Raw genomic sequence first — 144179 nt, forward strand, 5'->3', positions numbered from 1 at the left:
AAACACTTCAAGACCAAAAACCACCAAATAGACCCACGGATTGACTTTTACTTGACTTATGAAGTCCAAACCACACAAAAACCATATAGCTAGCATCAGGGGACAAGGCAAGTTGTGTGTCAAGTTCCATCACCATCTGCCACCACAAAGGTACATGGATGGCGATCCATGTTCCTTTGTCATAGAATGAGAACAAGATTGTATCATAGATAGAGCAGGTCATAAGGAGTCTAGTGGTCTTTTCAAAACCAAATTTAGACATCAACACCCTAGTTAAAATCCCAAGATTGCCAAGTACTCAGACAAAGTACAAAACCTGACCTAATTTTCAATCTAGAGGTCTAAAAAAGAATAAAATTGATACCTTAGCATCTACTAGTCATGCTCATCCTAATGGTACCAAGAAAAGGGGCCTCCAAAAATGGATCAGGATCCATGTATCTATGCTGACATCTTGACCTGAAATTTTCTAGATCAATAGTGCACACATAAGAAAACATATCCCTAAGTCTAGTTTTGGAAAAAAAAAAAGAGCAAAATTGGGTCAAAAGATATCAAAACACGTGACAGACTGAAACCCGCAAAGCAGACCAAGTGTTGAGAATTTGACCTAGCAAAAACAATCCAAGTTCAAAAAGATTCAAGATATAGCTTGTAGACTAGTGTCCAACAAGCTCCCCAAAGATCAAGTCCAAATGTGGTTGAACATGGATCTCGATCCCTGTAGGGCCCAACATCAAAACTTGGTGATTGGCACAGAGTCTACATATAACTTTGTCTAGCTACTATCAGAAATTGGAGTCAAAAATTGACAGAGGGACATAAATTGCGATCCATGTACCTCTTCATAGTGGGGATATCTAACTTAATGAGCCTAAAGACATACTTGAGTATACCTCAAATCTCAAGTTTGAGCTAAATATACTTCTAGAGACCAAGATACAAGCTAGAGTTCTTGTGTCCTGGTCCTATGACTGTTTTGAGTGTTGTTTTAAGTGAAATTCACCAAAATTACTCTAACTTTTGATACACAACTCCAAATTGAGTCAAGTATAGCTAGAAAGAAATATTTTGAGCAATATGACAAATTTTAAAGGTGAATTTTTCCATATTTTTTGATTCCAAACTTTTAGGGTATCCAAAGGAAATTTCCAAAGACCAAAGGATTACAAAGACCTGTCTTTTGAGAGACCCTACCAGGGATCCAAAGGGATAGGTTTCACTAAGCCAAGTTAAAATTGTCCAAGACTATCCTAAAAGGTTTTGAGTGAGCCTTAACGATGAAAACCATTGACCACCAGGGTTTTCTACTCCACTCAAGGACATGCAAACCGCAAGAAATGCTGCAATACCTTCGACAAATGGGATTGGGAGAATACCTAGAGGAGAGGCATTCGTTGATCAACAAACCAAATGTGAGATTCATCAAAACCAATGAAGCCATGAGAGTTCTAATGGATTACACTAATGAGTGCTTGTATAGCCTCACAAACGAGGATCTAACATATCTTCTACAAGTGTATAACCCTATGCTAGAGTGTTGACATTCCATAGGAACATTTCACATATACAGATTCCCAAGGAGTGCAAGTTTTGATGGTAAATAAGTACATACGAGAGTATAGAGTTGTTGATCCAGTTAACCTAGTGAAATATACATAGGAGGGTACTCCAATCTCTACTTACTTTCAACCAAAAACAATTCTAGAGCACATATCAGAGAGGATTCCACCAGGATTTTCTCCAAGATGAGAAGAGAGAGTGAGAGACATCTTTGCAAGAGACCAAGAACTAGTTAGGTTGGTTAATAAACCACAACAAATGAGACTATCTCAAGTGGACACATGCATCAAGACAAAGTACAGTGGGTTAGGGGATCCACATGCTCATATCTCACTCTTCAAACAAGTTTTGAGAGCTAAACAAATTGAAGATTTCCATAGTATGTATGAGGGATTTGGGGTGACATTGGAAGTAATGGTCTTGACATGGTTCCAACCACTAAACAAAGATTGTTTTCCAAATATAACACAACTCTTGCACGAATTCACGGAGGAGTTCTCTAAAAGGGGGATCAAGCACAACATGGTGTCACAAATCCATGCTTTTAAAAAAAAAGAATTAGAAAGTGAAGGAATCTTTGCTTCTCTTCAAATAGTACATAGAGAGATGTCTTGTGAAATATCTACCAGTTCTCTTCATAGAGGGCTTAAGGAACGAGACTCTAAAAAAGGACCTACATTTGAAAGCATACACGAGATTTGAGAAAGTCACTAGAGAAGCTATCTAATTGACAATTACAAGGCCTATGGAGAGGCGATTGAAACTATAGGTAACGTGACTAGTAGTGCCTCTTCTCCAAAGACTGAATCCACAACAAAACAAGATGTTCAAACTCCTACAGTGCCAAGCATTGATCAAGTGGTCGAGAAGGTGATTAGAAGAATAAACCAAGGCTACAAATAGAACCTGAATGCAACCCATGAGAAGGTGTGATACTTGTGGAGGGATCATCCTACCCCATGGTGAAATGCTCAGCTGAAGCCGCAACGTGCGCTAGGACAATTGTCTTTTTTGAATGATGGTAGAGTAGTAGTCAACTACTCTCAACTAGCTTATGTGCCACAATCCATGAAAAATCAATATTCTATGGACAAGAATATGCTCATGTTCATAGCCAATCAAGAGTATGGATCAAAGACCATTCTTACCAAGCAAGAACAACCAACGGTTGGATCACCAACTATGCAACCATGCTACAAGTGTGGAGGCAATCATTGGCCCAGAAATTGTCCCCATCAAGCAAAAAATGTAGAAATATTTGGATACTATCCAGAATGTGTTGTTACACACTTGATTCTTGATTGTCCAAAACACCCAACAACAAGGGGAAAGCAAGAATGAATGCTGTAGGAGTGATACCTTCTTCAAGCGGATTTGAGATAGAACCAACGGTTCCTATACATGCGGTGACTTGAGATCAGGCTCAAGAAGCTATGAAAAACAAACTGACCAAGGAACCCATATTACCTATTCAAATAGAAACCGAGAACATATCAGTGAGGACTCAAAGAAAATCTTGAAAAGTTGAATGAAACATAATATAAGAAAAAGGACTGAAAGAGAAAACCATGTAAGAAAGTTGAGCTGCAACAAACCAAAGAGCAACTGAATAAGAAAAGGAAAACAAGGAAGAAACAAAAAAAGAGAAACCATTCAAAAGTTCATTGGAAGGTTCAATCTTGATAGATAATTTAATGAGAAATCCGATGCCATTTTTTTTTCCCAAAAAAAAGATCCTTCTATTAGTTAATGAAAAATGCCCATAGGGCTACATCCACCTCTGCAGGAGAGGGCTACAACAAGCATGATGGGGAGACTCTCCCAATGAAAAAATAGCATATATACAATGAGGTTAAATCAAGAGATGGGAGGAGGGAAAAGCCACACAGGTGGATAGTAGTGCCATCTGAGTACCCCCTGGACAATGGTGTAGAAAGGCCCAGGGTGCCAGAGTCGAAGGAAAGCCTCACGGCACTCCCGCATGCGGTCGGAGCTGCCCTGTAGTCCCTCGAGCTGTCCTTTGAGAGTATGGATCAGCTCTAGACAAAAGTCATGAACAGTCTCTGCTGGTGGCACAGGGCGAGCCTCAAAGATGCGGAAACAGCGGGCCCGCTAGTTGAACCAGAGAGCTAGGCCGCTGATGAGCTCCCAACACTCCTCTCTCTCACTGCACCACTCCTGTGGAGTAAGATCTGTATAGCAAGTTGGAGTGTAGGTCGCCCCGCCTGCATCACTATCATCCTGCTGGTGGAAGATAGCTCAAACTGAAGTGCCGGGCCCGTGAGGGTGGACCAAGCCGCTGCCCCCCAAGTGTACTGTCGAGCCGTGGAGAGGGCAGGCATCAACCGAAGAACTCATAGACACACCTGCTGGGCCGAAGGACAGTCCCAAAGACAGTGACGCTGACTCTCCACCAACTGGTCACAGGCTGCACATGCGACCGAGAGACCACTATGCACAAGCCAACTCCCTACTGCTGTGGCTCTGTGTGCAACCAGCCCACTGGAACAAAGTGACGCGCCTCGGCTGCCTGGAGTCCCACAGCCTTTGCCAAAAAGCTGCCAAGAACTCGACTGTGAGGCCCTCCTCTTGCCAATGACGTTCTGCAGCGGGGTGGGCCTCTCTCTATGCTGCAAGTATATGACGTCCAAGCCGAACAGTGTACTGAAAAAAGGGGACTCCTGGGAGGTCTGTAGAAGAGAAGGGGTCCCTCCATAGCCACTCACCAGGATCCCACTGTAATCGTGCCAATGGACAGCACTCCCAAGCCCATAGCCTCCAGTGCTCTGTCTCAAGAGCTGTTGGGTCAGGGTCTATGACGCAAGTCCTCCCACACATGCCCACAACTCAGATCCTCTGGAAACAGCACTCTGCTACCTGCAGGGCCTCTACTGCAACTCGCTGTAATCGTCCCCCACCCTGAAGCTCGAAGAACAGGGCTGTGACAGTCTGTGAGCAAGCCCTGATTGAAATGAGAACCTCCAGTCGTGTGAAGGCTCCCATCCACCGGGGTGCTACTGGCTCGAGAGGTGTGAGCCACCCAGCTAGAACTGACTCTGAGATGTCCTGACACATGCTCTGCACCCCTCTCATGCCCTGTAGCTGGACAGCCTGCACCTCCTCTGAAAAACCTATGAACTCTAGCCAGTCACCTAGAGAGCGCGCTGGACCTGCTGCCATGGGACCCCAAGAAACATGAGGCCGACTCCCAACCAAGTGGCCTCTCTGAGTGCTAACCATGGGGTTCCAGACGAGGGGATGTCATATAGGCGCTCCTCTGTGCACGTTGGCCGTCTCTGCTCTAGGCCACGCCGTAAGAGCTCCCAAGATCGAAGCAAACTCACAGCGAATCAGTCCTCCAGTCTCCTGCTCAAACCAACTCGGCGCAACTCTGTAAAGATCCATCTGGTCGAAGGTTGCCAAGGGCCTCCTGACTGAGGCACTCTGGCATGAAGCCTCTGCAGCAAGAACTCCTTCCAGGGCTCCTCGCCTGGAAGAAGTCCTCTGACGACGAACTTCCCAAGAAGGGATCTGCTCTGCTGTGCTGGATCAATGATCCCAAGCCCTCCCTGAGAACAGGGAAGTGTGATGACCAACCAAGCCACCTTGGCTTGGGCAATCTGAGTGTCACGACCTGACCAAAGGAAGTTCCTGATCAGCCTCTCTACCTGGCTGATACTAGAACTCGAGAAGATCCAACAAGAAGTGATGTACCACATAGTCGCCAACAACACCTGGTTGGCAACTACTACTCTACCAGCCAACGAAAGTCGTGCTGAGCTCCAATGTAACAGCTTTCTCCTGATGGACAGGAGAAGAGGAGCAATCTGCTGCTCGGGGAACAAGTCCAAACCAACCTGACAACCGAAGTACCGAACTGCAGTCCCTGGAGGAATCCACATGAAACCCTCTCCTGGCATCCAATCTGGCATAGGAGCACTGCCAATCGAGAAAGCCACTGTCTTTCTCCAGTTGATCAGTGCGCTCGATGCACAGCAGAAGGTCTCCAAAGACTACTCACATCGGCAAACTCAGCGTCCAGAAGCTCATCTCCCCTTATAGGGAGTGCTAAGCCCCTCAGACCAACCTGCTGTGACACCAAAAATCTGCTCATCGCCTCCGCATAGAACAGAAAGAGAAAGGGGGCATGAGGACAACCGTGTCTGACCAATCGTGTGAGCATCAAGCTCTCACCTCTACCTCCTGCCAAAAGCCCTTGACTGTGAGCCTGTCTGTACAAAGCTGACACCCCTCTGATCCAAGCATCTGAGAAGCCCATCCTGCGTAGCGTGCCCTCTAGAAAGTCCCAGTCAACTTTGTCGTATGCCTTCTCAAAATCGATAAGAAGAATCACAAGGTCCTCCCCACAGAGTCGTGTCAGGGAAAAAGCCTCCCAGAAAGTAAAGATGTTGTCAAGGATACTGCGTTCCTTGACAAAACCTGTCTGAGTCCCATGTATAAGGCTCTCCAAAAGTGAATGACTCCTCAAAATCAGAGCCTTGGCAAGAATTTTGTAGGCTGAGTTGAGGATGGTGATGGGGCGCCACTGTTGAATCTCATCCAAGGAGCCACCCTCCTTTGGAATGAGGTAAATCAGGCCCTCACTCATGCTATCCGACATCACTCCTGTGTGCACAATGTACTGAAAGGCACTACAAAGATCTGGGCCAAGCAGGTCCCAGTACTCCAGGAAGAAGCTGGGAGTCAGCCCATCCTCACCTGGACAGCTACCACGAGGGAGGGCCCTAAGAGCCGTGTGCAGCTCCTCAAGCTGAAGAGGTATCTCTAGCCTCTGGCGCATCTCCTCAGTCACAAGACAAGGCATATGTGCCCAAACCTTCTCCCTGCATGCATCCTGTCTCTCTAACTGGGGCTCAGCCGCCAGTAACTCACAGTAAAATTCAGTAGCAACTGCACACATATCCTTGGGCTCACAAACAACTGACCCATCAGGTCTCCTCAACTGATTGACCTTGGCGTGCGAGTGCCGAGGTCCCACTGTCTCAAAAAAAGCACCTGTCACTCTGTCACCCACCTGAGTCCACTGAGATGCTTGTCGGTGAAAGGCAAACTCATGGCGCCTCTCCTCTGTGCAAGAAAGCTCCTGTCAAGGCTGCTGTAACTGCTCCTCCAACCATGGACTGTCTGGATGATGCTCCTGCATCCTCTGTAGTGAAGCAATGCCTCGTCTGAGACGATGCTCCTCCTCTGTCGCTGCAGCCCGTCGAGCCAGAGACTCTTGGAGAAAAAAGTGACTAAGCTGAGCTAAGCCTAAGGCCAATCTGTCTGCAGGTAGAGCCTGGCTGTCCACGCCCTCTGTCTAGAGAGCCTCTACCCTCTCTCTGAGTGCTGAGTCCAACAAGACCCGCTCTGGGATGTGAAGTATCGTGCTCCCACTCCTCTGCCTGTCTGCCACTGTGAGGATCATTGGTGCATGGTCCGAGAAGGATGTCCCTGCCAGGATGCCCACTGATCCCCCCAAGTCACTGAAGTTGTCACTAGTGTAGAAGCGATCTATCCGCGATAGATTCACTCCTCCCACTCTGCGGTCCAATCTAGAGAAGGGAAGACTCTCTGGAGGCCTCACAAAGCCAGAATCCTGCCATGTATCTGAGACCCTCAAAGTCATACAAAACCTCTCCCAAGCTGCTAACTCGACTCCATGCACAGTAGCATGGCTGCCTCCGATCCTGTCAGAAGGGTCCTCCAACATGTTGAAGTCCCCTCCTACACACCAATGGTCAACCTGTGGCAAAGACTCAACAATCTGTGACCAAAACTCTGCACGAGCACTCGCCACATTGGGTGCATAGATGTTCAGGAAGCCCACAAGGCCACCCTGAACCTGCATAGTAATCCATTGAGCCCTGCCCGGCACAATAATCCCTCTGCCCACAATGGCCTACTGCAATGAGTCCACAATAGTCATACATACCCCACCCTGGATGCCTCCAGGTCCAAAAGCAGCTGACCAAAAGGTATCATAACGTCCATGTAAAATCTGACCACATCGCCGAATGCGGCTCTCAGACAAATGGTGCTCCTGAAGCATAAGGAGATCAATCTCTCCTCCCACAAGGCAACGCTGAAGCTCCTGACGCAATCGGCCCCGCTGTCGCTAAAACTGGGGCCCACCTAGTCCCTGCACATTCCACGAGACGATCCTCATGGGGAGCGAGAGAGAATAGATGCTGCCGCATCAGCAAGACGGGCTATCTTCGAGACTGGCTTGGATGGGGAGTAATCCGCATCCGAGCGTCCTCTAGATAGGCGAGACTGCAGCGAGTGCTTGGCCCAAGCCTAAGCAGAGTGAGCCGTGCGTAAAGCAACCTCCTCTGTCTAGGAGTCCTCATGAATGTATACATAACAAGGAAAAAACTGTGTATCAGAAAAAAAGTACACCACAATGTGCCTACATCCTGCTGAGTCTGGGGGTGTTACCGTAAACTTGGCCAGTGGCCACAAAGTCTGCAGCAAATCTGTAACTCCAAGTTCTCCCATGTGGTGAGAGAACTCGAGAACCTCTGTATGCAACCACCCCACCACTTAGTCGAGGGACCACTCTGTCTCGGTCCTACCATAGAGGGGGAAGGAGAAACCAACTGCTGAGTCCAAGGCCTCTGTCGCCCTAGCAGCGAGGAACAAAGCGTGGACCCTGAAGCAGGCTGCCTCGTGGTCTGCTGCGGAATCGCCGAGAAAGCGAGTGAACCCATAATCGAAGAAATCCCAGCAGCGTCGGAGGTCAATGCTCTTTAGACCATGAGGGATAGCTGCAAGGGAAGATGTCTGAATCTGCAAAGGGGGCCGCAAGAAGGGCTGACCCTCTCTTGCTAGGCGACTCGTGGCAAAGGCGCTGCCAAGAGATCTCCTAGCTGCCGGACAGGGACCAATCTCCTTAGTAGACTGTGGTACTGAAGCAGGAGGAGGGGGAGAAGGAGCTTGGGGGGGGGGGGGGGGGGGGGGGTGGAGGAGAAGAGAAGCGGGGTGGGGCGACAAAGACAGGGGGGCGAGGTGGGGAGTGGGCGGGAGCGGAGGGCGGGGGAGGGGATGAGAAAGAGGAGGGGAAATCTGACGGTGGGGCGGCTGGGGAGGGTGAAGTGGAGGTGGAGGCTGGCATAGGGGGCTCCTCCTGCTCAAGAGGACCAAAGCGGTTCCCCATGGGAACCCACTGCTGCTGAGTAGGCACCTGAGGGCCACTCTAAGTGCCAGGCTGTCGTTGTGGCCCCTGGCGTTGACGGCCACGGGCCTGCCACCACCCCTCCTCCGCTGGAGCCCCAAGCTCGGAGGGTGGCTCTGAATCTGTGCGCTGTGCCGCTAGCTGTGGCTACGGCCCAGCCTTGGCAGGCTGGGGCTGAGGCTGAGGTGCAGGTCATGGCCTCCTCCGTGGACAGGTTTTCGCTGTGGCCCATTTGTCTACAAATGAAGCACACTCCACACTCTGTCTAAACCAACCCCCACTCACCCGAGGCAGAAGGATGACCTTTGGGAGCGTATGGGTATCTTTGACCAAAACTCAAACTGAAGGGATGCCAGCCGCCTTGGCAGCTACTGATACTGCCGTACGAGGTGTCTCCAGGACAGTCCCGATGGCGGAGCCAATCCTGGAGAGAAGTGGAAGGTACTCCCTCCGTAAACCCGGAAAGCAGATTGAGATGGGGATGTCTGCCTCCTCTACTAGGACATCCGAAGTCGGGTCAAAACCATTTCTCCACTGTCGAAAGTGGGCGCGTGATGCTCGGATGGTCAGTGGACTCATAGCTATGACCTTGGAGGCCATCTCGGAAGTCTCGAACTCAATCTGGTAATACCCCCGTCCGAGAATCTGGACATCCAAGATCTTGCCCACCTCTGCGAGAAGGCGGGGGCCTGGAGAAGGTCTCGCAGCTGTCCTCTGCTAGGACGGGTGCTGAGAACCTTGCAGATGACAGAAGTCTCCTGCACGCGTTCTACCTCTGCGGCAAGGCTCGCTTGCTCTGTCGGCAAGAGAGCAAGTGGAATGGTGGGCTCAGCAGGGTCGGGCGAGGGGGATTCAGGCGAGTCCCTCTGTGGCGGAGCTGGAGCCTCCATCTGTGTCTACTGCTGAGTCGAAGAAGCGGGTGGTGAAGAAAGTCTGCAACCGAGTACGCCGAGCACTTGTCCGAAGAAGAAGTGTGGCAGATCCAGGTGCAGAAGACCTTCGGGAGCGATGAGGACGGCGGGGGGGGGACGGATAAAGCGGCGAGCGAGAGTTCAAAAGGCTGCGGGGGGTCGGGGGGGGAGAAACGGCCAGGGAATGGGGGGCAGCGGACGCGGGCTTGGGGGCATTGGGGGAAGCTAGGGGGGAGGGCGGCGGGCAGGAGAGGGCAAGGGTGGCGGGCTGGGATGGGTGAGGGAGGCAGCGCAAGGGCGAGGGGGGCAGCGAGAGGTAAAGGGAGGCAGCGCGAGGGCGAGAGAGAGGGGGGGGGGGGGTGAGGGGAAATGATGGCGCAACAGGGGGGGGGAGCGTGTAGCAGCAGCGAGCGTTGTCTCTTGGGAAAAAAATAAAAAAATCCAATGCCATGTTACAAGCTTACAAGGCCAGACTGAACTCCAGTTATACATTAGAACAAAGATTGTTGACTTATGAAATGCAATGAGAATGGCTATGACATAACTCCCTACCGTCACAATAAAAATATTGAAGGAAGCTAATGAAAATTTTGAGTGTGAAAGAAAAAAAGGTGAGACAAACAGGTGTGTCATGAATCACAATGCAAAAACACAAATTATGAAGATAGAAGAGCAACCACCAGAATATGCCATCGCTGACATGCCTGAAGAATTGACAAAAGTTTTTTCAAAGAATTCGACTCCAAAAAGTGCACAACTAAAAGTAGATGAAGAACCACGCTCCACAACAGATGCTCAATAAACCTCAATTTCATGAGAATAACATGAGGAAGGAAAAAAACCGATTGTATCCTACAATGATCAAATCCAACATATGTGGAGAAATCAAAATCACATGTTTAGTTGTGATAGATCAATATGTGACAAAGAATGTAATGACTTATGACACATGGATAATGATGGGAAAGCCACCAATCAAAGATCTAGAGGACACAATGTACAAAAGTTCTAAAGTGGTAATTCCTAGCTTTAGAGTGACAGAAACCGTACTCAAGTTGAGTACTAGGGAGTTTAAGGACACCTTCTACATAATTGACTCCCATCATATCAAAGAGATTCTAGTCTTAACAGAGAGCTGGATGAACAACCATAGTAGAGAAAGATAAATCTAAAGAAAACATTGAAGCATATCAACCTTGCAAGACAACTTTACCTTCAACAAGCCTCCATCAAACTTCCTACACAACCTCTATATCAATAACCATACCATTGATGCAATGGAAACCCAAGCAAAAAGTCTATCAACCTAAGCTTCCATCACATCAAAGCCTCCGGAAGAAGCCAAAGAGATCCAACCAAGTGTTAATATCCAAAGTGTACATCAAAGTCAACGACTGAGTTTGGATACATAAAGCACAAGTTCAACTTCAACAACAAAAGGTGATAAGGTGGGTAGAATCAAATGAGTTAATCACTGCTCAAGAATTCTTTCCAGGAAATTGAACGCTGCCTTCCAAGTCTTTCTATCCTCCTCCAACTAATCAAATGCCCCCCTTAACTAGCATAAAAGTGCACTAGTTTGCCACTTACTTGCTACTCCCAAGTCTATTTTAACAGATTTATAAATAAACGTTCGTAACTTACTAAATCTCCTAAACTGCGTAGTCCAATTAGCCAAAACTCAACCTAACGTTTTTAAAATCCTATATATGGTTCTAATCTAACCACGGCTCCCATTTTTAAATCATGATTTTGTTTTGATACTTAGTTTTAAAATCAAAATGTGGTAATTGCATGATTAAACATAGCTCAAAACTCAGATTTTTTTTTGTATACAATAGATTGCTAATACGTTTTACAACATTCCACAACAAAATAAACAATTTTGATCATTTCCTCACTTAGAGACACGATAAATTGAACTGAAATTGTAAAAATCTTTCATTAAATCATTTCTAATTCCCCTTTCTCAAATGAATCTAGTAATGATGCACCAATATGCAAGAATTCCATTTTTAGTCATGCAAACATTTCTTTCATTTCAATGCAAATTTCTATGGAACTTATTGTCTTTCTTGCTTTCTTTTTAATTTTATTATTTTAATTTTATGCTGGAAACACAAGCTCAAATTTATTTTGAGATTTCCTTTAAAATGCAGATATTCATATTTTGATGCTTTTAGTTTCAAAACATTGAAAGATCAAACATAATCTTTACTTGGCTAACCGTTAACCGCGCTCTTGATTATGCTCCTCCGATGCCGACAATGAAGCTTGTGCAGTCACAACTTCTTACATTCTCCCTTCATTTCCAACTTGATACGCGGAATTGATATCTCTCTCTCTTCCTCTCTCTCTCTCTCACACACACACACGGAATGAGGCAAGCACACACTCATAGAAGGTTCTTTCTCTCTTTCTCTCTCTCTCTCTCTCTCTCTCTCTCTCTCTCTCTCTCTCTCTCTCCCCTTTACTCTCTTGTTCACACTCTCTGTGCTACAGTAGGAAGGCTTTCTCCCTATCTAATTCTCTTTCTCACACACAATAGAATTATAGCAATCAAACAGTACTCAATTTGAACTCTCTCTCTCCTCCTCTACACATACATGCATAGTTTATGCAATTATGTCTTTTCTCTTTTCTCTCTCTCTCTCTCTCTCTCTTTCTCTCTCTACAGGGTAGTGCCACTCTATCTCTCTCCTCTGGCCATGCTAACTGAGACTCTCTCTCTATTTATATTGTGCTATAGTACAACAAATGAAATATCTTTCTCTCCTTCTCTAATTTCCACACACAATCATAATGTGAGGCACACACAATCAAGAATCCTGCAATCAACTTCTTTCTCTCTCCTATTCTCACCCTCACACTAGCACTACAGAGAATACCCATTCTCTCTCTGTCTCGATGAATACACATATACACAGAGAGTTGCAATCTCTCTCCCTCTCTCTCTCTCTCTCTCTCTCTCTCTCTCTCTCTCTCTCTCTCTCTCTCTCTCTCTCTCTCTCTCTCTCTCACTTTCTGGCAACTCCCTTTGGTTCTCAGTGGCGCTACATCCATAGTCTTCTCTCTCCCTCCCTAGCTCTCCATGTCGAACATACTCTCTCTCTCTCTCTCTCTCTCTCTCTCTCTCTCTCTCTCTCTCTCTCTCTCTCTCTCTCTCTCTCTCTCTCTCTCTCCTTCTTTTGCGACCCCACACACTATGGTGCTGCATAAAGGAAGCCTCTCTCTCTAACTTGCTATGCAGGGTATTCATTCTCTCTCTACACACGCACATGAAATGCTCTCTCTCTTCCTATACTACCCCTACACACACACACACACACGCAAACTCTTTCTCTCGGTAGCGCTCCCCAACTACCTGCACATCCTTTTTCTCCTTTCGTGGCCTAGTTTCACCTGACAACGAGTCCCTCAACGTTTTAAATCTACAACTATTTACAATTTACAATATATAGAAAAACTAATTTGAAAATACTTTGGTTACGATCCCACATAGCACATAAGTAATTTCGCACCTCTTGGGGACAACTCCAATAACAAGTTCAAAGACATAAGCTAGTTAATTTTGAGTTTTGAACTCAAAGCCTTCTGCTCTTTCTTCTCCCTATTTATTTGAGTTTTGAACTCAAAGTCTTCTGCTCCTTCTTCTCCCTATTTAACATCATAAAGACAAGCCCAAAAGACCTCAAAGATCTAGGACGGTGAGAGTTGACTCTCTTTTCCCTTTATGCTATAGATAGCAGATCTCTCTCTCTCTCTCTCTCTCTCTCTCTCTCTCTCTATATATATATATATATATATATATATATATATATATATATATATATATATATATAGACTCAACAGAGGGTGGCCCTCTCTCATTCTCTTACTATTACTAATTCGCCTTGCTCCTCCTTCATATCTATATGAAAATTGGTATTACTATGCCTAACAGTCTCGACACCCCCATAAACTCTTAAAAATCTATCCGTCAGAGTCTCAGTTTAATCCTTCCTGCTAAAATGCACACTTACTGCTCTCTGTATCAAGTAAGCTCTATAGATCTTCCCTAGTCAAAGACGGCCAAACTAGGTTGTAAACTTATGAACTTCCCTTGAAAGAACTAGCCTAGCATTTAGATTTTAATGTAAATATCAACAAGTCTTTCAAATTCTATCTAATCATTTGTATGCAACATCATCAAATCATGTTAAACATGCATACATATGCAATGATTTAATATGCAAATGCTTCTAACATGCCCATGCATATCCCAAATTAACTCGTGCTTGATACAAAATATTACAAATATCTTGGGGTCTATAGAAACACTAAACTAGAGCCCCCGTCTCTTGCATCAAAGTTGTTGTTACAATTTTCTATGCCACACACATTTGCACATTTTGTACGTCTACATGTCTATCAACACTGAGAGCTCGTTTAACCACTTCTTTGGTTTTATTGGTGAGCCCTTTGTACGTATCATCTCTCATGTCATTTTGGTGAGTTCCTTGATGTACCATCAATCTGCTCATAACACCATATTAGAGAGTTTGAGACTTGAGACAATTTGAAAATCACCAATGTTGAAAAATTTGGCCATATGGACAAATCTCAAACTATTTTTTAAGACCGAATCCTTCCACAAAGTAGTACTTGAAAGCTCTTTCGAGCCATTCTCTCAACACTTTAGCTAAGATTTTGCCATGTGTTCAAATATTAAGCTCATTTTAAAAGTCGAAATCGAAAAATTCCAAAATTCACTAATATGACGTTTCATGCTTTCCTTGGCATGATATAATATACGAAGAAATCATATGTATGCAAACAAATGGATGCTTGTCTGCAATAGTGGCAACAAGTAAGCTTGTCTCCAAGTCTATCACAAAACTTGTCCGTACAAGGTAATTTTAGCATACTGCCATTGAAATGCGTTGTGTTTGGCTTCCCAAACTTAACCAATTTGGGACAAATTTCATTGAGACACTTTAGGACACCTACACACTAACTTATGCGACACACTCTAGGAAATGTGATGTTCAAAGTTTGCGGAACTTTGGTCTAGTGGTGTGGATCATACTTATGTTCCATAGCATCCATTGGATAAACCTTTCCTAAAAAAGGTGCTCAAACACCATGTTACCATTGTACACCTTTGGTATTTAGTACACTTACTTGGTTTCCACCATCTTTGAAAGAAGTTTTGTCAATGTTTTGGGATTTATCATTGCATTTAAAAATGACAAAATACTATTTGTTCTTCTCACTTTGGAAGAGTTTTGCTTGGACTAGTAAGGTTTATATAGGGAACATCCACCAAAGGAGCAGTCACATCACTTGAATTTGAGACTATGTCATCTTCAACGAGCACCAAAAATTTTATAGAGAGAGATTCTTCCACAACACAAAAATCCTCTTCTAAGTGATTGCTTGTTTTCTCTAGGGCACTATCAACTTCTGACTCCCAACCATGGCAATGACATTTAGAGCACTAAATGTTTGTGGTGCAATATTCTCTTGTAGATATCTAATCCCAAAAATAATATTCCCATTGGTAAAGGGAAAATCTCTTTCGAAAGAAGGGAAGGCTATAGTGCACGACATGATAGTAGAGTTGAAAAAATAAGCACTAGATTGAAAAAATGAGAGTGAAAGTGTTTAATTGCGTTTAAAGTAATTAAGGGCATTCTATATTATTTCTAGTAGTTATTAGTATAATTTAATATTTTTTGAATTCTAAATTAAATTAATTTTGTAAAAATTGCATTCTCTCTCCTCCTCGAAACAGCCACCTCCTACCTCCTCTCTCTCTCTCTCTCTCTCTCTTCCCACCCCCTTCCCATGTCCAAAGCCATAAGATTCCTCCCTATTTTTTTCCTCACATGCCGAATTCTCACTCTTTTTTTTGTGGCATCCCTATTACACGTAAAATGCCCATTCTACTAAGAAAACAGTTTAATGGAGTGGACCGCCAAGAAGAAATGATGTTGCACAACACTCAAGAGGAAATTCCTCTACACACCACTCAAGAGAGTGTTCCTCTCTTGCGATGACATCCACGATTTGGAGAGTCCGTGTTGACGGCTACACATGTATCTCTGTTGAAGGGTGCAATCACTTCGACATCCATAGAAGAGGAAAACACGGGTAATGACCCTCATATTGATCTCTTTGGATATGTGGTTGATAGACACATTTCCTTAGGCTGGGTAGATACACATGTTGTGCTATACAATCACCTATTTTCATACTTCCCTCTTTGTCATCTTTTGGCCAATTCCGCCATTAGAATGAATGATGATTGTGTGACAGAACTAATGATCTCTATAGCCGAAAGAGGTTACCAGTCTGCGATGGCTCTTTTCATTGTGTCCGCAGGTTTTTCAGGACTAGATCCTATACCATTTGCTAGGCGTGGCACTTATGGGAGGGATTTAGTGATGCTGGCTACGTTTGATGACCAAATTAGAGACATTCCCGAGCTCTTTCACATGGAGGAGAAAATGTTCATTGTATGGGACGGCAATCATCATCTCCATGCATGGGAAAATTGGGCATTGCAGGAGCGGTTGGATGAATTCTCTACACTGAAGGCTGAGTGCACGATTGTGAAGGTTGACCTAGAGGAGATGATTTTTTTTTGTTAGTGCTTGACATGATTAATAAGTAAGTTTCTTCACAATTCTATTGGTGCACTTGAGTTATTAATTGTTAGTAAAATTTTACATTTAAAAATAGGGCGATACGAGTCTATGTACGCCTGACATCACTGCCCATGCCATCTTTATGATAGAAAAATTAACGCTTGCTGACCTACCGTCCTTCTTGGACAAATTCAATGAAAATGATAGGGCAAAAGCTGAGAGGGAACTTCGTGGTATGGCAATAAACTAATCAAAATGGCTTAGACTACCTATGTCTTTGCTAGCACAAATATTGTGGAAGGTATTTCTAAATTTATATTACACATGCATTAAGTAAGTATATGGGGTTTTTTCTTGAAAATCACTTTGTTGGCAATTTTTATTGTAGGAAGAGTTTGATGCAATCTATCGGTTGAAAACACAAAATTTGTCAGCCAAGGGCAGTAGAGAGTACTACATGCACGAAGATGATTACAAGGCAAGCTATGATTTGGCTATAAAAGAGATCTAGAACTTTATTGTGCGTAAGGGACTAGAGAAAGTGGTCATAGCCAATCATAAGAATGTGGTCATAGCCAATCCTATAAAAGAGATCTAGAACTTTATTGTGCGTAAGGGACTAGAGAAAGTGGTCATAGCCAATCCTAAGAATGACGTAGAGTTTTTTTAAAAATGCATGTCTTTTGTGGGTTGGGGAGAGAAGGATTCAAAATGACCCCCTTCAAAGTCTCGAAGGTTGCACGGACATGCAGTAATCCTGTGGAGTAAGTTCTATTTACTTTTGAAAGCATTATTTGTTTTTCTTAACTTTACAAAATGTTACCAAAAATTCCGCTTGATTGATATATTGGCCAAGGTGATGTGTCGTTGGTAGAGGCATCTATTCCGACTCAAGAGAATCCATTCTCACAATGGTTGAGAATGCACATATATTGATGAAATTTTGAAAGGCGAGCGTAGTAACATTAGAGTAAACTGGGTTGCATTTATACGTCCGTACCAAAAAAATATATGTATAAAACGTCATTATACGCCACAATCGCAAATAATCACCGAATAGCCGTATTTTTTATTTTTGATTGAAATATCTTTCGATAAAAAAAACTACTTATATAAAGACAATCACCGGTTTTGATAAAACCAATGACTGTAGTTGAGAGAGTAACAAACAGGTAGAGCTTATTGAGGTATACTTTTAAACTTGCTAAATGTGTACTAACTTGTTTTTGGCTGTTGTGCCAGACTCGTGTGGTGCAATAGTTTTTCTCTCACCACAGAGTTGGCTTGCAGGTTATAGGCCACTTAGTGGTGTGTATCCATCTGGCTCACTCTAGAAGTGAGTAGAAGCTAGTCGCTTTTCTCGTGCAATGCAGCCACTTGGTTCACTATAGGGAAGGGTTTTAGGACATACATAGATTCTCACTCGTATGGTGCAGTAGTTTATCTCTCACCACAGAGCTGAGTTAAAATTTAGTGTGGTCGACTTGTGGAGTGCAGTAGGCATGATTCTACACCTCTCACTTCAGAGTGACCTATAGGTTTCTCAATTTTGGATAAACTCAAATCATCGTTTGTACCATGTAGAAATACAAGAACTCTGCTCATCAAACAGAGTGGAGAGATGCATAGTTTATACCCTCTTCATCTCTGTGTGATGCGTTGTTTACTCTTGTGCTTCAAACTCCAAAGACAGTTCATTGTTCATCACTAGATGAATTGGTGTTGTCTTTGATACAGATACATACATTATTTGGCGTGTATATGAGATTGTTAAGTTGTCCATTGATGTTTGTGTTATGAGTTCCACACACTTCATCAGGGATTAGATTAAGTCACATCATCGTTCTTACTACATAGAAATATGAGGGTTATGTTTGTCTACCTAAAAGTGGAGAGATGCATACCTATGCCCTCTTCATCTTAGCATGACACGTCTTGCCCTTGTACTTTCTAATCTGTAGATACGCCACTCATCAGTAGATGACTTGGTGTGTAAATATGTATGATGTTTGACCACAATTTGAGATTGTTAAAGTGTCTAATGATGGTTGTGTTGTTCGTTCCACACACTGCATTAGGGATTAGATTGATTAAACTATCAATCAACATTACAACAATGTCCATGACTTGTGCTGAGTGTACCTCACACAAGCTGGGTTGTTCACATGTACGCTTTAATTGTTTAAGTGTATTATGTAACGCACATAACAAGGTCCAGTCTTCGTGATGAGCGTCCCTCACACTCCTGGCTTGTTCACCTCTCTCCATCTCTCTCTTTGTGTGTTCTCCTCTCTATTGTACAATATATGGATTGCAATCATAATATATTGTTGTTTGCTATAAATTATGTCAATTGTTAATGGATTAGGGTCATGACACAATTTTGATAGTTTACCCTCTCCTTTGACAATGTTTATATTTAAAAATTATATCTTGCAGATATGGCGGATATTAAGCTGGAAAAACATCAACAAAAATTCACCTTCAAAGTGATAGTACATCACTTTCATCACATGTTAGACCTGAGCTTCATCGTTGCCTAAACCCCTCTGTCCGGAGCATTATTACCAGTTTACAAAGGCCTTGGCGAAGTCTGTATTTGAGTAGCTTCAACTCGTATTTATGCCCGCTGCTTTTGACATGTCTCTAATGACATCAGGTTCATTATTGAACATGGTCAAGCAGTCTATTGGATAAATCGCAAAGATTTTTTAGGATCTAGGCATAGCTACTTGCATACAACTTGTGCAACAGTTGTATACCGAGTTCAAGAGCAAGGAGAAGTGGAAAGAGCAGCAAAGCACACAAGAGTGGAGGCCAGCTATTCCGATGCTACTGAAGAGCGAGGAGCTACCATTCGAATAGAGTCTGCTGCTAGTGCCACTCTCGCTCTTGATCAGTCTCAACTTCCCCCTACATTGCATATTTTACAAGAAACTACAATCTTCAACATACAATCTCCACAATTGGGAGAAGGGAGATGGGCAAACGTGAAGCATGTAGGTGTCACACATCCTGCATTTAAAGATCCACTGTATGCGGCGAAGATCTTCAAAGTCCACTTGCATGACAATTTTGGACATCGCTCATCACGGCATTATTTATCCACTTTCCATGGTCTGCCACATAGAGAGTCCAATGCTCATTTCACGTTTTTGGAATGGAGGCCATGTAGAGCAATGTATAAAAGAGTGCACTGCAGATGGCAGTTAACCCGCCGATCCCAATTATGTAACCACTGAAGGAACAATAGAGCTGTTCCAAAATAACATTTTGCAAATAATAAACGCTCTTCTTCAGACCCTGAAGTATCTACATGAGCACGAATATCTCCACAATGACCTTCACTCCCGCAACATGATGCTTCATTTTGGACAGAAGGGGGTCTATGCAAGCATTATGGATTGGGGGTCATGTATAAAGACCAAAACAACGACATGCTTTCTTCCTCTCCACAACTTGCAAATAGAAACTAGAAAGCAGGCCGAGAGAGATTTTTGATGGGCTCCCCCCTAGAATGCATATCTACTAATCCCCCGCCCTGGAATAAAGCCATGGACATCTTCTCCATGTGTCATACTTGTAAACAACTTTTGAAGTGCACGTCAGTGCCACAACAAAAAAACAAAAGGGGTTTTGAAATCAATTTACTTATCCACCTTGAGAGTGGCAAGCGAAACAATCCCTCAACCTGTCCTAACGCTTTTCATCTTTCTCTCTGTCTAAACGGTGCCCATAGAGTGGGCTATGACATTGTAATGATTTCTGATCTTGACCAACTGATGATTTGATTATTGTCCTCTTTAGTTGCACTTGTAAATTATATAATTGATCAAGTCATCTTGTCTCTTTTGAATGACATGGTGATAAATATTTTGTCTCTTTCTTGCAGCATGATTAAGTTATCCTGTCTTTTTCTTTCATGACTTGTTAACTTCACAATAAGTCTTTCTAATGATGACATATTCGCTTGATTGGCAGATATGGAAGAAGAACTTAATCACGCTGAAGCACATGCCATCTACAAAGAAGAGAGAGAGCGTCATGGCCAATAGAAAGACCTCGAAGCTATTGCTAGAATCGAAGAGGACAAGTCGGCACTGTAAGGCGAGTATCTTAGCCTTAAGGAGTGTAGGAAGCTATGTCCAAACCACTTTGTGCACCAACAACTATTTTGAATCAGAGGCAATGCAAAGGAATCAGCTCCCCTAAAGCTATCAGTTTGCAACACAAAGGACTCGCACAAGTATTTCTACGAAGATTCATACGACGAGAGAGAGTTATGCCAAACAATAACCAAATGGCACTCTAATTTATACAACAATGCTATGATTATGACATCCTTGGGAGACTTGTAGATCGGTTAGACTGCCCCAAGAGTTATGGTGTTGGGCATGGTCGGATTGCAGAGAAAGTGGCAACAAGTCACGCCAATAATCCAATGCTTGCACGCAAACGTTGATGGAGCAAAAGATAGCGTGCGCACACTCACACACCTAGACAACTCAACACCACACATGGAATCTACATAAATTCCAACCCACAAACACCATTACTCAAGAGCTCAATAAAAAAATACTACCCACAAACTCAGTCCAAACTCCAAACACCTCGACCTACAAGCCCTTGCCTGCCCGTAGACACTACAAGGTGAGTCGAGTTGATCAACACTTGAAATCACGCTTTATGGTGATCAAAATATAGAAGAAAAACCATCAAAAACTAAAAAATTCCATCCACAAAAGGCCTCTCTCAAACCATTGCAAAGCCGTTCACAAAACTTCACTCTATTGGACTCTTTGGAGTAGCACCAACCCTAATGGCACTGATACAGGGTCACATAGTCTTGCACAAAGCAACACCTTCTTCCCTCAATTCCTTGCACACACACATCCATGAAAACCTCAAAACTTCCATAGAATCTCCCAAGTGAAAAATTTAAGAGAGAAAGCTCTCATTCACTCCTCCACACACTCAAAAACAGGATGCAAATGTGACGGGACTGCACTAGACCACCTGTACGAACCCTGCTTCCTCCCACACATACAGAGGTGAAAGTGCTGATATTCCACTTCAAAATTTATCCCTCAGCCTCAAAACTCATGGCACCGTGAGTGATGTGGCAATTTGAAGCATTTTCACACCGTTTTTGGCCATTGTTTGACCTTTTTGGGCCTAGTTTTTGTCAGTTTTGACTCCCGACGGGCATTTTTCACGGGAAAACCCCCAAACGAACTCCATATCTATCTCAGGAACAAGGATGTCACTATGAAAATTAGTGTCACAGATCATAGCTATAGAGACGTAGAAAGAGCCCCAGGAGAAGACTTGCATTCCACAACTGACCAGGAAGGAGGAATACTGGCTTGGCTCTAAAACAAAGCGCACTAATGGACAGGAGAAGCTTTGGATTGTGGAAGTCTAAAAAAGGAAGACTATATTCTTGATAGGACTGCACAAGATGAAGCATACATACCAGAGCCTTTTCCAGAAGAGATGTTTGAACCGTTTGGATGGCAACAAATACTAGCTACTCTTGATGTTTGTGTAAACGAGGTGACCCTCACCAAATTTTGTGATGAGTAAGGGTATGATATCATTCCATTCCAGATGATGAATGCCTGCCTAACTTCGAAGATAGAGGAAGACGTACCTGACAAGGAAGGGGTGACCGAGTGCCGACGCATAGTGGATGAAACCTCTGTAAGGGACCTTGTCCAAACGAATGAAGAAGAAGATTTTCAAGACTCGACTGATAAGATGCTAGAGGATAACACAGACGATGAGTTGTATAGTAGCTCGAGTCAGAACATCAAACGGAAGGATCGATGAGTGATCTACTATGATTTCCCAAACCAAAACCCTCGCAGGTATCGAGATAAATGCAGAAACAACCACAACAACCACAACAAGGACTCAATACCTCTCTTAACTGACAAAACGCAGTACTTGAGATTAGTCAAATCAATTGACTGCCTCAAGGAGAGGATATCAAAGAGATATATGAAACCCGACTCAAACGAAACATCATCAAAACAAAAACCAAAAAAAGAGAAAAATATCAAAAAATCGTTTAAGTTATCCAAGATGGAGCGCAAAGTTAAATAGAATGATTTGAAACGAGCTTTGAAGGAAGTTTGGACAACAGAAATGGAAATTGATGAGGAATCAAATGATGATAAATTCGATGCACCTTCCCACTATAAGAAGTATACCATTTAGGATAGGAAGATAGTGGTGCAAAAATCCAAACGAGATCTCAAAGAACCAGGAATTTCATATGATGGGCCTGAAAACACGAAAATCATCAACTTAATAGAACCACGTGAGGAGCCTAAACCGGTATATATTTCCACAGACCTTACTGAAGAGGAAGAGCAACTTCTAGTCGATACGCTCATGCAATATAAAGATGTCTTTGCATGGTCATACAAAGATCTACAGGGGATAGATCCTGAGATATATCAGCATATGATTTCCCTTAAGAGTGATGCCAGACCATGCAGACAACGTCCTTATACGTACAATGAAACTTTTGCAAAGAAAATCAAGGAGGAAATAGACAAACTGAAGGACACTGAGTTTATCTACAAGATTGAGCACACCGAGTGGGTGTCCCCGATTGTGGTGGTACCCAAAAATAATGGCAAACTGTGTGTTTGTGTAAACCTCAAACAAGTAAATGCAGCCACCATCAGGGATAACTACCCACTGCCAATAACCGATCATGTTATTGAGAGGGTAGCAGGGAAAGAGGCCTATAGTTTCTTGGATGGATTCTCAGGCTACAACCAGTTGATGATTAAAGCGGAAGATTAGCATAAGACAGCTTTTGCGACAGAGTGGGGTATATTTTCATACAGGGTAATGCATTTCAGCTTGACCAATGCCCTAACCACATTTCAAAGACTAATGACCCACGCATTCAAAGAATATCTCAGACAATTTTTGGAGATCTACATGGATGATCTTTGTGTTCATTCCCATCGATGAAGTGACCACATCACCCATTTGGAAAAAGTCTTTGAAAAATGCAGAACGTATCGTATTTTCTTAAACCCGAAAAAATGCGTCTTCATTGTAAGACAGGGTAGAATTTTGGGCCACATTGTGTCCAAAAACGGCATTTCAACTAATCAAGAAAAGGTGCAGACAATTGCTGCACTATCGAGACCAACGAAGATAAAAGAAGTGCAAGCATTTATGGGGCATTGCGGTTACTACAGGCGTTTCATATATATGTATGCTGTAATAGCTAAGCCATTGTACACCCTCATAAGTAAGTTTGAATGGACGGAGGAATGTGAGCAGGCTTTCCAAAAAATGAAGCAACATGTAATTTCAGCTCCAATTTTGCAAGCCCTTGACTGTAGCACAATCTTTCATGTCTATGTGGATGCATCAGCCTATTCAATCGGGTGCATATAAGCCCAGCTAGGAGAGAAGAAAATGGATTTTTCCATTTGCTACTCTAGTCGCCAACTAAACAACGCAGAGAGAAATTATACCACTACAGAAAGAGAAGGTCTTGGAATGATCTATGCTGTCAAGAAATTTAGACGCTACCTTCTAGCAAACAAGTTTGTCTTCTTCATGGATCATCAAGCACTGTGAAAGTTTTATAATACAGCCCCCAGTGGAACATGCAACCATGTTTTGTGTAGTACAAGCACCTAAATGGAGTGCTCACATAGTTGAGTAATTAAAAAACAAAACCTTTCCAGCGGAATGGGACAAAGCAAGAATGAAAATTGTCGAAGAAGAAGCCAAACAATATCTGCTCATTGCCAACCAACTGTATAGGCGGGGAACGGACAAAAAATTACGGTTGTGTACTACAGAAAGAGAATATTACGTCATCCTAGATCAAGCACACTCAGGACAACCCGTGGGACACTTCTCTCCTGATAAAACGGCAAAGCTCGTGCTACACTCAGGCATATGGTGGCCAACCCTGTTCATGGATGCAGCTACATATGTCAAACGATGTGATAAATGTCAATGCACAAAACCATCCCAAAGGAGAGATGAAATGCCACTAAGGCCAATGATGGGTGTACGTGCTTTTGCCAAATGGGGCATTGACTACATTGGTCCCATCATCCCTCCAGGATACAGGACACACACACAATACATCATCGTAGCAACAGACTACATGACGAAATGGGCGGAAGCAAAAGCAACTCAAAAAAATGATGCAAGGACTATAGCTCAATTCATTTTCGAAAACGTCTTTATGCGGTATGGACTACCAATCGAAATAGTGAGCGATAGAGGAACACACTTTGTGAACGACGTCATTGAGAGCCTCCTTGACGAATTCATGGTGGTCCATCACAAGTCAGCACCGTATCATCCGCAAGTCAATGGACAGGCAGAGAGTACCAACAAAATCCTATGCATAGTGCTCACCAAGATAGTCAGTGACTCAAGAAATGATTGGGATCAAAAGCTACACACCGCCTTATGGGCTTACCGCGTAGCTTTTAAAACTTCCATTGGAACGAATCCCTTTAACCTGGTATTCGAGATTAATGAGATACTACCATTAGAATTCCTAATCAAATCCCTCAGAGGGGCAACACAATTAGGATGGACGGGCCATGAGCTATCGGAGAGACTAGACACCCTAGAACAATTAGATGAAACTAGACTAAAAGCGATTAGCTGGGATATATGCTCAGAAAAAGCAAATGAAAGCTTTCCATGATCAACACATGATTGGTAAGGAGTTCCAAAAAGGGGATTATGTTCTCATGTATACCCTAAAACAGCACTCCAAAAAACTCAAAAAGTGAGGAATGGGGCCTTTTGTGATCCATGATATATCGCAAAGTGGCGCCATCAACTTGCAACATTTGCAGGAGAGGAGATGTCTAATTGGACGAGTGGTTGCAGGTTAAAGAAATATCTTCTTCCGTTGACATCAACAGAACTTGCAACACTCCATGTAGCAGCTCAGCGTAGACGTCAAGCCCAGGACATTTGGGAACAATCATAGCAGGAAGCCAAACTCATAATATTAAAACGCAGGGAGCAAGCAAACTTCCAGAGGAAAGAACAATAGGACGTGGCTATTAAGAATGCTTTGATAGAATACATACAAATGGTGGCTACATGGTTAGGAGGAACGGATCTACGCATTTAGTTACAACTTGCCAACGGCACCACCGAAAGACCGTTAGTGGATACAAGGGCCACAGCTAATGTGGTTAACTACTCCACTTTCAAAAAAATCACACAGGAACCTCTAATGCCCAACACTATGGGGTTCAAAGTCGCAAACAAAGGTAATATGGATAGTCTAGGCCACATAAATTTGCCAATCACCATTGATAGGATAGTTTATCCACATCAGTTTCATGTGGTTGAAGATCATCATCTGAATGAAGCAGTTATTCTGGGACTGCCGTGGATGCGCACTTATCAAGCCACACCAAACTGGCACGACAACACTTTACTCATTGAACACAAGGGCCAATATTTAGCCACGCCATTCGTACAAATGGACCATGAATGGGAACCTCTACCATCACCACATGCAACAGCTCAGGGATCATCCACCACCATGGTCATGGAAATATGGGTTAAGAAATCAATCATGGAAACCAAGCCTAGGCAATTGTGGATACCTAAATGACAAATCAATACATGTAAACCTACATTGCCTACACAAAAAATAAACCACCACAAATTGCCCACCACTATTGTGAAACGTCCTAACCCAATGGACCACTATCTTTGACAACCAAACACATTCAAATGGGTATGGAAACCAAAACAATCTTGCCTTCACGATGCCTCTTCTAGTGGATCCATACCTAAGCAATTTTGATGGCAACCCAAAAAATGCCAAAAAGCAACCCCACCACCAGCATCAAAACTTTTGCAAGTCACAGTCAAACACAGATCGCATCTTCTACAATTACTATTGTTCGGACCACGCAGCTTCCAAGGAACCTCACCACCAACAGCCACTGAACATATTGTTCAGTACCTATCTCTTGCACAACATTTTGTTTTTCCATGCATATCCTCCATCATCATCATAGAGCCACACTATACGGCTATGCATAGACATGCGCTTTATTCCCATGCACTCTGACACATGTTCGTTGCGGACGACTCACTCTGGGAAGGGGGGAAATGCAGCTCGATTATCATTTGTATATACCATTATTATCATCTTACTTCTTTTCTTTTCTTTCGTGTCCTTTCCTTTCCTTTTCTTTAAAAAACACAAGTTTTTCAGAGCTTGACAGACTCTTAGTTGGCATAATCATGAGCCATATCGTCACCATCTAATACCAGAATAAGAGTATGTATATAAGGGAGGTGACATATTTTTGGCTAATTTTTGGCCGACTAATAATCATTGTAAATAATTTTCTTTTACAAAAAAGCAAAAAATGACAGGTAATCAACAAAAAATTGATAAGTCGAGCCAGGAAAGTCAGAATCGACTTCTGAAAGCAAATGCCGAAACCTCAAAGCAAGGAATTCAAACATGGCAAATATGGAAAAATTCAACACAAGATGAATTTTGAGCCAACTTCTGAAGGATCAAAACTGCAGATCGAACGCCATTTGTAAACCGAGTGTCAGAATGAAGAACGCTTTGAACTGTAGGTGATATGAACAACAAGATACGAGCAATGAAGGTAAGTACAAATGGGGCATTCCGGGTAGACTGGGATCATATAGTCAAAAGGGGCAACAGAAGCTCATTTGCATTCAGAGAGAGAGAGAGAGAGAGAGAGAGAGAGAGAGAGAGAGAGAGAGAGAGAGAGAGAGAGAGAGAGAGAGAGAGAGAGCCATAGGAGCATAGAGTTTTCGGAGTTGCTTTTGCCCGCTGCGACCACCTCGGTGGATCTCACTACACCAGATTTGACAGGTATGATCATTAACCTTGCAAGAGCATGTGTGTGTGACCCATACTGCATCAACAATACCAAAACAATAAATCCAAGCAGTACAAGGTCACAAAATCGGCAAACTAACAGGGCCAATGAGGAAGTCCAAAACCCATCAAGAACAAGAAAAAGTTCATCAATAGATCCCAATTAATTGACAGAATCAGCCAAGCTAAAAACAGCAGAAAAAGGTGTTGGAACATGGATCGCGATCCATGTTCCCAAAACCCTAAAATCATGGAAACTTCTACAAGAGCAACAATAGAGGGTCAGGAACAAACCCCTATGACTGGTTTTGCAAAAAGCATCCCAACATGGATCGCGATCCATGTTCCTTTTTGCCAAAACCAGGATAAAAATGGCTCACTAGCTGGACAATGTACAAATAGTACTGGTGTTGCAAAATGATCACAAAAAGTGCTCTAAAGATCATCAAACCCACCTGGATTGATACTTTCAGTTTAAATGGTCTTTTGGTTAAAATTACTGCTAAAGTAATTTGGGAAACTTCACACTCTCCTCAAAGCCTATCAACAAGCAAATGTAACCTAAGAACGGTGATGGGATCAAAACTAAGCAAAAGTTTACTTGCAAAATGGTGAAACTTGCAAGATTCAGTTTGCCTTCTCAGAAGAATTCAATGTCTGGGGGAAATTGCCAAGGAACCAAGCAAAGCTATGAACTACAGACCTAAATCATTAGAAATCAAAGCAAGGAGAGATCTCAGGCAAAACATGACTCCAAAAGTGGTTGCCAGAAATAGATTTGGTCAAAACTGAAAAAATATGGCCATAAACTAAAAAATGGGGCAAACTATGGAAAAACATGTCCAAAGTTGAAAAAATTTCACAAGTGTACTAGGAAAACCTTTAGGAACCAATGTGCACAAGAACTGTATCAAAATTCTTCCCAACATGGATCGCGATCCATGTACCTCTTTGGCCAATATAAGTAAAACCCATGCCATCTGATTCAGTATGATCAAGAAAGCCAAGCCATGGAGTTTCAAGCCATTTGATCCCAAAATCCACTTCAAAAAGCCAAAATCTCTAAATCTGTACATGATTTCCAAAATTAAGCCCAAGTGTCCACCCATTGATCCAAATCTCAAAATTTTTCGACCAAGTTATAATAAAGATGAACCCTACTAGATGGTATCATCAGATTTCCAAAATATTGCCCAACATGGATCGCAATCCAGGTACCTTCATCCCTAAATCTAGAGAAAATTGCTCAGTAGCATCCCCTTATGCCCAAGAGCAACTTCTCAAAGTTATAATTTTCAAATGCTTCCCAACATGGATCGTGATCCATGTTCCTTTTTGCCAAAATCCATATGTTACATTACAGTCTTGTGCCTATAGTAATCCTAGGTGTACTGGTGAAATTTGAAGTAGTTTTGACAAAGTTAAGCTCACTTTTTCATTTTATGGTCAAATTTCACTTTTCGACAATTTTGATCAATGGCTAAAACTTGATTTCACTTGAAAAATTGGCAACAAGATGTCTCGAAGGAAAGCACAGAGGGAGTGGAATGTGGCACCCTATGAGATAACCGATATCTCATCAAATGAGAAAGCTCACCTCACCGAACAAGTACTTGAAGCAAGTTTGGCAAACATCTTCATCGGAAGGTTTCAAGCAGTAGACGGAGAAATTGTAAAGACCACCACCTTTGCACCAGAAACTAGAAGTGCAAGCAGGGGTCACATGCCTACAACTCAACAACTTCTTACGATCGCCTCCTTGGGGAACAGATTTCAGACGAGCTCATGAGCTCATAAGTTCAATTCAATACAATGGGGAAGCAACTCTGACAGACAAGGATGGGACAGTTGTTAAGGTAAAAAATTACAACGGAAATTATCAATGAAGCCCTCCACGTCCCGCAGGGGACGCACAATCTATTGCAGAAAACAAAGGCAATAGACAATGATAAAGCCTTTTTGAAGCAACGAGGCCACAAACTGTGTTGGCGGATACGCCAGGACGGATGTCAGTACAAGGAGAACTCACCTAACAAGATTTGTCATCTAAGGAAAAAGCTCGACCCACAGGCACGTGGAAGCAAGCATAGGGTGTCAACCTACACTGGACGAACTATTCACTACTTCCTACAGAGGTCTCTACCCAATGTCTAAGTTACAACCTTCAAGAGTACACAAGAGGAGATTTCCTACAACGCTTTCAAGAGACAAATACCCATCAAACGTTCTCGAAATGCTACGGAACTTGAGGGAAATCCTATTAACACCAATAGGTCGCTCTCCCTAAGGTCCATGAACCAAAACTCCAACCCTAAACACCCGATGCAAAATCATGTAGGATGTCTAGTCGAAATTTACAAATCGATGTTTCTGAAAACTAAAGTGCCTAATGTGTAGCTCTACTTATTCTGAATGCATGGATATGCTGAAATGCAAAAACGGACAACGTATCCTCACCGAATCACCAGATATAGCTCGTGGGTCAATCTCGCAAAACCGGGTCGTACACCTGCAATGTAGGTATTGACGCGTAGCTCTTTTCGAGGGCAACACGCTACACTTCTCCGCACTTGATTTCGACCATCAGTGCGCGCATAGTGTCAAGATAAAACTCTCACTCTCTGTCGTACACAGAGTACGCTCAACTCACACAGACAAAAACTTATAAAAATGACAAAAGGTTTTTCACATTAAGGTCAAAAGTGGTATAAATACCTGACAATCTCAAACCTTAATGTTCCAATTTAACCATTTACTAAGTCTAAATATAAAAAATGGGATACAATTTGGAAGCTTCTTCAAGCCCCACTATTTACAAAGGTGAAATGACAGTTTCTTCTCAATTAAGGAATAATTACAAAGGAAATTAGTATCCCGCCGGGCAATCATCCTCCGTTGGGTGTGTCTAGCCGCTAACACTCCCCCCCTCCTAGATCATGTTGTCCTCGACGTGACAGTAGAGCTGCTTCTTCAGTGGAGGCTTTCTCGCATCTTTAGAAGAGACTCATACCGTGCATGCTGGGCCAGTAATGTAGGCCCGAATATCACTACAAGAGGTACTTAATAGTAGCGACGTTGAAACATGAAAAACCACGCTGCCGCTATGTTACAAGTAAAATAGTGACGCTCATAGCGATGCCGCCAAGGCTAAAAAAAATAACCGAGAGCGTTCAAAAACTCAGATCTCAGATCTGAGTTTTCCTGAGATCTGAGTTTTCGGCGCACGCTCAAGCAAAGAAGGTAACGCGCGCTCTCCCTCTCTCTCTCTTTCTTCTCCACACACACACACACACACACACACACGAGGAGAGGAAGGAGAGCCAAGTATGCTCCTTCCCTCTCCTCACTCTCATGTTCCCTTCCCCTTTATCTCTCTCCCGCCCCCCCCCCCTCTCTCTCTCTCTCACACACACACACACACACACATTGTGTTTTTGAGAGAGAGAGAGAGAGAGAGAGAGAGAGAGAGAGAGAGAGATAGAGATAGAGAGAGAGAGAGAGCACAAACATGAACAAAAAATGCACACACACATGCATAAACAAAGAATACACACACACATTGAGAGAGGAAAAGAGAGAGAGAGTATGCATAAACCAAAAACGCACACACACATGCATAAACAAGGAATGCACACACACATTGAGAGAGGAAACGAGAGAGAGAGAGAGAGAGAGAGAGAGAGAGAGAGAGAGAGAGAGAAGAAGACGAAGAAGAAGAAGAAGAAGAGAGTCTTAACATTGTAGGAAACTATCCTAAGAGACCTTAAAGATCTAGTCAACAGGAGTTGAACTCAAGATCTGTTATTCATGAGGGAAATGGCATAACCAATCTATCACTCTTCGGTGATAGAAAAGTTATACCATTTTTCTCCTTTTTTTATTGGCGTGCACACACATCCACACACACACACCCGAGAAGAAGAGAGTTTAATTTAACGTCGTAGGAAACTAATTAAAGAGACCTAAAGATCTAGTTGATGAGGAGTTGAACTCAAGACCTGTTATTCAAGAGGAAAATGGCATAACGAATCTACCACACTTGGGTGATAGAAAGGTTATATCATTTTCCTCTTTTTATTGGTGCACACACACTCACACACACACACACACACACATACACACACACACACACACACACACACACACACACACACAAAAGAAGAAGAGAGTTTTAACGTCGTAGGAAACTATCCCAAAAGACGTTAAAGATTAGGTTAGATGTAGACTTACGTTAAATTAGATTTAGGTTTATTTAAGTTAAATTAAATTAGATTTAGGTTTATTTTTAGTTAGATTTACGTTTGATTAGATTTAGGTTTATTTAAGTTAGATTTAGATTTACGTTATATTAGATTAGATTTAGGTTTATTAATTTAGGTTTATTTACGTTAGATTTAGATTTACGTTATATTAGATTAGATTTAGGTTTATTTACGCTATTTGCCTGTTATTGAAGAGGGAATTGGCATAACCAATCTACCACACTTGGTTGATAGAAAGGTTATACCATTTTCTTCTTTTTATCGTTTAAGATAAGGTTAGATTTAGATTTTCGTGTAGGCGCAACTCACAGAGCCGCCGACGCTTGTCAAAAATGGCGAGAAATTTTCCTGCGCTCACAACCTTGACAGTCCATATGGACCAGCAAATGGACTGTCGAGACAGTGAGCACAGGAAATTTTCACGAAACTCAATTTCTATGTAGGCTCAATTTGCTCTTCCATTAGCTGATCATGACGGCTAATGGAAGAGCAAATTGAGCCTACACAGAAATTAGTGATGCAAGATGACGATTCCAAGGGTCACACACACACACACACACACACACACCACATCCCGGCCGAATCTAGATTAAGAATTAAGTGCTTTGTGCAGACATCAGCTACATTGCAAGAATGGCGTACCTGCATGCCACAAACAAAGATCTATTGTGAAAAGATGTTAAGATGCTGTGAAATGCTACAGTTAGAGAAGAGGCAAAGGGGTTTTGTCCACTACATGCAGTATCATGTAGACGTGGGTGTGTAGATTTCTTGTACCCACAAATATAGGCATTGACCAATAAAGACGAGATTATAACCCGGTGGTTCTGATCTCCATGCACCTCTAGACCGAGATGTGCGGGGATTGGACATGACTAGAGAATGTGAGGTAGTTTACAGTGTTAACAAAGAGAGAGAGAGAGAGAGAGAGAGAGAGAGAGAGAGAGAGAGAGAGAGAGAGAGAGAGAGAGAGAGAGAGAGAGAGAGAGAGAGATAAGACGAAGAATGCCAATAGAAGATTAAATTTTTTGTCCAGGTTATAAGATTTTTACCCTCATTATGAGTAGTGACAAGGATGTGGGGCCGTCCAACCGAAACACCTATCTCTCAACGAGGATCTTATGTCCTTGTAATCATTGCAAGCATGCTGTGCGACGGATAGGACACTTTTCTTTGCAGCACGTTCGTGAATTTGGTGAGTTCGATCCATCTATTATAGATCGAGTTGTTGCCAATTATAACTCGTTGGACTCTGACGCTGGCCAACAGGCAGCAATCTTGCAACTCAATAGACGTGTTTGCAGGCGCTTTGGTCAAGCAGCATATGTGAGGCCACAAGATGTAGCCTCTGACATCTCGGGGGATGATCATGCAGACCACATTCCCAACGAGGCAATGTTTGAGCCCGAGATTGATGAAATGATCGAGAGGATCATGGATTCAGAAAGGCTTATCTATGATGATATGAAAAGTAAAGCCGATACGCCATTGTATAATGGAGCATGTGTGTCTAGATTGAAAGCGTTCTTGGTTCTTCTCAAGATACAGGCAAAGTTTGGATGGAGTGACACTAGCGTCACAGCGCTTTTCAGGTGATCTATTACAATTAGTTTACTTTAATAAAACTCTAAATGTATAATGATCTGATAGATTTTTACACAATTGTACCATATTTTTATGTTGTGTAGATTGCTCAAAGAGCACATACTACCAGCTAATAATGTGATGCCAGATTCCCGAGAGGAAGCAAGAAAGATTTTGTGAAACTTGGGGATGGATTACAATTTGATCCACGCTTGTCCTAATGACTGCATTCTTTTCAGAGGGGAATACATAGACATGGAGAAGTGTCTGAAATGTGATTCCGAAAGATATCGAGTAATAGGTCTTGGGCAATCCATGGCCACATGCAGCTCCACCACCTGGTTTTTCGACTGCAAGATTTGATTGTGTGTGCTCTCTCTCTGTCTCTCTCTCTCTCTCTCTCTCTCTCTCTCTCTCTCTCTCTCTCTCTCTCTCTCTCTCTCTCTCTCTCTCTCTCTCTCTTTCGATTGAAAATTCAAAGTTATGCACTTGCCTCTTTTATCACTCAAGTTGAATAGAAGAAGAACGCTTTCTGTTGCTGCTAGCCTTTGAACATTCCAAAGCTACAAGCACCTTCAAGTTCTTGTACGAGTCTCCGTTTTGAACAATTTTGCTCCGTTTTGTAAAAACTCTGGCTCTCTAAGTATTTGCGCCATTGCATCATTGTATTTAATGGTCTTTGCGTCCACTCCAGGTACGTATGCTCTAGGTATGTTCTCACAAGCAGAGACGACGAGCACCTCTCTCTCTCTCTCTCTATCTACTTGTCCATGTTTTCTACTCCATTCATTCAATATTAAGTTTGAATGTTCGTGTGTTTGATGCAGGTATGGATGATGAGGAGTTTCTTTCTTCTTTGTCACCGCAGCAGAGACAGTGGTACGTGGAGCGTCATCGCTCTGGCGCACCATCGCGCATTTCTACTCCATCCGCATCTCCCTCTATTTTGGAGTCCTCAATGCGCTCCAAAGCTTCGGTGTCGATGAGACGATCTTCACACTCGTCTAGGCACCGGCGCTCTAGTGGTGGCGGTGGCGGTTGTTGTGGGGGTGCCGCCACCGATGCTTCGACACCGCCTCGTGTTCGACGAGGCTCTTTACCCTCCCCTTCTTTGCCCGTCCCAACACCAGCCATAGCATCGCCATCGACACCAGGTTTTACGCGGCTGACTGCCATTCCTAGGAGCTACACACCACTAGCTACTCCACTAGGAGTCACTCCAGTGGACACTCCTCGCTTCGGGGCTCAGACTCCAGTGGAGACACCTGGCGTCCATACGCCTATTGACACACCGGTAGAGACCCTTACTGGGACACCCAGGTTCACATGTCAGCGGCGAGAGGGCTTGCCTTACTCCGTCGACTTCACCGGCCGCATCATCTTGGATGATGAAGGCAAGAAGGTGATTTCGCGCATGCACGGTCTTTCCTCTCAGGTGCTTAGACACTACATACTAAACACCTGGAGTGAAGTACCGAATGAATTAAAAGACAGAGTCATCAGCATGCTTCATGAAGAGTTTCCCGTTCCAACACGGGATGACCGCTTCAATGAAGATGTGATGAAGGTTCGAATGCGCGAATACTACAAGCATAAGCGTTTCGAAGTGCAAAAAACAATCAAGCATGGGTGGAGCAGGCCAGATTGGATGGCCAAAGAAGATTGGAAGCATGCAAAGAAAGAAGCGCGCGAGAATCCCGACAAGTGGAAGCAACAAAAGGAGGCAGCCAGAGCGCAAGTAGAGGCAAGGAGCTCGCACCACTTGGGGAGCGGCGGGTGGGCATCCTTTGAGGCCGATTTTGTAAGTGTTTTCGCATCTATGTTTGATAGTTTAGGGTTTATGGGATTTTAAATTCTAACATAATGGATTCTTTGTATGTTTTGACAGTTGTCGTTTACAGGATGTGATCCCACACCGTACGAGCGTGAGTACGCGGACAGTAAGGGCTTAAACGCCCTTATAGACATCCCGAGTTCTCGCGGCGGCATGGTTAGTATTAGGGTTTATTCTTTTCTATTTATTGTATTGTTTTATAAACGTTGCTATATGTTTATACTTACAAAAAGCTATCTTATTGTTTTTTTTTGCAAAATCCGACAGATACGCCGCTTGGACGCGATGAGACGTCTGATTAGACGACGTCAGTTTAGCCATAGCTAGATAGCATTAGTTTCTTTTTGTCATAGCTTATGTATCATGAGACGACTTTTATATATCTTTTTGAAAACCATGTATATTTTTTAAATAATGACAATAGTTTGTAACTATTACATTTGCAAAGATTAACAATCAAGTGATTTTGCCTATGTGTACAATTGTCATTGATTTACTTTTATCAATTCAAGCTTGTTAGTTTTGTATCTTTAGTTTGCAAACAATATGTACTATGGATGATGGAGTTAATGATTATATTGTCTTGTGGGTGACTATTTTGGGTCTATATTTTACCTTTGCACTTTTTTTCAAAGGTAAATTGACAAATGAAACATTCAATATGGTTGAATGCCCTGCCACCAAATTTTTTTTCTCTCGAGCATCGCTATGACCGTCGTTATTTAAGGCTCTGCAGCGTCGCTATAAGCGTCGCTATAGTCGTCGCTATAGTCGTCGCTATATAGTGACGTTTATAGTGACGCTTATAGCTATTGTCATAGCAATGCGTATAGCGATGTCCTTGTATCGACGCTCTTAGCGACGCCAGGGGTTATAAAAACCCAGTGTATTTCCGTCGCTAAAAGCGTCACAAGAGCACACAACCTCTTGTAGTGTATATCTGTATCAATGGTGAAGAAACCGGTGCAGAAGGCTTCTTCAAAGGCTTGGAGATGGTACAAGGGCAAAAACATTATTCACTGATAGAGGGTATGTATCACCTCATGGGAAGGTTGAGCAGACAGTTCATATGCACATCTATATATGTCTTGGAAGAAGAATATGTTGTCTGTTGCCTGTCCAGGTTTAAAGATCTCAAAAACTACCAAAAGGGTTTTACTTATTTTCTTGAGCATGATGCAAGAGAGGTCAAGCAAACCAGTGAACAATTTAATGGCGCCCGTTAGGGTTTTCACCATGTATTTCTCACTCATTCTCTCGCCTGCCTTCAAGCCTAGCAGCTTTGGGTAGTTGAGCCACGTGGGGTGGATTTTCTTTAGCAGCACTTGTTCTTTCTAGATCCGCATCCTTGGTAGAGGGAAAAAGCTAAGGTTGTCTCTGATTATTTTAGGCGCCTCTACTAGATGTACTAAATACTGTGGGTATTTAGTTAGCCATGCCTTTCTCCATTTTGGCTGAGAGTCCACAATAAGCTTAACACCTTTTGGTTTGGAGATATCTTCTTCGTATAGTGGCACTATCGGCTCCTCTTTAATCCTCTTGTTTATTGTAGCAGCTTCATACTTGAGAAGAGGATATGAGAGAGAGGGTTGTAGCCATTCTTGTCGAACAAAATTTTCATCTAATTTCTGTATGGTCATAGACTTCAATACCCTCTGCTCCCACTCCATTGCTTCTTTGGCGGTGTCTTTTATTGCCGCTTCTATTGCCTTTTGTAGATTTTCTTCTTCTTCTTGTGTCAGATCCTGGGGCTCTTGGGATGGTCCCACAAGGATTTCCTTTTGCATTGTTGTGTCCACTGGATCTGACACATTGTCTATGTCAATTCCTTCCATTGCTACTGGCCCGGTACTCAAGTGTGGCTCTTCAGTCTGTTGTTGGACTTTTAGCTCATCAATCTTGTTTTGATATGCTTTCTTTTCCTGTTCAGCTTGATCCCCCATGGTCACTAATAGGTCGTTCAATTCAGCATTGGTCTTCTCAGCCTCTTCTAGCTTCTTCTTGGTGTCTTCATTTTCAGTTTGCATCATCTTTAGATCCTCGTCCATCTTATTTTTCAAGGCTGCCAGCTCATCTTTCATGGCCTTTCTCTCATCCTCCAAATGTCTTTGCATCACTAGGGAGACCTTGGCCAACATCAATCTTCGTCTCTTCTCTAGTAACAACTCCTTTTGGGGTTCCTTCATCTGTTCTTCATATATATCCTTCTCTGAAGTAGTGCTAGTTGAGGTAGCGGCTCTGACTCTGCCCGGAGATGCCCTTAGCCTCTAGATTGTTTGATCTTTTACTTTTATTTGATCTTTCAGTTCTATAACTTCGTCCTGGCTGGCCTCATGTTCTAGCTCAACTTTTTCCTTATCATTCCTCAAAGTCTCTACTTCTTTGGACTCATCAGCAAGCTGGAGTGTCAAGTTGTCTCTTTCTTTCTCCGCATCCGTTAGTGATTTGCTAATTTTCTTGTACTCCTCCTCTGCTCTTTGAAGCTTTTGGTTTCCTGCCTGACTCTGACTTTCCAGCTCTTGGCATCTTTTTAGTGCCGCGTCCAGATCAGCTTGCAGCTTGGCTTGCTTTTGTGTGTTCTCTTGGTCCTGCTTTTGCAGCGAGTCCACCTCGGCTTTGATTTGAACTTCATTTGCTTTGAGATTATCAATTTCACTCTCAGTGGCCATAGACCTTGCTCTGAGCCCAGTGAGTCATTGCATCACTTCATCCCAATCATTGGCTTGTGGCTGTAAACCCATTGTATCTGTGGCCATTTCCTTCAACTCCACCAATCGAGGGCTCATCATATATTCTTTGGGTCTAGTGCTCGACAACTCAAAAGCTGCATTAGCTGCCTCTTCTTGGGAGTATCTAGTTGCTAGTAGATCAAGAAATATTCTATAGTTTTTTTCTTCTGGATTTGGCTTCTCATCTTTTGGTTCAACTTCTGCCTTCTTCTCTTCCTCTTTGTTCTTCTCTTCCTTGGAGTCTTGTCGCCCATCAGATTTGTTCACTCCTCAGTTTGTCGGGTTTGAGGAGGACTATGAGGAGGTGGTGATGGTGGAGGGCTGGATTCTGGGCTTGATGGTGGGGTTGGTTGCTTCTTCTTGAAGTCCCGATCAGCCTTTGTTTTCTTGTCTCTTTCTTGGCCTTCCTGCTCTTTTAGCAGCTGCCGTCTCACATCATCAACTTCTTCTTTGGTAAAAGGTATGTTTGGGATATTCTCAGCTGTAGCATCTAAGATCTCGAAATTCTTGATATAATCTTCAAACCGATCCCTTTGAGTTCTTCGAGAAGATCCAGACATAGCCTCAAATGAGGGCTTCCATAATTCGCTCAGATCCCCTTTTAGCATCCTCTCAACTCTGAAACTCTCCATTAATCTTTCTAGCCTTGCTGCTTTCTGTGACTTTGTTTCCTTTACTGGCACATGTAGAGTTTCTTTCTTCCCCTTCTTGGGCTGTGGGCGGCTCTTCTAGCACTGTCTCTAAACGACGCTTCAACCTTGTGGCTACCCTTGGAGCCTTAGGAGGTTCTTCTTCTTTGTCTTCCTTCAGCTTGAGCCAATCATTTTGGGAGGGAGGTAGAGGCCAATTTCCCTTGGCATGCAATGCTCCGTAGATGACTTTGGTTATCAACTCACCAGGCACAATATAAGTGGTATTTTTGGTCCCCATTTTCACAAGGTTGTCGTGAATGTAAGTGGCATAGTTTATCTCCCTCGGGCGGCTCTTGTACATCACCCAAGTGAAAGTGGTGGCAATAGCTCCAAGTGGCATCCTGTATTTCTGTGGCCGCTTGGTACACATGTGGAAGTACTGATTGTATAATTGACTCATGATGGCCACCTTCGGATTTGCAATATCTTCAAATGTATAGTTATTTTTCTTCTTTGAGTAGACCTTAATGTCATCCCGCCTCTTAGTCACACTGTCTCCTTTGTTAGAGAGGTCAAGTGCTGTTGCCACCACCTTCTCTATGATGACAATCATCGTATTAGGCTTGCCTTGCAGATCTGTAACTCTGGCTATGCCATCCTCTTTGATTGTGGTGACAAATTCCCACACTCTTTTAACATCAATCCCTGCTGGCAAGGCTTCAAAGTAATTGTGGAGATCCAGTTTCTCCAAGTAGTTCCCCATCTTGCTCCTGACAAACTCATTGATCTCTTGAGGGATCATGGGTAGCTCCACTGCATTTCCCTTCGGATCTTTGAACACTCCTTGGTAGATTCTTAGATCATTGGTTTCTAGTAGGTCATCTTGAATCCAAGTGCTTGTGGGCTTCAGGGTTCCCTTTGGGATAACAAAAGGCTCCACTTCTTCTAAGTAGTCCTTGATAGTCATCCTCTTCTTCTTTGCATGTGACTTTGTGGCTGCCATGGATCCTGTTGCACTCAGTAGTCCAAAAAGTTAGTTTTTTTTACAGATTAGCTGATAAAATGAGTTCTGACTACCCAAATGACTTGAAAATTGAAATAAGAACTCAAAAGGGACTAGGGAAGCCATGCTTGTGCCCACAGTAGGTTTTTGACTGAAAAATAAGCATGTAGACATCCTACGTGTAGGATTTCTACCTTCTCTGATTTTGATGAAACTTGACATGCTTGTGGCCCTTGACCTGTGCAACATGGCTATGTACTTGGAATTTGGTTTGGACATCAAAAAGTGCAATTTTGAGCAGATTTAGGCTTTTGGCTCACAAAATGGGTAGGATGTCCTATATGGATGGGCAAATGATATCCAATTGGATTGAAATTTGATATATAGGCTTCTTATACCATGTAAAAGACTCCCATGATGTCAATTCTTGCACATAAGGTCAATATGACCTTGGAGACATCCTACGCGTAGGATGTCTCTCTTCTCAAAATGACTTGATTTTGGTTCTGTGGGTAGCCCTTAGCATGTAGAACATGGCCCGGCTCTTAGATTTTGATTTGGATAAGAATTGGTGTTGTTAGGAGCATGTTTAGTGTTTTTGGCTCAGAAAAGTGCATCTTTGAGGTTTTGGGGGCCAAATGTGATGGGTCTGGCTTGAAATTTGATACATGAGCTTGTGAAGATGTTATAAAGATATGTGGAACTCAAAAACACCAGCTGGAGGTCAAATAGGGCATTTAGACATCCTACACATAGGATGTCTATTTCACTATTTTTCGTATCTGATATGTGGAACTCAAAAACACCAGCTGGAGGTCAAATAGGGCATTTAGACATCCTACACATAGGATGTCTATTTCACTATTTTTTGTATCTGGCTGTACAGTTAGCTTGGCAATGTCCTAATGAGTATATTGTGCAAGTTTCACGTGATTTGGACTAGTTTTGGTAGGTCTATGACCCTTTATTGCCTCTATGCTCCGACTTTCCATTTTTTAATGCATATGAGGTCAACTCTTGTCCAAATGTGATGAAACTTGATGGCTAGCATGTACAAGCTATCTAGAAGCTGTGTATGAGGTGAGATATTGAGTTTGGTGCTCAAACATGTCCTTGAGACATCCTACGCGTAGGATGTCTCCTGATGAATTCTTTTGGAGAAGTGCTACTGGTATATACCCTTAGCCCCCTGAGTCCCCTTCAAGCCTTATTTCAATAAAAAAGTCAAAAAGATAGATAGAAACTCCCTGTTTGGCTTTCAGAGCCTCTGAGTTGTTTTCTGACCCTTGGAGTGCTTTTTGGCGATGAAATTTCTTGATGTTAGTCTCCATAGCTTCATGGTTCCTTGGGGAACCTTGGCATATGGTTTTTGTTGGCTTTGGCTTCGTCGGAGCTCCGTTTGGCAATTTGTCGCTTTGAAAGCGCCCGTGGTTGTGTTTGCATGCCGTCGATGACTTATGGTGGTCTACCACCATAGGACTTGGTTGTTGATGGTCTAGGAAAGCCGCTCGTGAAGTATGGTGGCAAACGGACATCCAGTTTGGCAGTGAGAGCCAGTTGTGTCCGATGCCGTTTCTGAAGCTTAGTCCCGCTTCGGGTCGCCTTATGGCCATGTGGGCTATATAGCCTTGTAGAGAATGTCGAGATGCTCCTACCCATGAGTTTTGGTAGCATTTGGGCGACTTTCCACCGATTACCACTTGGTGGCCTCTTGCAGGGCTCTAGAAGTTAGGGTTTTTCCCGTTGGTTTTTTGCCGCCTTTGTGCATTCAAGAGTGGTCTCCTATGCTAGGGTAAACCCCGTATGCAGCCTTATTGCTATTGGGTTAGCCGTTAGGTGGCTACCTCTACCTGTAGGTCTCTACTGCCCATTCCTCGTGTGACCCCAACACTAGTTTTTGCGATAAAACATCAAACATACGCGATAAGCTCAAGGTGGTGAGCCTACCTCTCATATCTAGAGCCTGTCGGGTGGTCGTGCGCGTCGTAGAAGCAGCTGGAAGTCTGGTTCGTTCTAGGTGGCAAGAGCTCTCTCTCAAGAAGGAAATAATAGAAATGAGCTCTAAATGAAGTGAAAAAATCTTATAATGGGGGTCCCCGAACCACTTTCTATGAAATTTAACATGTGCTCCCAACTTCTTGCGAGATGCGGTTTAGGCTCGAAAAGTTCTTGATTTGGACTCTGTTTGCCCAGTTTCCGAGAAATTTGACATTTCGGTCAAAATCTGGCCAAAACACGCCTCCTGCTCCATTCACATAATTGCACCCCCATTGTACCATAGGTTGTCCTATAGTCACTGATTATCCCCATATTTTTTGTTTTTCATTAGACCGTATTTCACTTGCTTTTTGTATTTTTGAAGTTTTTCTGCCGATAATTAGTAAAATTAAAAAGAAAATAGCAAAATAAACCTAGAAAATCCCCAAAAATCACATAACTCAAAAACATCACCTCAAAACACTATGTACACTCACAAGCAATTTTTAAGGCGGATTTTTCTGTTTTACCAATATTTTGCCCGAAAAATGGCTATTTTTACATATATACACACCTAGAGCCCTAATTTGGCGTTTGGCCCTATATACTTGTAGATTCGTGTTGTATAAGGGCATATGTACTTAGGTTAGTCCAAAAAAATTCACAATCAAATGAAAACCCTTCAAAATAGTCGAAAAACATGTCCTTTTTTTTGCTCTTTTCACCTTCATTGGGTCCGCATTGAGAATGCCTCCCCTCTCCTAGGCGGAGTCCTCCCGCACGACAAGGTATCGCCTCGGGGTATGTGCAGTGCATGGGTTAAATACTGTGCTAATGTGCGGCCTTGTAATGTGGCCCTATTTGATGCATATTGAGTCAATGCATGGAAAAATTAATGTTGTGCGAGAGGAGGGAATAAGCAAGATGCTTATTGGAATTCGACGTCGAGGTTTCCTGTTTGTTGTTGATTGGGTTGGCATTTTTTCTTTGCAAGTAAAAGTTGTAACTCTACAGCTCTTTGTTTGATCGTCTTTTTTGCAAAAGTTGCTTGGGTTGCCGCTACTATCGATATGGCCATGGGTGTTTCCGTGGATGGAATTGATGTGGCTGATGTGGCCATAATCTTTTTCTCTTTTAATTGCCCTTCGGAGTTTTGTTGTGGAGGCTTTTGTAGGTTTATTGCCTCGTCCTTGGTCGTCATTGTTGTTCTGCTGATCGGCACCCACATAGATCGGTTTGTCGGTTTCATATGTAGTGAGGGTCTGGCTGCTGGTGTTGCTTGTACTGAAGGGAGTTCCTATGGATTTGGTTTGGGGATCCAAATGCGAGTCGCATTTAAGTGGTTACTGAGCATTCTCTTCGGGATCCATATCTTTTTTATTCCCTTGGTTGTTGGTTTAACTATGTTCTTATGTTGACTTCTGTTGTTGTATTGTGGTTTGTATTCCATGTCGCCTCTATCCTTCCGTACCCATACTTGTTTTTCGCGTGTTGCTAGCCTTGATCTATTCACTGTGGTCTATGTTGTTTTATTTTTGTAGTGAACATGGTTGGCAGTTCCCTGGTTGTTCTTCATGGGTATCGTGTTGTGCTTTATTGGCATCCATCTTTTTGTTCTTTATACAGTGATGGTGGTGCTATCATCTGGTTCTTCCGGGTTGGCTGAGCAAAGACTACCACCTGTTGTTCTTGTGCATGCTGAATTTTGATTGTATCCGAATTCCAATCTATCTGCACATTATACTCTTTCTGCCAAGGTTGTCCCAACAACATGGGGTGTAGGGTGCTCGCATCCTCAACCACATAAAACTTGTGGGGGTAAACATATTGATGTATTTGTACATACAATATTGTCCAACCCAATGTTCCTAGCGAATGTGATGTACTACTTTCCATCACTTGTTGAGTAGGATGGAGTTGTTCCTCAAGCTTGAGCTGTTTATATAATTTGTAAGAGATCACATTTGCTTGAGCCCCGGAATCAAGCAATGACATCGATTCAACTTGATTGCTACCCACTTTGACTGCAATTATTGGTTCCCTTGTGTCTTCACCAAAATTCGTTAATCGAATAGCATTTTATCGCAACGGTGATCTACTTTGTTGTTGTTGTCGTAGAAGCCTTCTTTTTGCAATGCGTTCTTTTTCTTCTGCTTGTGCTTCTGCTCGTACCCTCTGTTTCTCCTTCATCCGTTATTTTTCTTGATGGATTTGTTGAAGCATATCCTGTGTTAGTGGTAAATGATACTTTTTTAACCGACATCCACTAATCCAATTTGGCATTTCTTTTCCTGCCAATGTAGCAAGTTTGACAGCTCCACTTTGTGATAAGTCACTAATCACAAAGGGTCCCATCCTTCACTTTTTAAGTTTCTTGGCATGTTGCTTCAAAGTATAAACAAGTACATAATCATCTGTTTTGAACTCTTTCATACGCACATGCTTGTCAAAAAACTCTTTTTGTCTTCTCTTTTTAGCATAGATCAAAGCTACAGCTCTCAATCGAAGTTCATCTAGCTTTTCAAGATCATCTATTCTTGAAGAGAGCTCATGCCCTGTCCATTCTAAGCGTTTCGCTACTCGTAGAGTTGGAAATAAAAACTCTATGGGTAATATAGCGTTTAGACCAAACACCATGTTGTACGGTGTTGTTCCGATTGATGTTTTGTAAGCTACCCTGTATGACCATAGTGTTGAGTGTAATTGCTGATCCCAGTCTGTCCTTGACTATGATACAATTTTAGTCAAAACAGGGCATAGTGTTTTATTTGTGGCTTCAGCTTGTCCATTTGCCTATGGATGATATGGAGTATATTTTCTATGTATGACCATGAATTCCTCTAGCAGATATTCAATGACTTCATTAAGAAAATGTGTTCGTCGATCACTGACAATTTCTATTGGTAATCCGTATTGTACAAAGACATTCTCATACAAAAATTGTGCAGTGGTTCTTGCATCTGCTTTTTGTGTTGCTTTGGCTTCCGTCCATTTTGTGAGATAGTCCGTAGCCACAATGATATATTGGGTATGGGTGCGATATGCAAGGGGTGAAATAGGCCCCACAAAATCAATTTCCCATTTTGCAAATGCCCTTGCTCCCATCATTGGCCGTAGTGGCATCTCATCGCTCTTTATCGACACCTTAGTGCACTGACATGCGTCACAACGCTTTACAAACTCCTCGGCATCCATGTGCAATGTAGGCCACCATATTCTTGCGGTTAAGACAATTTTTTCCGTCTTATCGCCTGAAAAATGGCCTCCACTTATTCCTCCATGTGCGTGTTCTAGAATCAGTAGGTATTCACTTTCACTTCCACAGATTCTAAGTTGATTGTCCTTTCCTCTCTTGTAGAGTTGATTTCCAATTAAATTAAAGTCTCGAGCCTCCAACTCTATAGCCCTTTTTTGCGGTTTTTTTTTTTTTTTAAAGAAATGTCCTTGTTGTTAAGAAATCAATGATATATCGACTCCATGCAGCTGCAATGCTTACCTGAAACAATGTCGCATGATCCACCGCTCGTTTAGAACTACATATAGTACAATTGTTAACATAAGCATGTGTGTCAGCATACATAGTTGGCCAATAAACTCCTAAGTGTTTCAATCTTTTGTGCATTTTCATTGTTGAACAATGAAATGCACAATCCTGGATGTGTGCTTCTTCAAGATAACCTCGAATTCCTCTAGATTTATACATAATCGTAGAATTTGGTCCGAGCCTAGATGGTACAGTCGTCCTGCAATCAACTGAATTTTTTTTGTTTGTCGAAATGTTTGTTGTTTGGATCTGTTTTCCTTGTTATCAAATCTACCTCCAAAGGAAAGAATGCTAACAATTTCCTGAGACCATTTGGGCATCATTTCAATATTGAAAAGATAAGCATCAGGTATGTCATCATCTACTCCTTCAGGAGCTTCCCCGTTTTGTAGCCTTGAAAGATGATCCACGAGTAGATGAGTTTTACCTTTTTTTACTACCACTGTGAAGTCAAACTCTAGCAATATAATAAACCAGCGTACAATTCTCCTAGTATTGCATGGTTTATTCAATAGATACAAAAGAACTTGATGATCTGTGAAGAACACAAATTTGTTTGCAAGCAAGTACTGCCAAAATTTCTTTACAACATAAATCATTCCTAATCCCTCTCTTTTAGTGGTGGTGTAGTTCTTTTCTGCACTATTTAGCTGTCGACTCGCATAACAAACTAGGAAATCAATTGTTCCTTCTCCAGGTTGAGCCAGAATACTCCCAATTGTATATGCAAATGCATCAATGTGAACATGGAATATCTTTTTCCAATCTGGTGCTTTAAGTATAGGTGCTGATACAAGGTTTTTCTTAAGCTTTTGGAATAAAGTTTCATACTCCTCAGTCCAATCAAAACTGACTAATAAGCGATATAGAGGTTGTGCAATGACCGCATACATATATATGAATCTTCGATAGTATCCAGAGTGTCCCATGAAGGATTGTACTTGTTTGGCATTAGTAGGCCTGGGCAAGTCTACTATGACTGTAATTTTGTCTAGGTCAGTGGTTATGCCATTTCTTGAGACAATATGTCCTAAGATGCGGCCTTGCCTTACCATAAAAGTGCACTTTTTTGGGTTGAGATAGATTCGATATGTTCTGCACTTCTCAAATACCTTTTGTAAATGGTCAATATGTTCTTGTCGTATAAGAGAGTGGACATAGAGAACATCCATATATATTTCTAAGAATATTCTCAGGTATTCTTTGAACGCATGAGTCATTAACCTCTGGACGGTAGCTGGAGCATTTTTTAGGCCAAAGGGCATAACTCTATACGCATATATTTTCCACTCCGTGGAAAATGTTGTTTTGTGTTGATCCTCTATTGCAATTGCACATTGGTTATACCCCGAAAACCCATCTAAAAAGGAATAAGCCCGTTTTCCAGCCACCCTCTCAAGCACATGTTCTGTGATCGGCAAGGGATAATTATCCCTTATTGTTGCTCATTCACCTTTTTGAGGTTCACACACACACACACACACACGCAGCTTTTCGTTCTTTTTGGGGACAACCACAATGGGTGACACCCAATCTGTATGCTCGATTTCATAGATGAATTCAACATCCATCAGTTTGTCAATCTCCTCTTTGATTCGTTTAGCGAATGTGTCATTATATGTGTAAGGACGTTGTTTGCTAGGTTTGGCGTCTGATTTCAAAGGAATTGTATGTTGGCATATCGATGGATCAACTCCTTTGAGGTCTTTGTAGGACCATGCAAACACATATTTATGCTTCATGAGAAGTTGTGTTAGCCTTTCTTCTTCTTCAGGCTCTAAATCAGTTGCTATATAGACAAGCTGAGGCTCTTCACCTGGTGCAGCGAGGTCTATCCGTTTTGCATTTTTCGGCCCATCATAAGATTCTTGGTTTATTCTTTCCCTTATTGGTGGTGTCATTATGATTTTTCTGTCTTGGGTGGTTAATTTTTGATAGTGGGATGGTACATTCATGTTTCCTTTTTCTGAATCCTCCTTACCGTCACTTTCTCTCTCAGTAGTCCATACCTCTTCTAACGACCATTTTAGTTCTTGCTATTTCTTTTTATGCTCCATTTTGGTCCACTCTGGATCTTTTGTCTTTTTCTGTTTTGATTGTTGAGATTTTCTTGATTTTGTTTCTATTTTAGTCTTCCGTGCTTGTTTTATTTCCTCATGTGTCCTTTCCCTTCGAACTCTTGAGAATCTTCCTGATATTTAGTCTTTTACACAATCCTCTGCCTTGACAAGCATTAGATAGTGAGTTTTATCTTTTATCCGTGGCATCAGGTTCTCTCTAATTTTGTCTTTTTTTTTTCCTATATCGTTCCTGGCGTCTAGGGTATGAAGCTAAGTCTGAGGTGAGTAATTCCACACTCGGTGCAATACGCGTTGACTCTAATGATTTCATCGTGAGGACAATCTCTGAGCCAATGGTCTCCACCACACTTGTAGCAGGGTCCCTTAGGCTGTGGAGGTGCTCCTTGAGCTCCTCTTTGTTGGTATGCATGCCTCTACCCGCCCATGCCTCCGTTGGCTATGAACCACAATGTTCGTTCATCCAAGCTGTATCTTCCTTCTCCTGATGCCTGTGCAGCTTTTGGTGGTCCTGTACTTCCCATCATGCTCCAAGGTTCTGGCGTTGGGGGTTCTTTCGGTGGATAATAGACAGGATTTTCTAAATATCCATTGGAATCTTCGTAATATGCATGCATAGGTACCAAAGCCTTCTCTTCTGGTTCGTTTATCGTTGGTGTGTATCTCATGCCGACCGGTCGTAATCCTGGTAGGGGTGGTTGTTGCCCCAATATTGGTTGTGGTCTTTCTACACCTACACGTCCTGGTAGGTTTCTTGCTTGATACCTAAGCATCGGTGGAAGTTGAGGAGATGCTACCTAAACTTGGGGAGCATATGGTCACTCTCTCACATATCCCTTGTTATAATAACATTCCTCCATCACATGGTTTGTCCATTTTTGTTCAACAGTACACCACTTTGGCTGTTTAGCCTGAGGCTTGGCATACATATTAATTTTTTTTCTCACTTCCTCTACAAGCTGCTCCTGGCTTACAGCTACTTCTCCTTTTGGTGCTGTCTTAGTGGACTTGATTCCACTTTGTTGTGAGGATGAATCGTCATCAAGATCCTTGAATTCACCCTCCTTGTAGACTGTACAATTGTCTACAAGGTAAAGAGCCTCCTTAGTTAACTCATTTAACGTCGTGCTCCTCTTCATATGTAAGTTCTTCTAGAGATCTACGTTCCTTAGTCCTTGAATAAATATAAGCATAAGTGTGGACTAAGTTGGCAGTTCTTCCACAGGGCAGAACTTCACATATCTTTTTAGTCGTAGGGCTGCTTTTCGCACATATTCCCCTTCTTTCTGTTTGAATTTATGGATTTGTGAGAGTGTATTATGAGCTATCTCCCTTTGTGAGAATTCCTCAATAAACTTGTTAAATACCTCCTCCATAGACTCAAAGTCTCTAAGCTCCACAGAGTCAAACCAAGTAGCGGCATCCTCTTCTAGGATAATCCCAAACCCTGCAAACTGAGTAGGGAAGTCCAACACTTCTTCAGCTCTAATTACACGCACAAAGGCTGCTACATGATCCCTAGGATCTCTGTTTCCCCTGTATTTTTTGTTTACCCATTTTTGCACCTGGGAAGGTCTAATTCTATGATGGTCTACAAATCTCATCATTGGTTCTCCTCATCCTACTAGATATACTTACTCTAGCCTTCGGTAGTGGGAGGGTTCCTCTCCCAGAGGTGTCCCTAAGCCATATTTTTTGATGGTTCTTGCAAGAGGTGATTCATCTCTTTGAACTCGTTCTATGGGTTGTCTTCCGGGCTCTGCCGATTCTTGAGTTTTTGGCTTACTCTCACCTTGATACTGTGAATAGAGTGGTGGTTCTTGTAAATCTCTTAGCCCTCGTGCGGCTGAATAACCATCTCCGTTTCGGTCTTGTTCTATTGTCGCACTTTGTCAAAGCCATGCTTGCAATGATGATTGGGTGCTGGTAGTTGAACGTATGTTGTCGGTTAGAATGTGATGTTGTCTCGTAAGGCTTATGAAAATGGGTTTGTTGACTTGCTAGGGGTACAAGTGGACCTTGGTACTTCTTCGAGGGCATATGTTGATGTTTCTAGAACTGTTGCCTTTTCTACCTCCTCTGGGAGAATTCGTTTGTATTCTTGCCCGTACCTGTCAACAAAAATGATATCCTTTCCCCATTGCAATTTCATAAGAGAACAAGTAAAGAACCTTGTCTTTGCTTAATTCATTTGGGTAGGGTTCTTTGCATAAAAAATAAGAGACTACTCCCTCGCTCTCATGCTTGTAAATTCCGAGGGTTTACAATCAACGAGCAAAGAAAACAGAGCAAAGCCAATTTTCAAGCAAATATGAGCAACACCTTTGACAAAATGATGCGAGCACAAGGTATATTGAAAAAAATAATCATGTCATGCTAGATCTCACCCAGAACCTACCACAAAAAACATTTTCCTCTACAATAACACCAAAGCATGTCATCTTCCTTGCAAGCTCCGTATGCCTAATTGCCCACACTATTTGGGACACAAGTATCTCAGGTCACATATGCTACAAAGTCCAAGCTTCATGCTATCCACTCCCAAATACACCAACCTCTCTTGGGGTTGTAATATACTCAAGCATGTCGTTGTCCTCCTCCAATATTTCCTTAGTGTCCACTAACATTGGTCTAGATCTTCTAACACTTTTCTCCCGCACGGATTATCTGTTCATTTGTAGACTTGGCATGCTCATCTCATGCAAAGAATAGTGATCCACATTTATAAGCTTCTTTCCCAAGCCACCTGCTACCCACTGGCCCATAAACTCCACAGCCAAATCTTCCACAACTGGCCAACGTGCATGTGTGAGTTCCTTTTAAGTACTCACTGTACCTCACACTTTGCAATACAAACAAAGCCATATCCACACATGTCGCTTCATACAAACCTATCCTATACTTTTTTTAGGCTAATGGACATGTTCTTTTTATTTGTAGTCCTAGTGCTTTTTTTGGCACACTGGCAACAATGGTCAATGTCGAGGGAGCCATCTGGACGAGCATCTAGCTTCCTTTAACTCTTTCTCGGCTTGCAAATTGCAACTTTAATGTACCTATTGTACCTCTGCGGGTGCAGCCAGAGAGAGAGAGAGAGAGAGAGAGAGAGAGAGAGAGAGAGAGAGAGAGAGAGAGAGAGAGAGAGAGAGAGAGAGAGAGAGAGAGAGAGAGAGAGAGAGAGAGAGAGAGAGAGAGAGAGAGAGAGAGAGAGGAGAAAGAGAGAGATGAATGTGTGTCTGTTTTTGTCTTGTTTGGGAGAGTGAGACATTGTGAGTGTAGCATGCGTAAAGGTCTATGTTCTCAAGGTAGTCTCATGAAAATGCTCACTCTAATTCTCTTAAGGGTGAGTGGGAAGAGGATAGCCGATTTGTTAAGAAACCCAAAAACCTTGGCGCTAGTGAGAAACCTGATTAGTTTGCAATAGTGACTTCACGATCCAGGAGCGCCATGAGCCTCTATCCTCAAGCGTCAAGTGCCCCATGAGATGCATAGGGCAGGATGCCTTGATGGAGGATACACATGTTACTTCTGAATATTAGCTATGAAAAATGGTCGGGCAAGGTCCGCGTACCATCGGTAAGAAAGAGCCACACGTAGGCATCACCATTGCTACCTAATTGATGCACCACATGTATTGGAAAAAGCAGAGAGATCTCATAGCAACAAGCTAGGAACCTCCTCCTCGGGTGACCCAACCTAGGACTCGAGTGTTCAACGATAAGAGCCCTAGAAAAATGAGCACAAAGTACCTGTCCCTCTAGCGGGGACCCAACCAAGCATGCGTAGCTGCTGACGGTTTGTACCAATGCTTGAGTTTGGAAATTACCTCTAAATTCAAAACTTGAAGGTGAGAAAACCTAAAGATTTTGAAGAAATTTAGTGTAAAACCTTCCAAATATAGTGATTTTATCGTTAATTTTTTTAATGCACATGTTTTCTAACTTTTATTATCTCAAGCTGTGGTTTCTACACTAATTGAGTGTCCAAAGTATGACCCTTGTTTGTGGCCGCTTTGTGAACACGCTCTTGCCCTATTTTTGAAAAGATTTTCTGTCTTGGTTCTACATGCAAATTCACGCTGAGATGCAGAGGACGACAATGCGAGAGGCCACCGGCATCAGCGTTGGCCATGACCGGCTCGTCATCCCTTCCGGTGTAGCGATGGAGGCTTTGGAGGAAGAAGGCGTGGTACCTCACTATACCGACACTGATGGACACATTATCTATGGGTCTCGCCGGATGCATCCTAATATAACAGCTATGTGATTCCTGGTGGCAAAAGCCGAGTCCACACCTCTCTCTTCCAGGCTCTGCTCGATTCTGCGAGAAGCTTGCCAAAACTCCCCAACACGACCAGAGCCAATATACTCGTTCTGAAGCTCGCGAGTAGGTTCCCGAGGGGCCATTGATGCGTGGAGTTCATAGAGGTAGGGTCTGTAAACAACAACAACGGATCCTACATGGATGTAATGAGCAGATTGCAGCGACATGCGAGAGACTTGGGCCTTGCTTGGAAACACATGGAGAATGAAGTAGGCCTTCAGTCATCAGTATAGCAAATAATGGTTTTTTGGCTTCTTGGTAATGTACAAAATTTCAATTCTCGGTCATGGAATAAGCTAACGAGTTCAATTAGTAGAAGCAGTAAGTCATCCACATGGTAATTGTAGTCACAGATGAGGAATAGCCATCTTGTTGAAAATTTACCTTTTTTAAATGTATCCTTGTCATTGCTAGGCAGTAGCTGTAAACATGCAACATGTTCTTTGGGATTGAGAGGGGACTTTGTATTAAATGTGGATCTGCTGAACTGCAGTTTGCAATCCGAGAAGAGCTAAACAAGGGGGACAATTGCAGGTACTAATTGGTTTGAGCGATTATTCTCAGATGTTTTGATCTGATTGTGCCTACATCAAGGCATCATTTGATAATGAGTGTAGATTGCTTGAGGGAGTATTGAGTACTTTGTATCGTTGAAATTAGTTTGCAGGTACAAAATATCTAAATCTGTGATGTATTTGCATACAAAATAGGGTGATCGACAAATGCCTAACTTATGAGTTCCTCTACAAGCAATGCAAGATCACAAAAGCATTTGGTGGTCTGGAGCACCTCTGCCAAGAGTGCTCCCCCGAGTATTGGATTCTTGTATTGGATGTCTTCCAGAGTAGGAAAATTTATAAGTCTCTTCCTAAGGATTGTAGACCTATATGTGATCGCTTGAAGCAGCTTGCTCGGGTGATCGACAATTTTGTAAATTGTGATTTGCAGAAGGCTAAATTGGAGGGTATGCAAATGTATGCGTCGTGAGTAGGATGTTTTTGTTTTCATAAGGTGTAGATAGTGGACAAAGTGACAATACTCGGATATGTGGATAGGAGGAATGTTTTGAAAGCTATGAGGAAGATAGAAAAAAGGGCAGAGTTCTGGCAAGAAGCATTTAATAGGTTCCACAATCATTTATCATATGATGTAGACGATGGGACTACTTATAGCTCGACAAGCTACCATAGCAACAATTACAACTACAACAAACCTTCCTCATACTTGGGCAACCATATCCTCTAGCATCATCCATTCAAACACTCCTGCAACTATGTGAAGCCTGGCTCCAACCATTATAATTATAATTACCTAAATGATGAAGCCATGCCCCACTACAATTATGGTATTGCATTAATAGAAGCCCTAATGATTACAATTATATATAATTACCTCAATGAAAAAAACACATACACATACACATAAACACTTTGCCACAAATCTGTTTTGCGACAATTGTCCGGCTTCTCCAAATGTGATCCACTTTAATACATTGATTGATTATTAATAAATTCATATAAATGCATTCACATTATTTGCCAAGTGAAAGTGTATGTCTCATACACATAAAATTCAAATTATTATGTAACAATGCGGGCATTTAATTATGTAGTCTATTGTGGTTTCTTGGGGAAGGGCTTCCTTGACTCATGATCCTCGTTACAATGATCAAGAAAATTTAGTCTCTATTTCCAAAAGTTTGATGATTTTGATAATCATGTTGATGAAAGTGAGAGTACAAACATTGAGTTGGGTGCAATGGTTGAAGTTCTAGAGACAGCCAGCCAAGAAGCTACTTTGGAGCTTCTTCTTTATCACATAGTTCCTGAGGTGGCTCCATGTGTGGATGAGGGGGATGATAGCCACTTACATGTGGACAAAGGTGAGGACATCCTAAAGACAATAAGGTGAGAGTCCGGTTGTGCCTTTATGTAGACTTATTCCATATGACCATGAGCACTGCGATAAATCACTTGTCTGTAATTCACGAATAACTTTCTTGAGGGACTCGCTCGTTTTTTTCTTTGCTCAAAAAAACTCGCTCACCATCTTGTAAGACTTGTAAATTCCCACATTCTCATTATAGTTAGAGACCTTGGTTGTTTTTTTATCATACATAAAAAGAGCTCCAGGTCGATCAATTTTTGGAGGCGGCTCTTGAGCCTCTAAGACCATTTTTCCTTTTGCCACATTATCTCCACATCTGTTGTAATCCTCAGGGTTACTAACTATCAAGTAGTGGTTCCCGTTTTCGTCTCGGAATCTATTCCAACATCATAGACTCGAATTATCTCTAGTCTCTGAGAAGGTCTTTCTTCTATACAAATACACTTGTGTCCCTGATAGTCAAAATAAACTAGGGCTCCCCTAGAGTTTTTTCCTTCTAAGAAGATTATAGTGAACTTGGCATCGTTCAAAGGGTTTTGGGAGGTACTTCCTCCTAGCATTGGTCCTTCACCGGAGAAACCTCCTGGCTGTTGACTACCCATCATGAACAAGGACTTATCTGATGAAGTATCAGTATCACTACCCTCCTCAATGATTGGTGCTAATGGATCTAACCTTGCCTGAGTTACACTCTCCTCAGTGGACACTAAGCTACCTCGATCACCTGTCACTTTTTGGTCTCTAGGAATGTGTCTTCCTGATCTTAAATTCATCAAACTTAGCAATGCAATTCCGCTGCTGAATATACCTGTACACAAGCGTTTAATTTCGGCAATCGAATCAAAGCATTTAACCGCTAGAGGTGGTCTTAGTAATGATTGGTATATCTGGAGGGTTAACCTCAACCATTACTGGACTCTATACACTTCGGATGTTCTTGATTAGGTCTGCTAGTCTTGAACTGTACTTTACTCGAGTGTCTATCAGTCTAGAGGTAAGGTCTTAATTCCATCTTTGCTCCATCAAAAGGTCAAACAAGGTCCAATTCCACTTCTGAAAGAAGTTCTGGAACTCTTAAGTCAATTGAAACATCACTCTATATCCACAGTCAGATTTTAACTTCTATAAGCCCCTGTAGACATCCTACGTGTAGGATGTCTACCTGCTCTGTTTTGGATGAAATTTGCACTATAGATTCTCCTTGATGTGTTGAGTCCACAGCTATTCTTACTTTTTGATTTGAACACCTATAAGGTGGTCAACTGATCAAAAATCTGTTCCAGCAGCCTGATGTTGATCTGACCAGTCAAATCAACTTCAATTTGGACCAAAATTGACTAGGAGGCTTGCCTAAGGCTATACAACACCTTGCTATGTCTACAATCAGATTTTGACTCCAATAGGATGCCTTAGTCATACTACACGTAGCATGTCTAACTGCTCAAAATTGTTCCAAATAAACACCACAGACTCCTCTTAAGGTGCTGATCACTCTGGTATGCTCAAAGTTGGATTTGGAGTGCTAAATCACTGTGAACACATCCTATGCGTAGGATGTTTAATTGCTCTGTTTCACTCCAAACTTGAGCCACAACTTCCCCTTGATGTCAGCAACCCAATGCTATGCTTAGATTTTAGTTTGGATTTCAAAAGACCCCAAATTTAGCTATTCTAGCCTTTTTCAATCAAAAATGCTAAAGTCTGCTTAAAACCCAATCTTCTCACCCAATTGAGACAAAACCTTTCTCATGCACTCAATAAATCATGTAGATCATGCTCATGAAGACATCCTATGGTTTTGGTCTTAAAATAATGCCTTGGCACAATTTGGGTAAGATGTTAGCCAATTTCCTTTCTTTTGGCCTTATCCTGTCAAGATATGGTCAAGTTCCCCCTTCCAAGTGAATATAGGGTAATTGCTACCTTCTAAACACACTGGTCAACTCAGAGTTTCAAAATTTTTACCAGAACACCCTGTAGACATCCTACGTGTAGGATGTCTACTGCTCCTTTTCTCAGACTAAAGTGCTACTTTGCCTTCCCTATGCTCTCAGAAAGTGCCAATATGCCTTACAAGTGCAAAAATATGCAAATCTCTCTCAATTTAAACCTTTTTTGAACTTTTGCGTTTTCTGAGTCTGCCTTTTAGCTTTTGGGCAATCCAATAAGGGAAAAATACTCAAGTCTATATGTTACTAGGGTGAAACCCACCCTCTGAACACACATGTGACCTCAATTTCCCCAAATTCCCTGCCAAAAACCCCCTGGAGACATTCTACGCGTAGGATGTCTACTGTCTTAAAATTTATTTTTTTTCTGATAGAAATACTCCCTATGCTCTGTAGCTCTCTCAAAAATACTCACAGAAACTTTTGAACTTCAATTCAGCTTCTAAAAACTCTTTTCCATCTTTTACAGCTCTTTGATGAGCCTAACAGTAAATATAACATGCATGAAGTGCTCCAGATCATAAATCATGATGTCCTACTTACCCTACTCCTACTCATCATGTGAGATGGTGATTTTGGTGTCTCGGTTGCTTTCTAGCCTCTCCAGACTCTCAAGATATCCTTTCACCGCCTTTACCACTCCAACTCCTACTCTCCTACCTAATACTACCTAAGTCGAAGGATCTAGGCCAAACACACGCTCCCTAAACTCCTCCTAAGACCTAGAGAGTCCACCACCCTCTGATCCTATCTAAATGTAAAATAAGACTCTGGAAAGCCAGAGAATTCCTATCCTCAAGGACTAGTCTCGGTCACCTACCTAGGGTTTTCGTCCCCGGCAGCGACACCAATGTTGGCGGATACGTCACGACGGACGTCAGCACAGCGAGAACTCACCTAACAAGATTTATCAGCTAAGGACAAAGCTCGACCCGCAGGCGCGTGGAGGCAAGCATAGGGTGTCAACCTACACTCGACTGACTATTGACTACTGCCTACAGAGGTCTCTACCCAATGTCTAAGTTACAGCCTTCAAGAGTACACAAGAGGATATTTCCTACAACGCTTTCAAGAGCCAAATACCCAAACGTTCTTGAAATGCTACGGAACTTGAGGGAAATCCTATTAACACCAATAGGTCGCCCTCCCTAAGGTCCATGAACCAAATCTCCAACCCTAAACACCCGGTGCAAAATCATGTAGGATGTCTGGTCAAAATTTACAGGTCGACGTTTCTGAAAACTAAAGTGCCTAATGTGTAGCTCTACTCATTGCGAACGCGTGGATATGCTGAAATGCAAAAACGGACAATGTATGCTCATCGAATCACGAGATATAGCTCATGGGTCCATCTCACAACACAATGATTTCAGAGACTGATTGTCTTGGATCTCAATGCCAATTGCTACTGCTACGACAATCGTACAGTGTACATACAGAGTTCTCCAATTTACGTAGTTCCGCTTGGGAAATTTCAGAGTATTAATTCGACCAGGCATAAAGGAATTTTTGAATTTTTTGATTCCAAGGTTTAAGGTTGCTATCTGGTCTTCAATGCAGGCTCATAACTTGAATCCTCTTTTTTCCATAGTTTGTAATTTCGCTGAAATTCAGAGATCGGCTTTTTATTTTGTGTATAGTCAAAGAAATTGTAATACCATTGCGGGACATTTCCACCCAACTAAAGCTAATGTACCACTTTTCTACCAGCCCTTTGAGCAGATCAATGTACCTTATGATGCTTTCAACACTTTGTTGATTGATGACACACCACATAAGGGTTTACTTAATCCATCTGGCACTATTATATCCCCACCTTCATTTTAAGGGCATCTTCACAATTTTTACCTAGAGGACATTTTGGTCCCATACCTGCAAGCAATGTAATTAATCCCATTGAGCACATCGAAATTGTACTTACAAATGTACTTAGTAATTCATTGATTATACCTTAAATTGACACTGTCTATCTGTCTATGTGTTTTGAATACAGAGAGAGAGAGAGAGAGAGAGAGAGAGAGAGAGAGAGAGAGAGAGAGAGAGAGAGAGAGTCTTGAGCAAACACTTGAGATTAAGATTAGACTAGTTAAAAATGTTACAGTTCGTTGAAGCCATTCAGGGATGATTACATGGGCACAATTTGAATACGGCCAGAGAGATCTCCACAGAAAAAATGCTTCTCCCTTTGTTGAATTACTCTTTGTCTGTCTAGCAAGAAAGAAAATTTTACGAAGTCAATGTCGGCAGTCTCCTCCACTATGTCATGTCAAAGTTGCAAAAGATTGCATTGCTGCCTTATTGTAATTACTATCATAAAATTTAGGTCTTTGTCCACCAGTTCCACGTCTATGACAACATTGTTTGCCAAACTTGCTACCTCTTGATCCATAGGCACATAGCAACCTTCAACAATGTGAGAACGCTTGTACCAAAAGGAGATTATCAATGTCTGTGTCACAAGCATATACTTGACAATGAAAGTGTCAAGAGCAATCTTGCAACATATGCCATCTGTTTCTTTCACATACCACCCTCGATCAAGAAGCTTATCACACAAGAGGGAATCAAATGATTTGCAGAGCAACATTGTTTTAGCAACATGTACTTTGCAGGTATGAAATAACTCAACAAAGAGACCAATAGGACAAAATTTGCAAAGAGACCAATAGGACAAAAATTTTCAAGTTTCACCAATTTAGTGGGTACATAGTTTCAGAGAGACCTCTGAACATCCCTATAGAGCCTGCTCCTCAATGTCTCACTCATTGTTGTGTCCGGAACGGGCCAATCCATGGAGTTCCAGTTGGTTGGTACTGGAGTTTTCACCAACACTTCTCTCTGATTCCTTTGATTGAGTTGGTAGAAATGGTCATAGAAGAAAATACCCTGGTCTGCCAGGCTTTTGCTAGTTCTGCCAGCATATTGCAAGACTCCAATATGAGCATGGGTCACAGAGATGAGACCTATAATGCACTCCAGTGGCTCCCATTCCTCATATGACGAAGAATAAACATCTGTGAATGTAATAGAATAGAAATAAATACAAATATCTGTATAACCTAATTATATACCTCTGATAAGAGAAGAAAAAAACAAATTCTCATTTGAAATTAAGATAACATTTATAGAGGAGTGCTAAATAATTAACTTACAGTTGCACCGTGGATTATGCACCATGGAGACATCGCCACCATTAGCAATCACATCAGAGTGAGTGAAAACATGTTGAACAAAGAATTCTTTCACACTCTTCTTACCGACCTCGACTTTGAAATCCAAAACTCTTGCTTTCCATGCAAAACAAAATATGTTTGTTGCTTTCGAGCTTTTTCTCCTTCTTGGTTGCATAAGAACACAAGAACCTTTGCTTATCCTCTGCTCTTGCCACCTATTATCTATAGTGAGAGAGTTTGAGATTGAGATAGTGCTTATGTTACTACATGGTCTTCTTGGCACACTAATGGTGAGGCTGGTTGGGGACAATGTAGAGCAACCTCTTGAACTTCTTGGGCGGGTAGAAGATGAAGCCATAGGTAAAATGGAGGGAGAATGAGGTTTGAAAGCCTTTCATAAAGGTAGTGGATATCTTTTAATGAAGGGAGAGAGCTAGCTATCAATCAGTAGTCAGGTGTCATGAGCTTGACGGCTACTAGTAGTGGGTCCTACTTTGTGACACCAGGAAGTTACCTTACGAAAATGGGACAAAACTCAACATTTTAAAATGTTTTCTTTCATTTTTGTGTTGCTTTCCATGTATTTCTACGTTACATAAGGTTGCTACTCATTGGCTATGCATTCTTTTGTCTCTCTTCAATAAGGCCCTCCAAATGACCTCCAAAATTTCTTAATGGTATGGTTCTGCAACAGTAGTAACACTCATATATGAAATGTGGATGACATGATTGTTGGTCCTTTAGGACTTGCACCTAGGACTTGGGTTGTGGCTGAGGACACTAATTTGCAGCCATCTGAAGTTGAAATGTTGTTGAACAATGGGTTTGTTCTTAAATAAGCACATGCAAATGCTGAGTGCAGCCGCAATGTTAGAACATGTGGTAGCACACCGACTTCATTTCGTTCAAAATTAAGAGATGGAAAACTTGTTAGATGCAGATCGAATCTTACAAGTGATTTTCACAATTGGATTGCACAGGGAAAAACTATGGCTACCAAATTAGTAAGGAAGTTAATTGTGGTTACGAATGTATCACATGTGTTTCATGTTAGTACAACTGGGTGACTGGAGAAAGGTGTTACGTATGCTGTCACACTTGCAGAATTCCCCAGATGCTCATGTGAGGATTTCAAATGCGTGATACAAAACGTGCTGCATATGTGCCTTGCAAGCACATCTACTTTGTGTTTTTAGAATCTTGGGTCTGGACTTCATTGCCCATGAGTTTGTGCATCAATCTGCACTTACAAAAGTAGAGCTATTTCAAGCTATGGGAGGTTCTTGGATAGCATTGTAGGTGCTAGAGTTCATGATTTGACTTTTTTTGGAAAATGTGTGTGCCAAATTTTTGGTGAACTATTTTAGAGAGGATCACCTACAATTATGCTAGTGTCGAGTATTATGTTTTGTAAATGATTCTAGAATCTAAATTTGTCTCCATCGGTTCACTGATTTGTGGTGCTGAAAATAACATGTATAACATAATTATTTTATTTCACAATTGTTTCTTTTGTGTCAATTTGCCCTTGGACTTGCTCAGAATTTGACTTTGCTCGTTTTTTTTGCTCAATGATTAGAAACCCCCTCCATAAGGCAATAAGGATACTTCGGGGAGAGATGTACCTGTAGCAAGGAGAACCTATAATTTGTAGAGAGAATGAATTTCTAACAGTGAGAGAGATAGGTTTGGTTAGAGAGGGGGGAGATAAAATTAGAGATATATGTTGGATTAGAGATGAAAAAGAAAACAACAAGAAATCAAAATATCAAAGTAGAACACGTCTTACTTGACAAAGCCTTTGAGAGTTATTCACCATTTTTGATGGAGAGAGATGAAGAGGGAAGAATTAACACTAGAATGGTAACCTAACAGGACATAAAAGTGTCCTTTCAGGGTTTTGGGAAAAAATTCCAAAACCATAGTAAATCCACTCATTTTGAAAAATCCTTTCATGAGCTTATAGTTCATTAACTACTACATATGGAAAAAATGTAATTTTTCTCATCCCTTGGTCACTACAAGCCTTCAAAGTTGATGGACCAGTGCATTTTGCCCAAAACAGCAATTTCTTACGGTTGATTGCATATAAATAAGAGTGGAGATTTTTGCAGGACATGAGATAAAATGCCCCGTTAACTTCAATGGGTTGGTGACCAAAACATATGGTTGCCTTTACCTCACTAATTTTTTTTTGGGCAAAAAAAATAGGTACAAAAAAGTTGCATTTTTGCCATTGTGCGGACCTATCATCAAAGTTTCTATAGTCACACTCAATACAAATACTATATACATGTTTTCTTAGTTCCCTTTGGGCCTCTGGATTCAAAAGGAGCCATGGAGCATGTCAAAAGGATAATGGATCTCTTACAATTGGAACCTTGGGGGCAATGATAAAGTGCTAAATACAGCAAACATGAAAAAACTGGGTTTAGCATTATGACCTCTAGAAACCCATAGAAACTACTCAATATCTAGCCGAGTTTGTAGTCTATGATTAGATATGGTTACTACCTACAAAATACACACAATTGGCCTAAGAAACTAGCAATATTTAGAAAGTTATACTTGCTACTCTAAAATGTATCGTATTCTTCAGCAATCAAAAAACTCAACCATCATCATATACTATGCTATATAGCATATTAGGTCCCCCAAAACTCAAGGAATATTAACTTTATGTTATAAATTACACTTACATAATCAAAATTGAATTTGAATATCAAGAAAGCCACCAAAAAAATCATAAAAGTACTAATTTTGGCCAAAAAATAGGATTATGCAATTCTTGTAAATTGGTCATAACTTTCAATTTTAACACTTAGCTCTCCCTACAAGCATCAAAACATGTTGAGAACTATGAAGGCCTAACCTCTAGCCATCTAAACCTCACAAACATGAAGTTTAGAGTGGTATAGTTGCCAAAATTTGAAAAAAAAACAAAAACAGGACCCGTTTTTTCACACAATTTAGGTTCAAAAATGTTGTGCAAGAGTAAGGTTAATGGTGAGATCGATACTAAAAAAAAAATGCTAAGTTTTTTTCAGCTCATAAAGCAACTTTGTGGATATATAGCACCTAGAAATCATTTTCATACTCTTCAAATAATTCAAGCAAAATGGTCACTTAACAGGACACAAAAGTGTCCAAAGACATAAAAGTGTCCTGTTACCATTCTAGTGTTAAAGCCTTGATTGATGCACCAAGTTCAAATCCTTCTTTGATTAGGGCTTATCTTCCAAGGATAGCTTACAAAATTGGCTAGTCTTTCTCTAGGAGTAAGTGTAGACTTAGGCTTATGTTTACGGCTAAGTAAAATTAGGCATTACTACTCTCACTCCCTCATGAATTCATCTCATGAATGGTTTACAAGGAAGAAAATGTCCCCTTTTACAGGTGAAGGGAACCCCCAAGGTTACACAAGAAAGAGAAGAGCCAATGTGAACATGAACTAGAAAAGTTTGTAATGGGTTGTCCCTCAGCATGATGTGGGCAGACAGGGGTCCACCATTTTAATCATAGCTCCTCAACCGTGGCTCCAAATAAAGAAATAAAAGTAGGGCAGAAAATTCAGCTCATTAGCCACGTGACTCCCATTTTATATACTTTTTTTCCAATTTGGATTGGAACCTTGTGTTAAAAAATCATCAAAATAGGGTACAATTTTGGTAGCAAAAGTCTTCTTGTGGTCTCCTTATCTTAGACTTTCATTTGATTCCAATGGACACCTCATGCAATATGAAAGCATGACATCGCTCCTTGACAAAGTTTTATAATCATGCTTGCAATAATGCATTAAAATAGGTGTATCTTTGAGAATCATGCAAGCTAGTGTTCCACTAAGATTTGATTCCTTCCTAGTAGCTATTAAAAAGAAATATAGGAAAAATACATAGAATATATATTGAAAGTTACCCTAAATATAGGATCTTGCTAGGATGTGAGATAATCATGAGATAGTAGAAAGAAAGAACCAATGTTTTTTTTCCCAAGTTAAAGAGGTGGAGCTATTGACGCTTTTCCTATATAGTACTTTTTGATAGTAAAGTAAGAATATGTTACCCTTGAGATAAATAATAGGATGAGATAGAAAGCTTATGATTATACTTAGATATGCATATGTACATTATAGGAAATATACTTATGTATCTAAAAACTTGCAAGATAGATCTTGTAGCATTCATTCCCACTATGTACATGTCACAACAAGACAATGTGGACCTTTCCAAAGTGACTATACACATCATTGGAAACCACACCAACCATTATACACCTCAACTCAAATGTGTGTGCTGAAAATATGAGAGAAAAGATTGATGAAGACCTAGAGGAGGAGAATTTGTTTGCTATGACCGTCAAGCCCAATGTGAGATTCATCATAACCAGCAAATCCATGAGAGTTATAAAGGATTATCTCATGAGGGCTTGTATAGGTTCACAAACAAGGAACAATATAACTTCTACAAGTGTGTAGAACCCAATGCTAGAGAGTTGATATACGATAAGGACATCTATGCATTCACGTATATAGTTCCGTGAGGAGTGCAAGATTTGATGGTGAATAATTATGGACAAGAGTAGAGACTTATTGATTGAATTGACCTAGAAACATATACATACAAGGATACTCCAATTCCTACGTACTTTCATCCAAGTGTGAGTGCACCAGGGATCTTTGAGAGCAAAACACAAGGACTTGAGATTCAGTCTACGGGTAGCATAGGATTCAATGAGTCTCTTGAATATACTCAGACTAAAGCTATGGGGTCAGTAGGACCACGATCCGTACATAGAATTTCAAATACGGTACCAATGCATATATCAAAAAGGATTCCACCAGGATTTTCTCCAAGACGAGAAGAGAGAGCAAGAGACATCTCTACAAGATTGGTCAAATTGGTGACTGTACCACAATAAATGAGACCATCTCAAGTGGTCAAATGTGTCAAGACAAAGTGGAATGGTTGGGGGGATCCATATGCACATGTGCTTTGGGGTTACTTGATAATTATGTGACTATCACGTGAGTGTAGCAAAAGGAGTTATTACATTTTTTCTCACATTTTTACATACAAAAGGGTACCATAAAATGGAATTGGATAAAAAAATTACAGATTGAATAGCAAAAGGGTGTAATTTATTTGTCAAAAATTCACAAATAAAAAGTTTTAGAAATATTCCTTGGATACACGTGATATACACAATTTATACATAGTGACCCCCTCAAGTACACATATCACTATTTTAAACAAGTGTTAAGGGGTAAACAAGTATTTGATTTTCATACACAATATGAGCAATTCTGCTTAACTTTGGAGAGGATAGAGATGACTTGATTCTAACCATTGAACATAGAGGCTTTTTCAAACATTGAGCAACTTTTGTAAGAATTTTCAAAGGAGCTCTCTAAAAGGGGGATCATGCACAAGATGGTGTCAAAAATCTATGCTTTCAAGTGAAAGGACAATGAAAATGTTAAGGAAGCATTGCTTTTACTCAAACAATACCTTGAGAGATGTTCCACACAAGAGTTACCAACAAGAGGAAATATTGTCAGGTCTCTTTATAGAGAGCTTAAAAAATACTCGGAGGGGTCACTTAATAATTAAGTGACTATCACATGAGTGCAGTAGAAGGGATTATTGAATTTAATGTTTTCTCACATTTTCACATAATAGAAGAGTATCATAAAATTAAATTAGGAAAATAGTCTAAAGAGTGAATAGTAAAAGGGTATAGTTTATTTGTCAAAAATTCATAGATAAGAGTTTTATAAATATTCCTTGAGTGCACGTGATATACACAATTTTTACATAATGACCCCTCCACCCCCCCCTGCTAGAAAAAAACACACACAAATATCTACCATGAAATTTGTGGAGAAATAGTTAAGAACTTAGTGGATCCATGAAGTCATCTATCACAGCATATCTGCATGATAGCATCCGAAGAAAGATGGTGAGAAGATGGAAAAAATTGCACAAGCAAGCCTCCTTGGTGATGAGTTCCAAGTGGTCTTCTTGGCATGCCATGACTACTACGCCATTTGGTAGTAAAAACTTTGCAGCTAGGGTGAACACACTGGTAACGAGCTCGATAGAGAATACATTCCATCAAAGTATGCCACCAATATTGGCTTCAAGTTTGCAATGTGTGGGAAGGTCTGCCCACACAAGTCGTTCCCCTCCAAGACACTGATCAGGCTCCATTTTACCAGAGTGTAAGAGAGACCCAATCAAACACTGGATCATTCAAAGGCTCCTGCAATACACAATACCATGTGAAAGAAGATTGATTGATTGAGTGCTCAACAAGTTCCAAATTGAAATTAGATACCAAAGTATCATTAACACACTCAAATTTTTTTTTTGGATCCATGAACGCCTTTCTAGATAGTATATATCAACAAGTACTATGAGATGCAATGGAACTGTCATGTCTGCATCATAGTGAGCCAAAACTATGTCACATGAAAAATTGAATCAAAATGTTAAGTACCATTAGATTTTGAAAAATAAGCATTGATTTGTGGTTGTGCTTTTTAGAGGAAGCAAGTGGTTCGAGTGGCCGAATCAAAACTGGGTGTCTTCCGTCGCTTTGCCTAGTAGCAATGGATATGGTTTGCTCAGGACCCCGAAATCTCAAACCCTAGGATGGACTAGATCTTTGATATTTCAAGAGTTTCTCAGAGTCACCCTGCTCATAATTGGACCCACCACCTTGCTACTCGCTCCTTTTACTCTAAAATTCTTCCAAGAAGTCCTCAAATTCTTTAATGACTAGTCATCCTCTCTTCTTGCTTTGTTTAGGGCTTCCCACTACAGTTTTTTATCTTCAACATCCCTTGGTCGTGCTAGGGAAAATGGCATTGGTGGGAGGCTAATTGATGGTGACACTTCCGATTTTTCCCTTTCCCCTAACCTTGCTGCAAGTCCAAAAAAAAAGTGAGGACACTATATCAAACCAAACCACATTAGTTGAAGAAGAAAAACATCACTTACCATTGTATTCTTCAACTTTGTTTTTGGGAAACTTGCCATCCACATAGTCCAAGAACCATGGCTAGTCTCTCCATGTTTCCTTACCATTCTATACAATCATTGGGATAGATTCCACTCTTGTCTCTCTCTGACTCTACCTATGTGTTGCTGAGATGCTTAGGCTATGGACTGCAAAGACCTATCTTCTCGGGGGATTCACCATGGACAAACTATTGTACCAGGTAAGTGCAAGGAAGGGGTTTTTAAAACAAGTTACATAAGCGTATAAGTTAGGGGTAGGCCCCAATAATTTATCTCCCAAGCTTAGAAATAAGGGAGGGGATATCATATTGGGCCTTTGATAGCTCTATCTCAATCTCAAGGATTCTACCATGCCAAATGTCAGATGTATCTCCTTGGCTTGCTAATACAACAAGCGTCTTTGATTCTTTGGGAAGCAAAACTATGGGACATTGATAAACCGCTTTTGGTTTGTGCATAGTAGTGGGTATATGCATGGAAATGTGTATATAAAGAGGTGTTTACATGCATTTGGAATATTTTCTAATGTGATATTTGGTTTCAAGTACGGAAAACAATTTATATATGTCAAATAGTCACAAAATTTATTTGAGCTTTCCAAAATGTAAATAATGCAAGTGACAAGTGTGGACACTCCCGTCCCACTCGAGAAGTTTGGGACATGAAGTAACTATCTATTTATGATGCCTAATCTGCGGTGATGCGTGCACCGCCCTAGAAGTGGCACACCATTTTGAGCTGATGCATGAATGGTCTGCCCAGTATAATGTAGAAATTACTGCTCTCATCAAAATTCATAATAGCAAAGGTGTGTTCATATGCAATTCCACAAGAGGTTACTACAATCTGCTCCAAGATGCCAATAGGTCTCTCTAGGTACCCATCCGCTAGGTAAAGTTTCATTCTAGTTTTCCTTAGAGCAGGTTTTCCCCACTTTTTTCACATTGCCTTGGTGGCTATGGCAATTCCAACTCCACTATCCAATATTGCTACAAATTTTACGTCCTTGTACTCTACCGGTAGGGTAGTATTTCCTTCTTCACCTTCACAATAGTCCCCTACCTTGTTTACTGGCACTGGCTCATGTTTAGTTTGCTTCGAGGGTTGTGTCTTTAGCGTGTTTCGAGAAGCCTCGGGTGAAGGAATTACAAGCCCTATTTTTCCCAAAAATTTTGCGACCTTGTCCCAAAGATGCGGTCTAATGTTCAGTAACTCTGATAGGTCAGTGTACAACGGATAGGGGATGACATCAGCTCGTGAAGAGTTTTAGTATCCATCATCTTAGGATTGGCTTTCCATTGAGATGGAACTTTCCTTACCTTAGATTGAGTTTCAAGGTTACCAATAAATGAAAGTAAAGTCTTCAACGACTGTAGTTTACTGTCTTTTGATATCAATGTGCCTGCATCGCCATACAATGATCGGATTTCATTTGGGTAGAGCTCATGCTCCAAGTGGATTTCTGGGATAGGAGGTGACATAAGTGTGGCACTTTCATCTTTTCTATTCCTAATCTATTCCCATAGCACTTGAGGCCATTGTTCTTCTACCTCCGAAATTGGCAGTGGTACTTGAGAATGCTTTCCATCTTTTGTATTGGCTACCACCCTCACATCCAACGGTGTTTTGTCTGCAAGATTGGGTAGGTTATTCTCTTCAATTCCCCTCTCCTCTAACCCCTGAATCTTTTCTCGTATGAGTACCTCGATTTTTGGAGTCGTAGGAACTGATGGTTCCATAAGCGCTTGAGTGGCTTGAATGAGCTCTTTGCACATCTTTAGCCTCTCTTTCTCATAGCCTAGATGTTGGCACGTTAACCACCTATCCTCTTGGGTTTGGTTAGGCTTTACCCTTGCCTCTCAAGCTTGCAGAATTGCGGCCAAAGGTTTGAACACCTTGTCTACTAAGACTGACCCTCCTGGTGGAAATTCCGATGGTTCCTTTATCTCGTTGTTGCCCTTAAGGTCTCTTTCCCTTTGAAGTTCTTCCTCTATTTTTCGCAATTTGGTTTCTAATGCCGTTTTTTCCTTTTCTCTTTTGGCTTTCATCTTGTTTCATTTCGCCTTCCAGGACTTTCTAGGGGTTTGGACAGACAAGTTGTCTATCTCTGTTTGGCTGGCTGGGACATTCCTTGCTACCTCATGTGCTTGAGCTCTAGTGACCGTGTTTATTGGAATGTTTGGTTCTATTTCTGATCCACTTGAGCTTGGCACAATCCCTATTTTGTTCATGGTTGCTTATCCTTTGTTTCTAGGGTTTTTTGGGTAGTGTGGAATAAGATGGTCGGTCGTGCATCCGTCACAGAATCCAAAAAATTTCACCCGCTCTCCTTTGTTTGGACAAACTCTAGCCCAGTGATCATCGCCACATTCATAGCATGGTCCTACAGGTGGTGGAGAAGCTTGTGGAGCTCCCATCGGTTGTCCTGTTCTAGGAGGGTAGCCTCTAGGTTTGTAGCCCTGGTTTTCCATAAACATGAGCATATTTTTATCGACCAAGTAATGATTTTTGGTTGGTTATGCTATGTATGAGGGCTCGAGAATTTCTTCCGGAATTATCCGTGGATTATGTCCCTCTGGAGCATATGCATTCCTACGAATTTCCCTTTCATAAGGAATGTCTGAATCTTCTCGGTATGAGACTACCTGGATCATACTCTGATCAGAAGGTGGTTCTATGGGTTGAGAAATCCTTACCATAGCCCTATTTTCCTGGGGTAAAGGAGGTTGATTTCCCAACACAGGTTGAGCATTTTCCTGACCCAAGATTGCGTTATTTTTCCCCACTTGGTACCTTGGAGGGGGCGGAAGTTGTTGTCCCCCATGTGGTCCGTATTGTCTCTCTCTAACATAGTCCCGATTATAGAAACATTCGTGAGTTTCATGGTTTGTCCATTTTTGTTCTATAGTACACCATTTCAATATTTGTTGTGCGTTCGCTCCTGGCCTTTGTTGGAGGTTGCACCACTGGGTTGGATGGTCACCTCCACAAGTATCGCATTTTTGGGTGGGCGGTTGTCGTGTGTTTGGGTTCGTCCTGTTTCCTTGGTTTATCCTCCTGGTCCCTTCCTCGATCATTCGATCAACATCCGGCATAGTTGGGTTTTGCCCTCCCAATTTTGTCATGGGATGACTCATGATTGAAGAGGTGCTACTAGTCCCCTGATCTGTGTCTTCAGTCACCTCCCCATATGCTTTGCAATTATCTACAAGATACAACGCCTCTTTCTTGACTTTCTCAAAGGTTACACATGCTTTTAGGTGCAAGTCCTTTTTGAGCGTGTCATTTTGCAATCCCTCTATGAAGAGGACTGATATTCTTTCATCCTGAGGTAGTTCTCGAGCAGGGCATCTTTTGATGTACTGCTTGAAACGAAGCGATGCTTCCTTCATTTTCTCTTTTTTCTTTTGCCTAAATGCATAGATCTGGGAGACAGTGTTATGCTTGATCCCTCTTTTTGAGAATTCCTCAGTGAATTCTTGGAGAAGTTGCTCAATACTTGGAATTCCAAGCTGTTTAATGGTTGGAACCAAGTCAGGGCAATACCTTCCAATGTCAACCCAAATCCTTCATATTGAGTGTGGAAATCAGTTACATGTTCCGCTCTCAATACTTGTTTGAAGATTGAAACATGGGCATATGGATCTCCAGATCCATTATACTTTTTGGGTAAGCATTTTGCCACCTGAGATGGTCGCATATGCCTGGCCTCTGCAACCATTCTAACAACTCCTGGTCCCCCTGGGGTGGCTTCTCTTGGTTCATAATCTCCTCTTGGTAATAACAGTGGGATCCTATCCGCTATATGTTCATCAAGTCGATCTTGTGTAATAGTCGGAGGGATTTCAGTGGTGTAAGTGAATTCAGGAATAGTATTGTCCCTATGTGTGTTCATGGAAGCCCTAGTTGCCGTGGATCCTAAAGGTTCTGTTTTTGGAACTCCTTCATGTCCATAAGAATCCTCCACTCTGGTTCTCAAGGGGCTCTCAGGTACAGTCTTAGGTCTGATGTGAGTAGTCGTGGTTTTTACCTCTTCCGGATTTACATAGTATTGGTGGAGTGTTCCTCCAAAATATGTATATCTCTCTAACTCCTTCCGATCCATTGGAGAGTACTTTCGGCTATACTTGTCCATTATGACCACCTGAATACTTCTGCCCTCCATGTACGTGTAAACAAATAAGTTTTTCTGATCTTTTAATTCTTTGATGCGGGGCTCGTCATATCTGTAATAGAGTGTTTGTTCTCCATTATTGAACCCAAAAAGCCCCACATATGTGTTGTTTGTGTTAAGGCGCTCTGTCTCATTGGTGCGTCTGAGTACCGCGTTTTGTTTCTCCATTTTGAGTGGTGCATCGGCCGGCTCATTATCTACTTTGTCCTGGCTACGGTCATTCCCCATTTATCCACAATAAAAGGGTTATGAACCACTAGGTACATCATTCCTTCTCAGTCAAAATATCTATCCCCGTCATAATCAACATCTACAAGGTCTCTGAACTCGCTCGGCTTATTTTCCAACTTAACACAGTAGCGGTCCATTCCATCCTTATAGATTTTGGCTTTAAGCACATTTTCAAATTGAAACTTCAATTACAACAATTTCACATCAGATGTAGGCTGAGAAAGATCTGCATTCATCGAAGCTATTCCCTTAGGGTTTGACTTGTTAGAATCTTCAGTCATGAGTCCGTATGATCTCTCAGACGAAGTGTTAAAGAAACTCTCCTCTAAAATGGGTTCCAAAGGCAGCAGTGGTCTCTGATTCACAGTTTCTTCCGTTGAGTGATTACTCCCTTGATCAAAGATGTTGTGGTTCCTATTCTGGTACAATCTTCCTGATTGCAGATTCATGAAGAATTGGTAACAAGAAAAGTCCAAACCGAGTTACCTCATTAAATAGTTTGAATCTCCCGTTTGTTCTTGCTTGCTGGGTAGTATCTTCTAGTACCTGCAACCTGTCAAGAATTTTCTTGATAGCTGTAAGCTTACAACTGTTCTTGTTAGTTCTTGATTTTGTTCCACAAAACTTAGCACACAATTCCCTACACAATCTCAACAATTTTAATCCAGTTTCAATTTTGAAAGAAGCACCAGGTTGCTATGGACGAGCTCCTTGTATGGTAAGTTTCTATCTCTGTTCTGACTCAAAGGTATATGGATTGCGATCCATGTTGAGAAGCCAATTGAATTTTTGTTGCTATCATCAATTTTAACATGATTAAGAGGTCTTCCAGTACCAAATTTTTTTGGAATGAATCTCTGGATTGGAGGCTAAGTTGATTTTGTCACTTTGCCTGAGATTCTGTCAGTTCTGAGCTGTTGGAATGGTTTCTTGCATCCAATTTCAACTCTAAAAGGACCACTAGACTCTCTGTGATGCCCTCTATCTATGGTACTAGTTTGGTATCAATTTGTGTCAAGGGAACATGGATCACGATCCATGTTCCTTTGTGTCAAAATACACTGAATTTTGTCCCACAACTAGTCCTTGGCTTAGTGATGCTGACTATATGATTTTTGAATGCCTTAAAGCTTTTTTGGACAGACAAAAGTCAGCTTTAGGGTTTATGTTAGTGGTTTTCCCCTTGATCTTATTTTTGCCACCTTTTGCCCTCTTTTTGAAATTTTCTGATAAGGGTCCTTTAGGATAAAGTGCTCCAATTGTTATCACTTCCTTGCTTGTCTTTTTCAACTCAAACTTCCAAAACGGTACATGGATCGTGATCCATGTTTGGCAAGATTTTGGACTGACACTTTGTGAGCTGATCACACAAGGTATGATGATGCTATTCCCCAAGTCTTTTTGGATTTGGTCAGTTTTTTCCAAGTGAGAAGCTTGATTTTGTGTCTGTTTTGCGGTTTTTTGCAAACCCTTTTCTAGTATTTTGACCAGGCTTTTCACTTTTTGTCTATGGCTCCTTTTGGAAAAGTTGTTCAACTAGTAATCAAGAGTATACTGGTCAAATCTTAATGTCAGATGTCAACCTGGAACATGGATCGATCCATGTTGGGAAGCACCTGGGCATGAAATTTGGTTATGTTGATTCCTTGCTTCTAGTTGGTCCCAATTCTCATCCCTTTTTGGATTTGGGCAAATAAAAGTTCAGTTTTTCCTTGTTTTTCATTTTTTCCAAGGTTTTGGTCTGCTCACCCTAATCTTTTGATTTTTATGATCTTCTAGCCCTCTTTTTCTCATCAAACTCAAGGTTCTAATGCCTGAGAGCCTGTTCTAAGCAAAGGAAATAATTTTAGCACATTTTCCCAAAAAGGTACATGGATCGCAATCCATGCTTGACAAGATTTTTGGCAGTTTTTTGCGCAGTCTTTTCCAACAAGTGTTTTTATCCCCTTCTTGAAAGTTTTACTGGGTTTGGTCCAGTTTTGAAGCTCTGACCATCACTTCTTTAATTTTTTTGAGTTATGGTCTTCAACACCAAAATAAGGTTTTTGACAGTTTTTCCCTGGATCCTTTTGGCCACAAATGAAGGTGTAATTTGTTTCCTAACCTACTCCTATAACTGAAATGAATATGCAAACAAAACTGAACTTAACAGTACATAAATAACAACAATGTGTGTGGTGGAATAGCCCTTTCCAAGCATGTGAAAAATCAAAGAACGAAATACTATCTTGTACTTCACTCACAGCTTTCTTTGCCTTTAAGGAATAGCACTGCCTAGTCGCGGACTCCAGTCTCTATTAAGCACTAAACCTATGTCTAGCTGCTTCACTGTCTAAGGGTAAGTGGAACGGGTACCAAAAGCTTGAAGGGAGATTTTTTGTTTTTTTGTACACCGAGTCACTCACCACCTAAGGATCGGTTTCCCCGGCAACGGCACCAATGTTAGTGGGTCGCCGCAACTGACATCTGTAGCATAACTCTTTTGTACTAACATAATGTGAATATGCAAGAAAGCGAGCACAGAGACTTAATGAGAGTGCCGATATCACCAAAGTGAACTCAAGGGCTACTCGCTCTACAACAAAAGCAAATCAACCACTTCCTAGTCAGACAATCAGTATGCGTCCAATATCAACACTCAACGTCATCACACCTTTTCTGTTACCATATACATGTGGTAGTGATGTGTGTGAACAGACTAGGACCGCCGGGGCATTTTTTCCCTCTTTAGGAGGTTTTTCCCCCCGAGCATTGTATATACGCCCATCACTCTAGGGCTATCTATCTTTCCATTGCACACTAAGTAACACACTCTCTATTGTGTGCCTTGAGCTTCCTTTGTCTTCTCCAAGCTGTGTGTGTTTCTCTGCAACCCTAATTCCAACAATTGGTATCAGAGCAGGTCACATCCTCCCGGGCTTAGTCGTCAGCTGCTCCAGCACACGCCTGCTCATCTTCTCCGATTTCAGTGAGCTTTGGCGAGCGTTCACAGGTCGAAAAATATTTTGGGAGAGCTCAAAGACCTCGGTCTGCTCAGAATTTTGATTTGGGCTCATTTCGGCCTCCGTTTCCACTACAGGCAGTACTGCACAGGCTATTTCGTCATTTTGTGCAGAATTTCTGTCAGTGCCGTTTTTTGCATAACAGGTGCCTTACAGTCTTCTACGGTTTGTGCTATATAGCACAGGTTGTTCCCGCTCCATTTCTCCTATTTTCGGGCAGTTTTCACATCAGGTGCAGCATTTACCATGGCTGACAACAACAACACAGATGTGTTCAAGATGTTTGCTGCTGAGGACAGGTTGGATGGGGACAACTACCCTATGTGGGCTTATATGATGCAACATGTTCTTGTGTCAAAGGGTGTCTGGAACATTGTGCAGGGAATTGATGTACGTCCTGGTTCTGAGGATGTAGGTGATGTTGAGGATGTTGCAGGTCTTGCTGCAAGGATTGCAGCTGTTAGAGTTGTTTTGCCTACGATAGAACAAGCTCGTTGGGATGTTAAGGATGCGCAGTCTCATGCATTGATTGCGTTGTCTATGAAGCGCACCATTGTTCCTCACATCCGTTTTGCAAAATCTGCAAAACAGGCTTGGGATATTCTAGCAGGTCTTTATGCAAGCAGCAATGAGGCTAAAATTGCTTTGCTGCGTAAAGAGCTAGAGTCGAAGATTATGCATGAGGAAGATGATATGGACACTTTCCTTGCTAGTGTCAAGGATATCAATGAGCGGCTTATTTCTGCAGGTAAAGTCATTCAGACAGTTCCCTTGTGCAGACGGTTCTTGATGCCTTACCAGATTCCTACCAGACATTTGCTAGTACTTGGAGACTGATGACCCAAGGAAATTCTGAAGTTGTCAAGTTTGATGCATTATGCACATTGTTGTTGCAAGAGTCACTTTCTAGAAAAAACAGGACTAGACAGCGTGCAGTTGAACAGGCCTTTATTGCTTCTCAAAGAAAGGGTGGTAACAGTAATGCAACCACTTCTTATGGTTCTGCTGCGACTGGCAAAAATTATGTTCCTAATGCTTCTGCTGGCAGTACTTCGTCTGGCAATTCTGGTGATAAGGGCAAAAAGAAGATACGTTGCCATTATTGTAAAGCCAATGATCACTTGATCAAGTCGTGTCCTAAGTTGAAGGCCAAAGAGGCTAAGAAGAAAGAGGGTGGTTCCACTGCAAATGCTGGTTCCACTACAAATGCAGCCATTGTTGAGTCTTCTGTGAAAGGAGACTATGTTGCTGATGTTGATGAAGAATGGGCTTTTAGCGCAGAGTGCACTTATAATCCTGCTGTCCATGATGCATGCTTGTCAGTTCCTGCAGATTCACATGTGTGGTATTTCGACAGTGGTGCTACAAAGCGCATTACCTCACATCGTGAATTGTTTAGCTCTCTTGAGTCTGTCCCTCATGGGAATTCAGTCACTTGTGCCAACAATGCCTCTTATCCAGTTCAGGGAGTTGGAAAGATTGTGCTCACTGCTGCAAATGGCAGTTCCTTCACACTTGTTGATGCACTTTATGTACGTGGGATCAAGAAGAATCTCTTATCTGTATCCGCACTTGCTAGACTTGGACTTGGAGTCAAATTTGTGGATGACAAATGTACAGTTCATGATCTCAGTTTTGGGGATGAAATTGTTGCATCTAGGCTTCTCTGCCGTGGGCTGTATAAGCTCACTTTGTATGACAAGTATTGACAAAATTTTGCAAATGCTGTTGCAGATTCAAGGGCTATTTCAAATGCAAAACTTTGGCATGCACGTTTTGGTCATCTGAATTTTGCCAGTTTGCTGCGTTTGCAGAAATCTGATATGGTTGCTTCTTTGCCGCCTCTTGAAGCACCTGTCAAACATGTTTGTGAAGGCTGTATTTTGGGTAAGATGCAGCGTTCTAAGTTTCCAAAGGATGGTTCAGTTCGGGCCACATGCAGGTTGCAGCTTGTGCATAGTGATGTTTGTGGGCCCATGAAAACTCCGTCCTTGGGCAATTACCTGTACTTCGTGACTTTCATTGATGGGCATGCATGGGTATTTCCGCTTAAAGCGAAGTCCAAAGTCTTTATGTGCTTCAAACAATTTCTGGCTATGGCTGAAAATGTCTCGAAATGTACTATGGGCACCCTCCGTTCAGATCGAGGGGGGGAGTATATGTCTCATGAATTAAATGCATTTCTGGCTAGTCGTGGGATAAAACACCAATGTACAGTGCCTTATACACCTCAGCAAAATGGTGTTGCTGAGAGGAAAAACAGTTCACTGACGGAAATGTCACGATGTATGGTCAAAAGTCAAGCTTTACCGCATTCTTTTTGGCTTGAGGCCATCATGTGTGCCACTTATGTACATAACAGGTGTCCTACGAAAGCTTTGCAGTCTATTACTCCATATGAAGCATGGCATGATAGAAATCCTTCTATTGAGCACATGTGTGTTTTTGGTTGTTTGTCATATGCTTTGGTGCCACAAGTGCAGCGCAGAAAATTGGATGATAAGGCTGTCAAATTTATTTTTGTTGGTTATAGTGTTGAAAGCAAAGGTTACAGGTTGTATCATCCGCAAAAAAAACGTATTCTGGTTTCTCGGGATGTAGTGTTTGTGGAAGATTCTGTTCAGCCCTTGCTGTCATGTACTAGAGACAGTAATGTAAGCTCACAGGACATTTATGACACTTTGTTGCCTCTTTTTAGTGGTGGAAATACGAATGTAAGTTCCAATGAGGCAAATGTATAGCCTATGGGGGTTTCTGAAAATGTTTTAGATCAGCCTATTACTGATGCAGATGTACATGATGTACTTGATGAGGAAAGGGCTGAAAATGAGCAGGCTAGAGGTATGCCAAAATGGCTGGTGCACACTTTGCGTGACAGTAAATTGGATGCACCTTTGTCTAGTCGTACTCCTTCAGGCTCTCGCCATGCATCTTATGCATCAGATTGTTATGCTTTGGCTGTGTCTAGTTTACATGATGTTGAGGAGCCTCTGTCTTTTGATGAAGCACAGAATTCAGAAAATTGGATGGCTGCCATGCAATCAGAATATGATGCACTTATAGAAAATGACACATGGACTTTATGTGATTTGCCTCCTGGCAAAAGGTCATTGGTACAAAGTGGGTTTACAAGTTGAAACGCAAACCGGATGGTGAGATCGATCGCCATAAGGCTCGACTTGTTGCAAAGGGTTATGCACAGCAAAAAGGCATAGATTATGAAGAGACTTTTGCTCCCACTTGTCGTATGACTACGGTGCGTTTTCTATGTGCATTGGCAGCTCATTTTGGTTGGGATGTACATCAATCAGACATTGTTACTGCTTTCTTGAATGGTGACATATTTGAGGAAGTTTATGTAACGTAGCCTCAAGGTTTTGTCATAAAAGGACAAGAGGACAAAGTGTGCAAATGTAACAAGGCTTTGTATGGGTTGAAGCAATCTCCTCGTGCTTGGTATGAGAAAGCTGACACTCATTTGGTCAAACAAGGCTTTCGTAACAGTCCAACAGAAAGCACATTGTATGTAAAGCGTGAGGGTGATGTATTTATCATCGTGGTTCTTTATGTTGATGATTTGTTGATCACTCGACCAAATGAGAGACATATTGTTGAATTTAAGGCTCATTTGAATGCTACTTTCAAGATGAAAGATTTGGGGTTGTTGCATCATTACTTGGGTATATAGTTTAAGCAGTATGATGGTGGTATTGCCTTGTGTCAGAAAAGTTACATAGAGACATTGCTATGTAAGTTTGGACTTGAGGATTGCAAACCTATTGCCACTCCCATGGAAACAGGTTTGAAGTTGAGTCTACATGATGTTGGCGATCTTGCTGATGTCACTCTTTACCAAACTGCTGTTGGCTGCCTCATTTATGTATGCAACACGAGGCCGGATATTCAGTTTGCAGTCTCACAAGTCAACAGATTTATGCATAGCCCAGGGTCTAAGCATTGGCAGGCTGTCAAGAGAATTTTCCGCTACCTTAGTGGCACTTTACTTCTTGGCTTGTTTTATCCCAAGGGAGGATCATTGCCGCCAGACTTATATGCTTTTTCGGACTCAGGTTGGGCTTGTTGTTTTGACACGCGAGTGTCCACAAGTGGTTTTTGTTTCATGCTTGGAAGTTCATGTATATCATGGTTGAGCAAGAAGCAACCTACTGTGGCCACTTCGAGTTGTGAGGCTGAGTACAGGGCAGTCTTCACAGCTACGGTTGAGTGTGTATGGCTCAGACGCCTTATGGCTGATTTGGGTGTTGGACAGGACACTGCCAACACTATCCACACTGACAGTCAAAGCGCATTGGCAGTTGCAAGGAACCTAGTTTTTCATGCTCGCACAAAGCACATTGAGGTGCATTACCACTATGTCAGGGAGAGGCTCTCAGCAAGAGAGATCAACTTGGCTTATGTGCCAACATAGGACAACCTTGCAGATCTTTTCACAAAGGCATTGTCTCGTGAGAAGCTTGAAGCTTTCCACAAAGCTTTGGGCTTACTCCCCTTTGTGGACTGATCATGTCCTCAGGGCATGGAACTTCCCTTTACTCATGTGCCAGCTCTCGTTCACCGCATCACTCCAAGGGGGATTTGTTACCATATACATGTGGTAGTGATGTGTGTGAACACACTAGGACTGCTGGGGCATTTTTTCCCTCTTTAGGAGGTTTTTTCCCCCGAGCATTGTATATACGTCCATCACTCTAGGGCTATCTATCTTTCCATTGTACACTAAGTAACACACTCTCTATTGTGTGCCTTGAGCTTCCTTTGTCTTCTCCAAGCTGTGTGTGTTTCTCTGCAACCCTAATTCTAACATTTTCGGTATCCAAACGAATCCAGAATGCCACGAAACTTAAGGAGAGGTATCACAACACTTATGGGCTCAATCCTACCAAGTTCTGTCACCATCTGGGAAGGTACATAAATCACGATCCATCACAAAAAAATGTGCAGAAAACTGAAACAGAAGTACTTGGAAAGATCTTCCTTAAGCATAAAAACACTTATCCATGGTCAAAACATAAAAAAAAAACCATTTTAACCCCCAAATCACTGCATTTAGCTCACAAACAATACGTCGTGAACCACAACAGAATTGGAAATGATTACACTTAGATTATAGAGCAAGAGACAAGGAACACAATGTGCTGTTCCGAATAGAATCCTGAGTACCAGCTCAGGAGAAAAGAAGATTACAAATTGTAGTCACAAGAAGCCTCCATAGTGCATGTTTCTTTTCCTTCAGCTTATTATACTTTTTTCTTCAAAACTAAGGGTTTTGACTTTAGAAGTTAGGGAGCTTTCCCATGGCCATCCGGCCTCTTACAAGGGTGTAGAATCATAGAAATAAAAAGGGTATGGTCTAATCTCATCATGATTACAACTCATCTTAGGCTATATGGTTTTTTTTGAAAAAATAGAGTGTCCAGCTTGTATGCGCCTGTATCCACCAAACATCTTCGTCGACAAGGTTTTTGGGAGAGAATGTTTTGGTTACTTGCCAGGATATACTAGGGACCGTGCAGCATATTACTACACATACACAAGAAGGGAATTATGTTTAGGGAAAGAAAACCCTACTGAACTCTTAGAGTATGGCAAACATTTAATGGTCAGATACAAGGGCGAGGTTCCAAATGATATTTTCAAATCATCAAAATGTTGAAATAGTTGTGGTACATATTGAATTTAATTCTACAGGCATTTGGGGTACATCGATCATCTAAAATCTAACTCTCTTGTTCCACCGATGATTGGCATATTGCATTGTCTCTCTCCACTTGATTTGACTTTCAAGAGCACTTGAGTTGTTGAATGTGTCTGCTCGCTTTCTTTTCTAAATTTGCAAATGTCTGATTGCCTGTACGGTTGCTGAAGAGGCCAATACTTGCTTTTGTTGCATGCGATGAATGATTCTTCAATAAAACCACTGAAATAAACCCTTTAGATTGTTTGCCTTATTTCGAGAGCCTCCATGTTGTGTGTGTCTGAAGTAGGCATTTCTAGCCATGTAATGAGACTTCTCTAAGCCCTGGGTGTTCCATATACCTGGATTCCCATACTTTTGGATGAAGTATGGAAAATGATTAAAAATAATGGGCTTTAAAAGAAGAAATTTATTTAGAAATTTAAACTCACACTTAGTTCTAAGACTATATGAGGCTCTTTGAATTTACCATGTAATTGAGTGACTTGAGTGTCTGTGCATGCTGTCTTGAAGGATTTTTTCAGTAGCTGAAGGTTCTGTTTAACACTAGGTTGGTAACCTAACAGGACATAAAAGTGTCCTTTCAGGGTTTTGAAAAAAACCTCCAAAACCATAGTAGATCCATTCATTTTGTAAAATCCTTTCATGAGGTTATAGTTCAACGCCTCCTACACATGGAAAAAATAAGAAACTTATAAACTTTCTCTTCTTTTGGTCACACCAAGCCTCCAAAGTTGATGGACCAGTACATTTTCATCAAAACAGTCATTTCTTACGTTTTTGCTACATAAAAATAAGATTAGGGATTTTTGTAGGACTTGAGATAAATTCCCTAGTTAACTTCAATGGGTTGGTGATCAGAACATATGATTGCTTCTCACTCACTATTTTTTGTATTGCCAAAAAAAAAAGGTACAAAAAAGTTGAATTTTTACCATTCTGCAAACCTATCATCAAAGTTTCTATAGCCACGCTCAATACAAATAATATATGCATGTTTTCTTAGTTCCCTATTGTCCTTTAGGTTCATAAGGAGCCATGGAGCATGTCAAAAGAATAATAAATCTCTTACCAAGGGGAATCCTGGGGACAAAGATGAAGTGCTAAATACAGCAAACATGAAAAAACTGGGTTCAACATTATGAGTTGTAGAATCCCATAGAAAATATTCAATATCTAGCCAAATTTGATCCTTATGACTAGATATGGTTACTACCTACAAAATGCATGTAGTTGTCACAAGAAACTAACAATATTGAAAAAGCTATACTTGATATACTAGAATGTTTCCTTTTCTTCTATAATTGAAAAAATCAACCATCGTTGTCTACTATGCAAAATAGGGTATTAGGTGCCCCAAAACTCAAGGAATATTAGCTTTATGTTACAATATGCGACATAGAAAATCAAAACTGCATTTGGATATCATGAAAGCCACCAATAAAATCATAGAAGAGCTAAAATTGGCTAAAAAACAGGATTTGACAATTTTGGTAATTTGGTCATAACTTACAACTTTAACATTTATTTCTCCCTAGAAGCATCAGGACATGTTGAGGACTACTAAAGATAGTTCTCTAGCATTATAGATCTCACAAACATGAATTCTAGAGTGGTATAGTTGCAAAAAGTTGAAAAAAGCCAAAAATAGGACCCGTTTTTTCACACAGTTTAGGTTGTGAAATGTTGTGCAAGGACAAGGTTAAAGATGGAATTGATATTCCAAAAAAATGTCAAGTTTTTTTCAGCTCATGAGAAAAATTTCTAGACAGATAGCACCTCAAAATCCATTTTGAAACTCTTGACATAATTCAAGGAAAATGGTCACTTAATAGGACATAAAAGTGTCCCATTACCAACCTAGTGTTAAACTTGCTAAGATTATCCTGCGACCAATCATCATTATCACACATTTGAAATATGTCAATGGAACGCCACACATCACCCTTTGCATTGCGAGTTGTTGGCTCTTGGTCTTTCACTGCTAAATGAAGTTTTTTCCAGTGCATATACTCAACTTTGCTAATGTAGGTAGAGTGATATACTCTCCCTTGTTTTTTTAGCTTCACATCTTTCATACCTTGAGGTTTAGATAGAAAACAGCGTGCCTTGACCCCACCTATGGATGGTTTGCAGGGTGCATCTTTCTCATTGGTTAACCTTTTTTATTCCCGCTGTATTTTCACATTGCCTCCATGTGGACCAATATCTGACAAAGCTAGTTCCAAAGTCTCTAGAGCGACTTGTCGCTCAGATGACTTTTTAGTTTTCCAAGCAAACCCAATGTACAGATATACCAACTTCTCTACAATTCGGCAGAGAGCATGGATTGTACAAATATGGACATTAACAAGTGGTATATTCAGAACTGGTGAAAAATTAGAGTCTTGATTGTGATGAGTAGGACCCTTTCGTCTCCACTTTGGGTCCATCACTTTTGCAGGTTCCATGCAATACAAGCATGTAGACTTTTCCATGGCACCCATTCCACAATTATACATACACTTCAGTGTTTTGAGGTCACCTGCAAGATGCCATTGAACTTGAAAGTCTCCTCTCCCATCTACAGCCAGTACCTCTCCTCGATTCATTTGCCTATCAATGATATCTGGAATAGGGGTTTATGGAACACCCAAAATAAAATTTCATGGTCTTCTTTATTTACCTACAAGATCAATCCTTATGAGATACAAAAATTAAATCTAAAATTTAGGTACAATAGAGGGCTTGCTAGAGCTGCAAAATTGGAGATAACTGGATTACCTGAAATGCACCAGGCCACCATATGTTTGTTTCTGATTGAACATTGAAGTATGAAGGGTCATCAATGGGACATTTGGAAAGGGCCCTATTCATTAATGTGATTGTAACTCGCTCTAGCTTCTTCTCTTTAAGAATCTCACACCTAGCTTCAAAACAAAATGTAGAACGCCACCTGTCTCTTTGAATGTGATATTGTAGAACTCTACCATTCTAGTTTGCAGCAAAGTGAGGTCCATGAATATATTGTTGTACTCATCATAAGTGACAGTAGTTCCCTGTGAGCTATAAATATCTTGAATATGAAATGGACATCCAATGAAGTCCATCTGTTCCTTATTGAGCTATAGTCTGAACTATAGTCTTTCCTTCCAAACACTTGCAGTTGTTGGTAAAAGCTTAGACTTTAGTCCCTTCTTCACAAACATGGAAGAGATAGACTGTTGAATAGCTGAGTAACCTCGTTTACTAACTCCAAGGGAGTCCAATGTACCCTATATATGCTTGGCAGGCACTGCATTCTTTGAAATGAATTTGTCAATGACTTCTCGTTGCAAAACCTTAAACTTTTTGTCATGGATGATATCCTTTGCAAGACCACTAGTATCAATGGCTTTAAGTGCTTTCCTACATTGGCCTTCGGGTCTATGTTTTCTTTTTCTGGATAGATGGAATCTCTACAAAGAAGCATAACTAACATAAACAAACACTCATATTAATTTAAATCAATTAGACAGTTTACAATGCTCACCTCAATGCTTGGATCCTTTTCTTAAGGCCGCCAGAGCCTACCTTCAACGTTTCAAGATTCTGTAGTTTTTTATTTTGCACATGAGTGCCTAACATTGTCTCTTTGTTTTGTAATGATCATACCTTTGTTCACAAGACCTGTGATTCTTGTGTGAGCTGCATTATAGTCTTTTGGTCCTCATGATGCAAGTTTGAAGTCTTTGAATCTCATTTGCTTGGTGCTTCATGAAGTCGCGGAGCGGAGCGTGGGTCGACTCTCTCTCTCACACACACACACAGTGAGCTTACACAGTATAGCACTTTGACTATCACAATATAACTCTGGCATATCTGCATTGATTCCCAAGTCTGCAACCAATCTACCAAGCCAAATAGCTTCTTTGCATGCCTCATTTGCTGCAACATACTCAGCTTCTGTAGTAGACTGCGTAACACAATCTTGTAATCGAGATCGCCATGATATGGCACCTCCAGCCAATGTAAAGACATAGCCTGATGTAGATCTCCTCTTATCCAAGTCTCCTGCATAATCTGAGTCAGTGTATCCTCTGACACTCAAATCCTGACTACCATAGCATATGCGCATACTCTTTGTATGTTTTAAGTATCTCATGATACCTTTCACTGCCTCCCAATGTTTCTTGCCGGGATTTGACATATATCTGCTAACCACTCCCACTGCAAATGCAATATCCGGACGTGTAGCAATCATTGCATACATCAAACTACCCACTGCAGACGCATATGGAATCTTATCCATTTCAGCCTTTTCTTCCTCAGACACAGGACAATCTTGTTTGCTAAGTTTCACATATGGTGGCAATGGAACACTCAATGCCTTTCCCTTCTCCATATTGAAACGTTGCAAAACCTTGTCAATATACTCTGTTTGAGATAACCAAATCAAGTTCTTTGATCTGTCTCTCTCAATGCGCATACCAAGTATATGACTTGCCTCACCCATGTCTTTCATGTCAAACGATTTTGCCATCTTTGACTTCAAAGCTGAAATTTCTTCCAAGTGTTTGCCGGCAATCAACATGTCATCCACATACAAAATAAGGATCAGCCAACTGCCATCCTTAGCCTTCTTTGTATATAGACAGTGATCGAAGTCACTACGTTTGTAGCCTTGAGAAAGCATAAACTGGTGGAACTTATGGTACCATGCCCTCGGTGATTGTTTTAAGCCATAAAGACTCTTTAACAACTGGCATACCAAATGTTCCATGCCTTTCTCAACAAACCCTTCTGGCTGCTGCATGTAAATTTCCACATCTAAATCACCATGCAAGAACGCTGTCTTGACATCCATTTGGTGCAACACCAAATCCAATATAGCAACCAATGCAAGAAAGCATCTCAATGTAGTCATCTTGACCACTGGAGAGAAGACTTCATCAAAGTCAATGCCTTGTTCTTGCTTAAAGCCCTTGGCAACAAGCCTTGCTTTGTACTTTGGCTGACTATCATGAGCGGTGATCTTATACCTGTAAACCCATTTACAAGGTAGAGCCTTTTTGCCCTGTGGTAATTTAACCAACTTCCATGTCTGGTTTTTATGCAGAGCTGTCATCTCTGACTGCATGGCCAACTGCCATTTTTTCGAGTCAACCACTTGTAATGCTTCCTTGTAACAAGATGGTTCTCCGCAATCTGTGAGCATGACATAATTTAGAGATGGCACATAACGATCAGGTGGTTTGGAGACACGCTCAGAACGTCTCACCACAACTGATTCTGCCTCTCTAGCCACTATAGGCTGTTCCTGAGCCTGACCATGCTGTCTTGATGTGCTAGCACTAGGTCCATCTTCCCTGAAGACAACTCTTCTGATCTCCTCTGTCTTCTCTGGCTTAGCGTGAAACTTGGCTTCATTGAAATGCACATCATTGCTACGAATAAGCTTTCTGGACTCAGGATCCCAAAGCCGGTAACCCATCTCGCCCGATTCTCCGTAGCCAAGAAATATACACTTCTTGCTCTTTGGTTCTAACTTATTTCTGAACTCCTTAGGAATATGGCTATAAGCTTCACAACCAAAGACTCTGAGATGCTTATACGAAGGTGCCTTGCCTGTCCATAGCATCTCGGCCACTGCACTCTTATCCAGAACCCTACTAGGAGACCTGTTGATCAAATGGACTGCTGTAGCCACTGCTTCCGCCCAAAATCCATCAGGCAACTCAGCATTTGACAACATGCTTCTGACCTTCTCTTGTATGGTCCTATTCATACGTTCTGCAACTCCATTCTGTGAAGGATTATATGGTGCAGTAAGTTCCCGCTTAATCCCTTTTTCTTGACAAAAGTCTTGAAAAGCTTTGGAAACGTACTCTCCACCATTGTCAGTTCTCAAGCACTTCAGCTTCTGACCACTCTGATTCTCCACCAGCTGCAAGAATGTCTTAAAGACCTTGAGCACCTCATCCTTGTGCTTCAAGAAGTAAACCCATACTTTGCGAGAATAGTCATCTATGAATGTACAAAAGTACGCTGCTCCCCCTAGTGACAAACTAGGCATTGGTCCGCATAGGTCACTGTGTACAAGAGCTAACCGTTCGTCCCTACGATTCCTCTTTGATCTGTGCGGTTCCTGTGTTTGCTTACCATAAACACAATGCTCACAAAACTCGAAATCTTGAAATGAAAAGCCAGGCAAATAACCATAATGAGAAAGTATTTCCATTCCTCTTTTTGACATATGTCCCAACCTACGATGCCACAGTGACACACTTGGCTGCTCAATCACATTAATTACATGGTTTTTAACCTCTGAAACATGTAAAGTGTACAGAGTTCCTGACTTGCTGCCATGTGCTACAGTCATCGAACCTTTGGAGATCTTCCAAGCGCTGTTCCCAAAAACTGTCACATAACCCGCATCATCCAACTTCCCTGTACTAATCAAGCTCTTTCGGATTGCTGGAACATGTCTGACATTCTTGAGCCATAAAGAAGAGCCATTCAGAAACTTCAACTGCACATCTCCCACTCCAAGTATGTCACAAACCTGCTCATTGCCAAGTCTGACATAATCTTTAGTAGCCACATATGATGTAAACCACTCTTTGTGCGGAGAAACATGTAAAGATGCCCCTGAGTCGATAATCCAATCACTCATAGCATGTCCATCCTCTGCAGTCAAGAAAACAGAATCAAGATTGCTTGTAAGGAAGATGTCACCACCTGCTATACCAGAATCACTGTCTGAACCAGATCCTGTGACATTCACCTCTTCAATCTTCATTGAACTCTTCTTTTCATCTTGCTCAGAACTCTTTGTTTTGCCTTTTTCTTGTTTCCACTTCGTACAGTCTCGCTTCATGTGACCCTTCTTGCCACAATGGTAGCATTCTATGTCATCCTTTGACTTCGAATCACGAGACTTACTTCGGTTTTGTGCCTTCTTACCCTTCTTCTCTTTAAACTGTTGTCTCCCTCGAACGACCAAAGCACTATTGCCTTTGCATTTGTCAATGTTCTTCCTGTTCACTTCCTCTGTGAGCAAGCTGCCTTCTACATTGGCACTTGTAAGACCTTCTGGCGCGACAGAATTACTTAACGCTGTACGAAAAGTATCCCAACTGTCTGGCAAAGTGATTAAGAGAAACATAGCCTTCACTGAATCTGGAAAGACTATCTCCTGTGCTGTTAACTGGCTGAAAATTGAGTGAAATTCATTCAGATGATTTGACATGGCTGTCCCTTCCTTCATCTTCAAATCCACCAATTTCTTGAGCCAGTAAATCTGAGAAGCAGCACTTTGTTTCTCGTACATATCACATAGCTTTTGCCATACGCCATACGCTGTAGTCTCTTCTGCTACGTTGAAGTAAACATTTTCTGCCAGTGTCAACATGATTGTGGAACAAGCTAACTCGTCAAGCTCTTCCCACTCATCTTGAGCCATAAATTCTGGTCTCTCCCCTTTGAGCTTCAGTGGCTTCACTTGTTTTTTCTGCACCAAAACCTGCCAAATCTGCTTCTTCCAGAATGGAAAGTTTGTGCCATCCAGCTTCTTTATGTTGTAAAGAGTCTCACTTTGAGAAGATGCCATATCTGCCAAACTGTTTACTCCTGAGAAAAATCCGGCAGAGTTTCCCCTGTAAACTGGCCTCTGTACACAGTAAACAAGCTATAATCAACAAGCTGAAAAACCTCTCCTCAGGAACTGTCAGTATTTTGAAAATTTTTGACAGAGTCTCCCCTGTAAACTGAGCTCTGGGAACCAAAAGATAGCTCAAGAAACAATCATAAATAGCTGACCAATGACAAATCTAAAAAATCCCTGTAATATGCTGTCCTGTAAGCATACACTGTCTCCTCTCTGGGCGATGACAGAACCTGTATCTGTCTCAAGACTGAACCCTGAACAATGCCTCAACGGCCTGACGCATAAGATGCAATCCAGTGTCTACACAAAGTCATACATCCTAAGGGATAAAAGTCGCCGAAGAGGATGCGTGTAGAGGGGAACTCCAGCAACCTAATCCACCTCACACTGGGTAACCCAGCCCCCAGTGCTTGGCTTCAAAAAACCTCACACACGACCCTCTCAGATGGCTCAGCAAACTGCCCAGAACTAGCATACATCCTATAATAGACCAATCACTGTCCTATGACCGCTGCGGCGGTCTGTCTGCTAGCGTGACTCACAACTAGCAGACCCACAATCACAGTACATCAATCTGCAATACATGCCAGTGGTGTCAAGCCGTCGTATGGCCACACCTCCCCTGGAACCTGGCAAGCACAAGAAGTAGCAATGCAGACTGCAATATATATATCTGATGATATATATGTGTACCTGGTCTATAGATGATGCTCTGAAGACGAATAAGTGATGTATGTCGATGTCGATATTGATGTCGACCACCTCCTGCTTGCCAATCTACACAAGACGGATTTCTTTGCGGCTGAAATCTATCTTCTGCTGTAGTGCTCAGAACGAAATTCTGAGGGCATCAACGGCTTCGAAAGGGGGGTAAAACTCCAGGTCGCCTGGTGGAAACGCTCCCGGAATGCCGAGTGTGAATTTTCGAACTCCGGATCCAGAATCTGCCGGAAAAGTGCGCGCGCGCGCGATTGCGCAAATCCGCACTGAACCAAGGCTCTGATACCAATTGAAGTCGCGGAGCGGAGCGTGGGTCGACTCTCTCTCTCACACACACACACAGTGAGCTTACACAGTACACAGTACGCAGAGAATTGTTAGAAGGGTTATCTCCCAATTCCTTAGTATTCACAAAGAATATGTTAGTATATACAAAGAGTTAGAGGTAAGTGAGTTAGGCGGGCGGCCGGCCATATCCGCATAAGAGGCCACTTGGGCTTTAATCCCAACACTTCACTATGTCTTTATAAGTTTCTGATTTGTTGTTTAGAGCTTTACAATAGCCAAGCAATCCATTCTCTCCATTACCTGCAAAGCTCAGTAAGTTAGTGGGATTTGAAAATGCTGGGAAAGCATTTGTCATGGGATTCAATGGATAGAGTGAGCCTTTTGTCCAAATATCTAAGTGTTTTGCTCCCTCTACTCTGAGTCTCTCTGTCATGATCGGTGTCACTTTGATGTTAGTTTTGCCTCGCTTACATAGTGGTATATATTGGGGATCTAGGTCAAAGTGTAGATGATAAAAGGGTCTTTTAAGGAGGAAATTTGTCGGGGTGGAAGAAGAAGCCATGTGTGCAACAAGTCAAGAAAGGGAGAATTTCTTTAAGGTCAGCTCACAAACAGTGAGAGACTAAGGAGAGAGCAGGTTTGGAAGGATATGTCCTATTTCCTTTACTCATACATTCCATGTACAGGAAACTCCCTCCAATTCTATGACATTCACTAAATGCAATTGAAAACGATTTATTCTCAATCATCACGGCCGTTATGACACTGTGGCAAGAATCTACTTGTAAGTACACTTTTTGAATGGTTATTCCAACTTTACATTTGCTTTTACCACACCTATTTTCTAGAGAGAGAAATTCAAAATTCTATTTTTCTTAGAAGTCCCTCCAAATGACCTCCAAAATTTCCTAATGAAACCCCAAAACAATGCCTCCCAGATTGCATCCTCTTACAGGATATTTTTGCCTGCCCACAAAGCTTGATGCAAGAACTCTGTGTTTCATGGAAGGTGCAATTTCATTGTAATGAACCTCCCACATCTTGTAGTATGATTTGCAAGAACACCAAAGCATGTCATTTTTCTACCAGGCTCAATATGCCTAATTGCCCGCACAGTCCGATACACTTTTTTCTCCAACCACATGAGGGGAACTATGGAATCTTCCTGCTGTCTACTCCTAGGTAGCCCATTTGTTGTTGTGACTATCACATACTCAGGTCTATGACTGTCATCTTCTAGTATTTCATCAGGGTACACAAGTATTGATCTAGATCTTTGAACACTCTTTTCCCTCATTGATTCTTTGTTCATCTTAGGACTTGGCATGCGCATATCCCTCAAAGAAGAATTAGCTAGGTCTATGAGCTTTTTACCCGACACTAGCAGCCTGCTGAATCATAAACCTAACAGCCAAATGTGCCACTACTGGTCCAATGCATGTGTTACTCTCTGTAAGGTGTGTATTGTATCTAACACTTTGCAACACAACTAGAGACATATCTGCACAGGTTGCTTCATACAAACCAATACTAGACTTTTATCCAATAGCTACACACATGCTAACATGCTTTGCCTCTACAAGATTGGTTCTTGGCACAAAAGCACCTACAGTATATTGAAAAACAAATCTATCACCCCAATGAGGCACTCTTACATCCCACCAAGACAACCATGTTTCCAATGATGGAGTCTCTGACTCAATGGCATGCCCAACATGCCAAAATTGTCTAAGCTCCTCTTTACAAACATTTCCAGAATTCTCTGTGGAGGCATGCATCCACTTTTGGCATTTAAGTTTGTGCTCTTCTTGGTAAGAGGGACATGTACACTTTGAAGTATGCCTAACCATACTTTGCTCCCAATGAAACATGCATGATCTTTCTTTTTCAGGAATTTTATACTTTGCACCACCAAAGTAAACTGTACAAATAACAATCCGATTTGCATCATCTGCCATGAAACCTCTAAACTCGAGTTTCTCAAATCACAAATTCATCACCACATTGTTAAGCATTCTCCAAAACTCAATTTGTGCATGCTTATTTTCAACTGTAAATTCACATATTGCAAAAGTTAAAAGTTCTCAAATGTAAGGATCATATACATGTGCTGTCATAGTAGGACATCCATCAACTCTATGCACAAGGTCAAAGTGTACCCACATATCTTGCAAGCTACCTCTAGGACGCATACGATTCACCAAGTCCCCCCCACTACCAGGACCCATCTAGACATTTTGAAAACATGAGTTTCTTTTTGTGTCCCCAACTGGCCTGGAAAAAGAACACTGTGAAGGTATGGGTATCGGCTATTGCTATTTGATTTCAATATGGACTCAAATCCCATTGAAGTGATACCCTTGTCTTTTTTTATTGTTTCCAAACTCTGTTGCACACGTCACTTATTAGAGAGTGGAGTCACTGTGTTAAGGAACGTGGCAAACTCATTTTCGGCCAAGGGATTATTCCTAGAGGAGCTTAGGCCCATGAGCCTATACATTACTATCTCTTCTGTCGTTACTCTCTCCAATTGTTTGGCTGTAGTCAAAGGATCTAAAGATGCCCATGCAAGCAAAGCTTGTGAAATTACTTTGTCAATAGCTCTATTTTTCACTCAAACTCCTTTTCAATAGGGATGTAGTAATAAATGACTGCAGCACAAGCATTTACACATTCTGGCATCTGATGATAATGGAGATACACAATCTTGCCAAATTCTGCTCTAACTATTAATCCCCTTTGTGGTGCTCGCGATAATCGTCCCTTCCACTGACTCTCATTTGGTAGCTTTGTTCCCAAATGATAACTACAATCAAGATTGACACATAGTAGATGGCCACAACATTTGCTAAATTGCACGACACCTTTGAACAAATCACTGCTGCAAGTCACATATTCAACCCAAGAATGGCCATCAAAACATTGCTTCATACCATTCATACTTGAATTTTCACCTTGTGGAGGCAACTCGAAAGCAATATAACCATCATATTGACATGGGAGATCAGATACTTGCACAACTATCTGAGCTTGGCTCAAAGCCACAACAAGGTTAGTTTGCAGTGGTGGCAGGGTTCTAATGAAGTCAATGAAACTCACACATGCATGGAACCCACAGGTCCTCTAATTTTTTTGTGATCACTATATTGATGAAATGTTTGAGCCATCTAGTAGCCAATAAACAAGAGGCAACAAGAATCTTGTAAAAATTGTGAAACTTTGTGGTCAAGGGTGTAAATTAGGTCACCATCATTGTTCTCTCTATGTTCAAGATGGCCATTATCTCCAGACAATGTAAGGGGACACAAAGAGAAATCAACATTTTGAATATCAAAATGTTGTTTGATCGTGTCAACTTTGATCTCCTGAAACCAATTGTCTGATAGAAGAACAAGTTTTTGACCTTTCTGAGTTCCGTAGATAGTAATATGTCTACTCATTGCTTTAGAATAGACAAATATTGCCAAAAAATAGAACCGATATAGCGAGGAAAAAGGAAGGGAGATACTCGCAATAATAATAAGTGTTATTTCATCAAGAATTTCTTCATATATTTTAAAATGTTATAAATACTATAGGAGGCGTTTACTTTTTTCATGAGCAGAAAAAAAAAAATTCTACAATGATTTCTTTTGAAGATCATTCTTGGAAATCTAGTAGTTGTCAGAGTCTTGAAGTCTTTCCAGGCTACCACAAAATAGGTGTTGAGATCAAGAATTGAAAAATATTTCTTCCCTAGCATGTGAAAATAAATGCCAACTAAAAGTATTAAAACTCAAAATAATTACACTATAATTTTTCAATATTTTTTATATTTTTAAAACATTTAATAGACTCGGATTCTTTCTTATAAAAATAGAAAATGATTGGAATTTCAAATTGACTCGGATATTTTATGTAAATGGACTCTGATTTAATCTCATTCAAATAGAAAATAATGACCTGGATTTTTGCCTTGCATCCGACCATGTTGGAAACAAGCAATGGAATCCTAATCAACATAATCCTTGCCAAAACTACTCCGTGGACTATATCCTTGGCCACGCTGCAGTTATACCTGTGTAGGTCTCGCACTCGCGACTCAGGTCGCCTCAACGGAGGTATCACCACACACGACACAGACAGTCTCATGCAGGTAAGATTTCTTGCATTTGTCATTGCTTCTTGTTAACACAAAGCCCACCTACTACTGCGGAGTGGTTGCAGCACCAAACTAGTCCTTTTTGAAATGGGTCTCGCGTTGGCTGAGGAGTAGCAAGTGAGTAAGATTGCTTGCAATTGTCATTGCTTCTTGTTAACACAAAAGGTAAGATCTCTTTCACTTGTCATTGCTTCTTGTTAACACAAAGCCCACCTACTGCTCCTCAGCCAACGCAAGACCCATTTTGAAAAGGACTGGCTCGGTGCTACAACCAGTCCGCACCGGTGCGGATTGGTTGCAGCACCGAACCAGTCCTTTTCAAAATGGGTCTTGCGTTGGCTGAGGAGCAGTAGGTGGGTATTATTTTTCAAAAAAAAAAACATCAAATTGACCTACATTCCTTGTCAACTGTATGCTTGCGTCAACTCATCGCTCTCTCTCTCTCTCTCTCTCTCTCTCTCTCTCTTGCCCAATAACGAGGATAAAGAAAACACAAAAGCCCAATGCAAGCATTCTTTGTCTAGCAACAATGTAACATTTAATGACCTAATAACTTATGTGTGGCGGAAATTAGCATGAACATAGTGGGCATTTCATTAGAGTAGATTCCTAATGAGAATTACAAGAGTGCTTGGGTGGAGAGAGCAACAAAAAGCATAACACCTAGTTAGATAGCATCGACAATACTTTCAAAAGAGAGAGCAATATTAATTAAGCTATTGACAATTATTGAGGACCGGATTTTCATGGAGCCGGTCCCCCCTCCAAAAGGCTTTGTATTATGGTTTCTCCCATCAAGAGAGACATTGTACAATACAATTCTTTGTGTTCCTTCAAGACTAGCTAGTGCAATGAAGATGGAAACTTCATGCACTAAGAAAAACACTTAACAAACACAACTTAAATTATCCCCTTTCTCAGACCCAAGACCTCACACACCTTTGAAGATGGTGAGAGCTAGCAGGGTATGAGAGTAGATTGAGAGGAAGAAGGAGTATCTTACGAGAAAGATGTACATCTCCTCACATAATCACTCATATGTAGCATAGCTTAGCTTAGTAATTAGCTTGGTAGAGGAGATGAGCGTGCATTGAAGCTTGGATCTTGGTTGGATTTGCATCCACATGCCAAGAGAGTGTTGATGTAGGCTTCTATCTCACAAGCTTGGAGTAGGTGATGAGTTCTCCATTAAAGCTTGGGAAGAGATAGTCTTCTCTTTCTTCACACATGAGCTTGTGTGAGTGTGTGTGTGATAATGCCTTGCAAAAATCAGCCCCCTCTCTCTCTTGGGAGAGCCCTCTTGCTAAATGCTCTTCCTGAAGCCTCATTGGCCCTCCCCAAGTCAAGCCAATTACAATTAAGCAGCATAAGTGATAGCCTTCTGACATGTGTCCCCCTTTCCCCTTTTGTTAGAGCTTTAGGTAATTAAATAATTAAACTAAACTCTCATTGGACCCCTTTGCCTCCTGGCCAATAGGAATCAGGCAAGCCATGGAGCTTCTGAATGCTCATTGGACCCCTTGGGAGACTGCCCAATAGTCTTCTAGGAGACTTAACTCTCATTGGTTTCTTTTATTAAATGTTTTTAAATTAATTAAACTAGATTTAATCTAGCTTAATTTTCATTGGTCCACTTCAAGGGTCATCCAATAGAAATTGGGCACACCTTGTGGGCATCTGGCCTAGGGAGCTGACATGTGTCCCTCATTCCCTTTGTGTAAAGGGAGCCTGTGTGTGTGTGTGTGCGGCTTTCTCTCTCATCCCCTACCTTTAGGGCTCGCCCCCTCCCATGTAGGGATGTGAAAAGACTTTTAGGGCACACACAAAGCATCCAATTTTCCCTAGGGTTGACCTTTGGACACAACCTTTGAATTTTGGAACCTTAGCATTTTGGAAGTCTTAATGGGCTGAACCTTAGGGTCTTTTTAGCCCATTGTTGCACATGGATCTTTTGCAGATGCCCCCCCCTTTGGATCCCTATTTTCCCTCCTTTGGATCCCTACTGTGGCCGGTCTGCTAGCTTAACCAATATTCTAGCTTTTTCTCCCTTGGCCTTCCCCACATTAAATGATCAGTTTAGTATGAGAAAATCATTTAGGAGAATTAGATATTGATTATTATGACATTACCTCTCTCTTGAAATCATATTCGTCCTCGACTATGGTGTAGAGAAGATAAAGCATGTTCATGAGTCCTTTTCTTAGTGGGTAGAGGATCCCTATGTTACCCTACGACATCATTCCACAATGGATGAGTAGTCCATTTGGCGCTTGAGAGCCTGAGGCTGCCGCAAGCATGTCTGCACATTATTCCTATCAATCTTGCATAGTAGAGTGACAAGCTCTACTTGGTGTTTGGGAGACGTCGTCTCCGCAAACTTGATCTAAGCATGCATACTACTTGATTTTTGTGCACAAATAAAGAAAAACAGAGTCTTATAAGACAAAAATTTTGTTCATTTTTAACATTTTGTACATTTGCTTACTCTTGGGAAGCATTGTAAGCATTGACAAGGTTTAGGTTATCCTTTAATTGTATGACTTGCATCCATCTAGCATCTTCAAAAGGATAATTCTTGAACTTAATAAGATATCGTCGGATAGTCTTACCGCCTCTTAGTACCTTGTCTTCATGTCGGAGAATGGACTCGGGTTGCAGCACCTCTTCTTGGTCCTCGATCTCCGGTGGGTCTTCAATAGTTGGTTCTTGAGGTGGATCTCCTTTGTAAGGCTTTAATAGGCTCACATGAAAAGCATTATGTATGAGCCAATGATTGGGCAACTTGAGTTGATAGGCCATCTCATTGATTGGCCTAAGAATCTGAAAGGGACCATAGTACCTTTTTGCTAGTTTAGCATAGTACTTTTGGTGATCCGTAGGACTCTTGCCCGTTGTGTGCATTAATCGAGCCTTGGGAAACTTTAACAAGACCCAATCATTTTCTTTAAAGGCTTGGGCTCTTCTGTGCTTGTTAGCAGCAGCCTTTTGCCTTTGCTGTGAGATAGAGATAGCATCCTTAATCTTTTGGAAAGATTCTTCTAGGTCTCGGCTATACTCATCTGCAGCGAAGATCTTCCCATGTACCTTAAGTAGCAAGGGACTTTTTGATCTTCCCTCAATTACCTCGAAAGGTGCTTTTCCTGTGGAAGTATGTACAGTGTTATTGTAAGCATACTCCACTAAGGGTAAGTACTTCTCCCATTGGGATCTTTGATCTACTTCCGTTACATAGGCTTTTAGTAGATCGAGAATTGTTAGGTTAGCTATTTCACTTTGGCCATTCGTTTGTGGATGATAGGCCGAAGAGAAATTTAGCCTTGTCCCTAAATTCTCAAAGAGACCCTTCCAGAAATTACTGGTCATTCTAGGATCTCTATCCGACACTATGGACATTGGCAAGCCATGGTATTTGAAAATTTGTGAAATGAAGAGGGTTTCCATTTGATGGGCTTTGATAGTCTTTTTGACAGGTATAAAATGAGCTTGTTTACTGAACCTGTCTACTATCGTCCATATTCCCGTATTCCCATGGATAGACTTAGGAAATCCAAAGATAAAATCCATAGATATTCTCTCCCATGGTGAATTAGGGATTGGCAAGTGTTGAAGCAATCCAGGTTGCTTCCCTCTATCAAATTTTGTCTTTTGACATACCACACATTTGGAAACATACTCTTGTATGTTCACTTTCATGGTAGGCCAATAGAAATATGTTTCAATTCCCTTTAAGGTAGACTGAATCCCTCTATGCCCCGCATATGGGGGAGCATGAGATTCATACATTACTTTCTCACGCAGGGAGTTAGTAACGCATAGTCTATTGCCATAGATAAGATAACCATCTTGTAAAGTAAATGGTTCTTCTTTCTTCCCTAATGTAAGGGCTGAAATCACATCTCTAAAATCGGGATCGATAGCATACTCATCTATCATTGAAGATAGATCATTGTGAGTTGCTATGGAAACCGCATTCACTCTCGGCCGTCTTGAGAGTGCATCGGCTACTTGATTATGCTTGCCAGCAATGTGAGCAATATGAAAATAAAATTGTGAAAGGAAATTTGCCCACCTCATTTGTTTGTCGGAGAGCTTGGTCTGCGTCATGAAGTACTTAAGACTTTGGTGATCCATTCGCAGAATGAAAGGAGTCCCCAATAAATAGTGCTTCCATGAGTCTAAGGCATGTAGAACTGCATGGAGTTCTTTTTCGTATATGCCTAGAGCTTGCTCAACAGGGTCGAGCCTTCGGCTATCATAGCCTATGGCGTGCCCTTCTTGGAGCAAAACAGCTCCAAGGCAATCACCACAAGCATCACATTGGACCTCAAATGGTTTTGAGAGATCCGGTAGTGTAAGCACTGGTTGAGAGATAAGCTTTTCTTTAAGCTTTTCAAAAGCATTGTTCTCCTTAGCAAACCATGTATACCTAACGCTTTTCTTTGTTAGGTCATGTAATGGTCCCGCAATTTGTGAGAACTTTTCTATGAAGCGTCTATAGTATGCGCACATACCTATAAAGCTTCTTAGTTCATGAAGATTCCTTGGTTTAGGCCATCCTTTTATTACCTCTAACTTGGATGGATCCATTTGGATGCCATCTTGAGAGATAATGTGACCTAAATACTGAATCTCTTGCAAGAAAAATTCACTTTTCTTTAGATTAACATAAAGTTTATTCTCTCTTAAAACTTGAAATATTACCTGGAGGTGTTGCTTGTGTTCCTCCAATGAATTAGAGTAGATGATAATATCATCAAAGAACACTCCAGTGAAGGTTCGATGAGGCCTGAACAGCTTCTCCATCAAGCGGTTGAATGTGGCTGGTGCATTGGTCAAGCCAAAAGGCATGACAATGTATTCGTAAAGACCAAATGTAGTGCGAAACGCGGTCTTTACAATGTCTTGATCAACTATCCTTACTTGATGATAGCCACTCTTTAGGTCAACCCTACTGAAGTAGGTCGATCCTTGTAGCTTATCAAATAGGTCTTCTACCCGTGGAACGGGAAACCTATTCTTGATAGTGATCCTATTTAGTGCTCTATAGTCGACACACATACGATATGTGCCGTCTTTCTTTTGCACTAATAGCACAGATGAGCAAAATGGAGATGAGCTAGGCCTAACCATGCCCTTCTCAACTAACTCATGCATAATCTCCTCTTGTTGAGCTTGAGAAACTCTATAAAGAGGTTTATTAGGCGGTGAACTTCCTGGAAGAAGTTCAATTGCATGGTCATCATTACCTCGTTTAGGAGGTAGCTCACAAGGGATGTCTTCAATAAAAACATCTTGAAACCCCTTGAGAAAATTGGATAACTCTAATTCCTTTTGGTTGCTTTTATTTTCTTTTGCTAAAGCATTAGGTTCATTTTGAGAGTCTTTAACAAAAAACATGTACACGGAAATAGAGCTCTTTATTGAATTATTGAAAGCTGGTGTATGTACAATGGGGATGGTGTTACCCATTTCCTTAGCATCTATATACATGTCTTTTTCCCTGAACTTAAAGGAGATTCTCCTTTCAAGAAATTTAACATCGGCAGCCAGGCGGTCAAACCATGGTGCCCCTAGGATTACATCCTCATGCTTGAGAGGAGAGATAAAGAAGTCCTCTTTGTCCACATAGCCTTGGACATGAAGCCTCAATTTCCCAATTAAGGGAGTGACTGAAGCTTCTTGCCCCTTGAAGGCACTGTCTGCGGGTAGGACATCTCCCATCTCGTAGGATTGTATTCCTAGCTTGGTGGCCAACTCTATAGATATAAAATTGTGAGTAGAACCAGGGTCAAAGAGAATAAAAGCATCATGTTCTCTTACCTTTCCCCAAGCATGGCATAGAGGAGATCTTTGTGGTGAGTTTGGTGAGTCTCCTCCTCTTGGATTTCAACCAAGGAAGCTCTAGGAGGATCTTGGCGGTTGTTCTTTTGGGGACAAGTGTGGTACGCATGCCCTTGTTCGCCACACTTGAAACACCGGTTATCCTTACGATAACGCTCAAGCTCTTCAGGAGAGAGTTTATTCTGACCTTTGTAAACTCCCTTCTCTTTAGCTTTGTTGGAGTTGCCCTTAGGAGACTTTTGGACATTGTCCTTCCCCTTAGGCTCATTGGAACCCTTGTTTTCCAGGGGCTTATTATTTCTTTTTGCCCCCGTTTGGAAATTGATTCCAGAGGCGACCATAGTGTGGTGTATTACCGCCGATATGGTACGTGGTCTTTGGGAGTTGACATACTCCGCCATTTCTTCGGTTAAGCTTGCACAAAATTGTTGCTTTTGCTCTCCAAAATCCAACCTTTTGAAGACAGTGGCTTTGAGTTGTAGGTCTCAAAACTTGTCTACATATTTGTGGATGGATTCATTGGGAGAGAGCTTTAAGCTTCGCCATTCGGTGAGTACTTTGTCTTTGGCATCGGTGGCCAAAAATTGCTTCATAATGGAAGCTCTTAAAGCCTTCCATGTTCGTGGAGCTTCACCATTGGCTCGTAGGCTAGACCACCATTGTCTAGCGGACTTTTGAAACGCCGCATCGAATTGCTGGATAAAGGCCAAGACTTTGTCTGTAGCACCAAAGGTACCATCATAGGTAAGGAAAGAGATGATCTTCCCTCCCTCTTTGAATTTCTTCAACTTGGACGACCTCTTCCATGCGGCATAGGATTTCCTATGGCCTCTTCTTTTTGATGGTTCAAAGGTTGCACCATCACTTTCTTCAGAGGGTGAAGAATTTGAAGAAGGTGGAGAAGAGGGTGACCTCTTTCTCGCCTTTTTCTTGTCTTGATCTTTGTCATCTTCACCATAGTTTTCATAAGAGGAAGAGGATGAAGAAGATGGAGAAGAGGGTGTCCTCTTTCTCGCCTTTTTCTTCTCTTGCTTTTTATCATCCCTCTTTGAATTATGACGTGGAGAAGAGTGTGATAGTCTTCTCCGCTTTGGTGGTGATGGAGAGCGTTTAGCCTGCCGTCTTCGTGGAGCCATCTCCGCCGAGGTGGCGGGAGACTCGCTTCTTTCTCGTTCCTTTGGTGGAGGCTCTTGAGTTCTCCTTTGGGAAGGAGATGCATCATCAAGAAGTAAATTCTTGAGCCCTTCATATGGATTCTCTTCTTCTTCCCGAATCGGAGAGAGACCTCTTTTGGTAGTCTCACAAGGAGGCTTCCTAGGTGTTCTCTCGTCATGGTGATGAGCTTGGAGAATCCCGTGAGCACGGAGCTGCCGTTGCACTTCACTTTGCAGAGATGGATTGCCCATGGATTGTTGAAGCCTAGAAACAAGATAGTTAACAAGCATTGAAGCATCATTAGTAGCTTGCTCATGAGCAAAATCAAAGTTATCAACATTAATTTCACTCTCTTTACTATTGTCAGCCATTCTAACAACTTTTAGGTGTAAACTTTTTAGGTGTACTTTGGCACTTCAAGCCCTAGTTGCTACTCCTCTTTACCCCTTTAGAAAAAGCACTCAAGCTACTGTACCCGAGGCTCGAATACCATTAATTGCAAGGAATAGAAGAGAGGGTCTTTCGACACCAAAACAACACCGGCTCCTGTCAAGCTTCTAATAGCTCAATAGCCCGTAGGACTCCACTATTAAGACCATAGCTCTCGACGGTGATGCCCCGTTAACTGCACGAAGGCAGGCGCACTGCAAGGCTGAAAAATCCCTATTCTACTTACTCACAGGCAATTAATAATACCAACCATTTGTAGCTAGATTGAGGACCTCCCTTCTTGAGCAAGAAAAGAGAAACCTTGAGCTCTGATACCAATGTAACATTTAATGACCTAATAACTTATGTGTAGCGGAAATAAGCATGAACATAGTGGGCATTTCATTAGAGTAGATTCCTAATGAGAATTACAAGAGTGCTTGGGTGGAGAGAGCAACAAAAAGCATAACACCTAGTTAGATAGCATCGACAATACTTTCAAAAGAGAGAGCAATTAAGCTATTGACAATTATTGAGGACCGGATTTTCATGGAGCTGGTCCCCCCTCCAAAAGGCTTTGTATTATGGTTTCTCCCATCAAGAGAGACATTGTACAATACAATTCTTTGTGTTCCTTCAAGACTAGCTAGTGCAATGAAGATGGAAACTTCATGCACTAAGCAAAACACTTAACAAACACAACTTAAATTATCCCCTTTCTCAGACCCAAGACCTCACACACCTTCGAAGATGGTGAGAGCTTGCAGGGTATGAGAGTAGATTGAGAAGAAGAAGGAGTATCTTACGAGAAAGATGTACATCTCCTCACATAATCACTCATATGTAGCATAGCTTAGCTTAGTAATTAGCTTGGTAGAGGAGATGAGCATGCATTGAAGCTTGGCTCTTGGTTGGATTTGCATCCACATGCCAAGGGAGTGTTGATGTAGGCTTCTATCTCACAAGCTTGGAGTAGGTGATGAGTTCTCCATTAAAGCTTGGGAAGAGATAGTCTTCTCTTTCTTCACACATGAGCTTGTGTGAGTGTGTGTGTGATAATGCCTTGCAAAAATCAGACCCCTCTCTCTCTTGGGCGAGCCCTCTTACTAAATTCTGTTCCTGAAGCCTCATTGGCCCTCCCCAAGTCAAGCCAATTACAATTAAGCAGCATAAGTGATAGCCTTCTGACATGTGTCCCCCTTTCCCCTTTTGTGAGAGATTTAGGTAATTAAATAATTAAACTAAACTCTCATTGGATCCCTTTGCCTCCTGGCCAATAGGAATCAGGCAAGCCATGGAGCTTCTGAATGCTCATTGGACCCCTTGGGAGACTGCCCAATAGTCTTCTAGGAGACTTAATTTTCATTGGTTTCTTTTATTAAATGTTTTTAAATTAATTAAACTAGATTTACTCTAGCTTAATTTTCATTGGTCCACTTCAAGGGTCATCCAATAGAAATTGGGCACACCTTGTGGGCATCTGGCCTAGGGAGCTGACATGTGTCCCTCATTCCCTTTGTGTAAAGGGAGCCTGTGTGTGTGTGTGGCTTTCTCTCTCATCCCCTACCTTTAGGGCTCGCCCCCTCCCATGTAGGGATGTGCAAAGACTTTTAGGGCACACACAAAGCATCCAATTTTCCCTAGGGTTGACCTTTGGACACAACCTTTGAATTTTGGAACCTTAGCATTTTGGAAGTCTTAATGGGCTGAACCTTAGGGTCTTTTTAGCCCATTGTTGCACATGGCTCTTTTGCAGATGCCCCCCCCTTTGGATCCCTATTTTCCCTCCTTCGGATCCCTACTGTGGCCGGTCTGCTAGCTTAACCAATATTCTAGCTTTTACTCCCCTGGCCTTCCCCACATTAAATGATCAGTTTAATATGAGAAAATCATTTAGGAGAATTAGATATTGATTATTATGACATTAACAACTTGATAGCTTGAACAAAAACTCCCATGTCATGCTGAAAAGTAGGATTTGTAGAATTGTCGCGTCTTGCTGAACAATAGGCGTTGCTGAACAGTAATTGTTACTGTGTTATGCAAAGGCAAAATTAGCAGAACGCGAAACCTTCGTAAGTGCTACACGTAATAATTTTGTTAATGCAAAGTCGTTATGGCTATCTTTATTCTCATTTAAATTGAAAGTTTTTATGGTAATGTTGATTCATATGTAGGGAGTGAAAAAAAGCTTTGGTTGTGATTGAAAATTTACTTCCATTTGTTGCTGCCAGCAGTTGATTCGTCCCTTCCTCAACGTACTACGATACAAAAATTCCATCTGTTAGCGGGTCGCCATGACGGACGTCTGCAGCATAGCTTTCTGGAAATAACATAATGTCAATACTCAGGGAAAGTGACTTGGATGGGGCACGGAGACTCTATGAGATCATCAATCTCAAGAAGTGAACCTTAACAAACAAACATAACAACTCTACAAGCAAACCAACTGACTCAATGATCAAGGAAATCTGCCTATATCCTTTCTCATAGCACTAGGTCATCACACTATTTTGGCACTCGAACGGACTCAAAATGCAACGAAAATTTAGGAGGAGGTCTAGGACACCTAGGGGCACTATCCTAGCAAGTCTGGTTGCAATCCAACAAGGTACCAAAATCATGATCCATCATGAAAAAGGTCCTCAAAACTGCAACAAACCAATCCAGAAAGGTCGCCCTATGGTCTAAGAACACTCTCCTATGGTGTCAAAACGACTCAAATCAACAATTTAAGCACTCAAATTTACAATTATAGCTCACAGACGCGTAGTCGCAAACCATAGCAAAACTGACAATGCTTACACTTAATTTAAAGAGCAAAGAAAGAGGAACACAATACAAGTTTTGGAATTGAAAATGGATTACCCATTCATTAACTGCGATGATTACAAGGTTGGAGCAGCTCGTAGCTTGAGTGTACGTTGGGATGGGGGAAATGGAAACACACACAGTACACAAACTAGATGCGTCTCTATAGCCCAGCAGATATCCAACACCCCAAGCCACTCCGATAGACTCACACACACTGTATTTTCTCTATGGCTTTACTAGTAAGCTCGTAATTTGCACAATTCATGACTACACCCGCCTAGCTATATGCACCTTAACAACACAAACTCGTCAATAGCTAAACACATAGCACACACCTCGAGCAATATAACATAGAGGCAATCATTCCCTCCCATCTCTTGCTCTCTCTTGCACTCACACATGCTCTCTCTCTCTCTCTCTCTCTCTCTCTCTTTTGATACACACAAACTCAAAGGGTTCCACACACAAGCCCCAAGCTTTCAGCACAAAGGAAGACGCCAAGACACAATAGATGGAGTGGGCAGAATAATGAGCTTTTGATTAGAGTTAGGATGATCTTTAATTAATGCGACATATACAGAGTTAGGTCGGCCCCTTTAAGCTTACAAAGTAATCTCAAAAAAACATGAAACCATAGATATCCACCATTGATGTGGAGCTTGAATTCGAGTAACTCATGGTCGAGGTTGCCTTCTGCTTTGGAACACCGATTGCCTCCCACTTGAAGCCTTTATTTCCGAATCCGAGCAAGAAACCCCTCCTATGGTGCTGCCTTGCCGCAGACTCACCACCCTCCAGCTCCTTGCTTGCAGCAATACACCCTTCACATGGTGGCCCTCTCCTGCTCACGGCCAGCCCTCCATGCCTTCCTTGTAGCCACCTACGGCTCCTCAGACTCGGCACCTCTTGGCCCTATAGCAGCCCTCGTTCACTACTCTAGGCCAACCTTCTTCTTTCCTTGCCATCATCCGATGGTGCTCCACCTCCTCCTACTGCCATCCCTTGGTGGCCTTCTCCTTACACATTCAGCACCTTCATTTTGTTGTTCCCTACTTATCCATGGCTCCTAGACTCGGACTCCTCTCTGCATGGCCCTTTGCCTTCCCATGCCTTCATCTCTTACAGGCGGCATCCCCTTTCTTCTGCTCTAGGCCAGCATTCTGGCGGCTCTATACCCCTCCGAAATCGGCTTCTCCTTCGCCTTCTTCTTTTTCTCCTGCGTGTCCCTTCTACCATGCAATTGGCGGCCTTTCCTTGTTCATGCAAGCTGATGGCGCCCATATGGCGTTACTTTCTCCATGTCAACTGCAGCGCTTGTGTAGTAGCACTCTCTGTTCTCTTCCCTCCCGTCATCAACTCCTGCATGCCTTTTTTCCACCTCCCAAATAAAACTTCTTTTAAATCAACTTAAGCCATCAAGCACAAGGGCTAAAAAAAGCTCTCGTTCTACTCCTTTTGTATCGGCAGCTATGATCACATATCAACCTCTTCTATCCATGTTTCAAAACTCCAAAGACCACTTTCCTGCTTCTCGGCACCTAAAGCTTCATGGCCGCCATTGATAAAAATCATCCACGTCCCGGGTGAAGAAACCCTTGCCAAAGAAAGCCGCGATTGTCATGACCATCTGTCATTTTGAGCTCGATATGATGCTTGATTCGTGAACAACTATGCACCTTCTCTCAAGCACATAAACAACCTTGACACTGTTGATCTCGTTCACCAATCTCATTTGACATACACCTTACAATTAGACTCGTTGAAGTTTGCATCAAGTATAGCTTCAACCGCCCTGCCATTTGCTTCCAATTCTCCATGCACCGGCTTCCAACGTGTTTGTGGGTGAACCAAGTTTGGGTGCATCATCATTGCCCACCCCCTCGTTGAGCATTCATGCTCAACCATAGCATTATTTAGATATTAGAAAACTGCATAAGAAGCGAGAACATGATTGCATAATAAGAAGCTATATGTAGTATGTAGAACTGTATAGGTAGATAGAGAGAGATTCACTATCTGTCGTAACACCCGCCTGGGTCAAATAGAAAGCCAAAGGCTCTCCCAAGCATAGTGTAATCTCCACCTGGATCAAAAATATGGCATTGATCATCACCATCCGTCTGTAAAATGAATACGGACCATCCCTGCTTTGCATTGGTAAACCTGTAAACCAATCCTTCCAGTAGATCTTGACAGCACCACCCTTCAAAAAACTGCATGCATGAACCATCTCCACGCCCAACATAAACTTGCACATCCTGGAAAGTCTTTGCATCACATGTCTCCCCGCCAATGGATAGAGAGCTCGCCATATCATGATTATCTTCAAACAAAATAACCTGTAGCAATCGGCATAATGGCACTTGCAAAACAACCTTCAACAACGCATCCATCAATAACATGGCACCAACCTGTGGCAACAGATCATCCAAAGCAGATACTGGCATATCTTCACGTGTAGTCCCTTCAAATAGCACTGGAAAAGGAGGAAAGCCTTGCATACCTTGTATTCTCGCCATAGCTTTAGCAACCTGCGACTTGTCATCTACATCGACCATTGGATCATCAAACCCCCAGTCACCTTCATCAAAGCATTCTTCTTCAGTTGACTTTTCTTGACCATCACAAGGCACGAGAGAGGGTTTTCTTGACCATCAAGAGGCGCGAGAGAGGGTTGCCCAACCCCCTGGTCTTTGCAAACTGGCTCTTCACCTGCAACCTGATGTTCTTTGACCACCTTATTGACATGCATAACATCATATGTCTCATACCTTGAGAAAGCACACTCCGTTTCCCATGTGCTCTCTGTATCCAAGGCACTGCTATAGCTCGAATACACCTCGGCTTTCTCCACAAAACTCACCGACTTTGGCACTTCAACTATCTTCTCCACTGCTTGCTTTTCGGATGTCATAAAATCTAATATCTAACCAACCCAAATGATTTTCTCATATTAAATTGATCACTTAATGTGGGAGAATAAACGGGAACAAGTGTTAAGATATAGATATGTGCTTATAGATCTATCTCAACACGGGGCCAATGGTAAAGGGGCCCAAAAAGGAGATGGTCTATCAAAGAGCAAGGCTAACCAATGGAGCATAAGACCTTAGGGTTAGCTTCATGAAGACCTCCAATAAATGTGTGTAAAAGTTCAAGTTCATGTTATGCTATGATTGTGATGCATGAAGCTTTCCATCTTCATTGCATCACCTAGGTCACAAGGAACACAAAGAATGTATTGTAACAAGTCTCTCTTAATGGGAGAAATCATAATACCAATGCCTATTGGAGGGGGGACCGGCTCCACATAAATCCGGTCCTCAATTGTTGTCATGTTCTCTAAATTCTCTCTCTTGCAAAAGTATTGTTCATGCCAAGTTAACTAATTGCTATGATTATGTTGCTATCTTCAATTATGTCTATCCGCTATGCTCACAAAGTTATTTCTCGAAAGTATTTTCATTAATTTTCGCTATTCTCAAGTTGAATAGGCTAATTCCATTACATCGGAAGTCACTCAGTCAAGCACATCAGGCAGTACTCGGTAGACCCCTCTCTACAGCTTCTGAGGCCTCATAGGCCCACATGGTACCATCTCTACTCTATCATCACACCTATCCGCTGCTACCACATGTGCATCAACAAAGGGTCGGATTACCTGAAGCTCTTCCCTAGCAATTGGCCTTGGCACCACTAGACTCGCCAGAACCTGCTTTGCATGTTGCTTCTTTAAAACCTTCTTCGTCCTGCTTTGCACAAAGGCTACTACCTCCTCGTACGTGCGCGGTCCATCTATCTTGACTTTATCCCGCACTTTTACATGCAAGCAGTCTACAAACTTGGTCATCTTCAAAAATTCTGCATTCTCTACAACAGTTACCTTAACGAACTTGCTTCATATGGCCTCGAGTTCCCACACGAATGCTTGGAAATCACCGTCAAGGCTTTGCTTTCGGTTGTCCATTATCTGCTTCACTTCACTCCACTACGTGTTGGCCACATATCGGCTTCAAAATGCTGCTTCCAATGTGCTCCAATCCTGTTTTTCTTTAGCCTGCAAGCCCTCGTACCATACCTTTGCTTTTCCACGAACCAGAAGCGCGAAAGCTTGGGCCACTCCCTCTTCTCTTGACAAGCCGCTTTCCAGTAGAAATAGACCATAGTCCTACAGCCATTGAGGTCGGAACACCTGTAAAGGTCGGAAAACCCAACCATGCCATTCTTGTTAGATCCTGCTCTTCAAACCGCAACACCGTCTTCGACTTCACCGAGAAGCAATCAGTCGGTCCTCAGTGGGGACACCACTGATGGGATGGGGGAAATGGAAACACACACAATACACAAACTAGATGCATCTCTATAGCCCAACGGATATCTAGCACCCCAAGCCACTCCGATAGACTCACACACTGTATTTTCTCTATGGCTTTACTAGTAAGCTCGTAATTTGCACCTTAACAACACAAACTCATCAATAGCTCAACACATAACACACACCTCGAGCAATATAACATGGCGGCAATCATTCCATCCCTTCTCTTGCTCTCTCTTGCACTCACACATGCTATCTGTCTCTCTCTCCCTCTTTAGCTATACACAAAATCCAAGGGTCCACACACAAGCCCAGAGGTTTGAGCACAAAGGAAGACGCCAAGACACAATAGATGGAGTGGGCATAATAATGAACTTTTGATTAGAGTTAGGATGATCTTTAATGCGACATATACACATACGATCAAGGTCGGCCCCTTTAAGCTTACAAAGTAATCTCAAAAAAACATGAAACCATAGATATCCGCCATTGATGTGGAACTTGAATTTGAGTAACTCATGGTCCAGGTTGCCTTCTCCTTTGGAACACCGATTGACTCCCACTTGAAGCCTTTATTTTTGAATCCGAGCAAGAAACCCCTCCTATGGTGCTACCCTGCCGTAGACTCACCACCCTCCAGCTCCTTGCTTGCAGCAATACACAATTCACATGGCGGCCCTCTGCTGCTCACGGCCAGCCCTCCATGCCTTCCTTGTAGCCACCTACGGCTCCTCAGACTCGGCAGCTCTTGGCCCTATAGCATCCCTCGTTCACTGCTCTAAGCCAACCTTCTTCTTTCCTTGCCATCATCCGATGGTGCTCCACCTCCTCCTACTGCCATCCCTTGGTGGCCCTCTCCTTACACATTCAGCACCTTCATTTTGTTGTTCCCTGCTTATACATGGCTCCTAGACTCGGACTCCCCTCTGCATGGCCCTTTGCCTTCCCATGCCTTCATCTCTTACAGGCGGCATCCCATTTCTTCTGCTCTAGGCCAGCCTTCTGGCGGCTCTGTACCCCTCCGAAACCGGCTTCTCCTTTGCCTTCTTCTTTTTCTCCTGCGTGTTCCTTTTAGCATGCAATTGGTGGCCCTTCCTTGTTCATGCAAGCTGATGGTGCCCAGATGGCATTACTTTCTCCATGTCAACTGCAGCGCTTGTGTAGTAGCACTCTCTGTTCTCTTCCCTCTCGTCGTCGACTCCTGCATGCCTTTTTTTCACCTCCCAAAAAAAGTTCTTTTAAATCAGCTTAAGCAGCCCTTCCCATCAAGCACAAGGGCTAAAAAAATCTCTCGTTCTACTCCTTTTGTCTCGGCAGCTATGATCACATGTCAACCTCCTCTATCCATGTTTCAAAACTCCAAAGACCACTTTCCTGCTTTTCGGCACCTAAAGCTTCATGGCCACCATTGAGCAAAATCATCCGACGTCCCGGGTGAAGAAACCCTTGCCAAAGAAAGCCGCGATTGTCATGACCATCTGTCATTTTGAGCTCGATATGATGCTTGATTCGTGAACAACTGTGCACCTTCTCTCAAGCACATAAACAACCTTGACATTGTTGATCTCGTTCACCAATCTCATTTGACATACACCTTACAATTGGACTAGTTGAGGTTTGCATCAAGTATAGCTTCAACCACACTGCCATTTGCTTCCAATTCTCTATACACCGGCTTCCGACGTGTTTGTGGGTGAACCATGTTTGGGTGCATCAACGTTTTTTGAGTTCCCAATTCTTCTAAAGATAAGCCCCCCTTTCACATTAAAATTATTGAACTTTATACCTAGGGCATTCTAAATGGCCAGTGGTTGGTTCACATGGACCTTTACAATTGTCATGACAATATTACAACTCATGGAATTGACCTCTTAATTTGGAATTAGGATTTACACAGAGTATTTCTACACTAGCTCGGACAATTAATAGAGTACAAATGTGGTGTCCGGCTATGTGTCCGGCCAGGTGGACGCCTGTTTGATCTTTCCTCAAACATTCCCCCCCAGTTGTTAACCCGGTTGTATGAATGCCATATAATTTGTATGTGCATGTCTATTTCATTTTTTAAAGTATTAAGTATATGAATACTTGGTCGGTAACGCAACTATGAAGAGTATTTCATATACAAATGTTTGAATTGTTTGATATTGTTGTTTTTAAGTGTTCTTATGAAAATATATACTATCTAATCATATTCAAAAGAATTCTTTATTCATCACCATTTTAAATGCTACATCTACATAAACTCTCTGTAAAAACGTATATGCACATAATTTGCATGTTAAATATTCATTTTTATTTTTTGAGAGAGCAAGACGTTCTTTGCAATTTTTGATTGGTTTGTATACTTTCAATGTTTTAAATGAGCTAAAATAAAATTGGCAATATGTACATCACGATGCATGCATCTTCGAAGAGGCATTATTTTTTAATTGAATCGTGATAACATGCAAAATATAAACTCGGGTATTTTTTTCTATGAAAATTTTTTGAATTGTTTTGGGTTTTTAGCATGTTCTATTAGGTTTGGACAAGCTTATTAGAAGTGATACCTTTAAAGTCAAAATGATTATCAACCTGAATAAATATAATCTTGCCCCAAGGCTTCGTCTCTTCTAATGAGGATGTTTTTTTAGCATTTGCTGTGTGAAATCTGTCTTAAAACCTCTCAAGCTATCTTTTATTTTGTGCGCATTGGATAGGACCATTGATAGAAGTCTTTAAGTCAGTGTATGCTTTGTTTGAAGTAGTGTGAGAGTGCACGGTGAAAAATATAAGTTATAAATTCACAATATGCTGAAATGTTTCTGATTTTTAACATGTATTGTTTGATTTGGATAAAGTTCTTAAAACTACTTGTTTGCTCTTCATTTTACACTAGCAAACATTGCATTTTGGAATGAATATTTTTTCCAATGTGTATCAATATATTCGTGCCCATTTATTAAAGTCTTCAAGTCATGGTTATGGGTTGTCTAAACTAGTGTGAGAGTATTAGTGCAGTGTGCATCCATAAATTTGTATTTGATATGTTGTTTTTTATTGTCCAGTGCTAAAATGAATCCAGATTAAAAGAAAATTATTATGTGCGCCATTCAAAAAGAATGTATTTTGACAATATGATCATGTGCAGATGGTCGCATACAGCAAATCAGTGAAAGAGACGTCTTCATTAAAGACCTTACTAGTGCTATATGGGAGAACACAGAGTGTGGGCCGTGAGCTGAAGGTCAATATGAGTTGCTGATTCCAATAACCAATTCAAGAATTTGACCCCCACCACAAGGTTAGGACAGTGTTGGGCAACATGAAAGTCTCTTGCGGAGACTTAAAGAAAGATATCCCTCCTACCTGTGATATGACAAAATTAGAGCTTTTTCACAAATTATGGAAGGAACAAAAGGTCAAGATGAAGCGGGTGAAATCTCAAGACCAAGCTTCCTTACACAAATGATTGAAGATGGCCCAAGATGCACAAGCAGATGTGGGTGGCCGATCAGATGCCAACGGCACTGGCACAATCATGCGCACGACATTGAATGCCAAGTGTGCTCATCTAATTGGCATTCCCCACAAGGCCTTGGTTGAGGGTACAAGGGTTGGAGAAGGCTCTTTTTGTGTGTGCATATTATACACCATAAAAGGCATCTCTTTCATTCCACATCATTACATATGTGGGAAAATTCTACAAGGGAGGGAGTGAGACAAAATTTGATAGCTTCTAGATAGAGCAAGGAATGCAAACATTTCACCCCTCCATTGTAAGATGCATTGGATTTACCACCAAAGCTCCCTGGATCACAATATTTCCATACTACAATGGGGGAACCTTGGGGGACATGATGTGCCGCTTGCCATTCGCCCACAGAGCGTTTCGATGCCACATGCACAGGCTACAACACGGCTAGAGGTCATTGCCACCAGTAAATCAACACTTACCAAAGATAGAGACAACACGGATCAAAGCAATGATTAAGTAACTGCCAGTAATCTGTCATGCCTTAATTGATGGCGTTGCGACTGCTCACTCGGCTAGTATAGTGCATAGTGACTTGCACCCTTTCAACATAATATTGGATTTTACTCATGCAAATAGACCCCGTGTTGGCATCATTGATTGGGGAATGATGCTTAGAACGCCAGCTAATTGTGTATCAAATAATTATCTGCATCCAAGCAGACAGTCTACCCTACAATTTTGGAGGCACAAAAAGCAGGGAAGGAGAGATTGCCAAGCGACCATGGATTGCTCCAAAACTATACGATCCACGATGCACATATGCGTACACAAAATCAAGTAGCATTTATACATTAGGTTATCTATTCAATATATTCATAGATTTTTGGAGTGCAACCAGGAAAGATTATTTCCCAAAAGAAGTATTTTACCACCCCGATCAAGATGTTCTGAGGGCCATTCAAATAAAAGTAGACTGTTGGATGAAGTTAAGAGAGCGGGAAACTAGAAGAAATGCATTTGATGTTTTGATACTTTTCAAAGAAAATTTAAAGATAGACCCTAATCCTGTCCATTGTTGAACTTGCACCATCTTTTTACCCGGCCTAAACATTTTTTTGATATACATTTGTCATGTTGTCAGGGGTATCTTATTTGTATTGAAGTGTATTATATGGGTTTGGGGTGGTTCACCTCATTGAGTCGTGTCTTGTATTTCAATCAAATCAGTTGTCTTGTATTTAAATTTATTCAATTATCTTTAGACATTTCAAATTTGTCTTGTTGTCCGGGGTATTTTAAATTTGTCTTGTGGTTCAATTGGTTTCGTCAGTTGTGGTTTTGTTTTTTGCATCAATTGTGATTTTATTTAGTCAGCCTCTGATGTCTTATGTAGTGGACGAGACGAATCTACTTTGTGTATCTGTGAGACTCTTGAATCGTGAGAATACATTTTTGTCAATGATATTTATTTGTCCATTGCAGCTCGAAGATACTATGGCCAATGAAGAACAAGTTTGTGGTACCCAATCAACACCTGATGATCAACAACAAGTGGTTGTTAATGCATTTTAGTGCATGAAATCTCTAGCGCACGATATGTCGGCATAGCAAGCAACGTGCACTACTCGACGACTTTCAAAATGGGCAAATCCAAACCACATGCAATGGAAAGAGATCAATAAATAAGTGACCAAGGACATGATCAAAACGATATGGCCATGTGAGGACGCGGAGATAAAGAAAGGACAGTGGAAGGTATAGAAGTGCCTCCACAAAGTAATCAAAGAAAAGCTGAGAGGATCTACTTAGAAATTTATGGCCATCCACTACATAATGCAGATTGTGTGTTATATTTTGCAAAAATGTTATATGTTCATTTTGTGCAACGGTTACCAATAGACTTTTCATCGAAGGAGACAACTGTGTCACCCCTGATATCAGGGAGAGTTGTGTGACTTTCACCCGAGATGAGATAGCATTGATAGTTGAAGGTGTTGACCTACAATTAAAGAGAGAGAAAGATATTTACACAACATAGTTGGTAGAGAAAGATGCAAAAATAACATGGATTTCTATAGCCACCCAAACACCCCAACCATCATAGGTCCCGATGGAGAAAATTATTCACCGTCTAAGCCAAGATGTTCAGAATCTAACATGAAGGAGTACGAGCGGAAGTGCGACGCGAGAGAGAGTGCGAGAAGAAGAGCACGACGATATGGTGAACTCGCTCTACTGTAATGTGTAGAGCATAGTGAGTTCTTATTAGGTTTTTACAAAAGAATATGTGTACATACCTAGCGGACCGCCCACTTACCCGGGCGACCACATTGGGCTTTATATCCCAACAACCTCCCACTTAAAGTCCAATGTGGTACTTTAAGTGTGAGAGAGTTGAAGGAGTACGAGCGGAAGTACAAGCTAATATACAAGAGATGTAGAGAAGTGATGTACTACCCTACACCTAACTGCTTGCGAAAATGCGCAAAGCTCTCTGAGGGAAGTCCTTTTGTAAGTAGATCAGCAGGATTTTTTGTGGTGTGAACTTTGACAAGCTGAAGTTGCTTATCCTCGAGCATTTCCCTGATGAAATGATACTTCACATCCACATGCTTTGTCTTTGAGTGATAAACTGGATTGCGGGCCAATTGTATAGCACTTTGACTATCACAATATAACACAGGCATCTCTTCTTTGATTCCCAAATCTGTTACTAGTCGATTAAGCCAAATTGATTCTTTGCATGCCTCTGATGTTGCAACATATTCAGCCTCTGTAGTAGACTGAGTAACACAATCTTGTAATCTAGAACGCCATGATATTGCTCCACCAGCCAATGTAAAGACATACCCTGACGTAGAACTTCGGTTTTCTAAGTCACCTGCATAATCTAAGTCTGTAAAACCCTTTACACTTATCTCTTGACTCCCATAGCATATACGCATACTCTTTGTAGCTTTCAGGTATCTCAATATTCCTTTCACTGCCTCCCAATGTTTCTTGCCTGGGTTTGACATGTATCGACTTACTACTCCCACTGCAAATGCAATGTCTGGGCGAGTAGCAATCATTGCATACATCAAACTACCCACTGCAGACGCATATGGACTCTTATCCATTTCAGCTTGTTCTTCCTCAGACACAGGACAATCTTGTTTGCTAAGTTTCACATATGGTGGCAATGGAACACTCAATGCCTTTCCCTTCTCCATATTGAAACGTTGCAAAACCTTGTCAATATACTCTCTCAATGCGCATACCAAGTATATGACTTGCCTCACCCATGTCTTTCATGTCAAACGATTTTGCCATCTTTGACTTCAAAGCTGAAATTTCTTCCAAGTGCTTGCCAGCAATCAACATGTCATCCACATACAAAATAAGGATCAGCCAACTACCATCCTTAGCCTTCTTTGTATATAGACAGTGATTGAACTCACTACGTTTGTAGCCTTGAGAAAGCATAAACTTGTGGAATTTATGGTACCATGCCCTCGGTGATTGTTTTAAGCCGTAAAGACTCTTTAACAACTGGCATACCCAATCTTCCTTGCCTTTCTCAACAAACCCTTCTGGCTGCTGCATGTAAATTTCCACATCTAAATCACCATGCAAGAACGCTGTCTTGGCATCCATTTGGTGCAACACCAAATCTAATATGGTAACCAATGCAAGAAAGAATCTCAATGTAGTCATCTTGACCACCGGAGAGAAGACTTCATCAAAGTCAATGCCTTGTTCTTGCTTAAAGCCCTTGGCAACAAGCCTTGCTTTGTACTTTGGCTGACTATCATGAGCGGTGATCTTATACCTGTAAACCCATTTACAGGGTAGAGCCTTTTTGCCCCGTGGTAATTTAACTAGCTTCCATGTCTGGTTTTTATGCAGAGCTGTCATCTCTGACTGCATGGCCAATTGCCAATTCCCGGAGTCCTTCATTTGCACTGCTTCCTTGTAACATGAAGGCTCATTGCAATTAGTCAACATGACATAGTTCATAGATGGAACAAACCTATCAGGAGGTCGTGTGACATGTCCAGATCTACGCACAATAGGTGGCTCAGGCTCAGCCACAACCTATGGTTCCACTCTATCCTGTCCTTGCTCCTCTTGAGCCCTGACATTTTGTCTTGCACGTGCTCCTCTTGAGCCCTGACATTTTGTCTCCTCAACCCTTTCTGGTTTAGAATGATATTTGGATTCATTAAAGTGAACATCATTGCTGCGGACAACCTTTCTGGATTCGGGATCCCAAAGTCTGTACCCCATCTCACCAGAATTACCATAGCCTAGAAAGATGCACTTTCTACTCTTTGGCTCAAGTTTGTTCCTAAATTCCTTTGGAATGTGAGTATATGCCTCACAGCCAAAGACTCTGAGATGCTTGTATGAGGGCATTTTGCCTGACCATACCATCTCTGGCACTGAATCCTTCTGCAAAACCTTGCTAGGAGATCTATTTACAAGATGAACAGCTGTTGGTACAGCTTCAACCCAAAACCCATTTGGCAGCTGTGCATTAGACAACATACTTCTGACCTTCTCTTGTATGGTCCTATTCATCCTCTCAGCAACACCATTTTGAGGAGGATTGTAAGGAGCAGTAAGTTCACGTTTTATACCTTTTGACTCACAAAAGTCTTGAAAGGCCTTTGAAACATACTCTCCACCATTGTCAGTGCATAAGCATTTAAGCTTCTTGCCACTCTGATTCTCCACAAGTGTCACAAACGTTTTGAAAACACTAAACGTTTCATCCTTGTGCTTGAGAAAGTAAACCGATACTTTCCTCGAGTAATCATCTATAAATGTCATAAAGTAAGAAGCTCCCCCTAGAGATAGGTTAGGCATAGGTCCACACAAATCACTATGAACAAGTGTCAACTGTGTATCTCTTCTACTGCTTCTATGCTTATGTGGCTGCTGTGTTTGCTTACCATACAGACAATGTTCACAGAATTCAAAATCATTAAATGAAAAGCCAGGCAAATAACCAGAACGAGACAAGATTTCCATTCCCTTCTTGTACATATGTCCTAACCGGCTATGCCACAAAGAAACGTTCGGCTGCTCGGTTACATTGATTACATTTTTAGAGACATTTGATACATAAATCATGTAAAGTCCTCCAGACTTTACTCCATGTGCTACTGTCATAGAACCCTTGGATATCTTCCACATGTTCTGTCCAAAAGTGGTGACGTAGCCAGCATCATCAAGTAAACCTGTGTTGATCAAGCTCTTTGTAATTGCGGGAACATGTCTCACATTCTTCAGCGTGAAAGAAGAGCCATTCTGAAACTTCAATTGAACATCTCCAACACCTAAGATCTCACATGTCTGCCCATTGCCTAGCCGAACATGATCTTTAGTGGTCACATAAGAGGTAAACCACTCCTTCTTTGGAGACACATGAAGTGATGCCCCTGAGTCTATAATCCAGTCACTTAGTGCATTTCCATCAGATGCTGTAAGAAGAGCTGAGTCCATTGTATTCTTCAAGAAGTAGATGTCTCCTGACACTAGACTGTCATCCTCTGCAACAGTGTTTGTCACATTTATTTCTTGAATCTTCACTGAGGACTTGTTCTTCTCACCATGGTCTTCAGCTTTCTCTTTGCCTTTTTCTGCTTTCCATTCTCTGCAGTCTCTTTTCATGTGACCCTTCTTGCCACAATGGTAGCATTCTATGTCACTCTTGCCTTTAGCACTACGGGACTTGCTACGAGACTGATTCCTCTTTCCACCTTTGTACTTTTCTTTGGTTCTTCCCCTGACAACTAAGGCTGTTCCTTTGCCTTTGTCCATTGTCTTTCTATTGGTTTCTTCAGTAAGCAGACTTCCTTCTACACCTGCTATGTTCAAACCATTTGGAGGTGCAGAATTACTCAAAGCTGTGCGAAAAGTGTCCCAACTTTCTGGCAATGTGATCAACAGGAACATAGCTCTAACATGTTCATCAAACTTTACACCTTGAGCTGACAACTGACGGTAGATTGTGTTGAATTCATTCTGATGATTGGACATAGGTGTCCCTTCTTTCATCTTCAAGTCAACAAGCTTCTTAAGCCAGTATACCTGTGAAGCTGCACTCTGCTTCTCATAAAGATCACTCAGCTTTAACCATGCTTGATAAGCCGAAATATCGTCTGCTACATTGAAGTAAATGCTTTCTGCCAAAGTCAGCATAATGGTTGAAAGTGCCAATTCATCCATTTCGCTCCATTCATCTTCGTCCATATCTTCTGGTTTTATCCCCTTGAGATTTATAGGTTTTATCTGCTTCTTTTGTACCAACACGTGCCAAATCTGCTTCTTCCACAATGGGAAATTGGTTCCATCTAGCTTCTTGATATTGTAAAGAGCAGTGTCCTGTGATCCATCCATAGCTATGCTTCACAATGGTTTACTTTCCTGGGAAAAATTCGACAGAGTTTCCCCTGTAAACTGACCTCTGAACCAATATCAACCTGTCAAATGAACCAAGAAAGCTTCAGATTCTGCATAAATTTCGGCAGAGTCTCCTTTGTAAAATGGCTCTGGTGTACTAAAAACAGACCAAAAAATAGCTCAAAAAACCACTGTCTCTCTAACACTGTAAACTGTGGGTAAACCTGTCCTGCACCTGTACTATCTCTGACTGTCCTGTCACTATCCTGTAAGCATAGACTGTGACAATGCCTCAACGGCAGTAAAGCAAAGATGCAATCCCAACTGTCTAACTCGCAGTCAATACATCCTAGCTGCCTATCTAAGGGTGCTCGAGGGATCACTCCAAGACCTGTATCACCAAAAGGATCTCAACATTCGAGAATCCCCCAGCTCATTCGAAAGGCTCAGATTCGTACCAGTTGAAGGAGTACGAGCGGAAGTGCGACGCGAGAGAGAGTGCGAGAAGAAGAGCACGACGATATGGTGAACTCGCTCTACTGTAATGTGTAGAGCATAGTGAGTTCTTATTAGGTTTTTACAAAAGAATATGTGTACATACCTCGCGGCCCGCCCACATACCTGGGTGACCACATTGGGCTTTATACCCCAACATAACATAGCCAGTAAATCCTTCACCTGTACAAGGGACACACATCAGTCACCTTGTCCTGCATCTAGATTTGGTCCCCTCGTCTACTTTGGATGCATCTTCATCTTTCGAATGTCCAATTTGCTACAAGAATTTTGATGGATGGAGTGGATACTATATATATACTTGTGGTCATTATTATCATGTGCAACATGTTCACAAGATATTCCACAAGGAATATATGTTATGTTTGGCATGGAAAATGAGTATAAATTTAAGCAAGCTCTCCAAGATACCCCTAGCACAATTAGAAATCTGTTTGGTGACCAAGATGCTGGTTCTGAGCATAACAATTGAGATCGATAAACTATGTATAATCCCTCTGTCAATTATTTTGGTGAACCATGCGGTTTCTTCACTAGTGTACCAATCAATCAACACCAATTTTACACTGTGCATATTACAACCATTGGTGAAAATGTGTAGAAAGAACTTCTTTACTAATTTACTAGAATTTTTACAATTCTTTGTGTTGTTCATGACTCTTTACTAATTTACTAGAATTTTTACAATTCTTTGTGTTGTTCATGACTACTTGACGACATGCTCAACACCAATTTCTTTAATTACATTAATCAAAACCTCAGAAATATATTTTTCACTTTTAATTGCACTAGAACTGTCAATCACCTTTATGAACAGTTCTCCCCTTGGACAAACCAGCATTACATTGATCACCAGTAAAGAAAATTGCTTTGGCGAGCGCAGTTTTTGCTTCTTCTAGAGACTGCATCCGAAAGCTTTGATGCAATGATTTTAGACGCATTTGACCAAGTCCACCTTCATTGTGACGCTTAAAAGGAATGTTGTTTGAAATTTTCTCTCCCAGCAAAGGCTGTTCTCCAAGGTTAGTTGGTGTCACCACAATATCAGCAGAGTTAATGTTTGGCTCTGACTACTCTTAACTTGCATCCATAATATAGCTATATATATGTTGTCTCTTGCCACCTTTTTGGTGAGCTCTTCTCTCAAACGCTTTGCAATTGCAGGTGCCTGAGGATCTTCACATTTCTTACAGGTCTTTTTAGTGCTACCCAAAAAATGGTCCCTAATACGTGGTGCGCCCTAATTTTGGTTGTGAAGCAAAATTTACATTGCCACTCCATATATCGACCACATATGTTGTGAGCATAATCACACTCTTTGCCATTATCTTTTTTATTATTTGGCTTCTTCGTACAACTTGTGCCGACATTTTTCTCCATTACTTTTAATCTAAAACTGAAGATAAAAGAACTAGATGTTCAATTTTGAAAACATTTTTCTTCTTTTCAATATATCTTTAAAAACCAATCACTAAGAAAGTAATTAAATCTGCATGATATGAGATTTGCAATGCACGCTAGTCAATCCACATAACAATCACCTATGTTGTGAGCAAACAAACACATTGCAATGCACTCTCTGCACGACATAATAAATACAACAATGATATGAATTTCTCAATGCAATTATTATTATGATGGTTATCTATGTCCTCTTTGATTTGCAAACAATAAGACACATCTAATTTCAAATGCTACAAAGAATAATCAACTTCTACACTGAACGATGTCAATTATTTGCAAAAACACACGAAAGCAATAATATCTATGATTGGTCATGTCATGCAATAATAATCTTTCATACTACATAATGCACTCTTTGTATAAACCAATGCATGAAATAACACAAAAAAAATCTTCAATATAATCACACAATTGAGGACTACTTATACTCACGGATTGTAGGCCCTTTATGTAGCCAGTAAAGCTATGTTCACCCAATTCAATATTATAGCCCTTATATTATGCAGTGACAATGTATATCAATACAAGTCTATGATGTTGAAAAATGCAAGACTTCAAGGATCTCTATATGCCCAGTACACTAGTACAGGACATCCAACCCTTGACTATCGACTCGTCATTTGCATATACTCATCTTTTAAAACCAATTAGAACCCTCATTTGGACCAATGGATTTATTGCAATGAGCATGACTCTTCAAATTTTCAATTGTTTTGATTTTGTAACTTTATGTTTGGTAAAGGATTTAAATATTTTTAAAAGTGGTTACCAAACTAAGAATCACGTTCAGCCCAAAAAAAAGACCTGTGACTCTGTAACCTTAGGTCATTTCACAAGGAGATGACTGTACCCGGCACTCGGATACACTCCCGAGGGATTTGCAGAGTCAAAGCACCACAATAAGCATGAGGTTTACTTTATATAATTATGCCCGTCGGGATTTCTTATTTTCTCGGTGGGCTCGCTGGGCAATGCCTTTTACCCGGCGGGCCCACCGAGAAAATAAATAACCCCGACGGGACCCTCAAGGAGTATGCTCTTACCAGGCCGGCTAATTGGCTCTATGGTTTTTGCAGGTCACATTAAGAACTAACATGATCACGTGTTTTTTTTTGTGTAATTACTAAGGTTATTAATGTAATCACACAATCGTGATCATGTCAATGGAATCCCTGGATCGTACAAAATGTATTGAAAACAAGTAGCACTTAAGAAAACCACCTAGATCAAACAATAGAGGTTAAAAACCTTTAGCATTTCAAAATATTGTGAAAGACCATAAGACGTGATTTCACATTTTGCACGCTGCCACTTCAAAAAACAATAGTACAATAAAATACATGTGCATCGTAATCACAGTTATGAGGTGAAGCGCACAACTAAAATGATATAGTGGATCCTTAATCCAGATAGTGTTATGAAGGTGGAAAAATCAAGAAAATTTGGTGCAATTTTAGCAAAGAATTTATAAATTGAATATATCATCTCACATCAAGATTTTTAATGTATATATTGCCAACCTCAAATAACAAAGTATCTCAAGGTTTGAAACTCACAAACATCTTGTAAATTTTAGCTTATTTAAAAATATTATTAGTGTGTAGTTTCTTGAAAAAAAACATTGCTATAAAAAAGTTAATGAAAGTGTGTATATACCTTTTCTAATTGAATGTATATTAGTTATTTGTAGACATAGAGAAACAACAGAGTATGAATCTTAGTGAAAACATTGACTATTGTTTTGCAAAGATGTTATTCATTGGTATAGACACTATCGAGGTTGTAGAAAAGTGATACGATATATGTTATAATTTGTATGACTTCTATAACTGTAGCATTTGAATAAAACAACAATGATTGATAAAGAATCCAATGATAGTTGTTAGATAATCAAAATTTTATTTTGAATATAATTGATAAATTTTGACAGTGGTATGTTTGTGATTAAAGATGTGGCAGAGTTCGGGGTCCGATTTTCAATGGTGATGAAGATGCGGACGAATAGTTGGCAGATTTTGAGTTGATTGTGATGATGAAGAAAAGCTACAGATGGTACAATTGTTGATGCATAGACGTGTAAATATTTGGCTAGATGGTTTGAGAAGTGGTTTCATGGTAGGAGCTGCAGAGTCACTTTCTGAAGCGATTTTGAAAGATGATTTCTCTAGCGGAGGCTAGTGGAAAATTGAGGGACTATGCCAAGATGCAAGGAAAGAGTTTTCAGTTTTCCTTGAGCAATTTGAATCTTGTTGGAAGCAGTTAGAGGTTGCCACTGGTGTTAAAGCCAACCACTATTTTAAATTGTCGAAGTTTCTTGAGTGCTTGCATCCAAAAATCAGGGACAAGGTGAAGTTTGGTGTGGATACCTATGATGATATGGTGTATTTGCCCAAAGTGAAGAGAAAGAAAGTGAAATGGAAACTAGAGTTGGGCTTATGCATGTTAGAGAGGAAGTGGTGTGTCTTTTTGTTAAGCCAAGGGTGGTGCCGATTGTTGGAGGTGCATAGCCTGTTGAGGTAAGGCCTATGGTTGATGATGCTCCTTGGAGGTTTCCTATTTGTGAAATATTATGCCGATGTTGGATGAGTTTATCAATGAGGATAAGATTCTTGTCAAAGAGAATCAGTATGGAGAAGAGCTAGCTGATGTCGATATCCAAGAGCATCTTGAAGAGGTGACGCCAGATCATTTGAAGCCAGTGTGTGAAGAGGTAGAAGAGTGTAGCCAAGTTGCAGATGCCAAATGCCTGTAAGTGGATGAAGAAAGTGTGAGAAGCCAAGGTGATGGTCAATCGTTTGTGGAGCAACAAGAGGGTGAGGATGTTGATACAAAGTTGGCATGTGTTGATGATGATGAAAATAGAAGATTGAGTTTTTGAGAGACAAGCAAGAAGAAAAGACCGGATGAGTCCACATCCTATGGCAAGGAGACTAATTTTGATGATCCTGTGCTGGTAAGGTTAAAGCTTCCTTGTTGTTTATCTGATGATATGGTGATGGACACTATGAAGGAAGAGCAGGTTGAAGTGCCAAATCATGTGAAGGAAGATATGAAATTGAAGGTGCTATGAGAAACCATGTTGATGACTTTTCTCATGAAAGTAGTAGTGGAAAGTGGTGTGGTAATGCAATTGATTTGAAGCTTTGTAGAAAAGAGCAAAGCCATGTCTATGGATAGGCAAACTGGTTTACAAAGTCGAGAAGATGACAAAAATGAAGCAAAAGTCAAGGGGTTGGACATATTTCTTGTGCTCATGACGTGTTGGATGCTGACCACAGGGAGGATCAATTGCTATTGACTACAAATGGCCATGGTGATGCTATGGGTATAGGTTGTTTGGACCAGTTATGCACTGAGGATGAGTCTGCTTGGGGATGTGATGATCCTGAGGTCAATATGGATGAAGGTATGTAGGTGCTTGTTGACAAAGTTGACTAGCATACGAGTAATGTGAGGGTTAACCCCTCCAAAAGAGATGTTTCCAATGGATAATCAAGGGTCTACTATGGTTATGTCAATAGAGGTAGCTTTGGAGGAGTATTTGTACCAATCACAGTGCTATTTTAAGGAGATTCTCACTTTATATGGATGGGACGGAGGGTCGATTACTATTTTCTTGAATGGTACTGTATTTGAAGATGGTTGGATGCAAGTGGATGTCTAGAGTGATGGGGGTCTACCAAAGGCATCTTGTGAGCATGATGGGCTATGTGTTGGGGTGAAGCATTATGAGATGAAGTTATAGGTGGACGTACACAATTAGAGGCACGTATTTGATCCAGGTGGAAGCCATGTTGTGATGTAGGGGGTGGGGCAACCCACTTGAGGTGTGGTAGTGGTAGGCAGGAATAAGACATTGTATATATGGTTTTGGTTTTCTCACATTGTTTGCCAGGTTTTGCAATTGGTAGAAGAATAAAGCAGTGTTGTGGTTGAGCATAAATGTTCAACAAGGTGGTTGGGCAATGATGGTGTAGCTAAAGTTTCTTGACCTAAGAAGAGGGCATAAGCACGTATGGATGGGCTAGCAAGTGCATGGTAGGGATTAAGAAAATGTCAAGATCCTGGGTAGGCATGTGGTAGTGTGGTAGTGTATGTCTAATGCGATTTTATGAGACATATGGGCTCCAAATTGGGCCAGATAGGATAGAAGGTAGAAATCTCTAAAGATTTGTTTTTTTCTTGGAAATGTAGTGCTTGAAGTGATCTACGAATTGGTCTAGACAGTTCATCAAACGGAGCTATGATGTGCAAGATTTTGCAGTATGAATCTCGAATACAGTGTAGATCCGAGAAGTACGTGGCACGTGATGACATGTGGTTGAAGTTTTTGTCAACAGATACATGTGTAGAGCTTGTGTTATGGAGAGGGGCGGTATTTACGTTTACGGGTCGATGATTGGAGTTGACTACCAAGATACAGGGGTTTGAAGTTTTGGTAGTACATTGTAGATTTGAGACTGATAGGGCAGGTAATGAAAGGTAGTAAAAGTTGATTTCAGTAAAAAGATGTGTAGAGCTTCTGTCATGCAGCATGTCGGTCTTTATGGGTTGACGATTGGAAATTTGGTTGCCAACATACAGGGGTTTGAAATTTTGGCGGGGGCCGATTCTAGGCCAATTTCACTATATTGAAAAGCATGCCATTTCGTGTTTTCTTAAGCTTGTGAGGGTTTGTAGAGATAATAGAAATTTATGGAGCTAGTTGGTCAATTTGATCTATGGATGCCAAGATATTGCAGATTGAAGTTGAGGGTTGACCCTGACCGTCGAGGATTTGCTGATTTTTCCCCATTTTGGGAAGCTCAGTTCAAGGTCATCAAGAAGTCAAAATGCATCCAGATTTGTGCTAACTGGAGACAGGGACAAGGTCCTCCAAGTGGCTTTTGTGGTTCAATATTCCAATTTTTGGTGGGTACTAACAAATAGTTGGATGGAAAAGGTGGAACAAATATTTTTTAGAAAGATTGTATGGGGTTTTTGATGGCCTTGGGGGCCAATGCTTTAATTGCTACCACGTGGCCATGAGGTTTATCCCATATGCAAAGAAAAGGGTGCAAAAAGTGGGGTATTTGACCCAAGCCATGAGGCCATTGTGAGCAATGAATGGAGGGAGACAGAGCTTTGTGAGTTGCCAGCGATGGCGGCCCTGTTAGCTATTGCTTTGTGTGCGAAATTGTGACAGGCAGTGTTGGTTGTAGATTTTGGGCCAGTTGGCAGTGAAGGGTGCTACTACATTGCACATGTGACGATTGGCACGTCATTTTGTTATGATGTGGAAGAGGGCTATGATAGGGTTCCCACGCAGCACTCAAAGGAGCCCAATCTCTTGATTGAGGGTGGTGTCACATGGCCTTGTCATAGAGCCATGAAAACCACGAGCCCAAGAGGTGGTTCACCTATAGAGCTAAGAGGGATAGAGATGAAACATAGTCATTTGGCGACAAAGAGGTGTTTCACATGGATTCAAAAGAGGAAAGCATCCAAGGTGTCTCATGCAAAATATGCTAAATGGAGTGCCATTGTGTATGCAATGCAAATATATGTTGAAATGGAGCTCAAGGGAGTCGCATGAGCTAGATGAAACAAATTTCTTCTTTTTAAGCTTTTGTGATCTCCTCTAAAGGGGAGCTCTCACCTTTTGTAAAGGGATTTTTCCATTTTGGCTTTGGCCATTGTGTCTTGCCAAAGGGCTATGGTGATTGGAAGCTGTTGATTTAGGTGAGTTATGTAGACCTAGAAGGGTTGTCAATTTGTGTTTGAGCTCACCGAGGTGTGTGCCTACTTGGAGCAAGTGTTGTAAATGGTCATTTTGTGAAGAGAAGCCATCATTGTTGTTTTTCTTGTTTTGATTCACCCTTCTCTTCTTTGCTTGTGTGCATGCATTTTTGGGTGTGCTCCCCCAAGGTCGAGTTGTGCAAAGGGAGGTAGAGAGAGGTTGTGTGTGTGCAAAAGGTAGTGAATTGAACATGACAGAGAGATTGTGCTTGTTTGTGGTGTTGCAGCGAGTGTGTGCATGTAGTTGTGGGCAAATGATAATTTTCTTGTGGAATTGTGTAGTGTTTGACGATGAAATCTAGTGGATTGGAGTGTTGTGTATATCTTGGGTTATAGAGAGACATTTTATTGTGTTTTGGGTGTGTTCCCCTTTCCATAGGCTCATCTTCACATCCCTCATAGGCCGGCATTTGACATCCACCAACCTCATTTTCGGTAAGCCACATGGTGTGCCTGAATGCCAATCTTCTTAGTAGATTAGATAGATAGATTCTAGTGGGCTTGGATTGGAAAAAATTTACTGGTACACCATGACCATAATGCCTCTCACATCTTGTATATGAGTATGAGAGAGAGAGAGAGAGAGAGAGGGGGGGGGGGGAGTTTAACTGATGATAGTGTGAGTGTGGCATCTTCAGGCATGGGGATAACATGATGTGTGTCATGAGGATGTATAAAGATAGATAGACTGTCACGAAGATGCTACAACATGAGAGCAAGGTCCACCACTAGTCTAGTCTCAATTTCAACCCAAACCTCAACCCTAAACTATAGGGCCAACTAGCAGCCTAGGTGAAATTAATATGATAGCTGGTCTTTCTTTGTGTTTAGATCTTTTGTCATTTTACCCCACTAGGTCTTTGTCACTACACTATAATACCTTTGTTGAGAAAAAAAAATGAAAGTCACAGTTTGAGACACATTGGAGAGGATGAAGCCAAACAATACCAAAGCAATTGTAGTGCAAGAATCAGCCTCACCAAATCTCACAAGTCAGTATACTCAAACTTATAGTATAGTGTAGATTCTTGTTTTTACCTATAAGTATGTACATAGAACCTTCTTTACACAGGAAAAATAATCACACACTCATTCATACATCTATGCATACAATGCATGATTATTATAAACATATTGGATGTACCTGCACAAGAAGAATAAATAGAGCCATAATTAAAAAGTTTGGATTTTGTCTAAATTTTTGTGTGAGAGAGAAAGAGTATGTATTTGATTATGTGTGTTTATGTGTCTGTGTGGGTGTGCATGTGGGTGAAGACAATATTTGTGGGTTGCGTGCGTGCGTGCGTGCGCATGTGTGTGTGTGTGTGTGTGTGTGTGTGTGTGTGTGTGTGTGTGTGTGTGTGTGTGTGTGTGTGTGTGTGTGTGTGTGTGTGTGTGTGTGTGTGTGTAAAAGGAGGCACATAAAAGCAAAGAACCATGTTGGTTTCTTGAAACCCTAAAACCAATGCAGATGAGGGTGAGAGAGAGAGAGAGGCAAAGGGACAAAGAGAGAGATTTGTAATACCTTCACCTTGCCAAACTCTTGAGATCTGCACAACAAGAGATGTTTGAGACAATGTGAAAGACCTCAGTGCAATTCACCTCTGATGTGATCTACGTCTATGACTCTCTCAAGCGGTGCAGGATAAGAGTTTGCACGAGCTACAATCTTCCCATGGTCGCGAGAGAAATCTTCTTTTATTTTGCCTCTGTTCTACTGAATCACCTCTTTTTTTTTTGTAAATCCCCTTTGTTCTGTTGGATTGCCTCTATGTTTACCGAATCGCCTTTGTACTGTTGAATTGACTCTATGTTTGCTGAATTGCATCTGTTCTACTGAACAGCCTCTATTCTACTGCTTTGCCTGTGTTTTGTGAGTCGTCTCTGTTCTATTGTTTTGATATTTGTTTTGTTTCCTTAATTTTCACTATCTTCTTACGCTAGGTTATCTCAAAAGCTATAACACGTGATTCTTTTACTTAAAAACAAGGTTAAAATTTGAAACATTTTCTTTGAAATTGGACGTTTTGACCTAGCACTACCCCCAGACCCCCACCAAGGGCATTGTCCCACGGACCCCGTCAAGGATGTTGGCTAAAACCTTGATCAAGGATGTTATGCCTAAATCCCCATCGGGCCCATCATTGGGGGTGTTGAACATGGAGAGGTGAAGTGTTGATCTATGATAAGTTGTAGGATGAGTGCTAGTATGTTGAAGCTAAGTCACATTTAGGTTTCAAGATGCACCACTTGGCCACATGCACAATAAAAATTCAATTGAATCCTAGAGATAAGAAATATCCTATGATAGGTTTCAATATGAAACATAGAAAGATGCAAGGTCCACCATTTGTGCAAACTAGACATAGGGAGTTGATGAAACAAGGTTAGAAACACTTTATGGCCACAGGATCCTATCTTATCTCCAATCTACCATCTCTACTATCATGGATTTATTGCTCGCAATATCTTCCATATGCCCAAACTATAGTCCATGCCACAAGGTCCCATGTTTAAGTTATGCATGGACAATTGATGAAAGGTTAAAAGGCTAAGATCAAATGAGATAGAGAAAGCCACAAGGTCCATTATTGAAGCAACATCCATCACTTGTCCAAGTTAAGCTTTTTTTAATCATATAGGATCACAAGGCACACCACTAGTCCAATATATGCTCTATTGGAGCATATAGAACCATAAGGTGAACCGTTTGTCCTAGATATGATCCATTCAAGCATAAAGCACCATAAGGTCCACCACTTGTCCAAGCATAACTTAATAACAACATAAAGAGCCACAACGTCCACCACTAGTCTAAGCTAAGCTCTTTTGAACCATAGAGGTCCATAAGGCCGACCATCAATCCAATGTATACTTGATCAAAACATAGAGAACGATCAGGTCCACCACATGTCCAAGATATGTTTGATTCAAGGATATAGGACCATAAGGTCCACTAATCATCCAAGCTATGCTCCATTCAGCGATAGAGGACCATATGGTCCACCACTTGTTCAATATATGCTCTATTGAAGCATAGGGATCCATAACGTCCACCAAGCTATTCAATCATAGAGAGCCAAAAGGTCCACCAGCAAGCGGTGGGCATTATAGCTTTTTATGCTTCAACAAAGCATGGATTTGACAAGTGGTGGACCTTGAGACTCATATTGTTAGTTAGGATGTTGCCTCTTGGAGTGCACTAATTTCTCGATATATGCCCAACAAGGCTAGGGCGAGGAATCTTTGGGTTGTTTTCAGTCCATGTGAGCCAAGGGCATCTCCCAATTGCAATCACCTATGCTTGCATCTTGAAGGGGTGTGCCACTATGCAAGAGACTGACTTTGTTAGTCGATGTCCACTTCATGCAAGGTATCACATAGAGGCTTCCTCCGTTAGGTCTTGCCCAACCTACTCCAACAATCATCCCACAACAAATCCCCACCTTCACCAGCAGCCACGACTTCAACACCATATACCGTGAGACTCCACCCCTTTTCCATTCAGCCTTTGCTTTCAAACTTTCTTTGATCCTCTCAATATGACATATGATATTGTACTTGAAGAGTGCTATTGCAGGTAATGCATGAAGGGTCTAGGGAGTACATGTGTTGATCATCATGATCTACAAATCACACATCATTAGTAAGCCATGATAATTAGCTTATAACCAAAAAGATAATTTAGATAATTACTTAAGCCAAAATAGACTGATTTTTCTTGTAGATTAAAAGGAGAAATTAGATAATTACAAAAGAATTATAAAAGGTAGAAAACATCATCATCTCTCCATAAAACGTATATCATAATTAGTTACTTAATTTAAGTAACTATAATTAATCAAAAAACCTTATTTTAAGCTAAAATTTAATTAAGATAAATAGAAACTACTCTTAAAGTTTCTAGGAAAATTAGTGGACGCATAAATTTATTGATAAGAAGCTAAGAAAACTCAATCTTTAGGAGATAATGAATCTAATAAATATTAAGCCAAAATAAGTAGATTTTTGGCTTAATAAAGAAGGAAAAATTAGAAAAAATATGCAAAAATCTATAAGAAAATTAAGGGAGATTAGAAAACCCTTAAGGAAGCTAAGATAAACTTATCTTACCTATATAAGCAAATAGGAAATTACTAGGCAAGAAATTACTATCTAGGATTATAAACTTAACCTTAGTTGGGATAAAAAGAGGAATTAGATTGTATACGGTGGTAAAGTCAAGTTTTTTGATGATTTACCTAATAAATAGACGTCCTTTGTCATAAGGATAAAAGTGATGGCACCAAAAAGGACCCGAGCAAACCCTCAATCTGAGGGTAGTATTTTCAAGAGGCTAAAACATCACATGACAATGAGGCCAGGCCTAGTAGTAGACCTACTGATGAGAGCATTCAAGCCTAAACACTGCAACAAATTCCCGACCAGTCCTAGGTGGGTCTTCATTATAGTTTAAGATGAATACTTCAAGTTTTTCTTTAAGTATTAACATTGCATATGTAAAAGAGGGAGTAAGGAATTAGGAAAAGTAAAATTGGCTCCAAAAAAGCAACATATACTTGTTTGTAAAATAGGAAATAAATGTTTGGATTAGCCTGGATTGAACTAGGAAAGATATATTTGATCATCCTTTAAACACCTTGTCTCAAGACACCTCAAACTCCTTAGCATATTTTGATGAATAATGATGGCTTTCCACGAATAAGTTGGTTACCCCCAGGAACGCTGAGTTTCTACCTCGTGTCATGTCTTGATGTTTCTACATAAGTTAGGATACCGTTTTCATCATAGGGAAGCCACCCGGTTGTACGGGCAATTGGTTTGGTGTATGGGCACCCCGAGCTTTGGGTGATGGGTTTCCATCTTGGATTATGACTAAGGAATGGGTGCCATTTTTTCAGAGTACTGTTCATTGTTATTATGGTCATTGTTTTTTATTGACAGTACCTTGTCTTACATTTAAATATGTCTGCTTGCTAAAAGAATTCTTTTCAGTGCTGTCTTTAATACTTGATCGAAGGAATAACTGTGACGGAAAGTTAAAAGAAACCATTACTTTAAATATTAAAACAATGTGATAGTAATTAGAAAACAAAAAAATCATGTGTGAGTGCGGGGTGGTAAGTGGGGAAAGTGGACCCCATCTCTCGACTTTGGTGTCGGCGGGTTGGGGGCCTCATATTTGGTATTAGAGTGTGTGTTAATTGAGATCTTGAACTAGTAAAAGATTAAGGTGTTAGGTGGAAATAAGTGATCTTTGAATGATTCAATTAAAGAGGTATTTAATTGAAAGAGGGAGAGAAAGAAGAGAGAGAATTGTTCCCATATTTGCAGGAAGATTTCCATCAGGCGTATTGCAAATTCAGGGATTTCAACATTAGGTTTATGAGGGCCTTGGCCTATCCTGACGCTATTCAATGCGAAAAAGCATGATGAAATGGATAGACATGAGATTTTCTCCTCCCACTTGGAGGATCAGGTGGTCAAGATCTGGTGGAATTTTCTTCATTGATGTAAGAGAGGCCATTACTGACCTGCCAGGGACACAATTAGCAGCAGCGGGTACCATCTTGAGCCTGGGGGCTGCTTGAGTTGCAAGCATCTGCCATTTTCAGCCTGTAAGAGCTTGTGAGTCCTAGGAAAAGCTATAAATAGGACCCTAAGCTTCTCATTTTCACTTAGACTCGAACTCTTGGCAAGAAATCTCTTGTGCCAAAGAGATACTTCATAGAATCACTAAGAGAGCACAATCTAAGTGATTAAGCAAGATAATTACGCTAATCTCAATTAATTAACAATTTATATATAAATTTTTTTAAATTAATCTATTAATTAAAGAAGATTGGATTATTGTCTATTACTAGATACTCCATTACACTGTATTTATTTATAGATTACTTAAACTTATTAAAGATTAATAATCTACTTAATTATTAATCCTAACTAGAGCTAAAATTGATTAAATTTAGCCTTAATTAATGGAAATTATATTGAACAAGCTTAATTAGTTTTAAGATAATTATAAAATTTTGATTATTATATTGGTAAGCTAGAAAAATGTATAATATTTTTTTGATTTTTTTGTAATTATTTAGATAGATTTAGATGTTTTTAGCTATAAAACTAATGGAAAATTTAGTAAAACAACTTTAAAAATCACAAGATAATTATCAAATCAGTAAACATCACTAGTAAGTCATGATATTAGCTTATGATCCAAAAGTTAGTCTAGCTATTCAATCAAGCCAAAATAGAATGATTTTAACTAAAAATAAAATGGAAAAATTAACTAATCAACTTAAATAATGATAAGATAACTATCAAATTTATTAAACATCATTAGTAAGTCATGATAATCAGATTATGACTAGAACCAATCTACGTATTTAATTAAGCCAAAATATATTGATTTTAGCTGAAAATAAAAAATAAAAATAAGCTAATCAAGCTAGGTAATTTTAAGATAATTACTAGAGTTAATAAACATCCTAGTTAAGTTGTGATAATTATTTTATGATCAAAAAGTAAATTTTGTTATTTAATCAAGACAAAATAGGCTAATTTTAGCTAGAAATAAAAGGGGAAAACTAGCTAATAAAGTTAGATAATTATAAGATAATTATCAAAGTTAGTAAACATCATTATTAAGCCATGATATTTATCTTATGACCAAAAAGTTAATCTAGTTATTTAATTGAGCCAAAATAGACTGATCTTAGCAATAAATTAAAGGGGAAAATTAGCTTGTCAAGTTAGATATTTAAGGTAATTTTTAGGGTTATAAACATCATTAGTAAGCCATGATCATTAGCTTATGACCAAAAAGTTAATTTAGATTATTATTTAAGCCAAAACAAATTGATTTTTTAATTAGATAACTAGCTTGGATAATTACAAGGTAATTGTCAAAGTTAGGAAACAATATCATCTATTTGTGATAATTATATCTTAATTAGTTACTCAATTTAGGTAATTTTAATAGATCAAAGAATCTTATTTTAAGCTAAAACTTAATTAAGATAAATACAAACTACTATTAAAAGTTTTTAGAAAAATTAGTGGATGTATAAATCATTTACAAGAAGCTAACAAAATTCAATCTTTAGGAGATAATGTATCTAATAAATATTAAGCAAAAATTAAGTAGCTTTCAGGCTTAATAACGAAGAAAAAATTAGAAAAAAGATGCAAAACTTTATAAGAAGATTAAGGGAGATTAGAAACTCTTAAGGAAGCAAAGATCTTACCTATATAAGCAAATAAAAAATTACTAGGTCAAGAAATTGCCATCTAGGACTACAAATTTAACCTTAGTTGGGATAAAAAGAGAAATTAGATTGAATATAGTGGTAAAGTCAAGTTTTTGGATGATTTACCTAATAAATAAATGTCCTTATTATAAGGATACAAGTCATGGCACCAAAAAGGACCTGAGCAAACCCTCAATCTAATGAAGAGGGTAGTATTCCTAAGAGGGCTAGAGCGTTGTACGACAATGAGACCGGGCCTAGTAGTAGACCTACTGATGAAAGCATTCATGTCCCAATCTCGACCAATCCCAAGTGGGGCCTTATTATAATTTAAGATAAATAATTTAAGATTTTCTTTAAGCATTAACATTGCATACATAAAAGAGGGAGTAAGGAATTAGGAAAAGTAAAATTGGCCGAAAATGAAAGACATCTTCCAAGAAACCAACATATACTTGTTTGTAAATTGGGAGAGAAATGTTTGGATTAGCCTGGTTTGAACTAGGAAAGATATGCTTGATCTTCCTTATGACAGCTTGTCTCAAGACACCTCCGACTCCTTGGTATATTTTGATGAATAATCATGGCTTTTCAACCACAGATAAGTCGGTTACCCCCATGAACGATGACTTTCTACTGCGTGTCATGTCTTGATGTTTCTACTGAGGTGGTCTGGGGCGGGCAACAAGAAGAGCTTCCTCTAAACACGCTTCGAGGCTCCCGTGCTGCTCAATTGGGGCTGGGGCAAGCACAATCAGAGACAACAACAACCCACAGCCAGAAACTAAACAAGAAAAGGGGCACCACCTAGTTGTAGATGCGAACTAGGACGCACGTGATATCTCCTTGTACTCAAACGCACAAAGAGAGGGGAATGCAAGATAGCCACACACACCAAACACAAACATTCACCATGCCAGAGAGAGGTAAAGAGCACAAATCAACTTGAGCAACTCAGTCTTAGCCTTAAATACTAAACTTGACCTTGTTGCCAATACACAAATTGTCTTAGGGTCACGGGAGCCCTCTCACTGAGCACCCTCTTACAATTTACCTTTTAGGCAAACAATTCAACAAGCCCTCAAACCACCAAGCATGAAATGGCACAACAAACTTCAAAGACAATATACCTTCAACCACCTGATTAGCCAACTTATCAAGTCAATTTGGAGAGAAGAGTCGTAGTTGCAACATACAATTGCACCCAAAACTATAAATCTTATTTATGCACAAGAGTAGGCTACAAGTGTGGTGAAGAGTATGGCATACACTCCACTCCTCTAGATGGCATAACTAACTTCAAGCTTCTCCATGCACCTATGTGTAATGATGGAATAGAGTACTCACGATGCACACACTCTACACAACTAGACTTGAAGAGTGGTGTGTTATGTGTTGAGAATGGTGTGGTGTAGTGTGATCATGTGATGATTTACAAGGGAGAGAAGGGCTCTATTTATAGGTTTAGAAGTCCCGATTAGGATTAGGCCTAATCAAGTTTATTTGAAGGAATAAAAGATTGTGCATTTTTTTATTTTTTTTAATGAGGGTGGGTCTCTCTTGTCCTTTGAGTCACATGGATGTGGGCTCAAGGGAAGAGAATTATTGAGGATGAAAGGAGAGAGGATTGAGTGAATAATTTGGGAGTGCCTACTCTAGTAGAGGGTGCATTTTACAATAAGGTTAGTGGTTAGTAGTTAGCAATTATCACTAAAAAATATTTACAAAATTATTCACCAAATGGTGAGATATATGATGAGAAAAGTTAGAGAAGGGATAAGCTTGTAAAGCAAGGTTGAAGCTTGTAGAAGTTGACATTCACCTCTTTATAGCACCGGTAGCAGAAGCGGTCAGCATGGCGAAGTAACGCATGTCGATGAAGCTATGTTATCTTCAAATCTTGGAAAATTCATGATAAAGCCTTCATTTGCAGAGGTTAACCTTGGATTTTTGCTGATTTTTTTGAAGTTCTTTACAAAGCTGAAGAGAGTATGGTAATATGGATATATATGTAGAGAGAAAGGGGGACACCTAGGGTGTAGAAATGGAGGATGAAGGCTATGGAGGTGTGAGAGAAGTGGCAATGGTGAAGAGGGAGAATTGGGACATGGGAGTTGCAGGTTTGGAAGTGGGAAGGAGAGGGAGGAGTGTGTGTGAAAGAGGAAAATGATAAAGTGGAAGAGGGAGTGTGGCTGCATAGCATGGGCAAGCTAGGGTCCACCAATAAAATCATAGCTCACAGCTCGTATCTCAAAAAAATATGAAAAAATTTGAGGTGAAAGTTCAACTCACGAGCTACAACTTTTGTTTATATCACCTTTTCAAATTCGGGGAGCATGTGATCTTTAAAAATTCAGCAAAACCGATTGTTTTTTCCACTGCACAATGTCCTTGTGAGGTCCTTCTTTGGATGATTCTTTTGAATACCTCCAAGAGTGAGCTCCCCATGGTGCATGCATGCATGCCACATACCCTTGACCTTATTTGGTAGGTCTATAATTGAAGATATTATTGAGATCATGATATAAGTGAATAGTACAACTAAGAAAATCAAATATTGAGGGGTCTAAAAAAAATATGTACATGTCAAATATAAATAATATAGGTGGAAAAAATATAAAGGGGTCAAAATAAATCTCTCTCATTATAAGTCTACCATAAAAATATGAATATTTTTGGTGGTCTAATTTATGAGAGTAATAGAGAATATATGTAGGAAGAAAAAAAAAAAAATAGTGAAAAAATATACACATAAATAGAACTAGTTTTTTTGGATTTTTGTTGGGATGGAGTTACACCAAAAATAAGAGAAGCTTGCATGAACTTATTTTTATATGGAATAAAGAGTATGCAAAATGGTAAGAAAAAATATGATAATGGTGAATCAATGTACATAGCATAAATAACACACCATAGGTAGAAATATTTAAATAAATACCAAAATAATTATGAAAAATCCTTTTATTTAGGCCCTATATAAAATGAAATATTTACACACAAATGGGCCATAATATACTTATATTTTCTTTTCTTTTTTTTGGCTCAACTAGCCCAGTGACTAGCTAATTCAGGGTTTTTAAGAAGATATGGGAAAAGTCCCCTAACTCACACACACCTATATACAGTGAAATGGTAGGGATAGCCACAGTGTTTGGATGATTTTGGTAGGGTGGGTTAACTTACTATGGCAATTATGGAAAGGTGAAAAACGGCTATCACTACATAAGTTAGGATACCGTTTGTGTGGGCAACTGGTTTGGTGTATGGGCACCCGAACTTTGGGTGATGAGTTTCCACCCTAGATTGGGTGCCGTTTTTTCACGCTTAGGTGGTCTTGAGACAAGAAGAGTACTGGTCAAGGTTATTATGGTGAATGTTTTTGATTGAAAGTACCCTGTCTTAAGTTTAAAGATGTCTATTTTCTAAAAGAATGCTTTTCAATGCTGTCTTTAATACTTGATCGAAGGAATCACTGTGATGGAAAGTTAAAAGAAACCATCATTATGAATGTTAAAACAATGTGATAGTAATGAGAAAACAAAAGAATCATGTGTGAGTGCAGGGTGGTAAGTGAGGATTGATTAAGGTTTTCAATCATGGATGTGTGGACCTGATTAGTCAGGTAGCTATCCATCCCCACACGTTAATAATGTTTAGAAAACTTCTCCACTTGGAAAAGGAGTTCACCAGCAGTTGTGCCCTCATATCTGCTGGGGGGGGAAAGTGTTGGTTGAGAATACCTTAGCCCAATTTTTGGAAGTTATAGGTCCAAAAACAATTTGTACTTTTAAGATGTTGTCCCATTTTTACTGTGAGATAGGACTAGGTCTTCTTCTAGGGATATAGACCTAAGCCATTGTCAATGTCTATTCCCTAGATCCTTTACTTAGAGACTCCGAATTTTTAATGGGCCTAGAGACCTATCAAGGACCCCATCTCCACTTTGGTGTCGGTAGGTAGGGGACCTCACAATACAATTTGAGACTAAAGTTTTGACCAACTCTTGACACCCAAAAGACAAAAGACGGAGTGTTGGAAATGCAAAATAGAGAAACTTGTAATACTGAATATTTTTTTGCATGAAGATTGGTAGAAATTCTTGAAAACCAGTGCTAGAGACTTGTGGATGAGTTTGAATGAATACTGGCAAAAAATTCATCAGTAGACATCATACACGTATGATGTCTCAAGGGTAATTCTGGTAGCAAAAGTGAACTTTTGACTTTACACTCTTATTTTGCATGTTGTGTTGAGTACATACAGCAAATTTCATTTCATTTGGACATACAGATGTATTGAGGGGATTTTACTCTTTCGAGGGTTTTCCTTGTCTAAAAATGGTGATTTTGTGCAATTTTGATTCCAAAAATTTGTTGTGAGCACATGTGCATGTTGTACACATCAAGGGGCACTTGGGGTAGAAACAAAAGTCCATTTTGACTAGATAGACATCATACCCATATGATGTCCCAGAGACCAAATTTGAGGTCAAAACTTACATCTGAGTGCACCCTTGGAATCTAAAGAATTTAAGAAGCAAATAGGCCAAATTTCATTGAATTTGAAGGATTTTTGGGCTAAAGCCCACAAGACAGATCTAGGCAAAGTGAATTCTTGAATTGGTCATTACTTGCACACAAAGTGTTGAAATTGAATTCTAAAAGTTGTTGTGAGTTTCTTGTGAGGTGGGAGACCTCTGGAGTGAATTTCACTTCATTCTGACCAGATAGACATCATACGCATATGTAGAGGAATGTGGCTAATAAGATGGATTGTAGCGGAATTAAAGTAAAAATAGTGAGCATTTCTTTAAGAAGATTCTTAATGAACATAAGGAGAGTATTTTATTGAAGGTACCAAATAAACATTATACCTAGTTAGCTTGGCATGAACAATACTTGAAAAAGAGAGAGAGAATTAGAGAAATTGACAACAGTTCAGGACCCGATTTACTTGGAGCTGGTCCCCCCTCCAAAAGGATTTTGTATTATAGATTCTCCCTTGAAGAGAGGCTTGGTATAATACATGCTTTGTGTTCCTTGAGATCTTGTTGATGCCATGAAGATGGTAAGCTTCATGCACCAATATTATGCTCGTAACTAACTCGCAAAAACTTTAGCTTGTCCCTGGCCTCAATCCCAAGACTTCCAACACCTTCAAAGGTGGAGAGAGCTAGCAGGGAGTGAGGAAGATGAAGAGAAGAAGATGTATCTCTATGAGAAAGAAGTAGTCTCCTCACACATAATCACTCTTAGAGCATAGCTTAGCATAGTGATGATAAGCATTGTTTTGAGTATAGATCTTGGCTGTATTTGCATTTCATAGACAATGGGTGTTTGTGTAGGCTCTCCACTTCTCAAGATTGGAGACGGAGATGACTTGTGTGCACAATGCACAATGGGTGAGTGTGTGTCTGGCTTGTGGAGTATATAAGAGAGAGAGGATTCAATTTTACTACTTTAATCTTGCTACAAGCCTATTGGCTCAAGCCTTGGGCTAGTCAATGAATGGATCTAGTCATAGCAAGCAAGGGGTGTAGCATTTGGACAAGTGTCCTCCTTTCCCTCTTTTAGAGAAAGATCTTAATTATTTAATTGTAGCATTTGGACAAGTGTCCTCCTTTCCCCCTTTGAGAGAAAGATATCAATTATTTAATCCAATCTAAATTCTTATTTGACCTCCCTATAGGTCATCCAATAGGATTCGAGCACATTGTGAAGGGCAATACTGCTAGGGCCTGACATGTGTCTTTTATGCCACTTGAGTCTTGGGCTTGCCTTGCATGTATGTGTGTGTGTGTGTGTGTGTGTGTGTGTGTGTGTGTGTGTGTGTGTGTGTGTGTGTGAGTGTTTTCTATGCCTCTACCTTTATGGCTCATCTTTGACTTGAACACCTCAAGCACCTTGGTCATCAAGCAGGACAAGCACCTCAATCACCTTAGTCATTAAGGATGACAAGCAACTCAAGCACTTTAATCACATGCCTAACATGCATAAGTTTTAAAGTACCTAAAGGTCCTAGGTCTAAGGACTTTTAACACAAACCTCTGGAGGCTTTAATGAAGCTAACCTTAAGGTTGATGAACATTTCTCTTTGTTGTTAGACTATCTCCTTTTGGACCCCTATTGAGATGTAACCATCTCTCCTCTTGGTCTCCTGCTAAGGTAAGTTAAGAAGCACTTTTTGCACATTGTTCTTTGGTAGACCATCTTCTTTTGGACCCGTATTCAGATGCAACCATCTCTCCTTTGGGTCCCATGTTGAGATAGGTCTAGAAGCTCATATCTATATCTTAACTCTTGTTCCCCTTTTATCTCTTCATATGAAATGATCAGTTTATTATGATAAAATTAATTTGGTAAAGTTAGATATTAGATTTTATGACATTATCTCTCTCTTGAAATCATAGTCATCCTTGACTATGAGGTAGAAAAGATAAAGCCTAGTCTTTAGTCCATGTTTCTTAGCAGGTAGAGGATCCCTTTTGACCCTACGACATCATTCTAGAATGGATGACTAATCCATTTGGTGCTCGAGAGGCTTAGTTTCCACAAGCATGTGCGCTCTTTAGTCCATATCATACTTCAAAAGTAGAGTGAAAAGTCCTACTTGGTGTTTGGGAGATGTCGTCGCCACAAACATGATCCTAAGCATCCATACACAATAAAAGAAAGAGAGAGTCTTACAGGGGAAAAATTTGTTCATTTAAAATGCATTTTCATATGCTTACTCTAAAGCATCATTATAAACTTGACAAGGTTCATATTATCCTTAAGTTAGGTTCCTTGCATCCATCTAGCATCTTTAAAAGGACAATTCTCAAACTTAAAAATTTGTTCATTTAAAATGCATTTTCATATGCTTACTCTAAAGCATCATTATAAACTTGACAAGGTTCATATTATCCTTAAGTTAGGTTCCTTGCATCCATCTAGCATCTTTAAAAGGACAATTCTTAAACTTAATAAGATATCATTGAATAATCTTGCCGTTTCTTAATAATACCTTGTCTTCATATCGTGGGATGGACTCAAATTGAAGTACCTCTTCTTGATCTTTGGTTTTTGGAGGGTCTACAACTATTGATTCTTTTGGTGGTGCTCCTTTGTAAGGCTTAAGTACGCTCCCATGGAAACATTATGCATGAGACAATGGTTGGGTAACTTTAATTGATAATCCATCTCATTGATTGACTTAAAATTTTAAAAAGGACCATAGAATCTTTTTCCTGGTTTAGCATAAAACTCTTGGTGGCCTGTAGTATGCCTTAGACAAGCCTTGAAAAACTTTAGTAAGACCCATCATTTTCCTTAAAGGCTAAGGCTCTTTTGTTCTTATTAGCAGCAATCCTTTTTGCCTTTGCTGTGAGATAGATATAACCTCTTTAATTTTTGGAAAATATTCTTGTAAATCTCAGCTATATTATCATCATCGAAGATCTTCCCATGTACTCTAAGTAGTAAGGGACTTTTGGATCTTCCATCTTTAACCTCGAAAAGTGCTTTCCCTATAGAAGTATATACAATGTCATTGTATGCATACTCTATAAGAGGTAGGTACTTCTGTCATTGAGAACGTTGATCTACTTTCATGATATAGGTTTTTAGTAGATCAAGAATCATTAGATTCGTTATTTCACTTCGATCATCCATTTGTGTACGGTAGGTCAAAAGAGAAATTTAATCTAATTCCTAGATTCTCAAAGAGATCCTTCCAAAAATTAATGATCATTCTAGGATCCCTGCCCGGCACTATGAATGTTGGCAAGCCATTGAGGTGGTCTGGGGCGGGCAACAAGAGAGGCCACCTCTAAATACCCCTCAAGGCTCTCGTGCTGCTCAATTGGGGCTGGGGCAGCCACAAGCACAAACACAACAACAAACCCACAGCCAAACCCAAATAAAATAGGGGCACCACCTAGTTATGGTATGCAAACTAGGATGCAAGAGAGATTTTGTGACAACCAAGAAGAGGCGCCACAAAACACACACATGCAACCTCACGCCAAGACACACACAAAATGGAACAGAGAGAGCTAGAACAAAAGGAAGAGAGAGAGGAATGGATCTTGCGTAATACCTTATTTGTGACTTGAAAATGGAGATGATTCGTTATGATGCTGTCGTAGAGCTTGTAAAAAACTCACTCATTGCTTAGTGAATGCTAAATATTGTCAACACACACACACTGTCTTAGGGTGTGGGAGACCTCTCACCACAAGACCCTCTTACAATGGACACAAAATTGGCAATGAAAACACACTAAAACACTTTCTAAAACAAGATCAACCGATAGAAACTCAAAATACACAATTCACCTTGAATTCACCAAACCGTATTGCATAAATGGAAGGACGAAGATTTGAACGTCAAATCACGCCTTTGATGTACCAAATCTCAATTTATTGATTATGGAGGAGCATATACAATAGTGGTTTTGGAATTCTTGAACTCACGCTCTCTCACTTCCAATGTGTAGCTTGAAAGCTTCTCTCACACCAAGAGTGAAGCTCACAAAGTGGTTGCTACACCTAAGTCTCTCCTCACGCATAGAGTGTTTGGGTGTTGTGTAAGATATTGCAGGTTCTTTTACAAGAAGGAAAGGGGCCTATTTATAGGTTGGAGACCCCTCGTTAAGATTATTGGAAACCCTAATTTACAAGCTAACAAATCAGGATTATGATTTTTTTCAGAATATCAAAACATTGCGGGCCTTCTTTGTCTGCTTGAGTCATGGATGTGGGCTCACAAGAGAGAATTATTGATGGTAGATAAGGTGAAAGTAAAGTTTTAAGTAAGGAGAGAGAGAGAGAGAGAGAGAGAGAGATAGGGAGAGAGAGTTACTATGCACATGTCTTGAGGTGAGGTGTATTTTATGGTTAGGTCAATGGCTATTTTGTGGTAGTATGTTAGTGGTTAGTGTTACTAATCACTAACACTATGGTTAGGTGTCTTTTATGGTTAGGTCAATGGATTTTTTGTGTTAGTATGTTAGTGGTTAGTGTTAGTAATCACTAGAAGTTAGTGGTTAGTGTTAGTGTGTTAGTGGTTAGTGTTAGTAATCACTAGAAAGTTAATGTTATATTTACAATGGGTAAAATGAAGTGGATGGTTGAATGAAGTGAGGAAATCCTTGTGATGGTGAAGCTTGAAGAAGTATTTACTTGTGTAGGTTCCCAAAATGACTATCGATCATCTTCTTCTTCTTCTCTTCTTTATGCCACCGCCGTCGAGTTGATTACCACGATGAAAATGCCAATTTGGTTGATGAGATTTCTCAATTTGCAGAGGTTAAGCATGGTTTACATACTGAATTTTATGTATATAGAGAAGGGGTAAGATGAAATTGTACTTTGGAAGTAATAGAGAGAGGCACAAAGATGGTGTATGTACATGTAGAGCTCATATGAGAGCTATGGAAGTAAGAAGGGAGGTTAATGGTGAAGAAGGCGAGAGAAACCATGAAAGGTACAGGTTTGAGTGAGGGATTGAGAGGAATGTGTGTGTGTGTGTGTGTGTGTGTGTGTGTGTGTGTGTGTGTGTGTGTGTGTGTGTATGGAAGTGTGGAAAAAGGTGAGAGAAGACTATGGGCTACTTGTGAGAAAAGTGGGCAAACTGGGGTCCACTCAAAAAATCCTAGCTCACCGGTGGTTGCTCCAAAAATCACCAAAAGTTTTGAGGTGATTATTCAGTTCTTGTTCCACACTTCCTCTTTTTACCACCGCTTCAAATTCGGAGTGGAAATGGATATAAAAAATCTCACCAAAATACCTGTTTTTCTTCACAAAAAAGTCTTCAGTGGCCCCTCTTTTGTTGAATTTGCATATGGCTCCAAAGGTGAGCCCCTCCTTGCATGAGAGCATGACCTAATTGATTCTTAGGGGTTTGAAAATATGCATGGTTGTGGATTATGAAAATATAATACATGGATAAGATGGGAAAAAACAGGCTAGTATATATAAACAATTTATGGAATCTAGAATAGTGTCATCTATAAATAAATATAAAATGGAAAAAAGAGATATATAAAAATATAAGGAATCAAATGAGGGGACTCTCATTTTTTGTTATTGAAGTATATTTATTCACAAGAGATAAGAAAAAATACCTCTAGGAAATAGGAATTTAGTGAAATGCAATTTTTGAGGTTTTTCCTTGGAGTGTATTCACACCAAAAATAAGAGAAGCTTGCATGAAATGACTTTTTATAGAATACATAGGTAAAAAATATTATGGTAATGGTGAGTAAATGTACATAGCATATATAGGAAAATAACGCACACCTAGGTGAAATATTTTAATAAATACCAAAATAATTATGAAAATTCCCTATATTTAGGCCCTATATACAATGATATATTTACACACCAATGGGCCATAATATACTTTGGATTTTTTTAAAAAAATTTATTCGTCTCAACTAGCCAGTGACTAGCTAGTTGAGGGTTTTAAGAAGATATAAGAAAAATTCCCTAACTCACACACGCCTATGTACAGTGAAAAGGTAAGAATAGCCACAGTGTTTAGGTGATTTTGGTAGGGTGAGGTAACTCACTATGGCGATTACGGAGAGCCGAAAAATGGCTATCATTAGCCATGCCCCAGGGTGATGGTATATTTATGTACCATCATAGAGCATCTTTTGCAAAGAGAGTGCTTTTGAGTCCTCTATGATATCTGGCCCCTTGACAAGATTTTCATCATGTGGCTTTTTGTCACACTCATGCTTCATGCAGCAAAACTTACCTGAGATAGTCACTTTTTGACAGTCCTTTGGTAGATCCTTTAGTATAATAGGGCTTCAAGCGATACCCGTTTACCTTCCTGGAGTGCTCTTTACCATTCAAGTCCATAAGCTGATAGTAACTTGAATTGAAAGCCTTCTTGACTATGTATGGCCCTTGCCATCTAGTTTCAAACTTGGCATCGGAACGATTGTCAAGGCGATTGTCATACCTTAGCACAAGCTCTCCTTCCTTGATGCCTTTGTCCTTGAGTTTCTTGTTGAGCTTTTCTTTTGCTTGTGTAGATTTCCTCTTGTAGCACTCGTACCCTGCTTCTCTTTTCCACTCAAGCTCCACTAGTGTAAGAAGTCGATCCATCCATACCTCTTGATCATCTTGTGCACTTCTGCCATGAAGCCATATTGTTGGGATGTTGAGCTCGATAGGCTGAAAAGCTCTTGACCATACACTAAGTGAAATGGTGTGAACTCCGTGGCTTCCCTATATGTGGTTCGATATGACCACAAGGCACCATCCAAGAAGTCATCCCATACCTTTGTTTTGTTTTGCACCATCTTTCTAATGATGCCTGCAATAACACCATTAGCCTTCTCCACCACACCATTTGATTGTGCATAGTAGGGTGTGCTATGACGATGTAGAATGTGAAGCTCTTCACAAACTTTTGTGAGTAAACCCTTCTTGAACCCTGGACCATTATCCAAAACAATCTCTAGAGGTGTGCCAAATCTACAACAAATATTAGTGTAGACAAACCTGCTCATTGTTTTCCCATTTACCCTTGCTACACTTTGAGCCTCTACCCACCTAGTCATGTAGTCTACAGCCACTAGAATGTAGAGTTTACCATTCTTTGTTCTAGGAAAAGGACCCATACCATCAATGCCCCACTTTTCAAAGGGTCCATTTGCAAGCACTATTTGCCTTGGACCATGCACCAGCCTTTTATTTCCATTTACTTGACAGTTGTGACAACTTTTACACCAATGTTGGACATCCACATGCAAGATTGGCCAAACATACCCCACAAGCAAAATCTTCTTTACGATTAATTCTTGGGAAAAATGACCGCCACATGCCTCTTCATGCAAACCTTTTAGAATGGCTGGAATTTCATCGATAGTTGGTACTCTTCTGCACACTTGATCCTTCCCTCTTTGATAGAGGGAGCCTTCTAGGAAGAGATAGAAACTTTCCTTTTTCATGAGTCTCCTCTTTTGAGCTTTCGTAAAGTCTTGCGAAAACTCGCCCTCCAAAATGTAGCCAATAATGGGAGCCAATGACTCCAACCCCTGGTATCTTGGTTCCTTGACAATTGCTGTCACCATGATGACCTGCACTTCTTTGTCAACACATGTAACTGCTTGTTGTGCAAGTAAATCGGCATCTTCATTTTGTTTCCTAGGAATATGATATAGTTTCACTTCTTCACATTGATTAAACAACCTACGAATGGCATGAACATTTGTCCTAAGGCTTTCATTCTTGCATGCCCAAATGCCTAAGATTTACTTCACAATGAGAAGTGCATCCCGCTTTACCATGAGACTTTGTATACCTTGACTAATACACATCTTCAAACCATAAAGTAGTGTGTCATATTCTTCTTCATTGTTGCTAGTTGAACCTGGTAGATTGACCTTCTCTTTCATGACCACCTCTCCACTTGGGTTGAACAACACTAGCCCTCCCCCTGCTTTTCCTGTGACTCGTCGAAAAGCTCCATCAAAGAACAAGGTAAAAGAATTAGGAATACTTTTTGGTGGTGGCAATGGTAGGCTCTTTACTTCGGGAACTTTAATCTCCTTTTCATGCACGCACCCTATAAGTGAGAATCCCTGCCAATTGTGCACGCACACTATCTTCTACCTTGAAAGAATATTGAAACTCTTGCAACTCCATAATCCACTTTGAGATCCTAGTACTAAGATTCATTTGAGATGACACCCAAGGGAACAAATTTTCTATAGAGAATTACAAAAGATTTTGGTAGCAAGTAGGATCTAAACTTTCTCACCGCAAACATGAGAGAAAGCATCATGAGTTTTGCCTCCGTGTAGCCTCTCTCCAAAGCATTCATGACCCTACTAGCAAAGTAGATGGGTCGCATTCTGGTACTGTGGGGATCTTGCTGTAGCAAAATAGCACCAATTGTTTCTTTCCCAACACTGGAGCTAGCAAAGAATGTGTACTCCCAACAAGGAGGCATAAGTGTTGGTAGCTCTGACAGAATGACTTTGATGTTACAAAAATATTCTTCAAGCTCATCAGACCAAACAAACTCGACTTTTTGTGTCAACTTTTGCAAAGGATGAAGCAACTCCAAAGCTAAGTGAATGAAGCGTGACATATACTTCACCTTTTGAATGAAAGAGATGACCTCCTTAAGACTCTTTGGTGACGGTAACTCAATAAGAGCCTTTGGCTTTGAAGGATCCACCTCGATGCCTTTGTAAGAAACTTTGTGACCAAGCAAGATCACTTCATCCTCACCTATGTGGCACTTGTCAGGGTTGAGTTGACCTCCCATGTCATAGAGCTTCTTCAAACCTTCTTCTACCCTTTGTAGATGTAATGATTTTGAACTATAAATGCAGAAATCATCATTGAACACCCTAATTGACTTTCCAAAGAATGCTTGAAACACCATGTTCATGAAACGTTGGTAAGTTGCAAGAGCATTTGTCAAGCCAAAAGGCATGACTCTAAAAGCATAACAACCCCAAGGAGTGATGAAGGTTGTTTTCAATTGATCCTCCAATGCAATCCATATTTGAAAGTAACCTGAGTAGCCATCACACACGGTGTACTTCTCGTGACCAGCTACTTCATTTAGTATCTCATCCTGAAATGGGAGGGGAAAGTGATCTCTTTTTGTTGCCTCATTTAGTGGACGGTAATCCACACACACCCTCCACTTGCCGTTCTTCTTGGGAGTGACAAA

At 40.9% G+C, this 144179-nt stretch overlaps 1 protein-coding gene and 1 pseudogene across 1 annotated transcript; one reads left to right on the forward strand and one right to left on the reverse strand.

Annotated features, from left to right (window-relative positions):
- Positions 1–15992: 15992 nt before the first annotated feature.
- LOC147444337 (uncharacterized) lies at positions 15993–106785 on the forward strand (annotated as a pseudogene).
- Positions 101838–104822, reverse strand: LOC147444338 (uncharacterized). The gene has a single exon (XM_086526984.1). The coding sequence runs from the start codon at positions 103874–103876 to the stop codon at positions 103331–103333; it is 546 nt and encodes a 181-aa protein (XP_086383110.1). The 5' UTR covers positions 103877–104822; the 3' UTR covers positions 101838–103330.
- Positions 106786–144179: the final 37394 nt, after the last annotated feature.

This window comes from Adiantum capillus-veneris, chromosome 13 (assembly GCF_014529385.1).
Source record: "Adiantum capillus-veneris isolate H3 chromosome 13, ASM1452938v2, whole genome shotgun sequence".
Lineage (NCBI taxonomy): Eukaryota > Viridiplantae > Streptophyta > Polypodiopsida > Polypodiales > Pteridaceae > Adiantum > Adiantum capillus-veneris.

Excerpts from the sequence above, each read along its gene's own strand:
- LOC147444338 (XM_086526984.1), bottom strand. The coding sequence starts at position 103,876 with ATGGTCGATGTAGATGACAAGTCGCAGGTTGCTAAAGCTATGGCGAGA.